At 39.3% G+C, this 144,179-nt stretch overlaps 1 protein-coding gene and 2 long non-coding RNA genes across 3 annotated transcripts; all 3 read left to right on the top strand.

Annotated features, from left to right (window-relative positions):
- The first annotated feature begins 26,801 nt into the window (after positions 1–26,801).
- Positions 26,802–109,330, top strand: LOC106096495 (dermatan sulfate epimerase like). Its single transcript, XR_001222902.2, has 3 exons — positions 26,802–27,501; positions 108,168–108,189; positions 109,166–109,330. It is a non-coding gene; the product is annotated as a dermatan sulfate epimerase like (long non-coding RNA).
- On the top strand, positions 82,415–88,963 carry dselb (dermatan sulfate epimerase like b). The gene has a single exon (XM_025910387.1). It carries the CDS (start codon positions 83,445–83,447, stop codon positions 87,099–87,101), a length of 3,657 nt encoding a protein of 1,218 aa, XP_025766172.1. The 5' UTR covers positions 82,415–83,444; the 3' UTR covers positions 87,102–88,963.
- A 13,759-nt stretch (positions 109,331–123,089) lies between the features above and the next one.
- On the top strand, positions 123,090–129,361 carry LOC102079143 (uncharacterized). The gene is made up of 3 exons (XR_265832.4): positions 123,090–123,197; positions 128,683–128,788; positions 128,973–129,361. It is a non-coding gene; the product is annotated as an uncharacterized LOC102079143 (long non-coding RNA).
- Positions 129,362–144,179: the final 14,818 nt, after the last annotated feature.

Here is a 144,179-nt window from a genome sequence, read left to right as displayed (position 1 = left end):
CAATGATTTTCTATTCTGCTGTGATTTTACTGCATTGGCAGTGTGTCTGGGATCATTGTCATACTGAAAAATAAAGCTGTTGCCAATCAGATTTCACTAAAACATGACAGAACCTCCCCTGTGTTTTACAGATAGCTGTAGACACTCACTGTCATACACTAACTCCCTCTCCTGACCCCCTGTCTACATATTATCGACATTTTGAGTAAAAAATACATACAATTTACATTTGTATTCATCAATCCATAAGACCTATTGTCACTGATTTTCAATCCAGTTCTTTGTAAGTTGACATACCTCAGCCGTTTCTGCCTGTTTCCCTTCCTTAAGAATAATTTCTTGGCAGTCATCCTTCAATGAGACCATTTTCTCCCCATTTTTGCTGTAGATAGTTTTTTTTTTTTTTACACCTGCCACATCTTTTGTCCTCCACTTGACCAGTTTCTTCAAATTTTTTAAGGGCACAGGGCACACTCTTCTGAGATATGCCAAGCATTCTGCTAATAGGTCTTCGTAAGTCACCTCATTGGTGGAAAAGTACTATTATTTGTCTGTCAAACATGGTGTATACATTCTACAGATGATACTTTTTGCTTTTTCATAGATTCAACTAAGGACATTGGAACAAATTATGTGTTTTGCATCAGGAACAAAGTGCCTAATGACATGATCTAAAAGGGCTCTTTGCTAAGCTGTTTGTCCTGTGTAGATATAATCTGGTTCATCCCTTAAGTTAAGTGCCTTCTGAATGATTCACAGGTAGACACCCCCCCCCAAAAAAAAACCCTTTAAATTTTTCTTTGAAAATAGTCTTGTACAGGGACTGGATAAAAATGGGTGAAAAAGTAGTCGGTGTCAAAAGAAAACCTTTAAAACACCTTCACCTGGAGAACTAAGGGTGTACTACTTTAAAATATTACAAAAGTCTGAAAAATAGAGGGGTGGCTCCAGATTTTTGCACAATGCTGTTTGGCAGACGAACTATATGAATAGATAAAGCACATATGTAAAGATCTTCCCCCATCACACACTGCTGATGATGGAACATTTCACTCTTAGCCCCATGTCTTTGTTGTGCCACATTGCTCCTAAAGCTTCAATAAGTGCCCCTTCATTGATAAATGATAAAACTTAAACAGCTATATTGCCTTTTGTTGTTATTACCCGGTGCATAATAGAACCCTAGCTGCTGAACTTATTTCAAATGACACAGTTTTGTCATTAGCCTCCAGTAAACCAACACAGTTGTCTGAATTTACAATGCAGTCCACGGTGATGGCATTCTAATTTGTGCAACTGTTTTCTTGAGCTGCAAATAAGGTAAAACACCTCGAGTTCTAACTCAAGTGAATCGAAAAGCCTTATTCCCTGATTTTCCTTCTTTTGCTCATAAACACCCATTCCCCCTACCAAATGTTAAAAACAGTTATTTTAACAATGAATGGCGGTGTAGTGCATCTGTGGTAAAACTGTCTGGATTATTTGGTGTCAGCAGCAATGTTCTTTGTACCGAAGGGGAATGCTGTTTTTTTTTTTAATCTTAATTAAATAACAGCCACAGTTTTAGGGGACTCTTAAGTTTTATGATCCATGGCTTTATGAAGGCAGACACCCAAATGTCTATAGTGCACCATATGAGCAATGTAGCCTTGGCAGCAAAACACATGTGACTGAAAAACAGCTGAGCTACAGTAAGAGATGACAGGCCAAGAGGAAGCATAATTATAAGAGCACATGAAACCTACAGATGGGTGACAAATTAAAGGAAACATGTACCACTTTGACTCCTGCAGTGAGGGGTACATGTCTTTGCTGACTGATCAGCTATAAGGAAACATTTCTATCTTCATTGGAGTGGTTTATTTCAGAATGGTTCATCCATAAGTAATAAAAACATATTGTTAGCCTTTGATAGTTGCCATTCCTCACATTAAACGCACACCAGAAAGGGTTTTGGACCAACAGCATATTCCACCACCACCATATAAACAGTAAATGAGGGCATAACTTTTGGAAAGAACCTTAATAAAAAACTTTCTCAGGGTTTTAGTTTTGTCTCCATAAATTTATCAGTTGTCTGCATTTGGTTGTCCAATATCTTAATGAATATTAAAGGTTATCCCTATTATTAAGTTTAATATTCCAGAGTCTTGACACTAAGCGCTCTCTACCACATACTGGACTACATTTACCTATATAGGTTTAATTCAAATTTTGTCATGCTCGGTGGTGTGATTTAATCATTAGAGTTTTTTTTTACATAATTAATGTCATTGACCTCTCTGAAATCAATAGGCGAAATCTCCTAATGTCAAAACCTTGTCATAAAACTTTAATGACTATCATCACTCATTCTTTATCCACTGATTAGCTGTTTATCATTGACTCCATTAATATTATTGTTCTCAAAATCATCAGCAAGTATTTCAGACGTGCCAGTGAGCTTGGATGGAATAAAACCTCAAGAATTGACCTGTTTAGAGCAGGAAATCATGCTTCCTCAACAAATCTTGTTTTCAAAATAAACAGGCATAAATGATGACATGTGGGCCAAAGCACACGGTTATTATATTTAACTGCTACTTACCCTGCAAATACTGTTAGACCACCACCGGTGTATTTTGATACCACAGAGTATAATTAAAAGTTTTTCTGAAGTGCAAATCTGGCAGAGCAGCAACAAAAAAAGCCCCTGGGCGAGACTGGAGGCACCTCATTATTGGACGGAAAGCAACACGCCAAGGGCCAGACAGATTGCTGCCAGTAAAAACAAAGAACAGGTCATTTATTAAACAATGGCTACTTTTACTCAAAGCTTCCAGGCATCAACAAACCATACACTAAGTTCTAGCAATGCTGGGGTCAACACAGAGGGACAATGCTGACACCTCAGTTTATCGCTTCCCTTCTAAAGAGGCTTTCATTAACACAAATACACTGTAGGTATTATACAGTATGCCGCTTTTCACTTTATTTTGTTGAATTATCCATGTTGGTGTCCTGTAAATTTAAAATGACTGGATGATTTAATTCAGACCTGATAAAAGGATTAGCAAACACGGGCAAAACAGGCAACATTAGTTAAATTTGAATGCTTTGTAGTGTCAACAACAAATTGATTCCTTTCTGCTCTGCTCCAGTGTGTTGAGGACAGTTAGGAAGAAGAGATATTAGACAAAGATTCACTTAACAAGCACTGCTGAGGTCAAGACTGATATAAAGGATATGCACAAAGTCTGGCAAAAAATACTGGGACTTAGGAAGGCAGCTTTGCAAAATAAAAAGTCACGTTCGCAGGAACTGGAAGGAAGAAAGAGTTATAACTTGCCTCAGGTTAGGAAAAATTGAGCTCGAGCATACACTTCACACCATAGTATGCCTCTAGCTGAGATCTCTGCTAACTGCAATCAACCAGAAACAGTCAGACATGTAGCCTATTGCTTGAATGCAAAATAAATAGTGAGGAGTGAAGAGATCTAGTGATAATGAGAAAAGAAAAACTTAACTTTCCTTTGGGAGTTCAAAACCTTCCCAGCTTTAATACTAAAAGCTGTAGTTAAATACAATATGTGCTATAAACATTTTTCTTCCTTATGATGCATGAAAGGCCCATCATGTTGCCATATGGATCACCAATGCAGTTTATTTTAGTTCATTTATTTATTAGCACAAAATTAAAATATTATGTGTCATAAAATTAGTCTACTGTAACTGCTGATTGGTCAGATTCAATAATGTCACTATCTGCCACATAGTCTGATCTTTGATGATTGGATAGAGAAAATCTATGTGGTTCCACAATCTCAGAGCGATGCACTGAGAGGCCAATTTTGATGTATATTTAAATGACCAAATATGGTTCTAACTTGCCTGAGGTTAGGAAAAATTGAGCTCAAGCATACACTTCACACAATAGTGTGCCTCTAGCCGAGATGTCTGCTCACCGCAATCAACCAGAAACAGTCAGACACGTTGCTTGAGTGCAAAATGCATCTCGAGGCATGAAGTAGATCTGATGATACTGGGAGAAGAAAAACGTGATTTTACTTTAGGGTGTTCATTGGCAAAAGTTTTACACCTTTTGTATAGCAAAATACAAGACATGATATAAATATTTTTCTTGCATGTTTCCATGTGAATCGTGGAAACATTGATGTTACATCTGCTGGTGCAAGCCACCATTTCGGTGTCTTTTCTTCTGATGCAGCTCTCAATTTTTGTAACCAGCTAGGTTGAAACTCGAGTCAACGTCCATGTCATTTTTAATGACGTATCAGAAATTATTTGCAAACCTTGGTCAAACTGTCTTAGAGCCGCCATTATTTGGAGACATGAGGAGAATTGTCCAATCACATCACAGTCCAAAGTTGTTCACTTAACTACTTGTACCCGAGTGCTGAATATAGATAAATTTCGTGAAGCCACCATTTTTACTCCATTTTATACAGTATTTCTTCATCACGTTGACAAATATAACTGCAGCGTTTTTGATTTATCATCATTTGTTGGAGGAAAATATCAGTAGCAAATGTCACAGCAATCTATATCACATTTTAAAGAGTCTGGGGTCAGAGGATCAACATCGATTATTTTAGTTGATCCCAAACTTTTCCTGGCATGCCCACTTTCAGAGGTTTAAAAAATTCACTCCCTCCACAATGTTTATAAATCAGTAATCAATAACTTATTTACAGTGATCTAAGGAGAAATTTGGTGTAATACATTCATGCACGACAGCATCAGCAGCTCCTATCTTTTCTTGTTTAAACTTTCACACCTTTTACTTACACTCCGGGTCATCCAAACTTTACAGTTTGACTAATAAAAACGTCCAATTTTCTATGATTAAACAACCACTGACAGTTTTGTAGTGCTGCAACACAGATGGCTATTTAGGAACATCTTGAGAGGATACAGTGATGGAGATTGTTTTTACAACATTAAAGCAGCCTTCTCTGTCCAACCTAAACACTAAATCAAAAACTCTATATTATCAACATAACATCTCCCACTGGAAATACAATTTCAAGGTCTATTTGATACATGAAAAGGAAATGATGCATTCAAAATTTAAGAAAAAAAAAAATCTCCTGTAGCTGTTTTCATAGCTTTTGAGAAGGAATCTTTGATAATCCAAGAACAGGAGAAAACACAGGATGAAACATACAGCACTAGAAAACTGTTCTTACAAACAGATTTCAGGCTTTAAATATAATAACATAATTAGTGTTGTGTTCACTTAAAGGGGGTCAGTGCTGCAGTGACATTTTTATTCTACTGCCTGTAGAGAGCTAGAGCAAAAATGATGGCAATATCAAAAACAGATTACTCACAGATTAGATTTTCTTTGTGTATTTGTTTTATTTTACATGACACCTGACACCTATACTATAAAAGAAATGTAGCATCCTCAGGATATTGTTAATTAACTGTCACACTAGTTGTTATTAACTCAGCTCAGGTTTTACAAATGTAGCCCCCAACTGTTTTCAGGTAAAAGAGGTCATGTTTTCAGGTAGAGAGGTCTAGATCAGTTCAGCCACACCTTTCCCACAAGTGGAAAAAATGTAAGACTTATAAGGATCAAGCATATCAGGCAATGATTATAATTGCCAGTTTTAGACCGAAACCCTGGCAGTGTAAAGTTGGCTTAGTTACAAATCTTCTACAGTAAATACGAGAACTTGTGCTTTAATCAGTCTCTTTTGTACGAATGTATTACTGCAAAAAGGCTCATAAAAGCCAAATGGCAGTTTCTCCAAGGAAAGCCAAAGGGTAATCAGGAACTCTTCTTCAGTGCTTTTATAAATAGAAGACGTGCGTTGATAAAATTTTATGTTTAGAGATGCTGAAAAATAACTTTTCTAAGGCTATGATTAATGGTAAACATGAAGTCTATCTATAGGCAAGACAATGCAGCAAAAATAATGTTGTCAACATATTAATTAGCACTTTATGCGATTGCTGATTAATCTCTGTAGAGGTTTCAATACAGTAGTTATGTACCTGACTGTTTTCTGGCAGGGCACAGGTGGCTAAATAGATTATAGTCATAGCTTCATAATATACTAGGGCATCAAAAAACCTTTAATATTGTGGAAAAGTTCAGTATTTTTGTGATTTCATTCAAAAAGGCATACTTTCAGATATTAGAAAGTCATTACGCATAACATGAAATTTCAGGTTTTGTTTACATTTATGATTTTGGCTCATGAAAATCAGATATCCAGTATCTCGAATTATTAGAATATTCCATTTTGAGCTTGAGTGAAATGCTGTTCAAACCGTATACATACTGTGTGTCTCTCTCAGTGCACAAGCAGCCACAATCGTGGGGAAAACTGCTGACTTGACAGTTTTTCAGATGACGATTATGACACCCTCCACAAGGAGGGTAAGCCACAGAAGGTCATTGCTGAAAAGGCTGGCTGTTCTCAGAGTGCTGTATTGAAGCATATTATTGGAAAGCTGACTGGAAGGGAAAAGTGCGGTAGGAAAAAGTGAACACGCAATGAATGCAACTTTGAGAGGCAGCCTTTTCTCCTTACCTGGTCCAAGGAGACTGTTGTTCAGTGGTCCAAAGGACTCTTTTCTGATGACACTAAAAGTTGTATTTCATGTGGAAATCAAGGTCCCAGATCGTGATGAAGAGTGGAGACACCTAGAATCCAAAGTGTTGGAAGTTTCCATTGAAATGAATGATTTGGAGTCTCATGTCATCTGCTGGTGTTGGTGGCGGTTGGTCGACTGCGTCAATGCTGCAGAATTTAGTGCACATCATGCTTCAGTGATGCAGTGATGCCAACATCTTTTTCCAGCAGAATATAGCACCAGCCTATGGTGCCAAAACTACTACCAAGTGATTTGCTGACCATACTTTACTGCGGTTGATTGGTTTGCCAACTCACTTAAACCCCATAAGCAATTGATGGGGTATTACCAAGGGGTATTATCCTATTATCATTAGGAAGATGAGGACATACAGCCCAAAATTATAGATGAGCTCTAGGCATCTATCAAAGCAACCCGGGCTTCCGCAGTGTCAGGAAACTGACGCTGAACTGCCTCCACGCCACACTGCACTGATGCAGTAATTCATGGCAAAGGAGCCTCAGTCAAGTACTGAATGTATAAATGAACAATCTTTTCAAGCTCGATATATTTCACTTCATATAATGAATATAAAATATATGAAAGTTTAGTCTGAGCATACTGCAGGTCAAGCTTGCAGAGCCAGCGGTCAAGTCTGATCTCTTTGAGTGTGATCTTTTCTTGTATTTATGAAAAAAATAACAGTGCTGTTGGGTCTTTATCTTTGTAATCCAGATCGATGTACAGTCACAAAGGTTATCTGGGGTGACCTAGCAACCTTTAATGAGTTATATCTTGCAAAAAACACTAATTACTAATTTAAATTGATTATTTAAAATCACAATTTAATGAAAGCTACAATTTACCAAGAAGTATTTTCCACACAGCTGTAGAATAGGTGCATGTTTTTATTATGAAACTAAACCTGCATTTTTTCCCCGTGCAATAGTGGGGGGAACACATAAACTAACTGGAGAGGAAATTTTATTTTATTATTATAAATATAAAATAAAAAGGGAACCCTACTTCTTCAGTTTATCTTCTGAAACAAGTGTACATTTCACGCTATGTATAGATACCAGCAGGTTATTTGTAGTACAGCAAGCAGCGAATAGGAGACTGATGTATCAATCTGTCTTCCTGAAAAATACCTATCACCAGAGGAGTGAGATATAGGCCAGTGAAGTGACAAACAGCGAGGTGGTTTGCCTGGCTCAGCAAAAACAGCAGGCCTGGTCTGGAAGTATACTGTAGAGAACATATTCATTTGTTTAGGGAGAGTTTTGCAGGAACACCTCTATTTGTCATGGAGAACACGACGAGTGAAGGAGTGATTGAGTGGCCTGCAGTGAGTGACCCAGCCCTGGGATCACAGAGGATTGAAACAGCGATGACAAAAGCTGAGGCTAAACTGGGAGGTAAGCAAGTAAAGGGATATTTCTGTTTTCCAATCTGTGATCCATGAAAGCCAGAAGTGCATTTATGCTACAGAAACTCTGCCTTAAAACATTTATAAGAACTCATCTTCCCACTTCTTACTCAATACAGGCAAAATATGTCTAGCAAAACATCACTAGGACGGACACATTTGCCAAAAGTTGTTGGTTGTTAGTAACTCCCATCTTTTTTTGTGGGTCTGTAAGACAGACTTCCTCCTCACTATCAACTCATTATCTCTATCTGTGTTACTTTAACTTATTCTTTTTTGTGTTTAAAAAGAAAATAACACCCCCAGAAACACTGATTGCTTTGTTTTCACACTGTGCAGATGATACTGGAGTTTTTGTGCTGTTAAAGTGAAATTTTCATCCACCACACACATGTAATTTTCTTACCAGTTCCCATTGAGTGTCATTGTATTGCCCTGCAAAATCAGCTGTGTGGAAAGAGTTGCACAGAAGTGGGTGTGCTGGTAATAATCAAGAATCCACTGTGCAATTTTGGTGAAAAAAAAAATCCACAAGTGTTTCGTATTGTGGGGAGTTGACGGCCCTGTCTTCTTACACAGCCCACCAAAGGTGCATGGAGTAAACGAAGGCATCGGAATGTCTTAGTTAGGTTTTGTTCAGTTAAAGTTTCCTCCATGCCCGTTGTTTATGTGTTGTTTTCTGTTTCCTGTAAGTCTCTTGTCCTCTATGTATGATTATTAGTTATGTCTCAGTCACAGTCTTCGTCTCATGTTTCCTGTTTTATTTTGACAGTCTCGTGTTTCCATGTTCAGTGTGTTTAGTTTTGCTTCCCCTGTGGTGTCATGTTGATTTGTGTCAGCTGTGTTCCCCATGCGTTTTCACTTCCCTCATTACCCTTCTGTGCATTTAAATCCTCTGTCATCCTTTTAGTGCCAGGTTGTCTGTTGAGTTCCATGCCTCCATGTTTTTTTCATGTTCAGGTTTTTATCATGTTCAAGGTTTTGTTCTTTGTCTATTGTGTCTAGCATTTAGTTTTCCCAGTTTAGTTCTAGTTAGTTTTGCCTCAGTGTACGTCTGCCTTTTGTTTTGTACCTTTTCCCAGCCACAAATAAACGGCTCGCCTTTTGTTAAATCATAGTTTCATTCCAAATGTCTTCATTTGGGTCCTCGTCCTCCCTCCACACTGTCTGCCAGTGCAAAACGTGACAAGTACTAACTCGGCTGGGCCGTGGCTTCTCTCTAGGTACTCCGGTTTCCTTCCACAGTCCAAAGACACAAATAGAGAGGGATTAACTGGTCATTCTAATGAATGGTTGTGAATGGTTGTCTGTCTCTATGTGTTTGGTGACCTCTCTAAGGTGTACCCTTCCTCTCACCCCATTACAGCTGGGATAGGTTCCAGCCACCTCATGATCCTGAACTGGATGAATGGAAAAAAAAATGGATAGATGGAGTTAAAAAAAAGTGATATCTTGACCAATGTGAGGCCAAAATATCAAACTATACATTTACCTGTGTGTGGTTTTGTACTCCTTTATTTCTAATTAATCTGTTAGAATATATAATATATGGTTTTTACCCCTCAGCCGTAAAAATGCTGATGGGGTCTTATCACCATACTGAAACACGTAAAGGGATCATAAATTAAAAAAGTTAATTTTCAGATTTGTAATGATGTATTTCTTGAACCTGGGTTGGAGACCCAGGCTAGAGGATGCCTGTGCAGATTGTCGGTTGTAGTGTGTGCATCTAGTGATCACATATTTAAACTTCAGTCAGCATGTGGCTGTGTTTTTCTAAACAAGGACTAACCAAGACCAACTGAGGACAACATTTTTCTGCTCATGCAGTTAAAATAAAAAAATAATGATATTTTCAAAGCCACTACGCCTCAACATTGCACAGCTATCTTCTGTACCCCTTACTACTCCATGCCCTACTGAGAAAACAGCTGATACTAGAAAAACGAATGGGAGCAAAGTCCTATAAACTTCTCATTGATGTAGCACATGTGAAACCAGGCTGCATGTTTTTGGTCCTAAACTTGTATATTATGCAAATGCTTGCATATTGCAGGTGCTTGCTAAAGTGTAGATGTATCACCTGCCAGTGCTGAATCATCCACACTGCAGCCATTTATTTCAGTATTTTGGAGTCCTGCCAGGCGAGGACCTGCTGATTCATTCACCCTCTTTCCCCCCAAAATAGTGTCACTGCATTAATATTGCAGGACACGAGATATTTATGAACTACATTATTTTCATTATTCATAAATACAGGCTTTTGCATGAAGCACAAGTTTTAGTTTTGGAGGGGAAATAATTTATAACCATTACTAACTCAATTTGTGATTTAACAACTTATGAATAAAGACTTGGGTAGAGTCAGGGCAGGTTAAATTTCAAGGCACTCTGCATCAGAATATTTTGCTTAGTAATAAAATTGCTGCAGTCCATAAGACATAATTACCAAAATTTCAAATAATTGGCTCTGCATTGAGACCGTCAGCCTGGAAAATCATGAGCAAACAGAAGGGTTTTTTTTACCTTGGAAACCAGCCTGGAGCACAGCACCTTTGGCTGTTTGGCAATGCCAGACTCATTGTTATGACCCATATGTGCAGGTGTAGTGAGCTCAGCACAGCAACAGTTTTCAGAGGAGAAATTTTTTTTTTAGTTATAGTGTTTGTTTTGAGGTCTGTGCTTAATTACTATTTTGCACCTTTTCACTGCCTCATTAATTTTCTGAGCACAGCCCGATGAATAATTTATTCACTTTAAGTGTGAGGAAGATGCAAGCGCTTGAAAAAGCAGGAAGAGATTTATTTATTTATCTGTTTTTTTATTTGTTTTTATTTCAATCAAAACCCGTGCATTTCCCACAATGACTGAGCAGTGATCAAAGTACACTACCGCTACTGTTAGTGGTGAAAGCTTACAACTGACTGGATACGTTTTTATATTTAACATGGGAATTTGTAGTAAACACTCACCGAGGCTTCGCTGTATGAGAAGTACTGATGAGACAAGTACATTATTATTTTAAGATACCGCCTAGAGCACTATCATGATCAATGTGAAATAAAAATAGCCCATTTAATGTTGCTGTAGGTTACTTTTACGATTCACTTATGCTGTGATACTTCCGCGGGCTAAAATACGAACAGAAATGTGCCACAGGAACAAATCCTAACCAAAACTAAAAATCTTCGTCAGAGTGCAGAAGGCAGCTGCAAGGCAACAAAGACAAACTCATCTGCGCTGCTGCATTTGAATGACTCTCCAGCAATCAGGCAGTTCTGGAGAGGAGTGCACAGGAAGCTCTTTGATTTGATCAATCAGCCACAATACACTGCATGATGAATATGCAGCTAAACATGGTGCTCCTCTCACAAAAGGGAAAAACTGAAGAAGTTTTAATTAAGATTCAGAGAATCTGAATTCAACCACCGAAGCTCAGCAGCAACCATAACAGGAAGCAGGAAGTCTCAGCAATTATAACGATAGACTGAGGCGACATCAAAGAGTGAAATACAAAAAAAAAAATCTCCAGGTTGCAAAAACATAGCTTTAATTTCCTACAATCCATACTGGATATTTATTATGTTTTAAAAAAATCATTTTACTTTGTAATGTGGAGAATGAACTGCATTCCCTTTTTTAAGACGCATTTGACAGTTTTGCAGTAAATCCAGACAATTACTACTCCAGGAATATGCGCATCACGTCCTGACAACAAAGTGCAACTTCTGTGACGACCGTTAATTAATAGGAACCACGGAAGTTTTTGAAACTATGATGAAATATATTTTCTGTATGTCATTTTTTCGCTTAAGCATATTGCATCTTGAAATATACATATTTAGGGAGAGGCCCTGATGCTTCCTATCCTGAGGGAGAAAATAGATTATGCAACATCATCAGTTTGATTTCAAAGGTGCTGCCACTCCTGACAAAATCTGAGCTCTGGGCATTAAGCTTAAAGTATGCTCTGGGTGATTTAGGTCTTTTGATGAAAAGGCCATTGCAAACCACTTTTTTCCCTGTGTGATAGCAACATGATTTCTTCACTGTTAAAATGTTGTACTTCATGTGTCTGAGGTTTATGAAACTGTGTAGAAAATAGTGTTGAATGATTATTTTTTACAGTGGCAAGCCTGTGATGACACTGAATTATGAAACAAGTGCAAAATAAATACTTAAATTTACATCATTTAAAATCTCGCAGAAGAGATATTCCAGGAAATTAGGCATGACAAATGATGAGAGCAAAATGGTTATGGTGTCCTTTAAGTAGATCTAATACCGTGAAAAGTGCACACTCGGCTGTGAGGTGCACCAGGGAGAAAATTTGTACCAACGCAGCAGGACTTGCTAGGTATCCAAGGAGCAATAATTTATGATTAAGTGCTCTAATGACTGCCTTTAAGGGGCAAAGGCATCATTCATAACACACTTTGCACAAGGTTTTCTAATGCTTATTCGTTCCAAACAAGTCTAACTCCCAGTGAGCCCCCATTAATTCACTGTTTGCCCAATCAAATTAAATGTGGCAGTCAGCGTCTGGGTTTGTTCATTCATGAGATGGATCTGATTGTGCTTTAGGCCCTGTCAGTGCATGCAGCCTGATAAGAGGCTTGCACAGTGATTGGGCTGATTGCAGAGTAGGCTAATGTTCTCGCTGCCATTGATGCAGAGCCCATTGTGTGCTGATCAGGCTGAATAACAAGGTTGTTATGGTGACGAGACCAACTCCAAACTCTGGTGTGAGCAATAACTTGTGACAAATGAGAGATAGCATTTTGGACATTTTTGAGTGATCACCACAAAAGATAGTGATATCGTCACGCTGACATCTAAGACTGCAAACATTAGTCATCTCTCTGCACGACCAAATGTTACCATCTTCAGGATGTTTTTCTGCACACTTTCAATTTGCAGATAAAGAAATACTGGAAGAAAATACAGAGTCATTTGCTGAGATGTGAACAAAATGAGACATCATTTCGTGCCAACACTTAGTTTCTTCAGTCTTTCTACACCTTCTGAGGAATCCCTTTAAATTTTGAAACCCTCAAACCTTATTATGATAAACGGTAGCATGAGGTCCCGTCGCTTATTCCTTAGGCTTCAGTCGCTAGCATGAAAATCGATTGTAAAGCGGTATAAATGGCTGCACCAAAAGATTTTTTATGATCGCTTTGGTTCCTATAGTTGCATGGAAGATAATCTGGAGAGAAATCTGGAAAACAGATGTTTGCCTTCAAAATAAAAGTTTCATCTTTTGAAATGATTGGAGCGGAAAGGCCAACAAGCTAACCAGTTGGAGACACATTTCATTACTAGCAACTAGAAGTTAGCCAACTGGTATTTAAGCCTGCATGACTGGGACCTTACATGCATGACATTCTTGTGTCTCTCATTCTCTTTCACTCAAAAACATTACACGAAATTGAGCATGCAAACACTTAAGGTGGAGTATATTTAAAGTTTAAGGGTACTTGTTTGCAAAGCCCTTGTTTCATGCAGCAAACATCTCCAGGACCACTGTTTGATTCAATATTAATATGCACTCAGCATGAAGACCGACCAGAGATCTCTAATTGCCACAACAGCTTCAGCCATAATGCCCCATTGGGAGCTACACTTAACACTGTTCTCAGCCATCAAAATCCATCAAACTGCAGCAATCCGTGATCAAAGATGAGTGCAGTAACAATAAAAACACTGCAAACTCACCAACTTTAAATATTTCATCAGTAGCCCCATGGGCCTCTGGCATAAACGTCTCCATTGTTCAAGAGACCAGTCCCATTGAGATACAGTAACTATTTAAAATGTATATCTTCACAATTTTCTCAGTGAAAGCAAATATGACATGCATTATTGGTAGGTGACTCTTTCTGTATTATTAGCCAGCATGAAACCCGACTTTTAAATTGCAGCACACAGATTTTAGGCACAGTTTGTTGGCTGTGTTACGCACATAATTTTTTATACGTGCCATTTCCTGACCCTCGTATTTCTTTGTGAGACAATTACAACACTGAGCAAATGTCTGCTTTTTAGTAATTATGGATTGAAGCAATTGAGGGCCTTTGTGTTCATCTTAGCAAAAATATCAGTGTCCATAACAGACCACAGCCAGACCATACCTCTTTCTAATTATAGCCCTTAAATGTCAATCAAGTTCTGCCATGGAAACACAGCAGATGGTGTCCCTGCAGCTGTGTTCAGAAACTGTTTTATTCCCTTTAGAAAAAATATCTGATCACCACAATAATTGTAGTATCATATTTCATATTTCAGGATGTCAGAGTGTCCACACCAACAGTTTCTACCAATCAACGTAAACATAGTCCTTTAAGAGTAACAGCTCAAAGGTAAATATGATGAGTGGGTACAGAGAAAGGTTATGAATGTCATTACAGCCCCTCTACTGACTTGGCGGTGAACTCATTCAAAGAAGTTCATCGTCATGGTTCTGAAAAGCTCAGATCTGGCCGAAACGTATTATACTCATAACAATAAGGCAATGTGATTCTGGCTACTTGTAATGCTGTAGATAATCAGATAGGCAGTGAACACAATGAGAGGCAGTGGACCTGACAGTATGGAGAGCCTGGATTAGCCCTCTCTATGAAAACAGAATTACTCGTGACAGACACTCGTGGCCTTTCATAGAGACAGCTCACAATAAGGGATAGAAAAAAATAATCATTTCTAGTCATTTCTCTTATCAAGCTGCTCTTTTCATTTCCTAAGCTCACTATTGAATTTTCTCACTCAAGCTCAACATGGGTGATGGGGTCTCTTTTCTTTCATATGTGTCATCCGCACACTGGTCTTGCCCAGAGGTTAATAATGAAAGTTAAAAGAGTGTTGCATATTAATGCCAAAATCTATTGAGCCATACGGCAGAGCAATAACTGTTCTTCAGTGTAGACTGCTGTCTTAAAATAATTAATACGGCTGACTTGTTGGCCCATTCCATGCTTTGCCTGAATCACAAATCAGGGAAGCTCTCACTTGGATTTATAAACAACCGCGACAGAAAGAAAAACGACATTTTGCAAAACACCAAGCTCATTCGGTGAAAAGAGCTCTATACCTGAAGAAAATCTTTCTGCTGTGGTTTTATTTATTTATTTATTTTTACCAAGTTAACTTTAATTATTTCCAATTAATCCTCATTTACTCAAGCTCAACCTACTATAAATCAAACATAATGTACATTAAAACACTACAGCATATGTACTGTGTTAAATAGAACACTATTTTGTGTCTCATTTAGGGAGCTGTCAAGGACATTACTCATGCAAATTACTGTACATTTTCATGTAGGAGCAAAAACCCACACTAGATCCATTTTCCCATTTGCATAGTAATGTTTTTCCTATTTGAAGATTTTTTTTTCAGTTGGTAGTCTCAACTAAATATTGAGTAAGGTTTCAGTGGTTCCTGGATAATAAGCGATAACTACCTCATTAAGTCGCCTATTATGATGAACAAAATCGAGCAAACAAAGTATCACTAAAATCTAAACTGAAAAACATTTTGACACCTACGTTGGGGAACTTTTTGTATCTCTTGTCTGTCATTAAGATCAAATACTCAAAGTCTGTAAACATGTCTTGGAGTTTTCTGTGATGGGTGTAATTCCGAAATGTAGAATAAACATCCAAAAATTCCATATCTTTAATCTGAAAAAGTCAGTGGTCATACACAAGCGTGCAGACAGAAGCAAACAAATTGAAAGGAGGAGCAGGCAAAAGGGAAAGTCCAAGAAACAATCAACAAGTGCAAACACAAGGAAAGCAAAAATTAGAGAAAAGCAAGGAAACAACACGAGGAATTCTAAAAAATGACTGCAAGAGTTAATAATTAGTCTTTTGGGGCTATAGGCAAAGATTCTCAGGTGAGCCCTCAGCTAACGTTTATCACCAGAGTATTAATTCTGTTAGCTTATTCAAAACAGCTTTAATCACTTAACAATCAAAAAGCAGTATTGTTCAAGTTAGCTGATTTCGAATCTAGAAAAAAATGTAATCTAGAAATGGCAGAGACCATGTTTATTTTGGTCAAGCCCAAGACCAACTTATGAAGTGTTAACACTGTAGTTACGAGCTTCTACAGTCTTTTAGCCTGCTTGCTACACTAGCTACAAGTCAACTGCTTGTGTCCCGGCTCTGTCTCCTGGTCACTTGACTGCTGGACACAGTAGGCAGCTATGCTAGTGTAACCGTTTGTGTGTGTTACGCCTGTCGCCTGACGCCTGTCGTCTGGCCTTTAAGTAGGAGGCAGGAGACAGTACTGGATCTCTGGGCTCTTTACTGTCAATCGCTGTAATATATGGAAATACAGAAAACCATGAGTTGTGTGTGTTGTACGTCTGCTAGGCTTTCCTCCGGCCATGCTGGAAGGAGCTGTGACCGGGGCACACATGCACACGCCTACGTCATAATGCAGTGCACAACCACACAAACACACACAGACTCAAAACACATAGGCAGGAGATTAAAACACAAAATCAACTATTTAATAAAAAATGGGTGTTTTGGTGAAATTTATAAGCATTTAACACATTTGCTACACTAGCAAAATTAACTAATGTTAAATGACTAAACAAAAAAATCAAAAAATAATGTGATGCTGAAGGAAGTGCGAATTTAAGTGTCTCTCTCTCTTAGTTAAGACTGGACTAACAACATTTGGGTCCTTCTTTTTTCACTCCCAGATGGATAGCTCCTTTTAATTTTCATGTTGTGGCTTTTGCTGTTGTCATAAGGTTTGTTTGCTCACCATGTGCAAGGGGAATCAGGTGGGGCACTTCCTCGCACACACACACACACGCGCAAAAACTGGCCTGTGGCCCCGAAGCAGTTGCCATCTTTGCTTGATGGTAAGCGGCGCCTCTGGGAATAATATATACTGTTGAGGTTGACTGGATAACTGAACACGGGTCTGACAATAGAACTGTAGTAAACAGACCAATGGCCGCAAATACAAGCAAGTGAAGTGTAAAATAAAACAGAATAACACAGGAAATGACTAAAACAGCACAGGCAGGACTAACGCAAGGATGGAAACCTACTAACATAAGTAAAACTGGCAGCGATACGCAATAAACAACGATTACCAAATATAAACAGCGAGTATATGACATGAGCAAAGACATGAGGTTTATAATGTAGCAACCTGCAATAGCATGGAAAAGTGTATATTGAACAAGTATTTTCCCTGCCTGCACATAGTGTGTCATGAACACACAGGAGAGAGGAACCAAACACGGGCAAGAGGTAAGCAACTGAAAAGCCAAATAACACAGAAAACAGAGAAGGCAGGGAATGAAAACAACACTAGAAACTACCAAAACTAATGAATAACATGGGGACAAACCAGGGAGTAAAAGATTTTTGGTACTAATGTGAAAGAGCTGAGTGGCGAGATGGTGTGGTGAACGTGAGGATGAATGGTTGTCTGTCCCTGTGATAGATTGATGACAGGTCTAGGGTGTACCTTGCCTCTTGCCTCTCTGCGACCCTGAATTGAATCAGCAGAAGAGGATTAATGGATGGTTATTGAAGAGCTTTAAAAAAAAAAAAAAAAAAAAAAAAAAAACAACAACCAAAAAACAAGATGTCACTGCACATAAAGTATCTTCCCTCTGCCTCTTGTTTTGTTAGTGTGCTGGTTCTGCTCAACTTCTGTTTTGTTTGAGTGTAACAGAACACACAATAAATTCAATGCATCATCGAATTCCTGCTTCCCTCATGCCCAAATCAATTTAGATAATCTGCTAGGATGCCACTGATGTGGCACCAGTGACAAGTGCTAATATGCCCCGAAACATCACTGCACCTTCAAAGTCTATTAGATTAGGGCTTTGGATATTTATTAATATCAATTTTCATTCATGTATTATTCAGAATTTTTCTGCTGACAAAGATTAGTTAGACTAGACAATGCTGAGGCCACCTGAGACAGGACACAGATGCTGATCCTGACACCAAATCTGCTTATTTAAACAAAAACTTTGGCTTACGAGAGAGAACAAGTAAAGCTGGAGGAGAGGGAATAGAAAGGGGCTGAGTGAAACATGGAAAAGGGAAGTCAGAAGAAAGAGAGAAAGAAAGGAAGGAAGAAAGAAAAGTCAAGTATTGAGTAGATTTGAAGGTAAGACAGGGCATTGTAAATCCACCACAAACTCTCCAAATCTCTTGGGGAACTGATCATCTCACAGTCACTTGCCACATTGTTGTCCATGCAGAACTGCTGAGTGTGCTTTTTCAAAGTCAGCAGGGCCAGCTGTCTCTTTGGCCACTGCTGATGAGATCAACAGCGAGTTTACAAAGTATTGGGAAAGCTGCAAACCACTGGGCAAGTAATGAAAGCACGAGATTATAGATAATACCTCTCCCTCTTGCCAACTCGTATGGACTACACAGTTTGATTCAGTTCAGCCTAATCACATCATGAAGGCTTTTATGTTACATTTCATGACAGTATTATTTGCCGTTCTTTGTCTCTGAGCCAAAAGTAGTGTAAACATTGACATAGCCTCAGATTAAAACCTTTGTGCGATGTGAGGAGACTGCAGAGAGATATAGATGAAACATTTTTGGGGGATCCACTATGTTAGTTGCACCGTGAAGTTGAAACACTGACATATAAACAACTATAGTTCAGTAGCTGAAGAAGGGATTCTGGGAGTGACTTTGTATTGATGTCTGTATAACTCGTGTGAAACATTTTAGCAGCTGTTTCATATCTCAGTAGATAAATGTTATATTTCTGGTGATTCCTTGACCCTTTTTTGGCCTGCTACAAAAAAATTCAGTTTTGTATTTCTTCTCCTCTAGAAACTATCACCATGGTCTGGTCTGTGACCAAATGTTGCATTACTATCAGCTTTGACTTTGTTTTTTTACTTTAGCATGTTAGGATGCCAAATTTTGTAAACTGCCTTTAAAACAAACTATGTTTGCAGTGTAGTTTATGCACTTGAGTGATGAACTGAAGAATTATAACTGATGATCAGTAAAAGTAAAAGTTTTAATTTTGTTGCTTCATTTAGAGAAATACTGCATTGATATTATGCATGTGCTATAACCACATCACATAAAATGTTAAACAAAAGACCGCAATGAAGTGCTACAGATTGTTACTACTACTGCTACTACTATTACTAATAAAAATATCCCCAATAATTACATGTCTTTTGATTAAAGGTTTCTAGATAGGCTTTGGACCATGGATTCTAGTACCTGCAGAGAACCCAGGCAAACATGCAGAGAACCCAGCCAGATGGAGGAGTTAAATTCAGGACCTTCTTGCTGTGAGGTAACCACAGCACCAACTGTGTTGCCCTATACCTGCTGTGCCACCATGCTGTCCCTAAAATTAGACAAAGACAAGACAAATAAATTTTAAAATGCAGTTTCTAAATGATAATTCCATTTATTAAATAAAAACAGATAATTAAATATACCTGGCTCTAGATGTGAAACAATAATTGCCTTTCACAGAAAGTGCAGATTTCATGGTTCCATCAGTTCTGGCGAACAGTCCAGATCCTGAAGCAGCAAAGCAGACCCAGACCATCACACTACCACCACCATGTTTGACTGTTAGTACGATGTTCCTTTTATGAAATGCACTGTTGCTTTTTGGTCAGCAGTGGTTTTTCTTCTTGGAACTCTCCCATGGATGCCATTTTTTGTCTCTTTATTATTGTTGAATCATGAACTACGACCTTAACTGAGATAAGTGAGGCCTGCGGTTCTTTAAATTTTGTTCTGAGTTGTACGGTGACCTACTGGATAAGTCTGGCATTAATCAGGAGGACATGGTGCATCTAATGAAACTGAACTCTCACAAGTCATTGAGAGATTTAGAAGTGAGGAGCAGAAACTTGCATTGGCTGGGTTGCTGAGCGGGGAACTCTTGAAGGTGTAACATGATTGGTGGACTTGGTATGGGTGATGATTATTACTCAGAGTTACTGTATATACCAGTTAGAACAGCTATAGCCAGATCTGTGGGTTAAATAGCTTGTCTAGATCAAGATGATGTTGTAGATCATAATCAATATTAAAGTCAATTTGCATTTGACAAATATCAGATCCACCTTCTGCTTCTCGTGGTTGGTTTTCATATTGAGTTCATATCGGAATTCATACTGAACCTTCATAATGGGACTGAGAGCACCACTGCTGTTAAACAGAAAAAATGGTGACCTAATATTAAAAACAGTCTGAAAAAAAAAACCCTTTAATAAATGAATATATATATTAGTGCTGCACCTCCTATATATATGAGCTACACACCAGCTGATGACTTGCTAGAAAAATCAGGGGATGGGGGTCTAAGCTTTCCAGCTCAAGCCTTTCCAAAATGAACACACATGGCCATCTATGAAGAAATCTGCAGAATGAAATAACCTCCAAGTCAGAGAATCATTTAAAATTAACAAGAGGGATGATATCTTGTCGCTTCTACAAGGTCAAGACCGTAACATCATTTGTTTTGCCACTTTTCCCTTTAGCATGAATCACTTCATCCTCATAGTCCGTACTCTCCAGCTATGTCCTTCAAATACATCCTGCCGGACTGTGTGTAATTGCACCATGACAGGACCAATTCTTCAACCCCATCAATCACTCCTATGGAGATATGGGCTTCTTCCTAACAAGACTACTCCCATCCTCCCTCCTCCCTTTTTCTTCCTGATCTTCTCCCATGGTTTATGGTTATAGTGATAAATAACAGATCCAATGTTCAGCAGGCTTCGTCCAAGCCCAGACTTCCTGGCCTGCATCCTATCGAGGCAGGACCAGAAACACAGTGTACTGAGTGATAAATTGAGCATGCTGGGTTTGTTACAGGTTTTTCTTATTTAAGCACTGTTGTGCTGCCTTTAAGCACTCCCTTGCTGAGGTATGTGATGTTTACTTTGTGGTTTGCGGGCCGCCATCGAAGAATTAATATAGGGGACTTGAAAAAAGAGAAAGTGAATGAAATGTATTTGTGGTTGGCTGGAAAATTGAAATGCATTCAAAGAAATAGGAAAAATTGGGAGATTTAAACAGTGAAAAAAAGAAAGAAAATAAGCTAAAGTTAGCCAGTGTTTCAGAAAAAAGTATCCAACACAGCCTCAAAGGAGGTCAATGTTTGGAAAGATTCAGATACAGTAGTCTGGGATTCCTCAGATCTGCAGAGAAAAGATAAGAAGTCTGTTTAATGGAGCTTTAGTGTTTCTAAATAGCTTGTTCTGCTGGACTAAGTGATTAGTCTACACAATAGAATTGACCAGGAGAAGGATCTTTATGCCCTTTAATTAATGTATTTTTTGTACTCGAGGTTTTTGTTGCATCCCGAAACAGATCTAAAATGCAGTAGGTTCAGAGAAAGGGTATTCTATTCATAGCATGCAAAAATGAGTCACTGAAAAGCCTCTCTTCATCTGCACCAATATAAAGACTGTTTGTGTTGTGAGATGTTTAGTTTCTTATCAAAAGAACAGAAGAGGAAAGAGTGCTTCCAGAGCCTGGTGATAGGATCTCACTGGCACAGCTATGGGAAAACTCTGAATTTACAAAACTGAAGCACACTCTATACAAACAAAACAAAACCTGTGTTTTCATTGGAATTAGGTTTAGCTCTGCTTGAGAGAACTAAACGAAATCTAAATTTAAATCCAAATGTCCCCTGAGGTCCTGGTTTGAAGTCTTAACCCTGGCATTTTCCTTTCTCCCCGTTTCCCTTTATATAAAAAAATGCTACCAGAGGTACTAAAGATACCCTTGACTAAAGCACTTTCTTGGCTGGTCCCCTGGTGCTGTACTGTGGCCTCACATGGCTCCTAAATAGTTAGGAAAGGTTAAAATACAAGAGGACAAATTTCCCCACAGGGATGAATAAATAATAGCATACAGATTCAAAATGCCAGCTGTTTGCAAAGAACATAATACATAATACACATTTTTATTACTATTACTTGTCTTAGTCTTGCCAGTATTGGCAGGTCTGGCACTAAACATTAATATAGCCTAGTTGTTCAGTCTGGCAGCTTTTATTGTGTGTTTGTGCAGAACATGAATCAAATATTCATCTCGTTAATTTGCACAATGAAAGTTCTGTTTATACAACAAATGCAATGAAACACTCAAACTACATTTGCAAAAGTATCATAATGTAAAAACATTACAGTACTATGTTATATTTCCATGCTACTATATGGTTTAGTGTATTCACTTTAGTCTGTTAATTACGTAGCAACATGGATTCATAATGGATTGCGCATAATTAAGGTTTTGTGGATTTAAAAAAGATGTTAGGGTCATCAAATTAAAATGATAGGATGCCTTTATAGGATGCTAAAATTCTATTTTTGCCTGTTGGTAGGTGGTTGATAGATTGTATGATGATATATGACGAAGAGAAGAACCTACAGGGGGCTAAGTTGCATGCCAGGTTTGATTCTGCAAATCCTCATTCTGTAGGAGGAGTAGATAGAGATTTTATGTATTATGGTAAGATGAACTGATAGAAGAGGCTCTATAGGAAGTCTAAAGTGTGGATCATAAATTTCGATTCTTAGTATTTTGGTTTGCAGTCACTGCTGGTATTGTACCACTGTAAGCACAATCTACAGCATGCTGCTGTAGCTCCTAAAAACTTAACGGTGGACAGTGTAAAAAGTGGAAATTGGGTAGCTGGTAGCCAATGGAGAAATCAATGGGCACAGAACCAAATATTTACCTGAAAATGTAGTGAAGGACAAAATCGATGAAAAGGAGATTAACTATTAAGAGTTTCTTCCTTTTTCCTCTTCTTCTTCTTCTTTTTTTTTTAAAGTAGGTCCAAGATAGAAAACTATAAATACGCCTGACACCATAATTTGCCATGTTTATTGTCTGATCATAACCTTGCTAGGACTTCCATGCATACTATAAAAACAGAGACCTTCATCCAAATGACACTGGGAAAAAACATAAAACATCTGGAATTTCCTGTGAAATTCATTTGCAAAGTTAATGGGCTTAAACACACAACCTCTTACCAACAAACAATTTACATATCATTCATTTTTCTCCTTTCGAGCTAAATGAAAAAAGTTAAATGTGATTCTCAAAACTTGCAGGTGCGTATTGGGCTTATATATACTTGACTTCAGTATGACTGGACTTGGGTGAGCTCTCTAGACCTAGAACTTTTCATCATGTGACAAAGCAGAGTAAAGCAATTTTTTTTTTTTCTTTTTACAGTATTGTTCACATAAACGTATTCCACTATGAAAATCAGCATACTGTATACATAATAAGCTGTCTTGATTGAAGCCATCCTGCTGAATAATGATGTGTTTATACTGTATATTTGAGGAGCATTAATGCAAAATAGGCTTGGGCAGCTGATGTTTACATTATGGGTAAAAACAGCAATGGATGTTCGCTCAGTAACTGCTCACACTGGAGTGCTTTATTTTCAAAATTGCTCATCCTGCCTGAAAAATCCATCATCTTTAGAGTAGATATTTACAGCCCATGCATGTCGCCGCACCCACCCGCAGACACTAAGTGAAATAAAGAGACAGGCGGAGAGAGAGAGAGAGGCTGGCTTAAATATCTGAATTTGCGTCCCTGCAGAATACTGGTCAGCAGGCTGCGTTTACAGTGTGTAACCTTCCTCTCCACTTTCCTCTCCAGTTTGAATCTGTGAGCACAAACAAATAAATTCTTCTAAAGCGGAATCAACAGAGCCAAAGGCAGAGGCGCTTCATGGTCCTTGATGCCAACAACAAAAACAGGATAGGTTTTTATTGCTTAAAGGCGCCAGACTCGAGAAACCGTGATAATCTGGGTCCTGACTGCAGGAGAGCATTGTTTACAAATACTGAGCTTTCTAAAAATTTCCAGGATAATACTAACCTTGCATTTGATGGTGGATTTTCTTTTTGGAGGTTTAATCCACATTTTGACTCAAGAGATATCTGAATAAATGTTGCATTAGCTTATTTTTTTAGTCCTCTTTTACACTTCCAAGGTTTTTATTCAACTCCCCTCACAAAAAAAATCCCCCGATGAAAGAAATCTGCGGCCGCGTGGAGGCAAAACTCCCCCACTGTATGACTGGCATGACTGCTTTTCTTTTCAGCCTTTAGTTTTGATAAATGGCGGTGGTCACAAAAACAGCCTTCTCATGTTTTCAGAAGATTCAAACTGAAATACGAGAACAACTCCGGTTTCCCTGTGAACTGATAGCTGTGACAAAACTTTACAAAAGTGGAATTTAATTTCTTTTAAACTACCATTTCCTCTGATGGCTCAAATGAGAATGGCAACAAATGGGCTATAGGTAAGATTTTCCAATGTCGAGATGTTAATGGAGCATTTTATTATTATTGTTGTTAAAGAACAAAAATCTATATTTTCATTTACAGAGATGTACTGGAAGTTATTTTGATGTCTGTATGTTGAAATATTGCTGCATGTTTTCTTGATGCCTCTGGCTACACCGGAGAAATAAAGCCTCTCACTAGGAGAAAAGTCTAAACCAGCATTTTAGTGGGCCGGCTCGTAATCTCACAGCTCATTATGATTTAAATGAAAACACCAACCACCTCAGCTGCTATTTTAGTAACATATCCCACATGTTGGCCAGGCGTTGCATTATCCTTTTATCCTTGCAGTTCTGTTTTGTAGACACAGCTGACCGTTTGGACACTGATTTGCTAACAGTCTTGGGGTAGGAGGAAAGGCTTAGGGGGTATTTGTGACGCATAAGAGGACAGCCGAATCCATATTTTGTCAACACTCTTCATCCCATCATCAACACAGGTGTTTCACTCCCGAGTCTGCTGCTGTGTGGATCCAGACTTTTTTTTTTCTGGCTTTCTCCATCTGTGGCTTCTGCTCCACTGGGTCTGTGCCCTCAGCTCTATGGCAGTCTGTGGCGTTTCCGAACAGGTTAATGGACTTCTAACCCCTCATCGCTGATTAGCATGATTAATCAGACAGCCGAGTGCTCCCCGATTCCCCTCCTATCCTCTTTCCTTCTGCTCACTAGCTCTCTATTCCTGCCAGATGGTATCAATGCAAAGCTGAGAGCAGAGGAAAATCAAAGGTAGGCTTCAGAGGCTTGAAAACCAAGAAGGCAGAGCAGTTATCTCCTGCTGTTCTCATGACACGTTTACAGGCTTCATGCACTCTGTGGAGAATAACCTCTGGAGAGAGTGCAAGTGACTCTTGACTACACAGCCTAAAACACAGCTTTCTGTAGGGCTGTATAGGCGTATGTATAGAGATACAGGGAAGTACGCAACTGCTTCTAGTCTTTCTGCTTTTTTTGTTAGACTGATATGTGAGGTTGATCCTGATCTCTTACTTTTGGTTAGAGAGAAGATACGTTTCACAAAATGCTGAACCCATTAATGATTATATCTATATAACAGCATGGCACGGAAAGGGAGTTGTTTACTTTGATAATGGTGTTCAAGGGGTGCTGGTCTGCACAAACGGCAGAAAAAAATTATTTGGAGAGCAAAATTTTCCTGCATCTCTCACCAGTACACTGTGTTTGCTTTAACGACATGGTTTATGAGTTGAGCACATTTCATCTAAAAAGCGCAGCAGCGGGAAATGTGATCGCTAAACACTAAAGCTTTTGTCAGAAAGAATTACAGGTAATGATATCAAGGTGCTTGTGAATTCACATGCAGTTGGAACTCATTTGCAATGACCAGGAATAATGAAAAACATGATACAGGATCATGCTGAATGTAATTATTTCTGTTTCAAAACAAATACAGAGGAGTAACTTATTAAATTGAGGTGGAAAAAATAAACATGAAGAGTTTAGATGTTAAAAGGAAAAAATAAACTGATTAGAAAAATACAGTGTGGAAAGCACTAGAGAAAAACAGTGATTCTGCACAGGACGTTCTTGGACAGCAGTCCCGAGCTGACTGACACAGTTACATCTAGGAAGATGTTATTAGTTCATGTGCATGTAAAACACCCATGAAAAATCCAGAGCCCTCAGTTGGTGTCATTAGCTGGAAATGTCAAGGTGGGCTTCAAATAGTGGGTGTGAGAATCACAGGGCTGGAGGCAGCCTTTGGAGAAAAGAGGTTATGATATTTCCGTCTGCTGTCCCGCCGTGCACTTCCTCTCTGGTAACGTCAATGAATATTGTGATTCAGCACAGAGGTGCCATGGTGTTTTCTATGAGAGGGAAGTACTGATGAGGAACTGTGCCAACTTTTCTTTTTTTCATTTAGAATTCAGCAGTGACGTGTTTATGAAGAAAGCTCAATTTTCAAAAGGTGTGGGTGGTTTTTTTTTTTTTGCAACAGATGAAGATAAACCCTTACAAACCCTGTATTCTGAAGCCTTAACTGCATGATTTAATCTGAATCCAATTCTCTTGATTCTCATTGTTGCTCCACTATGCTCGGGGAGGGCGAGCTTACAGAGCACAGGGAAATGAGAAAATGAGTTTCAGCTGCAGACCTTCCCCAGCGTCCCATGGGCATACGTATTTCAAATTCAAAGACAAAATAATTAGAGGCTGTTTTGTTGAGGGTACCCTTTATTTAAATCGGATCAAAGAACTGTGCAGGGACAAAGTAGCTCTCCAAGGTGTAGGGTCCATGTTTCGTGTAGTTTATTTGGTAGACTTTACAACATCTACATTCCACACAGATGTCAACTAGACAAGTTTTGGGAACACACACAGATTCGTTGACCACAGGAGTTTGGGCTTTTTCCCTTGACTTCAGCAACAACATCAAGGTAACTTAATGAAATAGTGTTGAATGCTGGATAATGCTTGTGTGATTTTATGATCATCTTAGCAACTATGACAAATGTATCTTCTTGGTATCTGATAGGTTTAAAAAAAATAAAGAGGATTAAGCTTGGAAATAACACATAAAAAGAACCGTTACATACCAAGTGTGAATTCATGGTGCCCTGCTGCATGTAGATAGTCATTATTTTTAATCCCTTGAATGATGTCATAAAAGATTTAACAGAAAAACCAATCTGAAATAAATCTAACAAATAATACTGACCTGATTTTATTTGTCATGCAGGTAATAATTCTAGTGTCTGTGGTACTCAGAGCGTGTGTTTTCAGCCTTTATGTTACTTTTAGTGCAAAGACCAAATGTTAGATGTTGTGGAAAAAACTCAAGGACTGGGACATTTTTGAATTCACAACAAGAAATTATTATTATTTTTTTTCGGAATTTAATATTTAAACTGTTTAAGTATCTTCCAGTTGAGTTTCCACAGGGTGGTACAGGTACTTTAACCGTTCTCACAGGGTAGACGAGTAGGTTGGTTGTAGTCGGCCTGAGTCAGAACAGCAACAGGTTGTAGTTGTAGTTTTAGGGGTGGAATTGCAGGTAAGACTTGTGTGTTTTCTACTGGGAACATTTCTCTTTTTTCCACAGGCTCTGGTCATGGTATGATCTCTCCAAATCCATATTTGGAACAGTGAGTATTTCTTTGTGAGCAAGAATGGGCGAGGCAGGTTTCTCCAAAAGCGAGGTGGGTGGGTACACCAGGACAGACTCTGTGAGGAAGATGGACAGCATTGATCAACAAATTAGAACGCACACAGTTTCAAAGTAAGAGGCCTGAATTACTCTACCATATTGAGTAGCTTAACAATCCAGCAAGGAATAGAGAAGCAAATTGGGGTTATATACTGCTGGAGATGAAAGCTGAGGCTCAGGTGTTCTGGAGGAAACTGGGACAGCCACACCTATTTCAGGGAGGGGTAAACAGGGTTAGTACTCAATCCCACATACATATGCACACAACAGAAGGAGGAGAGAGAGAGAGCAGGCAGAGGAGAACAGAAAGAGGGCTCTCTCAAAGGAGCACTGATCTCTCCCGTCAATGCCAGAGTGGTCATTTGTGAGCTTTGGAAGTATTCCTAGGATAAAAATTGTATCAGTTTGTTACCATGAAGAAATGCAGATCAAATAGCCAATGTTAGCCCAAAATCCTAAAAGAAGAATTTACCTCACATGTCAAAAATTTTATCTTTAGAGGAATTTTGGAGGAGATGTGGGGATGAATACTGAATTAGCTAGTTAGCTAGAATGAGCTCTTTTGAAAATGATGATTGTTGTTTTTCTTTCTTTGTGTCCAGAAGGGGCATTGACCAAGCGTCAGTATATGACAAGCTGGAGTGAGAGAGTGTTGTTACTGAGTGGGTTTCCAAGCTGATTTCTTTCTTTCTTAGCTGCAAGTGCAGTTAGAAATGTTTGCGAGAATTTCAGATGTTTTACTTATCAACATAAAGAACATCGGCGCTTTGGGCTCCTGCTGTGTCAGGTTCATGGGCAGGTTATTTCTTATATAATTATTTATGTATAAGCCGTGAGACCAGTTTTCCCGTGCTTCACTCGCGTACGTCAATTTGAAGAGGAAAAAGAACTCCACGGGACTCCGATGTGAAAAGATGTAACAAAAAATTTATTCCACAGTTTGCATCTTACAGGAGTGGTCAGGTTTAACTTATCCTCAACAAATAACCTACTACGGTAGGAAAACCGTGTGGCTCTGTTCTGCCGTGCTGCCGCGTATAGCTTATACCGTATTAACTCTTTTTCTCTCTTCCCCCTCCCGCACCGCATGCGCTAATTTGCATACATCGGTGATGCCCAAATTTTACTGTAAACACGAGTCTTTAAGGCACATGTATTCATGATACTACGTAACCAAACCAACACAGCAATAAAATAATTTTAGTTCCACCATAAACATGCATTTACTTCCTGAATTATTAATTACACAAGCAAGCTTAACAACAGCGAAATATAACTACTACAACATATGAACTATCTTAACTTGGCTCCCACATACCGGCCCCTAATTGTGACTCTATTACACAATTACCAGATTAAACTTGTGGAGCCAAGGTACACAAACTTCAGTCTCTGCAGTTGATTACGTCAGTCCGATTCCTGCAGAAGGCAAATCTTCGTAATGGGCCTGTCCAGTACACTCGTTTTGGTTTTGATCCTAACCTGCCGCACCATTCCTGCCTTGTCCGAGATGGTATGGATTACTTTCCCTGTAATCCAAGAGTTGCGTGGGGCTGTATCGTCAACAATAAGCACAATGTCTCCAACCAAAAAGTTGCGAGATGGACGGGTCCACCTTTGCCTCTCTTGAAGCTGCGGCAAATATTCCCTTGCCCATCGTTTCCAGAATATTTCCGACATGTATTGCACTTGCTTCCATCTTCTTCTTGCGTAGAGATCTTGCCTGTCGAACAGTCCGGGAGGAAGAGATGGTTTATTCCTGAGCAGCAACAGGTGATTGGGAGTGAGTACTTCCAGATCGTTTGGATCGCTGGATGCTTTGGTTATTGGCCGACTATTAATAATGGCCTCTGCCTCACACAGAAGTGTATCCAGTGTCTGCAGCCTCAAGGTAACGTTAAGGATTTTCTTCACTGACTTGATTGTACTAGCACACACCAGGTTACCCTTTACCTCTGGGTCATCTATAGTCAGGCCTTCAGCTGGGTGCACCTCTTCTGGCCACTCTTCCATGGGTTTGGTGAGAAAGTCCGGCCCCTGTAACCATGTGTGGGACTGCATGAAGCTCTCTGCTTGGAGCCCCCTTGACGCAAAGTCGGCAGGATTCAGTGAGGTGCTGATATACCTCCATTGCTCTGGACTGGAGCATTTCAAGATTGCATCCACACGGTTAGCAACAAAGGTACGGAATCTACTTGTTTGATTGCTGATATACTTGAGTACCGTGGTACTATCTGACCAAAATACAGATGGTTGGAGTGGAAGCTGCAATTCAGATGCCAGAACCCTGTCCATGCGTGCTGCCATTGTTGCTGCAGTAAGTTCCATGCGGGGAACTGTAATGGGCTTAAGTGGGGCCACTCTTGCCTTTCCCAACATGAATGCGCAGTAGACTTCGTTACGGCTGTTCCTCTGTAGCAAGTAGCTTACTGTACCGTAGCCCTCTTCACTGGCATCAGCAAAGTGTTGCAGCTGATTGTATACTGACTCTCCAAAGCCCACAGGTTTAAAGCATCTTGGAACGCTTATGTTCTCTAGCTGGTGGAGCTGGGTCTTCCACTTGAGCCACCTGTGAGCTAGGTCCGCAGGTATGATGACATCCCAGCCAACCTTTCTCCTGCAAAGCTCTTGCAGAATCTTCTTCGCTTGAAGCGTGACCGGTGACAAGATACCCAGTGGGTCGTAGACAGAACTCACAATGGACAAGAGGTTCCTCCGAGTGGGTGCCCTGTCCGGCATTACAATCTTGAACCTGAAGCTGTCAGATTGAATACACCACTGGACTCCCAGCGCTCTCTCAATGGGAAGTGTGTCCTGATCCAGATCGAAATCTTTAACCTCTGATGCCCTTTCTTCTTCTGGAATAGCAGACAGAACTGCTCTGCTATTGCTTATCCATTTTGTGAGCCTGAATCCACCCCTCTGACATACAGCTCTAAGAGTGTGGTATAACTGTATGGCTTCCTCTTCTGAGCTCACAGCCTTCAAACAGTCGTCCACATAGAAGTTGTGCAGCACTGTGTCGACCGCTTGGCTGTTGGCTGGATCTCGGTTGTCTTCAGCACATTTGCGCAGAGCAAAGCTGGCGCAGCTTGGTGACGAAGTTGCACCGAAAATGTGAACCACCATCTTGTACTCCACCATTTTCTGAGTAATGTCACCAGATGTCCACCACAGGAACCGAAGAAGGTCAGAATCTTCATCAGGCACCTTTACTTGGTGGAACATTGCTTCCACATCTGCCATGATGGCCACTTCTTCTTGTCTGAATCGGATAATTACCCCAAGAAGGGTACTGGTCAGATTTGGTCCTTGTAACAGCTGATCATTTAAGGTGGTGCCTTTGTACGATGCTCCACAGTCAAAGACCACTCGAAGCTTGTGTTTCTTGGGATGGTAAACTCCGTGGTGCGGTAGGTACCAAACCTTTCCATCGTCACGACCAAGGTCCTTTTCCGGCACTTTCACTGCGTAACCTTTGGTTATGATGTTACTCATGAAAGCCGAGTATTCTGTGTGGAATGGAGTATTCCTCTCCAGCTTCCGCTTTAGGTGTAAGGCACGTTGCTCAGCCACTTTGCGGTTGTTGGGCATCTTAATGCGCTTGTTCCGCAACGGCAGAGCGATGCTGTAATGTCCGTCCACAATAGTAGCTGACTCTGTCGCTATCTCCAGAAACTGCAAATCCTCTCTTGACATTTCTTGCTTCTCGTTTCTTTCACACTCAGGGAAGTCACTTTTAAACTGCTGGTCCCAGAGTTCGTCCAACTTGCTAACTGATATACGGTTTGCTGCAACCTGAATCAGTCCGCATGCTGCCCTTTGAGAACTGCTTCCTTGGAGGGGTTCGCTGATGGTCCAACCGAGCCTTGTCTTCACAGCATATGGACCGCCATTCTCGCTGGCTATAACTTGCCAAGGTTCGACAGCTTTAGGCGCATTAGCCCCGATTAGCAGTCCAATCTTTGCTTCAATCCTAGGTATAGACACCTGCTGAAGGTAGGTCCACCTGTTCACGTAGTCTTCAGAAGGAGCATTGTCGGCAGAAGCAGGAATGTCACTGTGACTGTACATTTCTGGCAACTCAAAGAAGTCGTCACTGTCTAAGCTGCTTATTTCCAACCCAGACACAATGTGGCTACTGACGACCTTTTCTTCTCCCATCGTTTTCAGCAAAATGTTTGTCTTCCTGCCAGTCAAGTTAAGCTCATGCATTAACTCTTCAGTACAAAAGCAGGCAGTACTGCCAGGGTCCAGAAAAGCATAAGTGTGTGTCACCTTTTGTCCTCTTTTAGGTTTCACTTGGACTGGAACTATTGCCAAGATGTGCTCTGTTTTCTCTGCATCGTGAGCAGGTGCTTCCATTTCAACAAATCCATTCACGATTGACTCTGTTTGGTCTTCTCTTTCTGATGATTCCGCTTCAGGAGCTGCCCTTTTGCTTGTAGCACTGGGCTTAGTCTTCATGTGTAACACTGTGGGGTGCAGTTGTGCACAAACCTGACAACTTGCCTTTTCTTTGCACGAACTACTCATGTGTCCCTGCTTAAGACAGCTGAAACATAGTCCTTTAGTTCGCATGAAATCAATCTTTTCCTTATGAAGTGACTTCCTCATCCTCTTGCACTGCTCCATGGTGTGCTCTTCACCACGACAGAAGAGACAGGGTTTGGAAAATGCACACACCTGATTTCCGCTGACCTTGTTCCTTTCTTTAGAGGGTACGTCCTGTGTAGTGGTGATAGTTGCAGCTGTGGTGAATCCTTTTCTGATTCCACTTCTCCTTTGCAACCTCTCATCCACTTGCCCTCTAACTTGGACCTTTAAGGTGCTGTCCTTTATATCGCCGAACAATGGATGCAAAACTTCTTTGGCCTGCTTATTGACAAACTCCGCCAGATCTGCAAACTTGACTCTGCGTTTTTCCTTGTCTAGGACCCCACAAGCAAATGTTCTCCACCTTTCTCTCAGCTTGTACGGAAGCTTGGAAACGATAGCACGCATGTTGGCCGTGTTATCCAACTCCTCCATGTACTCCACATCCATCATTGCATTATGACATCCAGTAAGGTAGAGGCCGAAAGCGTGAAGAGCCTCTCCATCGTCTGACTTGATGGTTGGCCAGTTAAGAGCCTTGTGAATGTATGCCACTGATATCTTGTAGGCATTACCAAAGTGCTCTTCCAACAGTCTCTTAGCTGTTTGATATCCTTGTGTGGGTTCCATATGAAGACAACTCCGTATCAATTCTCGTGGTTGCCCACTTGTGTACTGTTCCATGTAGTACAATCGATCCTTGTCGCTCTCTGTTCTATCCTCCACACCATGTTCAAATGCTCGCATGAACAGCCGATACTCCAATGGGTCCCCTTTAAACACAGAAATGTTCTGCGGGGGCAACGTAGCTAACTTCTGCTGCTTAGTTAGCACTTCGACCACATCCTGTAAAGCACTTGGTGTCTGTGGTAGCTGGGAGGTAACAGTGTGTGCTTGCTGTGCATTTTGGAGAATGTTCTTCTTCTGTGCTTGTCTTTCTCGCGTGGGGGAAGGACTATTTGACTGCTGTGAAGTAAATAAATTTCCAACTCTATGCGATGCCACGTAGGAGTTCATTCCATCCCGAGTGGATACACGACTGGATGCCTTGGATGCACGACTTTCATATTCTGATAAGATCTTGATCTTTGCCTCATTTGCTGCAAGAGCTGTTTGTATTTCTAACTCCTCCTTTTCAGCTTGGAGCTTAGCCTCCCTTTCCTCCAGCAAGCGTTTCTGTCTTAAAGATGATGCCTTAATCAATAGAGTAGCTCGCTCCACCTCTGCCTTCATGCGTGTGGACGACACCGATGACGATGCACAGGAGCCACGTTCTGAAAATGCCTTATCACTGCGTTTTGAGACAGATGCATTAGATATGCTGTCAGATGGATTCACATCTTCATTGCATTTTTCAGCCTCCACAGCGCGCATGGCCATTTTGTCAATCCAAGCCGAAGCTGTCTCAGCAAAAGCCTTGAAGGAATCAGCCTTAGGTTCAAACCATTTTTCCTGGTCTTTAGTTAAATCCTCCTCTGGCATTTGCTGGAGTACCTCTTTAACATTTGTGTTCAAATCACAAAACTCTCCAAAACGCTCATTAAAATCCTTCATTAACTGTGTTGCTTCTGCTAGGCTGGCATCACATTCATTTTCCATCAGCTGGCGCACTTGTTTCACTGTGCCTGTTAATTTGGCTAGCTTGGCCTTCCGTAAATTAACAACACGTTGCAGCTTTTCCTCCATAGCTTTAGGTGTGATTTTCACCGCCCTAGGTTCCATTTCTGCTACAGTGTCTTCTTCTTCGTTCATGGTATTACTTTCCCGAATAGCAACGACAAAATCCTTATTTTATCATCCAAAAATCATGCAGGTTAGCTACCACACAGCTCACCGCTCTAGCTTCCACAATGACTCAGCACTTTTTTCCTCGTGAATTAGCTCCACTTACTCACGTTTCTCGTCGCTGCAGCAGCTTGGGTTTTTTCCTTCTTAGTCGCTTGAATTAATCCACAACGAGCGGGTTTTCCTACAAAATGTATAAGCCGTGAGACCAGTTTTCCCGTGCTTCACTCGCGTACGTCAATTTGAAGAGGAAAAAGAACTCCACGGGACTCCGATGTGAAAAGATGTAACAAAAAATTTATTCCACAGTTTGCATCTTACAGGAGTGGTCAGGTTTAACTTATCCTCAACAAATAACCTACTACGGTAGGAAAACCGTGTGGCTCTGTTCTGCCGTGCTGCCGCGTATAGCTTATACCGTATTAACTCTTTTTCTCTCTTCCCCCTCCCGCACCGCATGCGCTAATTTGCATACATCGGTGATGCCCAAATTTTACTGTAAACACGAGTCTTTAAGGCACATGTATTCATGATACTACGTAACCAAACCAACACAGCAATAAAATAATTTTAGTTCCACCATAAACATGCATTTACTTCCTGAATTATTAATTACACAAGCAAGCTTAACAACAGCGAAATATAACTACTACAACATATGAACTATCTTAACTTGGCTCCCACAATTTATTAGCATCGCTTCAATTTGCAGTCCTATTAAGATGTTTGTTTGCCTCCTCAATATAATTGTGTTGGTACATTTTTGTAATCAAATCATGATTCCTTTATCCTAGTTGCATTAATGAGATGGGCTTTCCACTAACACGCTCACTAACACAACTGCACAGGTACCCCCTGCGGCACAAGTAATATTAAATTACTCAAAGCTCAGTCAGCCTACTAAGTGTGATATACTGTGGGGAAAAACACAGGAAAAAATATGGTTAGAAGTAAATTATAACAGGATCCTTTGTGTTTTTTTCCCCTCTAACTTCAGTGTTTCAGGGTGTGTGTGCACAGGCGAGTGGGTACATCTTAGTGACTTTTATAAATTCATGTCTGACTTTAAAAACATCTAACGTGCTGACTCACTTGCCCACAAACCAAACATAACATGTTTGGTTTGGAGTGTGTGAATTTGTGGGTGTTTGAACACTATAATTGCCTGTCAGTGAATTCTGAAGCCGAGGAGTTAATCACCTTTACTGTGTGTACATTTAGTCCCTTTATGTGTGCGTTGATATAGCTGACAGTAAAGTGACAGTTTGGGGTTTGCTACAGAGGTGTGAGGTGTTATACATTTATTGGATATGAGAGGGATTTATGTTATATGTAGTAGCATGTTTTCCAAATGTTGGCTATAGGGTTCTCCATGCCAAAAATGTTACAGTCAATACAAACACTTAATCTGACTGATTGAATTTATGAAATACTGAAATACTGTGGAACTAAATAAAGAATGTCACCCATGTGTCTGAACTCTAGGTGTCTTTGATGTACCTTTGAAACTAGCTTCAAAGCTCAGGGACCAGCTAGGGTTTGTACTGATGTCTTTCAGAGGGTGCAAAGGGTGTGCTGGTGTAGGAGAAGATGAAGTATTTCATTGTGAGGCTGAAGAAGCAACTGCAGGGCAACCTTGGTCACAGAGTTAAATGGAGGGTACACTTTTTAACAAATGACCCATGTGCTGCAATAAGTGAGAAATAACCCAGGCAGCATTTGGCCTTATTTGTGTTCAAGGTCACTGGAGGCTGGAGTCTATCTCTCCCACTAAACACAGGAAGACACACACACACACATACGTGCGTCACACGCACAGACACACACCGTGAGTGAGTTTGTCTTTACCATCCAAAAACACTGGACTTGATTCATGTGTTTTCCATCCTGTGTATGGCGTTTCATTTTGAGATACAAACTAAAGGTTTTAAAAGTTGACCTGTAGGGTTTATTTTAAATCAGTAGTTCAGAGGTTGTCTAGAAGACACTTTCTTCAGAAGCAGTAGTCAGGCATTATTATTCCAATACTACTGGTTTTTTATCTGTTTTACATGTTTGTGGAACCAGTAAGCTCACTGATAGAATAGAATAATCCTTTAATTGTCCCACAAGGGGAAATTTGGTTGTAACAGCAACTAAAAAAGTGAGAATATACAAACAGAACAGGACACAGAACAGAAACACACACAGTTTTCACAGAAAAAAAATATTTACATCATGGACAATAGTTACAAAAACAGAGTACTGTACAGTTATTAAGATTAAATCAGCAGCTCTAGATATGACATATTTGACAAACTTTTAGTTATCTAAATCATAGAGAGACCTTAAGAAAGTAGTTATGTCATGGTTTTGGATTTTCCTGATTATTATCAGGGCTTAAAGTGGGCTGGTATGGTCTGGAATGTTCCCACTGCCCACAAAGCATCCCTGTGACGCGTTCATGGTGCAGATGTAAATGACGAGGGTTGCAGTACTTAGTAGCTAGCTAGCACTACAGAAGAGGAGGGAACTTACACAAAGCGATCAGTTTTTAATGGCAGGTAATTTTCAAACGCCTCATAAATAAGATAAATATCTCTGTATAAATATGTTACATTTTGTAACACATTGTTTCTGCCCATGGCTGTGAAAAACCTGCACTTATCTCAAAGTTAGATAACTTTTAGATGGAATAACATTTTTTTTTGTCCATTCAGAGGTGGACTTGCTAATATCTTTTAGATCATTGTCCTGCTGCATAACCCAGGTGAGCTGCAGCTTCAGGGCACAAAAATGATGGCTGGAAATTCTCTTTCAGGGTTTTTTTTTTTTTGTAGAGAGCAGACTCTTTTATGGCAAGTAACTATTTGACTGTTGGTATGATGGTCTTTTATTCAAATACTATGGCTCAGCGTCTATCCACAGAATATTTTCCCAAAAGTCTTGATATGTTTTTGGCAAATGTGAGATGACTCTTTGTGTTCTTTTTGGTCAGCAGTGGTTTTTGCCTTAAAACTCTCCCATGGATGCAATTTTTTTTTCACCCAGTCGCTTTCTTACTGTTGAATCATGAACACTGACCTTAAATGAGACGAGTGTGGCCTGCAGTTCTTTAGATGTTGTTCTGGGTTCTTTTCTGACCTCCTGGATGAGTCATCAATGCACTCTTGGAGTAATTTTGGTAAGCCGGCCACTTCTGGGAAGGTTGACCACTGTTCCAGGTTTTCTGTATTTGTGGATAATGGCTCTCACTGTGGTTCACTGAAATCGCAACACTTTGAAATGGCTTTGTGACCCTTTCCAGACTGATAGATGTCAATGACTTTGTTTCTCAGCCGTTTCTGTCATGATGTGGTGGTTTCTTGATTCAACAGGTCTGGCAATAATCAGGCCTGGGTGTGGCTAATTAAAGGAATTTAAGATTTAACGGGTTGGGCTGGGCAGTTACTTTTTTCATATTGAGCCAAGTAGGTTAGGATAAATGATTTTTTCTTAAATAATAACATATACGAATGACCTTTTGGACTAATTTGTAGACTTTGCCTCTTTGCTGGAGTTCACTGACTCATCTTCTGATAATCCCCTTTGCTTTGATGGATTAAAAGATTTGGATTTGGGGCTGTAACCCTGATATCCGGTGTCCTGCAACTGGGCTCTCTCCTTCAGAGAACCCTTTTTGTAGTGGGCTTAAAGAGATACATTTGGACAGAACCAGGACAAGAGTTTGTGCTAAGCCAAGCAGTTATATGTGATATATCTTCAAAGTACAAATAATAGTGTGTGATTAAACTACTTACCTAATTCTTGGGATGGAAATGAATATTACAAACTTTCTTTTAAATTTATCATTTACGTTTATAAGCATTAAACTTAACATTAAAACAAAAAATACTAATAAACAATGTTTACACAGAAAGATTGTGGCTTTTTAGTGATGATATGGAAATTTAGTCCTGATGTGAAGTGTTTACTTACAAGTACATGGTCAGTAGGATAGCTTCAGTGGTTTTATTCATGAAACATGGAAGAGTGACATTACAAAAGTGATGAAGGGTCTTCTGCACCACTCTCAGATGGCTGGCAATGCTAGAGAAAAACCATCTCCGCCACTAAGATCTCTTCCTGATATTAAATAAACAGTCATGTGTGAGTAAGGATAAAAGAGTAGCAAATGTTGATTCCCACTACAATATTGACATGATTGTTTGATCATGGCTGTTGGAAAGACGTGTTTTAGCAGTGCCAAATGTTAGTCTGCTTTCTTTGCCTTCTTTAGTGATACATTTTACGATTTGCACTACAATAAATCACACAATGTTGAACACAGGTTTAAAAAAATACGCGTGGAAAGGCTATTTCCCCATTTTTACATGTATATTTTGTTTCAGCTTGCTGGCACACTCAGCAGACCGTATGACAAAAGTGATTAGGACAGAGTTGCCATGATCCACTTTGTTCTAAGTTGAGCCACTGCTGGCAGCTGTCTGAGGTGATGCAACCACATCTCTGGAGAGCAAAGCAGACCTGCTTATTTATAAAAGCCAAAGGCAAGATGAAAGGACAAAGGGAGCTGGAGTGACCTGTTTGGAGAGAGAGGTTCAAAGTCAAAGAGAACTCATCTGGTCTTTACGGGGACAAGGGTAAGATAATGAGCACTGAGAATAGCCCTTGAGAGGGAATCATGGAGAGTTCAATTAGGCTTCCATACCGTTGCTTCTGGCTCAGTCATACTTCTCCGTGTGCCAGGATGAAATGTCTTGAGTTTCTTATAATGACAAGAGCCCACTTGCAACACCCCTTGAAACCAAATCTGAATAATATCCCCTCATCGTCTTGTACGCAATAAGAGGAGCATGCTGCTTTACTGCTGATATTAAAGCTCATCGCAGAATATCTTGCTAATTGTTTTCACTTTGTTTTGCTGATTTGAAGTTCTTAGAGAGGGGTTTCTTCTCGTTCTCAGTGAGTGTCGAAGGTTGGGATGCTGTTATCATTTATGGTTTTAATTTTTTCCTCTTCATGTGGGCATACAGAAGTTCTTTGAGGGGGTAATTGTGGTGAAGGGCTATACAGATAACCAACTGGAATATAACAATATAAAGGCCAGTCTGGCCCCTGGGTGTGATAAAGGCAGCAAAATCCTTCTTTGTATCGTGGTCGGTTGAAAATGGTTATTGTAAAGTATTTATTGTTAGATGCTCTAGGCAAAACTAACATATGAAAGGAATATACCACTGTTGGATGATTTTTTTTTTTCTTTTCATTTTCCCTCATGGGTCCTAGTTCGGTTTATAGATTGTGAGATAAATGTGATTCATTTGTATCGCCATCTGCTGAGCATGTTAACATTTAAACTCCATCATCTCTATCACAGACATCACTGATAAACATCATCACCCAGGGCATCGAAGTGGCAATGCAGGGAATGGAAAAACATTTAATTTGTGTAGGACAATCCTTATTGACCTACGCTTAGGAGCAGCCTATAGTCATGTGGCCAGCAAGCCGTGAACAGAACAGGAGGAAATTGCTCCTCTTACTCTTACATTTGTCTCTAGTTTCTAGACTCGCTTAACAGCTGAGACATTATGAAATCTCTTATCTTTTCTTGTGAATAAGTTAAATGTCATTGGGTTTCCGTGGAGGTGGCATTTAAATCAATAGGCACAAAAATATTCTTTTAGCAGTGGAGGGGTCTTCATGTTGCATCTGCAGCCTGTGCTTTTCAAAACTATTCAAATGACAAAACTAATAGGGAAATGGCATCAGGGCTCACATATTCATGAGAATATTTTGAGTTTCTACATTTGTTATGTGACAAAATGTCTACCTGCTGTCTGGCTACAGGAGGAGATTTTTAAGTAACCTTGAATAAAGGAGAGTATGAGTTCAGTAAAGAACAACACAGCGACTGTTTCACTCCCAAACCAGTATATTTAATGGATACAACCAGCGCTTCCCCTACAAGCTACTCTGCAGACGGATGCTTCTGGAACAAAAGTCTTTTCAAAATAAAATTACTGAAAACTATCAGACTCACTCAAGTAAGTCAGACTAATTAACAGCCTGTATAGTTAAATTTTTCCTCATGCGTTTGTCCGCTACACAGACTCCCTGAAGCCTGTGAACCTGAGGCCATATTTACCGAATTTGAAATATGAAAGCCATGATTCACAATGCAGCGAAAAATACTTTAGCTAATGTGTGAGCATGGAAGAGCCCTGTAGGAGCTGCCTGTGCAGTGTTAACACATTTCATTTTATGAAACAGGCACCTTGTGCGTTGAACGTTATATAAGATGTTCAGATTTGTCCCCTGTGTGGGTGCTGGTTAACTGCCCTCGAGTCAAAAGATTTGGCTCACTTGTAGCAGTTCAGGGTGGGTCACGGTACTGTGGATGCTGGACTGATGATCTCCATGCCCTGGTTTATTTATGGATTAAAATGTGGTTAGTGTAGTTTAAAAACTATTAAAATAGCTCAAAGCAAGTGTGACGAACACAACAATAAAATCAACAACAAAATTTAAAAACTAACTAGTTGAAATTTAAAACAACGTAACAACTTAAAAAAAAAAATTGTTTCGTTGCATTTGGCCTTATGTGCTGCATTGTGCTTACAAAACACAGCGACCGCCTTGCACGAGCATTGGTTACAGCTCTAACATTTTCGGCCTTTTACATATTTCTAAAAAAAATATAAATAAACAACCTGTTATGAAAGTAATCTGTCAAAGCAATCTGTGTGCAAACATACATGAAATTATATATAAAGCAAAAACAGAGTTTGTACAGTTCTGACAAGCTTACTATTTGGTAAGATCATGTTTATCCTTCAACACAGCCTGCACTCTCTGAGGCAACCTTTCATATCATTTCTTGAAGTAGTCTTCATGAACAGTTCTCCAGGCTTCCTGGGGGAGATAAGCTCTTCTTTGGATATTTTGCCTTTTATTCCATTTGCTTAGACATTAGCTGTAGACACTCACTGTTGTATCTCTGCTCTGATCTTCTCCATACTATAATAAAATAATAAGAACAAAAACATTTCACATTTGGATTTATCTCTCAATAGACCTGTTCCGCTGATTTTCAGTCCAGTCCTTGAATAATCTGGCATACCTCCGTGTTTATCTTCTTTAAGACGAGCTTCTTGACAGCCACCTTTCCAGTGAGAACATTTTTGAAGAGGCTTAAGGGAACAGCAGGTGGCCAACTAAAGGGCCAGATGCATCTCTCAGGTCCTTAGATTTTTAAGGACTTCCTAGACGCCTTGCCAAGATATGCAAGTTTTAAAAGAATACTGTAGCTCTTCGGCAAACAGTGTTTTGGGGGCATTTTTTTTTTTCTAGATTTGGATAAAGAAATGGGAACAAATGATGTATTCATACAACAGGCTGCTAGTAACAAAGTGTCTAAATTTACTAAGTTGTCTGCTATGTGTAGACACAACACTGATTCATATTAACATGATTTAGGTGCATTTAATTGACTCATAGGTTAGTATTAAAAAGCTTAATAAGCAAAATAAAAAAAAAATGTTCCTCTGAAAATAGTTACAATGAAAGCTGAAAAAAGTAGGCAATGTGCAAAGAATCACTTGGGGAAAAAAGACCTTTACAAAGCCTCGAGAACTATTGCTCAAGAAATGTGGGGTGAGTCAAGATTTTTGCACAGTGCTGTTGAAACTGTAGAATGGTTGGTTAAAAGGGACATGAAAGAACTGTCTTGCAGTTAAAGTCAGTCAATGCTAATGAGTGTTCGTGTATGTAGGATAGTAACCTATACCATGAAAGCTCAGAGACAAACAATGACGCTTATGCCAGTTTTTCTTTTCTCAGAAAAAAAGTCTCCAACAACACTGGAGGATATCATTTTTCAGCAAGTAGTTTCACCAAGGACATACTAATCTTGAACCTGACAACTGACAATTATCACACAGGCCTTTTCATCTTCTTTATTCGTTTTATTGTCAAATCTAATTTGATATCGGACAGAGGAAATCACAGGGATAACTAGAAACCACATTTGGTGACCTACTGTGGCCTTAGCATTTCATACGATAGGCCAGTTTGTACATTAACATTAAACCCGGTAATACATCTTCATAACAGCTGGCGTTGGCTTCAAATTTATGGCTATAATTTTTTCTCATGAAGTAATTTAGCAAAAAGTTCATTCTCACTGTGGGAGGAAAGTCACTTAAATTGATTCTGGGCAGAGGAGCACCCAGTGTGAATGGATGTCATAATTCATCTATTTTTAATTCTAATTTGCAGGAGTGCCCCTGAGATTAGCAGAGAGGTAAAGGAAGTGGTGCAGTACTGCACTGGTCTCAGTGATAAGAGGCTTGACCATGGGTATATAATTTGTTATGGTAGATGGGTTACAGTGAAATGTAAAAGTAAAATACATTTGTTTTCAAAAATGATTTGCCAAAATATTTTTCAAGCCCATTCATCCAAAATTCCTTTCTGTGCATGTATGTAGAGAGAGCTGCACACGAGCAGGCATGCTGTTGAAGGTGGATTGAGAGCTACCTGTTTGCATATGTTCGTAGCGCCTGGCGATTGTTTTTGTCAGCTCAACAGTAGCACATGAACTGTTCTTGCTCTCATAATCAAGCATGACTTTACAGCTCAGTAGCTCACATAATGGAGGTCTCTCCTGATCACACTTTAAATATTCATGTGCTGTTGGTGTAATTCACCCACTGCAACAGCTATTGCTTTCCCCGTATAGCTTTGGATGTTGATGTTGGTTCTGTGTTCTGCAAATCTCTTTCTACAGTCTAAATTTGCAACACATTGCTATAGTTCTCTTGAAGTCATGGCAAATTTATTTTTCACATAGTTGAAAGAATCTATACTAGCCACATTAAACAATGGACTCAGGCTGTTGGGTATGAGTAAATCCAAAATCTTTGGTTGACAGTGTTATTTCAAACACCGACAGTGCACGTTTACAGCTAAGGCTGAGATGGTTTGAAGAGTGAGGTGCGAGGGAAGAGGGGAAAATGAAGCCCAGAGAGAAGTTTAAAAGCATGTAGTGAAGAAGGACGCGCAAAGGGTTGATGTGACAGAGAAGGATGCTGAGGATAGGATGAGATGGAGGCAAATGATCCACTGTGGCGACCCCTAAAGGGAGCAGGGAAAAGAAAGAGAAGAAAATGTGCTTGTTTACATGTGAATTAAAGTGTCATATGTAATAAGCTCACATCTTCAGCCCACTGGATAAGGCTCCAGCATGTAAAAGACATGTTTTGAGATATGGCAGATACAGTCTTGAAAATTTAAGACCACCTGTCTTCATTAGAAAATGACAATGAATTGGCCTTTTAAAGGCATGTGGTCTTAAACATCAGCTGTAAAACAACCTGTTTCATTTTAAATGTTGTTTTCAATAAATTGGATGCTCAAAAAATGTTTTCTCTCACTTCCATTTCTTCTTGTTGCATGTTGAAGCTTGACTTGGAACCTTGTTCAGATCCAATCATGCAAAATATGATTTTTTTGCCATTTTTTAAGTGATCTTAAACTTTTGATCAGGACTATAGTAGGTCATGAAGGAGGAAGAGTGCAAACTTCAATACATGCATAATGTGCACAGCAGTAATGACTTAGAACTATATCTTCATGCAGTCTTTTCCCCACTATTTTATCCACCTTGCAAACACAATTTTTCAGGTAAGAGGTAACTTGCTCCTTTGCAGCACCATTACAAAACAATGTTGTGAATATGCTCCTCTGACTTTCATGTAACAACACATGTTACTTGTTTTTAAATGATGTTCCAGACAAGCTTCTGTGTGTTCTGGTTATTAGAGCAATGTTACCATAACGTATTCAGGTGTTAATGTTGCAGCTGATCTAATTATGACAAAATGCAAAACTTGAATTATGCAATGTGTTTAACGGAAGGCAAAAACGATGGAAACACCTCCTGTTAAAATAAACTGTATTAACAGCTCCTCGACTGCACCCTCAAAAATGACCATAAAGTTCAAAATTCAATATCAAATTTAGAATGTTATCAAGGTTATTACATTTAACTAAAACCAAACTAAAAGCTAAAAGTAGATGGGAACAAAAACTTGGTTAACTAAAGTAAAACTAAAAACTGGACTAGACGTTCTTCATGATAATGTATAAAACTATATTAGTTGTCGCTAAATAACTGAATATGCACAATTCTTTCCAAAACTGATGCTAGCTCCGTATGATGAGGACAAAATAAACCTTTTTTGTGTTCCTCAATGTAAATTAAAAAATAAAAAATAAACTGGATGTCCTGATGATGCCAAAAATGCAGATTAGGTTTCATCTCATCTCTGGTACGTGTTTCTCTTGCATGAAACATAAAACTACAGACATCATTATGGAGATGGATTCATGTTCTTCTTAGTTAAACAACATGAAAATACATTTATGTATTCATATGCTCATATTTTTTTTACAAAGCTACATCCTTTTTTGAACATCACAGTACATGGCACAGTAGCACATGTTCACATTTTCCAAGACTTTATCTGCTTTAATTTTATTGTATTTATTGTGTTGTATTGTATGTACTTATTTTTTCTCATAACTTAGTTTGTTTTTTGAATATCTGTGTTTCAGATCTTTTAGCTGTTACTGTTCTGATTTATGTATTGGAGAATGTCAGTAAAGTGACTTTAAGTCCTCTCTTTCTTGCCCAAATTTGATTTCTTTTTTTTCAGTTAAATAACCGATCTGCAAAGATGACTTCTGTTGTCTAAGCACCCAAAGTAACTTAAAAGCAAATATGCACTGACTCAGAGTGGCTAGAGACACTTAATTGGACTTAAACAGGTGGTTCTATATAATAACTGTACATTGCATACAGTGAGGAATGCTCTGGTGCACTCATGTAGTGCTTGCTGGCCTGATAAACTCCACAACCCTTTCAGTATAAGAGATGTGGAGTTTTATTCATTCATAATTTTTTGACCCATGGAAAAAGTTGACACAGCTGTTGTTGACATAAAACACTCTTATATTTTACTTAATTTGTTTGATTGTTTACAGTGTAGTATCTTCAGTAGAATAAGAAAAAGTAAAACCAATGTCAAAGGTCAAAGTTCTTTTCTAATTATCAATTTCTTCAATTTTCTAAAAAGAAAACTTCAAATACTTCAAGCTGGAGTAAGAAATAGGATGGCAATCTCCCTGTGTCAAGAAAAAAATGACTGCAAGGCGAGGAAATGGATTGCAAATAGAGATATTCCAGAGGATGATTATGCGCCACTTTTAGTTGCACCGCAGTAACTCTCAGAAATATTGTTGAAGGTTTGTAAATAAGTGTTGTTTAACTTATAAAGACAATGGTAACCAACTGTCATTGGTTGTTATTCTGCATGAACAACACATCTATGATCATTTTGCAATAGGGTACTCGACTCATCTGGTTGTCAACTGGTTGCAATCTGGTTATACTCCAATGTAAAAGCTAGTTTTCTGAGCATCCAACTTATTTTGTTGTGACTGCAACAACTATATCAGTATTTGAAGAGGATTTTCTGTTTCAAATCTACAAGTTTCTGGCTGAACTCTGATTTTAAGTAGCTCATGTGAATTCCTGCAACAGATAGCAACAGATTTTTACTTTTTCCCCGAGTTATTACAGTTAATCAACATATTATCACAAATGGATCTCATATAATTGTCAACTTAACACCATTCAGTTGCAAACTGAGAGTGGTTCAGCATTATTGCTGTTTTATTGCAAATTTGTCAAAGTCAGTTTAACGGCAACCGACTGAGTGGTTGCAGACCCGATCCCTATATTTCAGGCAACCATTTTAAAGGCAACAAAGTTGATTGTACTCAGTTGAAGTGACTCCGATAGCACTGCTTTGCTGGGAAAAACAGTGTGATTAAAACTAATGCAATTATAGAATTAAATAGTTCCTCAACTAACTTTATGTCCATCATGACCTTTTGACTGATATTGAACTTTGGTCAGTCAAGAATATTGAATTAACTATCTGTATGGCTGTATGCCAGTATAAGACATTCTTCATTTTCTGTCTGTGTCCTGTATGACCTTCTTTCACATTTAGGTCGTAATTCAAGCAAAGTCTCCATGATGAAACGTGTCTTATTCATCATTAAGATGAAGGGTGAATTCACACCATTGTTGAATCTCAACAAAGCATTTCTAAGGAGTCGGTGAACTGTTCTGTCTGAGAAGTGCTCTGTTGGTTTGATGAATAAAAATCCCATCCTCTCAACGTCAGTTTCAGAGTGACAAATGTACTGTTTGATCTGGAACAGACTGATGCTTGGCTTGCATACAGTGATAACAGTGAGCTTTGAAGCTCCATCAGTGAGATGTGCCTAGTCACTACTGTCCCATTTGATATATGCACGCGCACACACAGAGACAGTTTACTATAGGTACTATAACACATGCTTCTCTGACAGAGCTGATTTCCATAATGTGAAGAGGATTAGAAAACATAAAAGCATAAAACACAGCAGCTTGGAAAATGTTGACCTAGAGAAGGCACTATACAGTGAGACTGGCAACAGTTCTCAGACTAGGTCAATGCTCATGACTTTTTCATGCAACACCTTAAACAATGTAATAAACATGTTGAACTTTGTCAGCTTGTGTGGGCTTGAGGCAAAATGTGGAAGTTTGCAGGATAAAAGTCTGCATTAATTCAACACTGGTTTGCAAATAAGGATATTTTTTTTCTTGCCAAGCTCCATAGAAAGACTGCATTGGAAGTTTGATCTACATTTCAATCAGGCAACAAATCTACCCACTTAGTCAAATTCGGAGCTGCTGCCTGGCGGTGGTAAGCCAACGTAAGGAGATGAAAGACTAGGAAAAAGACTAGCAATGAGGCGCACAGATAAACACGTAGCTCATTTTGGATGTTTGAGGATCATGCCTGAATCAGCAGCTGAAACTGCAGCAGCATTAAATAATAAACAGCAGGTAACAGTAGGTGTGCAGTGTGGACGGTGAGGAGGAGGAGGGAGGCCCGAGCCTTGCGCTTTGGCCCTCTTTCAACTCTGGATGGACTCTTCATGTGGTAGGTTTGGGTCGCCGACTAAATTAGCTACCACTGAAATGGCCCCAAGCGACTGCAGCGCCTCCTCCTCGCCATAGTCCCTCCATCGTCATGAAAAATAAAACAGATACAACACCCCCGCGTTAGGGAAGCTTTCAACCCCTGCTCAGCCTCGCTTTAATATTTCATGGCCTCCTCTTACTTATTTTAGTGGGAATAATTGATCTGGAAAGAGCACTGCCGTGCAGTATGAAAAGCTCTGAGGAGCTGGGCAGAAAAAAAACAAAACAAAGTTCTCTTATGGTTTTCAAAAACTTGAGATTCTGCTGCTTTTGTTTGCTTGTTTGTTAGGTGCTGCCAAATAAAGAGCTTTAACTAGAATTTCTGATTTGTTGAGCAGAGAAAATGCAGTCTGGAGTGTGGCTACTTTCAGAAAGACAAAATGTTCCAGTGCTTGTTTAACGGCTAATGGGTAGGTTGCTTTAAAAGGTGCATGCGAGGGCATTGTGTGCAGCTGTGGAAAAGCTGTTAAGAAAACATTTCTATCAGCAACCTCACTCCACTTTTTTTTCTTTTACACCCTGAGACGCATAGCTTATTCATTCGGCCAACTGCACTCCTGTCCATTTCAGACCAATATTTACCAGCATTACAAATAAATACATCTGTTCTGCACGAGGTGTGACCCTTGTTTGCCGCATTCGGTCTTATCGTTATCACTGGGTTCCTATTCCAGCAGCCGGCTTAGGCAGTCTGAAAACACAATTGATTCTTTCTCAGGGATAAGGGCTAAGGTCACCCAGGGTCAGGAGCTGCATTCACCGATGCACAAAAACATCTCCGGAGATCTGCACCTGCAAGCAACTCACCTCTTGCGAATTCCCGCAGCAGTCCAACTTAATGATTTGTAACAAATGAAAAGTAAAACTGTCGGGGGGAAGATATGAGTGGATGGCCAGAAAAAAAATGTTAGGTATGTTTCTGACATCAGCAGAAAAAGCTAAACAAAATATCTCCTTGGAAAAACAAGAAGTTGACTTTTCAAGCCGTTTTGCTCGCCAACAGCTTTTTGCTCTAAAAAATTATCTATGTTGTTATTGAAAGATTTTCTGTTGAAGTGATGGAAGAGGTATTGGCTATGTTTCTGTGTGTGTGATGCTGAGTAAAGGAAATAGAACACCTCAGTGACAGGTAGCACTGCGAGCCAATGGAAGGCCAAGACAAATAAAGTCAAATGGCCATTTATCATGCTGACACTTGAAATCCCATCTCAGTAATTACAGCTGATGCCAGGCCTTGAGATCAAACCAATCATTTCAGTTGAGGAACAAATGATGTGGAGCCGGGGACCATGGATTCCTTTAGAGATCAATGGACTTCATCAGGAAGCAAGTTAAACTAAAAAACAGTAAACAGTTGTTTCACATCCAACAATACATTTGCTGCGTGTGATGGATCTCAACAGTGCCTAGTCACCTTTCTCTGAGATATTGGAGACAGGAAGAGCTAGAGTGGGAAACAATCAATGCACTGGTGAGAGAACAATCCCTCTCCACATTGTGCTCTATCGCTGATGGGCCAACTACATATCATCCGTTGAAAGCCAGGTCTCACATACATTATGAGTGTATAGCTTAGAGTTTATCGGGGCGCTTTTTGCAGTTGACATTTAGGAAATAAAACTGTTTTATGCAATATTTAAAAGTTAAATACATTTTCAAAATGGAATAAAATGATTTGCAATCTGCATATCATTACTTACAGGGTTATATTAAAACCAGTGTTTGAATTTAACTTTTATACATAATCAGAATTAGATGAAAAGATTTAAAGTGCTCTCACGTTGCGCTTGACTAGGACCCAACAGTCTTAAAGTGCATGTGGAAAATATTCTCAGCGCTTCACTTGTTCCACATTTTACATTCTTCACAATTACATTGTAGAATTTGGGGTAAAATCTTCCATAATGACACAATGAAAAAAGTTTACTTGAAATTCTTGAGAATTTATTAAAACAAAAAAACAAAAATCTAATATTCATAAGTATTTACAGGCTTTGCCATGATATTCAGCTACTTCCTGTTTCCACTGGATCACCTGACAGATATTTCTGCAACTTGATTGAAGTCCACATGTGGTAAATTCAGTTGACTGGACGTGAATTGAAAAAGCACACACCTGTCTGTTTACACACACCTGTCTATTTACAGTAAGGTCCTATAGTTGACAGCGCCTGTCAGATCATAAACCACACCATAAAATCCAAGGAACTGTCATTAGACCTCTGAGATATATCGAGGTACAGACTCTCTGTGGAAGGGAACAGAAACCTTTCTGTAGCATTCTATGGTACAAAGTCAAGTGGGTACTCATGGGAAAAACAAAGCACACCCTCAGCATATCATGAAAATTATTTCACCCCTAGCAAGTCTGAAAATTAGGTAAATACATCCCCATGAACATCAATACATGACACATTGCCCCATGTCATTATTTAACAAAAATTTAGACAAAATGCACAAGCAGGGTGTATAAATAAGTACACCCCATGATTGACCGTCTTGTAGAACCACTCTTAGCTGCAGTAACTTGAGGTTTTCTGTATGACTTTTTAATTTGGACCTACTCATCTTTACAGCATTGCTTCAGTTCATTTTGTATTGTGCCTCCACTCCTCTACCTCCATGCTTATCAATTAGTATGAATTGTTTGTGCTGATAAGCTGTGCTTGGTTTTTGGCTAATAGCCAAACGGACATTGTTCCAGAAGTTATCTAATTTGTTCAGATGTAACTTTGCAAACCTAAGATGTCCTCCATGCTCTTTTTAGAGAGAAAAGGCTTTATCCTGGAAACCCTTTCAAACTAGCCAGACTTGTTCCGTCATTTTCTAATTGTGCTGTCATGAATTTTAACATACAACATGGTAAATGAGGCCGGTATGAGCCTGAGATGTAACTGTTTGGGTTTCTTTAGTTTCTCTGAGCGTTGTACAGTCTGGACTTGGGATAAACTTCCTGGGATGTCCGCCGCTGGGAAGATTGGCAACTGTCTTAAATATTTTCGAGTTGTGAATAATCTTTCTCACTGTAGACTGATGGACTTCAGATTGTTTGGAAATGGGCTTATAACTCTTCGCTGACTGATAATTGCTTCTCTAAGATCATTGCTGATGTCTTTCCTCCTTGGCATTGAGGTGTGTTATCACACAGCTGAATTCTCCAGACCAAAAACCACTAAAACCTCTGCTTTTACAGAGGTGCCCACACTTGTTGACGATCAGTTACTCAGGTTCATTACATTAGCAGAACCTTGTCATGGTCTCCCAGTCCTCACTGGGGTCTCTGCCGAGGTTTGTTTCCTTCTCCCTTTCCTTGTCTCTCTCTTCCCCTCCTTTCGCTATTTGTTTGCTTTGATTTCCTCATCAGTGCAGTACTCATTGTGGGTTCCTGCCTTTGGCCCACACAACTGTCGTCAATCAACTTACCTGTGACTCATGAGCATGTCAGGCAGCCACTATTTAAGGTGGTGGTTGAGCTGCAGTCTTTGCTGGATTGTTGCACCCTTTCGTTAGTGACCGGCTCTTGTGACTACTTTAGCTCTCGTTTTTCTTGTCTTTGGATTTCCAACATGTTCCTCCTCTCTCCCTGGATTTCCCCTCCCTTGGACTATGGTGAGCCCGACTGCTTGTGAGTGACCATTCAGTGAAGTGTGTGTTAAGATTGGATGCATTTTTTGGACAGAAATGTGTATGTATAATACAGTACAGATATATGAAAATAGACTCCAAAAATAGAGTCTTTGAAATGTACAAATTATTGATAAAAAAAATTATAAAAATGGAGGCAACTTTGCCTATGGTACAATGTATGAAAATATCTTTACTGCAGATACTACTATGGCTCTGCAGATTTATTTATTTTATTTTAACCTATGTCGCCTCACCTTGAAGTTGGCAAATACTTTTGGTGGTCAACTCTCTCAAGCAGTTTAACAGTTTCTGTTTTGCCTGTCACTATTCCCTGTCTGTTTTCTTACCTGGTTCTTCCTGACCTTGTACTTTCTCCTCACGTTCCCTCTTTCCTCTCTCCCTCTTTGGACTGACAATCATACACAAATAGATGAAAAAATTACATTAATATGAAAAAAATATTATTAAGATCACTAATAACAAAAGTCCTCTCTCAGTGTACTTTCAACCAAAAAGGCAAATAACCAAACCACATGAACATCTAATAAAAGATATAAATATTGAAACACTGATCCAACATTATCCTTGAGAGACGGACCATTTGTTCTTACACTTTTACCTGACTGTGGCTCCTGGGTTTCATATCGACACATGCACATATGACAAAATAAGCAGATTCTCTCATTCCATTTCAAACAGGACAGTGGTAACAACAGCAGGCTACGGACAATTTTAAGTTTTAGATTTTAAATAGGCTGTATACATTTCAAAGGGAACAACAGGACGGTCAAATGTCGCTGATTTTACTACAGAGTAGGACGGATTGTAGGGTATCAAATATCGTCGGAAAACACGTTTTCAACACTGCTGGTTACCTGGGTGTAATGTTTTTCAGCTAAAAAGAAACATGGTCTGACTCCTACCTAACTATATAAAGAGTAACTCAGAGGTTCCCAAAGTGTGGGGCCCATTGCAGGGGGGGCGCGGTAAGAAAGGGGGGGAGAAAGCTTGGACACTGTGGACAGGTTTTTGACGGGGCTCCCACACAAACGCAAAGCAGCAGATGAAGCACCGCCAAATATGTTTCCAAACCAACTTCCTTCCAAGCCAAAGACTAGAAAATATGGTCAAGCATATCTTCCCTTTGGCTTCACCTGCACAAGTGCCAAGGTAGGTCTCCCCTGCAAAATTAGTTTCCCTGCGTCGGGAGCACGCGCTGGGCTCTCCAAGTCATGGACAAACAGTATCCAACAATGTTGATTTTTAGTTGACAAACACTTCTTGTAATGACTACTCCTGAAATTTTGGACTAATATCAGGCTGATCCTTCCGTAATTTGTTCCCCCCGGTTCAAATCACGGACAAACAGTATCCCACAGCTGTTTATGTTTTTGAACCCATTTTGCACAGAGAGGCATTTTTTGAAAAATATATTGACAGCAATGTTGAATAATATTACACAGGAAAAAAAAACAACTATATGTAAAATAATTACACCATGACGCCTCTGCCTTTCTAAATGGAGGGACAGTAACTGCGTGTAAAACCTGCAGATAGAGACAAAATACTGTTACTGTTAATCTATCTGCCATTCTGCAATTCATCTCATGTAAACAATAACGTGACGCACAGCGTGACGTGAAAAGAGGCACATACCTTTGTCGTTGCGTGACGAACTCTGTAATCCTCGTCCACACGTAAACGCAAAAAACGAGTTTTAAATAATCTCCGTTTTCGGTGAATCGCAACGCCGTTTACGTGTTGACGAAAAGCCCAAACGCATAGAAACAGCTGAGTTTTCAAAAATACCCGTGTAGGTGTGGACGTAGCGTAAAAGAGTTAGTAGTATATTTTATTACTGCCTGTAATTTATTGCCGTTTACTTGTATTTGCTTAATTGTTTACTAAATGTTTGAGGTGTGAAATAAACCGCAATGGATCAAAATATGGGTGTGTGTGTTTGGAGGATGTGTTTGTGCGGGGGGTTGGGGGTTGGGGTTGGGGGGGACATTTTTCTTGTAAAACAAAGGGGGGCCTGGCAAAAAAAGTTTGGGAACCACTGGAGTAACTGAAGGTTAAATGCAGTTAATATGTCCTGTTTTATGTCAGGCACTCACACCTCTGCTCCGCGTCTCAGCCACCATCGCTCGGGCAGCAAGGGTGCTAGAGCCAGAGCGGGGGGAGGCGAGCTGGACACTTTTGTGGTTAAAATGTTACGTGTCAACCAAGTACTGTATGCTTTTTATATTTTTAGCAGTGTGTCACACAAACAGCAAATATTGTCCAAAAAAAGTAAGAAATCTTTGGGGGTGCTGAAGCACCCCCCCCAAAATGGGCTAAAATCGCCCCTGCTTCTTCCCTCTTCCCTGGATTCCTGGAGGCCCATTCCCTACTCACACCTTTGTATATAGCACACTGTGACCTCACTGTAAATAAACACGCAACTATGATTAGCTTTAGTCCTACCCTTGAGTGCTTTTGGCCCTCAAGACTACAGATAGGGTTATTTCATGTTTTTCAGTTCAGCACACCCTGTGTCAAGTGTGTGCTTTTAGCCCAGGGGTGGGCAATCTCAGTCCACGAGGGCCGGTGTCCCTGCAGGTTTTAGATGTGTCCTCGAACCAACACAGCTGATTTAAATGGCTAAATTAGCTCCTCAACATGTCCTGAAGTTCTCCAGAGGCCTGGTAACGAACTAATCATGTGATTCAGGTGTGTTGACCCAAGGTGAGATCTAAAACCTGCAGGGATACCGGCCCTCGTGGACTGAGATTGCCCACCCCTGTTTTAGCCTCACGGAAAAAGAAATGAATCTGTTTGTAAAAGTAATTAATAATATATATTATTTCTGAACAATTCACTCAATGTTGGTCTTTTAAAATTATTTTTGGTTAAAAAAAACCCCATTATTTTGCAGGACTGAAGAAATGAGCCATCCACATGTTCATACAGCCATAATTTGTGAATCATAGGTGGTCCAATGACTCCTTTTGTTTAGGCTTTTAGGAATGAATGTATTTCAAAGGACAGATTAGTGCGACTTCTCCTTCAAAAACAGAGTGTCTCGCAATATAAATAGAGTTTGAAAGTGTCTGCGATTTCATGTTTCATTTGACCATAGGGAGTATCTCAGGTTTCTGGGGGGGGAAAGTGCTGACACTATGCTGTTTCACCATCTGCTCAGTGTCCTGTGAGATCTCTGTCTTGTTCATACATAGGCTTTCTGTCTGGTGTAAGTCAGTAGGATGTAATGATACATTTCCAGCTTGACTTCTGCAGTACATTTATTATAATGAATGTACTTAAATTCATAAACGTTGAGGGTTATGAGAATAATGAAGGATAGATTTTAAAAAAAGAAGAAGAAAAAATAAGGCCAGTAGATTCACAGCAGCAACGCTGGTATAGTAGGTCACCCATTATGCTTGGCTCAGCCCCAGATAACTCCAGAATTTTTGCAGGAAGATGAGTCAAAAGGTGAAGAACCAGATGGAAACACTCTGTCCTTTTAATATGAAAGCCTTTACTTCATCTCTGAAAATATTTTAACAGAGAAACACCTGGAGCACCTCATGTGGTCCATAGGCAGTTAGATACCCCCAGCTCTAAATTATCCAACACATATGTACAATTGAAACCCTTTTATTGATGTCTAAAGTTGTTGGCACCTAATCTGATCATCATACTATGAACGTAAAAAAGAATATTCTTGCACTTCTGTAGTTTATGAACTTCTTCTGGTAATCCATTTTTAGAATTCTTGAGGCTTCATAAGAACATCAGTTTGTCAGAAAAAGCTAAAGGTCTTATAACTTTACTAGTGTGCACCTACAGTACACTCAACAATAATTGTGAAAAAACAAGTCGATCATAATCAGAAAATAGGATAGTGTACAAGTGACCTTGCAAAGAAAACTGTTCATTCTTTTGGAGAAAGACGGAAAAACATGCCTTTTTATAATCTGAGATGATTTATTTGCTGTTATTTTTTCTTTAAACTACAATTAAATACTAACCTTATTCATTTTTTCAAGAGGTGAGAAGATACAACTCTCTACGATAAATATGGAACCACAGGGCAGTTACCTTAAATTAGAGCTTAGCTGACACAAAAGCAGCAGGAAACAGTTGGCATTGCTCCGGTATACATTATTATGTAATGCATAATGCACAATTTGTTGTACCAGTTCAGATGCACAAACACCTCAGCTGGGTCTTTTTTAATATAGAGGAGTAGCTGCTCTACTCTAAGCCCCTCCCGAATGACCAAGCTTCTCATCTTATCGCTAAAGGACAGCCCAGACACCGTTTTACACTGTTTTGTATGTTTGTCACACTTAAATGTTTCAGATCATCTGACAAATTTAAATATTAGACAAAGATAACACAATAAACGAAAAATGCAGTTTTTAAATTAAAGTGTTAATTATTAAGGGAAAAACAAATTCCAAAGCTACATGGCCTTGTTTGAAAAAGTGATGGCCCTCTAAACCTGATAACTGGTTGGGCCACCCTTAGCTGCAACAACTACAATCAAGCATTTGCAGTGACTGGCAATGTGTCTTTTACAGCACTGCAGAGGAATCTTGGTCCACTCATCTTTGCAGAATTGCTTTAACTCAGCCAGACTGGAGGACTTTTGAGCATGAATTTCCTTTTTAAGGTCATATCACAGCATACCAATCGGATTCAGGTCAAGACTTTGGCCACTCCAAAGTCTTAATGTTGTTTTTCTTAACTCATTTAGAAGTGAACTTGCTGGTGTGTTTTGGATCATTGTCCTGCTGCAGAACCCAAGTGCGCTTCAACTTGAGGTCATGAATAGAGGTTTGAGGTTTTGAACAGATGGCTGGATGTTCTTCTTCAGGATGTTTTGGTAGACGGCAGAATTCATGGTTCCATTTACCACAGCAAATCTTCCAGGTCCTTAGGCAGCAAAACGGCAACAGACCATCATACTACCACCACACTACCAACACCAAAATGGAGACCTGTTGTCACGTAGTTACACTTAGAAATTCTATTCAGAAAGATCATGAACACAATCAGTGACAAAGATGTGCACCAAACTCTCACTGCAGGACTGAATGGCCCAGAATAAGGTCAACACCCCATGATGTCAAAGCAAAACGTCCAAATGGTAAAGAGCTAGTTCAATATTCTGTGATGATGAGAAAAATCTCCTTGTTGGTTAGTTGCATGTAGATTGGGTGGCAGTTAGGAGTGGACACGTTCTTGATCTTTTTTTCTGATACCCACTTAGTCACTTTTATACTAACCTTAGCATCTTCTGGCACTAACCAGTGGTGTCTGCTCTCCCAGCTGTTGTTCTTTGTAAGAATAATGATACAGTTATGCAATAGGTCTATAGATTTTTTTTTTCCACAGTTGGCTTCTATAACATTGTATATCCTGTTATAATAAGTGAGCATTAGTACTTTTATATTCAAAGCTGCAAGTGCAATAAAAACACTGAGTACAGTGCATTACTTTTCTTTTAAAATATAAGAGGCAGTGAAACTTCTTGGTGAAAGCCGGTGTCATTTCTACATTCTGAAGAAATGGATCTTGTGCTTTATCATAGCTCATAATGGACTAAAAGTACTGACACTGACTTCAGCAATGATCTTTGAATAAATAAATGTTTAATACTTTAATAGGTTTATAGCAGTGCATTATACACTGAGTTGAACCCGTACTAAAACCACTGTGCATGCAGAGAACATTTCTCTAATGTGCTGCTGACGCAAAGCTGCCGTGACCTGACCGGTGTGAGCTACAAATTTCAGTTCGTCAGTTGTTTATCTCATGATTCTTTAATCCATCCCCTCTCAGGCCACTTAAGCCCAAAAGGCAAATCCATTCTCTCTTCTGCCCTTTATAAGTGCAGTGAGAAACGCACTGATATTTTGACTGCAGGACAAAAAAAAAGCTTAAAAAAAAGAAAAGCTTGGTCCATCAAGACAAGCTAAGTCTCAGTGCTGATGCTGCAACATGGGGACTAAGTGCGCGTGCTTTGTTTTCCCATGAATACTGTTACCCAGTGGGTTACTGTTTCATGTATCATTTATTGTATCCTGTATAACTTCATATGCTATCAGTGTAACAGCTTTTTGGTTGCTGCTATCTCTCTTTGAGTTTTACGCTTCAGAACATGAGCACTGATCATTCAATCTGTCAGAAGATCTTCATCAGTGGAACTGCTGTTTCTGAAGAGCACGATGGGAAACTGTTGATATTGGCAAATGATTAAATTGTCAAAAATAGTATAAACAAATGCTGCAGGGCAGACTTTCTGTGCAACATAGTGTTAGGTGCTCTTTAACATGTTCCTGCAGTGCTCTCCCTTGTTCAGAATATATGCTCTGTCAATTAAAACACATGGATGGATAGATGTATTCAGTCAGCATGCAATCTAAGCTGAGGCAGGAATTACAGAGGTGTGACTCCACCATCTTCCCTTCAGAGGGATGAGGGCGAATGGCATGAAGACAAACAATAGTAGCAAGAGCGTGGAGGCCTGCCTGTGCAGCACAGAGCCTAAACAGCATTGATTGCCGCGAGTCGCTCTGAGTGGTTTTGATAACATTTCAATAAATATTGAAATAAGCATGACTCTCTGAGGGCACTCTAGCGCAGCTGGATTGACAACAGTGTGGAGAGGAGTTTCTGTGAAGCAGCGCAGGGTGTGCTTGTGACTGAACAAAATGTCTTTTGGCACAACTATCTTAGGTCACATAAAATGCAAATTGAGTTTTTTCAGCTCATTCAAAAGTGAGCATGGCATTGCTTCAACAAGATAATGTTCAGAATGCTGTTAATCGAGCTAGAAGGGTAGCATGTGCATGCACAGTGACCACAACAAATCAAACTCAAACCTTTCCGGGCAACTTTTCTTCACTTCTGACCGTTTCCCGATGACAAACCAAAGCCTGGATACTTATCACCTGCTTCGCAGTGTGCACACTCTTCTTCACATTCAGTTGGCTCTGCACCCCTGAGGGTCATTGCCAACCGCCGAACCATGAACCTCTCCAACCACTGCATGGTTAAATAAACCGCACAGAGCCATAGAGCTGCAGTGTAGCGCTGGACACTTTGTTATACATGTGTCTGCACATCAATTTAATTCACTCTGTGGTGTGACTGTGATTTGCAGCTTGGCTGGCATCCACGACAGAGCTCTGCTTTAGCACTGATCAAATAGCCTCACTAATGGCTTGGGATGATGACACTGGATGAAATTTCTTCCCCCTGCTATTCCAAGACAACTTCTGTTAAGACAACAATTACATGTAACTTGGGGATGTAGTAATAGCAGATTTTGATCTGTTGACAGCAGAAAAATAGATCGGATAAGTCTTAGAAAAATTCTGGCGTAATCATTAGATTTTACGTGACAGGTAACATCAAGTTTTTGCCAGATCAATTTGCATTGAGCTTTGCTACTTTGGCAGCATGGCTGGTTTTAGTGTGAGTACTTGGTTTAGCAGGGAAACACATCTAAAACAATGAATGATTGATGAGAGCAAAAAGCAACTGTTTGACAGCGAATGAGACGTAAAAGGAAGCAATGAATCAAAGATTTGCAGGTTCTGACCTGCAGGGATTGGAGATCTTAGATTCTTGAGCCATGTCTCCACTTTGTGACATAACAAACCAAAACTGCTGGCTGTTTATTGATTTTCAAGTCAAAGGCTAAAAGAGTGGCTTCAAGAGCACCAAAATTGCACTTTCATCCTCACCCAAGTTTGTCTTTTATCTTCAGACTAGACTGCACTTTCCAGCTCGAATGATGGAATTAGAAATCTAATAAAACCATGACACACAATTGCTCCTCTGTAACATGTTTTGTCAGCAGTAGTGTGCCTCTGGCAAAGACATCACAACAAGCAATTTCAAGAAATATTCTTCTCAAACATGTTGTTCACAAGTAGTGAAAGTTGGCCTGTGTGACGCAGTCTTGACATTTTGAAAGGACTCTGTCACTTGCTTCTCCTGTGCCTCTTTATCAACCTTGAAAAATATAGTGATAATGCGATCAATACGAGACTAAAGCACAAGCATAGTGCTAAAATAAAAAGATTCAAGCTTTAGTTTATATGAATTGTATTATTTTTATTTAAAAAAAGAGTCGAAAGTTGCGTTTTTACAGTGCTGTGACTAACTGAACTGAATGGTCAATCTCCCACTGAGCTGGATCTCGAGTCAGTGCTCTGACAAATCGAAGCTGTCACGGTCTATTTTTGAGTGGTATAATTTGTAGAGTTTTCACAGCTCTGAGTGATTGAAAAACATCTCTCCAACAGCAGATGTTTCAGTTTGAAATCAAAAATGATGTATTTACCTCCCATATGCTGATTCTCTGTGTGTAAGAAGATTTGGTTTTGGTTTCAGGATTTGTTCTTCTAATTTAGATGCTTAGTTAATAAATCGGATTCTTGGTTTATGGTTGGTGTTGATTGTTTTTCTGGTGTTTGACGTTTCGGTTCCTCCTTGTTCTTTATAATTCTCTTCTTACTTTTAGTGTCTGTTCCATCATCTCTGTCTAAAGAGCTTAGAAAGAAAAGCGTCTAGACTTGTTAAGTTACTTGCAGACGTTTCACCTCTCATCCGAGAAGCTTCTTCAGGTCTAAGGTCAAATGGTGGAGAATCCCACGGCTCCGCATCCACACTGGCGTTTTCAGTCGTTTTCACAGAGTTGTGCGTCCACATTGAAATGGCCGAAAACGCTTATGTTGCAGTCCTGCGCATGCGCAAAAGCGAGTGAGAATTAAAAACATTGAAGAAAAGCTATCTGGAGCATGTACAAACTGATATTTATCTTTTTTAGGGCTGTCAAAATTGAGAGCAATTAAAACAACTGCTGTATAATGCACTCCGCTATCTTTGTTTAATTGGTCACATGACTGCATCACATGACTAAAATGCGTCATCGTTTTAGAAAGTCTGCATTTTTGAGCATCCACCCTGCGACGGGACAGCTCCGTTTTGAAATGTATGCATTTTCGAGAGCTTTTTCAAAACGCTGCGTTTTTCCTTGAGGAAAACACCGTCTCAGTGTGGACGGGAGGCCAAAACGGAGAGAAAACGATGTGGACGTAGCCTTAGACTACGATGACCTGGATGACTGAGAACCTTCACAGACATATCTTCCATCATCTCTGTTCTTGTTCAGTGTGAAAAGTCTTCTTGTCTCCATATTCAGTAATGATTCTTTTGGGGTTATTTCTATTTAATTTTGATTTATGGTGTTCTTATATCTATTAGAGCATTTCACTCTCTTTCCTAGAGTTTCTAAAATGTGAGGCAGAGCAGCTATTTCCCAGTTTTGATTCGGGAGATACATGCTCTCTCTGCCTTTAAGTATAGACTGTCTTTTTGGTAAAGTTTATAGTTAAAGCTGGACCAGGTGACTCTGAACTATCCATTAGTTATGCTACCAAGCTGATACTGCTGCGACTTCCTGCTCCACCCACTCCACTTCTCCACTCAAGTCTTTTCTCAGGTGTTTATATGCAACTACTGGTGTCATTAAATTGTGCCATCTCTCTCTCATAGTGTGTTTTCTATCCTGTCTATCTATATTTTTTTCTCTTTCTCCTTACCCTCCAACTGGAGGAAGATGGTTCTCCCTGCCTTAGCCTTGTTATGTTGTAGGTTTCTTCCTGTTCAAAGGGAGTTTTTCCTTTCCACTGTCATCTTGTGCTTACTCATAGGGGATTATCTGATTGTTGGGGTTTTCTCAAGATCATGGTTGGTGTCTTTTCAGAAACTTATTCTACTGGGATTTTCCTTTCTTGAATATAACAATGAGACCTATGCACTAAAATAGGCTTTGACAGTCACCAGATCTCAATGCAATAGTACACCTTTGGGATGTAGTTCAATGGGAGATTTGCATCAGGGATGTGAAGCTAACAAATCTGCAGCATCAGCTGATGCTGCAATCAGATCAGTATGGACAAAACTCTGAGGAATGTTTGTTGAATTTGTGCCACAAAGAATTAAGGCAGGTTTTAAGACAAAAGCAAGATGGTAGCAAGGTGTACCTGATAAACGTATCTTTTACTCTTCATGCATATGCAGCAGAGCTGCTGAGACCTTATAATGGCAATCGGCCTCTCAGATCATCTGATCAGGGTCTCTTAACTGTTCCACGCTCGTATATTAAATCCAGAGGCGATCGTGTCTTCGAGGCTCTCAAAGCACCTAAACTTTGGAACAACCTTCCTTGACCTATCAGGCTGAATCAGTGGTTTGTTTTAAATGACTGCTGAAAACTCATTTTTCTTAATCTCTCTCCCATTATTTTTGGCTCTGTGTGGCAGTGTGTATGTTGGAATGTGAGACTCTTTGTCTGAGTGTGGGTCTGAGTGCGGGAACATTTAGTCTTATTTTTAAAGTGCGGTTTTATTCAAGCTGTGAAGCACTTTGTAACAGTGTGTTTTTAAAAAGTGCTGTACGAACAAAGTTATTGTTATTGCAGTTATCTATATGCCACTTTCAGTGTTGTCTTTCTGCCATGGCTTCTGTCTTCTCTCTCTCTCTGAATATGTGCAGATATCTGTGTGTTCCTGATGTACAGTTAGCAGCCTCACCAACTGTTATGATATTTGTCATTTCTCTCTGCTTTTATTTTTTCTCTCTTTATGTTTTCCTCACCCCAGCTGGTCAAGGCAGATGGTCACTCTCTTTAGCCTGTTTTTGTTAAAAGAAATGTTGCTTTTTCCCCAATGTGCCAAATGTTTGCTCAAAGGTAATTGTTGGGTTTCTCTCTATATATTTACCATGCAGTCTAAAGTGCCTTGAGCTCACTGTTGTTGGGCTATATAAGTAAAATTGAATTGAATTAAATTGAGTTTCTACTGGTTGCCTAGCAGTTTCACTGACACAACACTTTTTGGACAGATTAAACAAAGAAAGAAACAAAAAGAAAAAAGCTGAAGTGCACCTCGCGAGTGATTCAGCAACTCTGGTGGGATTTGGATAAAGCCACGCTCGCAGTTTTCCATTCTTCATGGTAAACTAAACTACCTGGCTCTTAGCTTTAGATTTGCATTTACAGTACAGACAGACATAGGAGTAGTATTGATTTTCCTACGTCTCGCCATGAAGCAGCTTCTCCAGAGCGCATGTTTATTTTAATGTGGGTTAATTGCACAGGAGAGGATGCCTCGTGATAGTTTGCTACCAAATGCCAAAACAAGTGATGCATGCTGCTAATTTTATTGCGGTTTCGTAGATGGCGGATTCCTATGTGTTTAGCGTTCTCATCCAGTAGAAGACATCTCATTTTAAGAAACTGGGAGGCTAGAGTGTTCATTGAGGAAACCTATTGCGATAGATCAGTCATATTCATTCCCTTGCAACATTTTGTGGCGTGACCCTTCCCTGACTCTGCTTAACGTCTGAACAATATAGAGAGATGGGCCATAAGAGTCACTGCAATCACACCTTACTGACAACAACAGGCCATAACTTCAGCAAATGACCAGCCATTTGAACCAATAGGGAAAAACTAACCTTGGTGCAATATTTTACTTTAGAAATGAGTGTTGCTGCCAGTGTTGAACAACACAGACTGCTGCAGTACTGAACAAAGCTTGACCCACAGCTTTACTGGTCAGGATGACATCCAGAAATATTCTAGATAATGGAATATTTTGTCAGGGATAATGGGATTATGAGGGCCGACGCAACCTGGCAGGGTAGGATAAGCATTCATTGTAAAACTCGTAGGTCTGGCACGGAAGGTTAATCCGCTGAAGTGTGAAGTCCGAGTTCAATTGAAGGATAGAGCTTTAGAAATCTTTATTTGCCTCCCCTACAAGTCCTTGTAATGCATCGAGGCATTGCACGTAAACAAATTGAACAAGAGACATTACACTGCATCAGAGCACTGCAAAGGACATAACACTCACTCTACAGCCTTGCACTTGCCTAATGACTGTCATGTCATCTTTCTCTCTTTAATATGCACCTTTTTTCTCTTTGCCAAGGCCATCCGAGTGAATGGTTTGGCAAACCCCCTAGGTGCTAGGATTCCCGTGCACCTACTGAGGGCCCCTGCTTGCTGCATATCCACTAAGCCTGTGGAAAATTACAAACACACACAAGGTCACTGTGGAGCCGAGCCAGCCTCCCACAGAGCCCATCTGATCCAGCCTGAAACGCAGCAATTACCACCCTCTGTGTGCCTCCGTGTGGGGCTGCAGCTATTTCATTATTTATTTGAACAAATAGGATTACGGTTGGTCTGGGGTGGATTGATTGTGACGAGGGATGAGAGGCTCCGGAGAGCTGGGTGCTGTGGCCCGGGTGCACTGAGCCACTCTGCTGTGTCAAGCTCACGGCTGATCTCCTGTCTTGGTCTCAGCGACTCCTCCACTTTTCCTGGACAGTGGAGCGTCGCTGCGTTGACATATGCCATCCGCTCTACTGCATTCTCCCCAGCGATTGATGGGGAAATGTTTTGGCTGGTTTGCGTGTACCAATTCTAGGAAAATATACTTTTATGAGACCATAAAAAGCATCGATCTGTCATATCCTCTGAGGCATAGAACTCACATTTGACATAGCACATTCACACCGAAGTAATGAAGGCTCTCTTTAGGTGCTCTTAAAAAGATTGTCAGTCACAGTGTGGGCATTTTAATTAGGTTTGAAATGAATTTGCATCTAAATAATGAGGGGCACGATAGAAGTTTGCAATCACTTCCAAATTAATTGCCTTAGAAGTGCAATTAAGTTAGCAGTGATTGAAATGGAAATATGAACAGTTGCTAAATACAGATTTGTTGGCTTTAGCAAATTGCACCCAACAGATTATTAGCAATATACCTGTCCAAACTGTAAGTGGACCTTATTTGGATCATTAAGGGATACGGTATAACAAGCAAAATAACATTCATCTAGTGTAAGACTCAGTTGTACACAATATTGTGGTATCTGAAATCAATTTTGTAAGGTTAAAAGAGCAAGCCCGAGAATAAACAAGAAAAATAGTTTTGGGAAACATTACCATCAGTGATCAGGTTGATTCAGTGCAGACTGTGTGGCCTCTGTAGCTAATAGCTCATCCCAGATGGAATTTGACCTGGCAGCTCCCCCCCAAAATACCCTCCTTTGAAGTGATGAAGCTTCAGGTCTCTGAGGTAGACTTATCTGCTTCTAGAGATTGATCGAAGGTAATTTTTTTGCCCCAAGAAAACCAAGGAGGGATGTGATAGATGGCTCAGCCCCACTATCTCCCTGATGGCGATATTAGTCCTGATTAAGACAAATGGGCCTTCTCTGCTTATCCATGCAAATGCGTGCTGCCGGTGCAATTTATCTGAGAATGTGAAATTGGAGAAACAAGGAAAGCATGCTTTTCTTCACCTGATCTTTGCCTGGAAGTTTTTCTTGCTAGTATAAATCACAAAGGCTTCTACAATCATAATGGAGCCACTGAGGTATTCTTTATATATGAGTGGTCATGTCTCTGTGATCTGGATATTGAGGATTTGAGGCAGGGAAGGGCTGTTATCCTAGTATAAGCAACTCTGCAGGTACAGGGTGAAGAGGGTATTTAGTGGAGTCTCATCATGGGTGGGCATAAGCTGCTCTAATTGATGTTGATTAATGAAATCAGCTGTAGAGAAGGCACAAGGACAACCTTATCAAGCAGGAGGTTTGACCTCTGTGCTACAGAGCATCCTGATGAATAAAGAAAGACAAAAGATATGCTACAGTAAGCATGATATATATGCTAAGTGAATGGAACTGCAAAACACAACAAAATGTGTTAATTGATGTTAAGTGCAATCGATACGTAACGTTGAAAATTACCCTCAGTTTGCACATTTTGCAACAGAATATTGATATTGTTAATTACGCTGCAGTCTTTTTATCAGGGCTTGAAGCAAGAATAAATGTAGTGCCTTAAATGTATTATAGACAAAATAGATTTGATTAGATTAGGTTTGATTACAGATAGATTAAAGTGACTGATGAGCACCTAAAAGCGCAAACGTCGCCTATGAAAAAATATATTACTACATTTTTACATTTCTAGCAGACTAATGGCACAGTGAACTGAAAACAGTTTCTTGTTCTCCACCAGAAAAGTCTGGCCCACTTACAATGACTTTTTACTGTGGAAATGTCTGTATTTAAATATTATTTTAAAATTATTATTTTTTAATTATTAAAAATAATGCAATAATACACTTTGCCTCTCTCTTAGTTTAAAATATGTATTTTTATTTAGACAGAAATGATCCCTGTTGAGTCTCCATCTGTCACTATTCAGAAAAATAATTAATTTCAATTAATTTATTAACTCTGAGGACACTAATCACAATTGTTGTTTTATTGTTGCAGCCTCAGTGTAAGTATTTATTTAACTTAAATAAATAGTGAGTATATACTGGATGCTGTACTGTTAAGTACAAAGTGTTTGCATCACATTACATTAGCTTCCTAATGGGCTGTAGACGTTAGCTGCTTAGATGCTCAGCCTGGGTGATGCCTGGAGCTGGAGAGTAGCACGCAGCCTGATGCTAGCATAGCTGTTATCACAACACATCATTTGTAGTGTCTGTCTGGGCAACCAGCTCATAATATAAGCTATGTTCGTGTCACTATGTGAGAAGGAATGATTGAATGGATGGATCATTTGCAAATTGTTTCAGATTATCATTAACATCCCTGAGGCCCATGGACAGAACCACTGCCTGGGTTGTGCTCTGGTTACCTCCCACACTCCAAAGAAATGCATGTTGTGTTAGCTAGTGATCTGTAATTGGTTACAGGTGTACATGTGAAGTGAACTGTAGTCTGTCTTCATGTATTATCCCTGCACTAGAGTGCTGACCCCATGAGAGTGTACTGATCCTTCAGTCCAATATTAGGAATGGTAGGCTCCAGTGAGCAAAGCTGAAAAAAGTGAGAAGAAGTGTTAATAAAATGAATATATAGATCTAAGATGTAAGTCTGTTGCCTCTTTTATATTGTCATCCATTTAAAAAACAAACAAACAAAAAAACATTTTATAAATACTGTGTGGGATGTATTTACTATTTATACCACCCACCTAGTATCGTTACTCTTCAGTATGATCACGCTGGTACTTATTGTGACATATTTCAGAAAAGCTACAATGTAATCTTAATTATCACTTTAAAATGAAAATTGTATTCATATAGTGGAAAATGCAGGATGAATGAAATTGAATGAACTTATAAAAAATGCAGGCATGATTCCCAAACAATTTCCGAAACCACCATAAGACTGACATTTGAAGTTTTGAGTGAAATGCTAATGAATATCCCTTTTTGTAAAAACCATAGTAACTCTGTTAAACCTTTGACATGACAACTAATCCCTGTTTATTTTTTTCCAGTCTTATTAAAGAAAAAATACCTGCAAAGCTAGTTTTCTCAGTCTTTGTGCTAATTAGGAAATATAGGCTTGCTAATATGCTAAGTAAGATGCGGTAAATGTGTTTGCTAAAACTAGCATGTTTTCATCGTCATTAGCATGTTGCCTCAAAGCATGTTGTGACGCCTTACAAAATCTAGGCCATGTCCAAAGGTTTTTACACATCACTTCTGCTACATTTATGACTAGGATACTTGGACTAGTTAACACAAAAAAACATTAGCTTTGAGTATGGCAACATGGTCAGTTAATTCAACATATCATGAGCCCTTTGAATAACTGTAAAAGGTAATGAATGTCTAATCCTTATAGTCAGTAAACAGATTTGTCCTCTATCAGCTCTCCTATCTACCTCTTGTCAGTCTTTCTTTTACTGTTGTGACGTTTATTTTTGCCTGAGCTGTGTTCTTGGGATTAGTTAGCAGATTCCTAAATAGTTTAATTAGCCAAAATTGCTGAAACAGTGCAGAGGGCTGTGCAAGTTTCAGAAGAGGTTAAAGCATTAAAATCATCAAATTGCGTATGTGACATTTTCATATAACAGAATGCAGTGATGCACAAATTTTTAATTGTGCAGTGTTTAAAAATTCATTGTCAATGCAACCATTAGAACACCATCTTTGCGTATCGTACTAAAAAAGCAGATCAGACTTGGCAAATATACAATTTACATTCTTTGTTATACATTTCATAATACTTGCTGTATAAAATTTAACTTTGTGAGTTTTTGTAGTGGTAGTTAAGTATGAAGTTCAATGTTTTACTTCAGTAGGGATGTATTCAGGCCTTTTGAAACAGTTATTGTCGGGTTATTGGAAGCTGGGGATTGCAGGATCTGTCAGTGGACAAAACTGCTAAACTAATAGTGAAAATTAAACTATCCCACATCGTGGTGGAGAAATCCTGAATTCTTGTTTATTCTTATTTGAATTGTGATCTTAAAAATGGGAAGTTTTAAATTGTAGAATCTCACAATGTTGGAAACCGTTCCCTACACCTCAACAAGGCAGTTAAAATGACCTTGGTATCCCCAGTGGTAGCTGCAGCTCCAATGATATGAAAATATTCATAGCAAAATCCCAACTCGGCTTTATACATTTTAAAATTTTGTCCAACTTTTTCCTGTTCTCGCTGTGGTCTGGGGAGTTCTATCAGTGGAGCACTTTGACACATGATACTGTTACCCTGCTGAGTGGTGCAGAATTGAAGCTGCCAATCAAGAAGCAGGAGCCCGAAGCTAATCAATCCAAGCAGGCCATGATGTGTTTCTTTCTCTTTTTTTTCCTTGTCAAGGTTTGAGCAGACTGACAGCCTGTTGGATGCTTGGATTCACTCACCTCCTGCAGTGTGTGCAAATCACAGAGTTATTGTAACACATGTAAATTTCTCCTGCTGGCTCTATTTAAAAGGCCTCCGTGCTGTTGTTGCTAAGTTTACATAAAAAAGGGAAGTAAATGAGAAGCGTGTAGCCTAACAACAACACTGTCTGTCTAAACGGGACCAGGGGCTGTTTGTTTGACAAGAAAACATTATTTTTCAGTGCTGTAATTTTGAAGTCTGAAATCAAGATTCATGCTTATTTTAATGACAAACTGTAAAGAAACAGATGAATAGACTGAAATGATCAAATATGTCCAGAAGATTTACTGGAAAAACCTTTAAGTCAAACAAAAGACATGGTTAAAAGAGCGTTGTCCTTATTACAGACAGGCACAGATGCAAAGCCAAGCACCCCCAAAACCACGCTGCTCACTTCAAAAATGCTTCACACTTGGGGGGAGATTTTGATGTTAGTGTGCAGTGCTATTTGCCATCCAAGGAAGTTAACCTTTTTCTTCATTATTCTAGTGAACAATGTGCCATAAATGCAGTAAAACTATCCATCGGTCCTTCACAAACTGGAGCTCTTTAATTGTTAAACTGGAGAGAGTAGTTTCTATTTTTCCCCAATTGTAGACATTTTATTCTGTTGTGGATTGATGGACACCCAGGTGTTTAACAATGCCTTTGTAGCCTTTTCTAGTTTTGTGCATCTCTACAATGGGGTTTCTAAGGTTCTGTGAATGTAGTGATGAATTAATTTTAGGAGTTTCTGGAAATGGACTATGTGTGCCTCTGCAATCCACACTTCCAAGCTCGTCTTCTTAATTGGAAAACCTATTGTTTGTCTGCTATTGCAACTTATGGAGTTTACATCCATGTCTGTACAGTGAAATTAAATTTACAACACAATTATGGTTAATATCTACCCTGCTATCCCTCATAGCATTGAATAATGGCTTGGAAAGTGTTTTTATGAGGGCAGTGTGAACTTGACCCAAGATCTTTTAGATAGGAAATAAAATATCACCCCTTTATCATTTTGTCCTATTAGAGAGTTGTGTGCCATTTAGTCAGGATTTGGCATATGAATTCTTGAAGCCAAAAAGATGTTTTCTAAGATCACAGACACCTCTGATCTTTAACCACCAAAATTCATTTTATCCTTGAGTCTAACTTAATGAAATTTGAACACTCTTATGAATGAGGTTCAAGAGATTCACATTTACAGGAATGTGATCGGGGAATTGCACGGAGAAGCCAATTTGGTTAACGGGGTTTGGCACAAACTGACAGCTGAAATGTTGCCTTGATTTCCTTCTTCTTATTGTTTTGTTGTTGCAATACCACATACCTGGATAACGTTCTTCATTTTCTCATAAAGAAAACAAAGCAAGACAAAAACAATAATATTCCCGAGCAATCTTGTTTTTGCTGTGATGCAAAAGTATATCTGTGTGTATGTCAGCGCACTGCAACAAAAGTGTGAGAAGTATTTATGCCCAATATAACATTTTGTTTTATTTATTTGTTTGATGAAATACATTACATTCTGTTCACCACTTTAAGGCACAAGAGTTTAGAAATATCATTGACTTCATCTCATTCCTGATGGGAACTCTTGGCAGAGGACGGTTTTAATGTCAACAAGGCACAAGTGTTTGTCCCATGAAGAGCTCAGCAGCATTTGCCAGAGCTGTTTCAATAACAAGACCTGATGCAAATTGAGCATTTCTGCATCTCACTGTGAGTCTGAAAATCTGTTCGAGGCAGACTATCTCAGCCAGTGATATCATAAATATGGAAGGCCAAGATTATGTTGCTAAATTATTACATAACTTGTAATTAGAACTAGTCCTGCTGCCAGAGAAGAGTAGATCCAAACCAAGGCAGAAAAACTGTCTACGGAAGTCATTTGCAGTACATATTACTGGTTGACACATTTATTTACTTGATGCTTTGTTGTATCAAGTCATAGCAAGTTACTTTAATGTTTAGCAAGAAACTTTTTTTTTATGTGTTATTGCCATAATCTGCTTAAATTAAATTGGTGGTATTTTGCAACTGAATTAAGACATCCTCTTAAAAGTCAAACCACATCACCAAAGGATGTTCCCCGCAAGGGGAAAGTTTCTGTGTTTTTAAAAGAAACTTCAGAATTAATTAAAAATCACATCAGGAGATGTCAAGGGATTTACTTCAAGGCTCAGGAAGGCAGTTCTTTTTCTGGGGAGGCATCCTTCAGTGAAGACAAGCCTGTGTTCATAATTCCATTTTTCATCAAAGTGCGTTTTAATCTCAACATTCTCAGTATGCTGCAGACACATCTTTACAGGGAATCCACTGTCCTTATCACTATTTGTTCCCTACCGGTCTTACCTAAGCAATTTTAAACCTAGAAAAATATTGATTTTCACCAACAAATTCAAAGACAAGACTGCTTACTGTGCATAATTATTTTTCAAATGCTCATAATTGGATGATTTAGCTGTTCGAGCATTAAGCATTTCAATGAACCTGTGCTGAGAATATCACTTGAAGAGCAACATGCTGTACTCTCCTGAAAACTTGCAGCAACAACTCATTGCAAGACAACATCTTGCTGCCTTTGGGTCAGGCTTGCAACCTAAACAAAGCGGCAAACATGATTGCTCAGCCTTACCAGAAAATTATGCAGGAAGCGTTCAGCTCCTGGTCACTCCTAATGCTGACGCTCTTTGAAGTCTTTGTGGCCTGTAGTGCTGAATCTTCAGGCCAGGTCTCCAAGCGCTATTCTGTGGCTGCCAGGCAGGAAATCAGTCTGGCAGTCTGAGAATAAGGATAGGCTGGAAACCTCATGGGATGGATGGAAATGAAAACAGGTCAGTGGCTTTCGTGTATTATCCTGAGTGTAAATGTGTGCTCTGATGTGTTCACAGTGACAAAGCTAACATTGCTGGTATTTAGCAGGTATAATATTGAGCATTTTGATTTAGCGTATTAGCAGGCTTTTACTACTTGGCACTGCACTAATAATACAGCCTCTCCTGGTAGAAATGCCATTCATGTTTGGGCCAAATTTTGTGGAAATCCATCCATTACCTGAAATATATCACTGAAATACAAATAAATGGACCATCACATGAGTGAGTATGACGATATAGCATCTGTAAATTGGAAATTTAGAGCAGATTCATCTAGAATACCTTCACAGGATATGTGTAAACACGGACCTCCTGCTGGTGTGATATTGGCAGCTGGTAACTCTGAGGATTTATCCTCTGGGGATCATAGCAATGCATCACGTTTTTGTTGAGATATTTCTTTCTGGGAAAATGTGTTGAACAGTCTCACACTGCCATACATGCAGTGGAGCAACGATGCAAGCATTCTGAAAGGTAGGATGCAGAAACCTGCATTGCTGCATGTGGTACCCCTAAAAATGTTGCAGAAAACCCAAGTTGAGGTGTAAAGTCTCCGTAGCATGACTGTTCATTTACAGAATAATTTTCTGGAGGGGAAGATTATTTGTAAACCAATGATTTTGCCCTCGAAGGCCACCGCTCAGAATGCGTTGGCTGTTGTAAGAATCCAGGAAATCAATGAGACATTTTGCTGTGAACTGCAGATGAACTTGCACTTTAGTTGTTTATGGATTTTAATTAGGGCCAAATAGTCTCATGAATTTATGTAAAACTCTCATACACCACTCAGTGCAGATCACAGATGGAGCTGGGGGAATAGGGCCAGTGGTGCAGGCTGCGGACGAGGTCTGCTCTCCTGCCAAAACATTACATGATGTGAAGTACACAGCTGCATAGTGCACAGTTATCTCTGCACTGCGTCTCATCTTTCAGTCCCTTTTCAGAGACTGTGCAGTTTCCCACTGGATGCTGCTGTGAGTGACACTAGAAACTGAGCTCCAATTCCCATGCTTCACAGAGACACATCAGCCACAGAAGCTGACAAGATGTAGAACCCAAACTATGAGAAGCAGTTTGCCCATTGAATAATGTGCACCTAGGAGAACAGAGATTCTCCGCCAGACTCTTTGATGTGTTTGCTGTGAAAAGATGACTCTTGACAGCATTGGATTAAACCCCAAACTCTGTAAAAGTAATACAAAAAAAATGGGGAGGGAAAAAAAAAAAAAGAAGTAACATCTCTGGAATTGTAATCTCACCCCGCAAAGACCTAAACCACAACAAAGGCAGTTAATGATGTATCAGTCACAGTGGGATGCTTAATTTGGTACCCTCTGAGAAAATCACATGTCACTCTTTGAGGATTGGGAATTAGTTCACAGGGCTGTTTATTTGCTTTTGTACAGAGTCACTGTGTCAGGTTAACATACCATTTCTGCGTGGTTGTAGCGGTAAAAGCGTGTGGGGAAGAACAAAATCAGTTCCAGCAGAGTGGGCACTGTGCTTTGCAGCGGTGAAAAGAACTATTGCTGGCTTCAACGGGCTGTATGTTTGGTTCGTGCTGCTTTTAAATAGATTTTACAATCGTCTTCTCTTTTCCTGTCACCTCTCATAAAAGTGTGCCTTTTTAAAATTCAAATCATCCTCTGGGATGCCGAAATTAGCATCTTGAAATATTCATGCCTAGTTTCAGAACTTGTATTGTGCACCTCGGAGGAGCCGAACAGGTACTGTATCAACACAGCCCCTGTTTGTAAATTTTTCATGGGCACTGTGGAGCTGAACTCGGATCAGTAAATCTTCAGTGTGCACAAATGTCAGACGTAATAATATTCTCCCTTCATTGTCAAATTGGGTATTTATCAGAGCACAGTATCTTACAGTAGAACAGCTCTGTGTCCTTATGCCGATTACTTATCATCTATGTTTAAAGGCTCATTCCTGATTAGTAAAACTTGTGCTTTCTTTTTACACTTCACAGCTACCATATTTGAATTCTGGTTTGATGATTCAAGTTGGAATCAAAAAGTTTTGTGAAGCAAAATAAGAACTAAAAACTCGCCTGATTTAAATTCTGCCAAAGGCTTCTCCTTGTGCATTTCTGGACTGCTTCTAGTTTTAGATTACTCGCTAGGAAACCTGTTCTCACCACTTGCACATGTTCACCTGCAGAGATCAGCTTCTTCTGACCTGACTCCTATGTTTATAATCACTACTGATCAGAGCTGGGTTATTGTCAATTAACAGTTTTTCAGAAGCAGGAGTGTTCAACCAATGAAGTTCCCGTCAGTCAGGCTTTCAATACAGAGTCCTACTGTAACTTCTCATATGGCCATATTTTATTCACAATGGAACAAAGAAAACATGAGAAATTAAACCAGAGATTTCCAACTATATGTTGGCACAATATGACCATATAACTATATGATAGGTGTCAGTTTTGGCCGGCGGTCATAGGTTCTGTCCAATAATATGACGCGAGACTGGAGTAAAAGACATCCATGGATTGGCACTTTATTAATGAAGGAACATGATAAGAGCACACGCACTCACTACAACTAAACAAAATGGCTTCCTTTTATACTCTACCTTTCCAGGTGAGCATCCGGAATAGTCCAAGTATGGGGTTAACTAATCAAAATGAAAACATGACCCTCCACACAAACAAACATACAATAACATTAAAGCACATCACAAACATATACATATTTCCAACACGTACTATAAACAAACCAGTAACATAAGCTTCACCCATTACTATCTAAATTAAAACCCTCTTTAACCATACTCCCTAAGCCAGCACACTGGTCTGCTCCAGGAGCTCTTAAGCAGGTGATTGAGCTGCTTTCACCCTTTTGCTCCACATCCTGCTAGAAGCAACCAGGACAGGTGAGTACCTTTTATAAGTTCTCATTTCACATATATTTAGGTTATTGATAAATGATTAACTGTAAGCAGCTCTAACTTTGGTTCTTCTCTGACACAGGTAGGATGGCCAGTCCCACTGTCTCTTCACCGTTACAAGCTGTCAATTTCAATCGTATGTCAAATAACCTAATAAAGAATTCATAAGAACTAATGTGTTTTTCTTTATTATACTAATTTAAATTCCCAATCCATCAATTAATTACTAACAATACAAACAAGGTAATGGAACCCCTGGTCTCCATTACAATAGGAGTCTGAAAAAACTCAACACTCCTGGGTCTTCTTTGATGTATTTTTCATTTTTTGTTGCTCCAATCATTTTCAGTTGATGAATGGTTTGGACTGCAATCTGGCCAGATTGGCGCCCAGACTCGTAATAATATCGTAATAGTTACAGTATGCAGTTTAGCACTGAGCTGAAACCTACAATGTCTTCCCTGGATGTCATGTGGATGGGAGCGTATGTTGCTCTAAAACCTGTACATAAACCTTTCAGGCTGGCAGCTTGTACATCTTTCAAGGAAGCTGCCAATTTCATAGGTACTAATGTGCCGCCATACCATCAGAGATGCTGGCTTTTGAACTGAGCGTGAATAACAAGCTGCATGTTCACTCTCCCTTTAGTCAATTTATGTTTTCCACATTGCCTCAGTCCATTTTAAATGAGCTTTGAACTTTCCTGTTCACACATGGCTCTGACTTCAGTGATTTATGGAAGTGTTCCTTAGTCCCTTCAGTGATTTCTGTGATAGAATAATGCTTGTTTTTAAGGGCCTGAGGATGATGGGCATCCAGTATTGATTTTCAGCCTTGTGCCTTGCGCACAGAGACTTCTCCAGATTCTCTGAATCTGTTGATGATATTATGTACTGTAGATGATGAGCTGTTCAAAATTTTTGCATTTTTATGTTGAGGAACATTATTCTGATATTGCTCCACAGTTTTTCAGATGCCATTTACAAAAAACCTCTGCCTACTCTTACTTTTCCAACCTTTTGCTGGCCCCGTCCCAATGTTTTTGAGGTGTGTTGGTGCTATCAAATTCAAAATGAGCTAATACATTTGATTAAATTTTACTTTTTCTCTGTTCAGACATTTGATATATTTTCTGTGTTCTACTGTGAATAAAATAAGTGTTTATGAGATTTGCAAAACATTGAGAAAGTTTCAAAAGTATCATGATGTTTGTAATGGTGTGATTTTTGCTATTTTGGTTAGCAAATATTTTAATCACACTTTATGCATATTTGGAAATACCACGACTACATAATCTGATGACGCACAAATCATGAGCGTTCAGCCTATTAGATGGTTTGAAAACAAGCCACAACTTATCCAGATTGCTTGATTTACAACTTGGCCTGATTTGAGCTCAATATTGTGGCAAAACTGATTGTATGCTGCATCTTATCAACCAGTTCAAAAAGTACAAACACGACAAAGAGAACAAGACTGAAAAACTCACTCCGAGTTGCAAAAGACAAAACTAACGATATATTTTCAAAAGCATATTTTGATCACTGGGATTTTGTGGAAGTAAACAGTTAGTGATGTGATAATGGTCTCTTACAGCAGCAATCACTTACACCATTGGTAGGCTTATAGGAGTTCTTAACTGTGCCAAATCTTGTCCTCCAAAAGAAATATTTTTACCCCGATGAAAGCTTGACCTAAAACTACTGTATGTACCAATGTAAACAAAACAAACCTAATGAACATCTCTCTTCTTCTGCTAATACTACAGCTCCAAAAACATTTCACATTCCTCCCAGAAATGTAGAAAGCAATGAAAGCTGCAACTACTGCATGTCGTACTTCAGTAAAGAACTACAATTGTGCTAATCTGAGAATATGTGCACCAGATAAATAACAGATGAATATAGCAATATAACATACTTCAGTGGGCTGGAGCACTAAAATCTCTGCATCCTTTCTGTTAATGCAGAGAAGTACCAGAACTGTACTTATTAAAAATGTTGTGATGTAATGAACCATCAATTTAGAAAAAATATATAATGAACAGCCTTAGATGTCTTAAGACAGAAAAGTCCAAATTCAACAATATGTCTCCATTTTCCACACTCCATCAGTCTGCTATCATTACAAAGAATTGCTGCCATCATCAGTAAGAAAAAAAGGCCCAACACAGTTGCTTAGCTTCACCATTTACTTCACTTTGGTATGGCATAATGTCAGATAAAATGATCGGTTGAAACAGCTGCAGACATTGCTGACATGATCCTTTTTATTACACACAACACAATTCTTTCTTGAAAAATACAGTGAAAAGTCAAAAACACCATGATATGACTGAATTGAGTTACATGACTTCTAATTAATAGAGTCCAAACTGTGAGCCAATTTAACTACAGCACTGTACAGCTCGGTTTCTAATGGTTCAGTCACAATAGAACCATTGGGACCATAATCTCCTTGCACCTAGAAACTAGACAATGTAAGTTGCCTTATCTACAATCTGTCTCTTTGCCATAGGAAACTGGATTGAATCTCTGTTTCAAATCTGACATTTTTTGGATTCTTAAAGTTAGTTGTTAATGTGAATTTCTGTGTATATAGACGGCAACGTATGTCCAAATGATGGCAACAGATGTCCTATTTTGGCCGAGTTATCACACTTATCATCATAAACAGATCGCATGTAATCGTCCACTTGATGCCATTCAATTACAAACTGATAGCAGACTGATTCTGCTTTATTGCTCTTTAAGTGGCATCATGATGCACCAAAGGCGCTTTGAAGACTGCAGCTGAGTGATTGCAGACCTGGTCCCTGTCTTTGAAGCAACCATTACACCGTGACCGTTACACAAAGAACTGTGCTGGTGTTGAAAAATTGTTCCAATTTCTGATCAATGGGCTAATCTATTGTTTCCACACACTTTCCAATTTCATCTCATTTAAATTAACCACTTCTGAATTTTAAGATGACAGTAAAGACTACCAAATTTAACAAGTTTAAAGACAGAATATCAGTTTTCATATCAAAGCCATTGGTGTATAAATGTATGTTCTTTGAGTTGCATCTTTCTTCATAATACAGGTCAAAGCAGTCGAGCCAAACACGGGTGTGCTTTATGTCAACATATGCATGTGCTGATGTATGCTCACTGCACAACATTTGTAAGCATAAGTGTGTACTTGGCATTTGCATCTGTCGGATCTTCTCACTAGTTAATGTGAGCTGCTAAATCGTGTTGCTTTCAGTCGATGGAAGCCACGGAAGTGCACATATCACAAACGATGTGCAAAGTGCGAAGAAAAAAAAAACAAAACCTCAGACAACTGAAAAACATGTGCAAACAGAAGTGACACAACGGATGTGCAAATTGAAAAGGGAGTAGGGGATGATTAAACAATATCAGCAAACAGAAACTACAACAGATGTCTTTCCACATTAAGCAGCAGGTATTAAGGACATCAGACAGATGCAAACCCCACTGAAAGGTAACCGTGCAGCAAAACCAGTTAAGAAAACAATGTAATGCACAGTATGCAAATGTATCTGAAAGAGCAATATTCATTAAAATCTTAAAGTGTTATCAGCAGCACAAATAACGTCTACGAGGCACTTAAAACCCTAGAATTGCTAGCAGCACTGCTCTTTACCTCGTATTTGCAAAGGTAAAATCCAGGTAAATTGGTTTTACAGTTTCATGAACATTGTTAAAAAAGAGCACATCAGAAAAATAGCTTCTCTTTTTATCCACGTGCATGCTCTTTAAAATAATGAAAACCCTTCTGTCTTTCCCAAAGAACAACAACATCTATCATTTCAGTTCTCAAATCAATTATATTGACATTTAAATAATAAAGCTATCAAGATGAGGCTCTGTTATTACACAGTTAGCACAAAGCGTAGGGTGGATGGATGAATATAAAACCAGACAAAAAACAAAACACTTTAATGTGAGACATCACTTTTTCATTTTCAGATTCAAACCATTTTCAACTGACAATCAACTTTCTGAAAGAAAAAAAAACAACTTTTCCTGAACCTTAACTGTGTATTTAGTATTGTAACCATGACAACAAGGAACACTTGATGTTGAAAAAGATTAGGCTTTAACCCAAACTCCATCATGTGTCTGAAATCTAAACAACAGAGATCGTACTATAATCATATAAGCTACATATTTATAGTAGTAAAGACTTTAATAGGTATCCACTAATCCACCATTTCTGTATCTATGTGTGAAAAAAGGGCACAATCTACACTTTCCCCCCTTAGTTATGGCTTTGAATATCTGGCATTGGAGCAGAGCATTACTTTTTGATCACCAAATTCTAATTTCCTCTCATAAACCACACAAATGTTTTTGTCAAAGTTGATGAAATTCCCACTGACAATAATAAGATGATTGGAACAATACTGGTACACAATAAAATATATGTTTTTATAGCTGATTGCAGATATATAAACTCTACTGTACCCATGTAGGAAGCACGGACAAGCAATACATTTTGTCATTTAGGCTGGATGACCTGCTTGATTCATCATGTTTGGTTCCTATTCTCTAGCTGAGGCTAAAAATGACTCTAGAAGAACCTACAGAATGCAGAAGCTCTATAGTTTATTTAGAGGAAGACTACTGTGATTGACAGACAACTTGATAGAAAGTACTGAAGCCATCTTTGAAACTCAAACAGTTGGAGTTTTCCTTCTGCCTCTACCCACAGGACCGGATGCAGGACACAGGCATGCTGAGCTATCTGAGACTCTTGGGGGAAATTGAAATTCTCTGCAGGGAGAGAAATAAGGAAGTCTTTCAAGATCCTGGTTTGCACCTCCCTTTGCTCCCAGCATGACATATTTTTAATAAGGGCACTGCCTGTCAGCAGACACCTCTCCTTTCAATATGTATGGCTGGAGGTTTGTTCAGCTTAAGCAAAGCCAAGATTTGCAAAGCTTCAAACAGACAGCATAAACAGCAGGAGAGCCACAGTAGGCATGGAGACACTAGTTGCCACTTGTCAATCAACAGTGCATTCAGGAGCCACGTTTGATGCAAACTTGGCTATCTACTATTCATCCCTTCTGATCTGACGCTGTAAGGAAACTCATGCTGAGCAACAACTTGAGGACCTCTTGCTCAACCTCAGTCCCAAGCAGCTGTGGATGAGAGTGATTAGAGTGATAGTTTACTGTGGTTGACATCATTCAATCATTTCACCTCACTGAGGCGTCCTCTAATTAGGATGCCCAGCTGCATTCGTTCTCCCCAATACAAGTCAGGCGGAGAAGAATCCACAGGCGGCCTTGTGGTGATTAGAAGTTATTCCAGTTTGTTTTGGAGTATATCTTCAAAGAATGGTGGTTGTACGAAACAGAAAAAAACATTCCCCTGGCTCAGAGCCCATTTGGAAGAGTGATTTTCCAGTGAAGACAGGACATAATGCATATGGAGGCAACCGAATGAAGCTCAAATTAGTCAAAAGTACTCTGCTGAGAAACATGGGAGGTTAAACAGATGGACAATTAATGGTGAAGTGAAAGTTTGGGTAGGCATACACCAGAAGGGTACACTGCACACTACAAAAAAGTGTCTGTTTGGTCCCATTTTTTTTTTTTTTTTTTTTTTTAGCAATATTAAGTAAAAGAAAAAAAAAATCTTCTTCTAAAGTTTTTAATGAGCAGCTTCATTTCTGTTAGCCATCATAGATCAGAGCTGGTGCAAGGACTAAGGGGGACTTGAGAGAAAAAATTAATCACCAACAAGTGCTCAACTTTCTGTGACCGTGCATACCACTGACGACCATGAAATTGGTGTCAAAGGACTGCCCTGATTACTCCCAATACTCAGCAAGAGAGAGCAAGGAGTCAAACATATTGATAAGAGGCTTCTTTTGTTGGATATTTCTATGTGTGCAGATGATGGAATGCAACAGAAATTTAGTGATGCCCTTAGGCTGACCTAAAATTCAACTTGGACCTTTTTAATATACAATTGATAAAAACCACTAGAACTAGTCTAAGACTTTTTAGCAGATACAGAAAATTAGAAAAGCGGGAGGGAGGAGGGATGCATCATTTCTCTCAGAGTTCCTCTGTTGCCACTTAGGTAAGGCAGCAATTTTGCAATTGCAGAGGAAAACTGGAAGAAGACAGATCGGCCTTGACAACACAAAAGTGTAGCAAGATGTGGTTAGCACTTGTAGTCGGCTGAAACCCAGCTATACTTTGATGAGGAAGGATTCCAGATAGAGGGACTGATTTCAATGAAGGAAATAAAAGCACTTTAAATGCTGAAGAAGAAAAGTTGATACCTTTAAGAGATTAGGTGGGTTTTTGTAAGAAATTGCTTTATCGGCTGCTGTCTTTTTTTCCAGGTTGTAGTATTTCTGCATTTGTTTGTGTGGTCTTTGCAGCATTTATAAGCTAATAGGGCAACTGTAAAAACACACTACTAAGTATTGCATTGGTGCTCTGAAATATTCTGAAGCCAATATTTGAGCTTACATCTTGGTGCCGTCTGACTGCCAGAAAGCGAAAAAACAAAAGCATAGATTGCCACTGCCATGGAAATAAAGAGAAACAGTTATCTTTCAGAGATTTAATACAATTTTTGTGTGTCTATGGGATCTACGGTATGCCTCGGACAAAAAAAAGACCTGGAATGATTACGATTCTGGGTTTCCATTTCTCCTCACTCCTCGCAGCAGAGAGAAAATCATGGTACAGGTGATCTGACTGCTGTGTTAGACATAATAGGCAGTCTGGGGTTTATTATATGACGATATCATTGCCTCGCCATAACAGGCAGCATAGTTAGTGCTGATCATAAAGTTAAAAACACTGCCAATTTTGTCTATCAATAAAGCCAAAATGCAATCCTCCTAAGAGTAACAACTGTGTCATGTTATTTTTCCTTTCCAAAACAGAGCGTGACACTGCCTGACTCGGCTCTGCAGCAGACAGGTGAGACACAACATAAACTTGATGAATACAAAATAAACGGCATACATTAATAACCATCTGTAGGCCTATATTAATCAGCATGGGGGAGATTTCTGACATAGGATCTGAGGCCACAGTACTGAATACATAGCTACAAAAATCTCCAGAGCTATCACCGGTGACCTTTAGTATTACCATAATACTGGGGAATTCTGCAATGGTTCCAGCCTGTTGCCATGGCTATAAAAGGTAGTGTAGCCAAAAAGGCTTTATCTTCTACCAGTGAAATTTTGGGAAACTGTGGAGATATTGCAAGCTATTTCTCTGCTCTCTGGAGTCAGGTTTCATTCTGATGGAATGAATAATCTGTGTTATGAAAATAAACCCCAGTCACCCGGCTTTTTCCAACAGATGCTTTTAACACTTTCTGTGCTGTAATAAAAACAGCCTCCAATGAACAAAAGTCTATTAACTGTAGTGGAGTATAATGCTTAAATGGCAAAGCTAACAGGGTGAGCTGGTGTGTTAGGGTGCTAAATACTAAATCTTTTGACTTTTTTTCTTTGGTAAAATCCTTTCATAAGCAGCATTTCATCTCTGAATCGTAAAGTGTCGTGCTTGTGGTTATGAAGCAGTCTGACTGACTTCAAAATGATCATTGGTTTTTATGTTCTGGCAGTTTTTTTTTTTTTTTGCAGTGCAGCTTTTCTCTGTGGAAGATTTTTGTCCTAAGAGAGATTGAAGTGTGTATTTCCTGTGGCGATGCCGATAAAGCCAACTTTGTGCCTGAAGCGTGTGCTTTCAAAACTGTGGGGAGGGAAAAAAAAGAAAAGAAGAAAACCATCATGCAACAGTGGTCCCTGTGGGACACAATGCTGCAGAGCACACGTGCAAACTGCGTATGAGGAAAATGATCTGTCGTTTAATGGAAATACCGCATGGAAACCTAATAAGGGAAGAATGAGCTGATCAATGAGACCGTGGTGGGTTGTGTTAGGGCAGGCAAATGTCACACATTTCTTGAAGGCGAGATGTTTCGGAGGCTATTGGAGGCTTTCTGTTGCCCCAGGGGGGTCTTTTGCAGAGACATGCAATGAAGATTGAGGAGATTTTGGCCAAATTTCAAATGTAACATTTACTGAGATGTTTTTCCGTGATGTTTTCATTTGCTTACCATAAACCTACACTGTATTTTTACAAATACATGCATAAATGTCAAATGGAAAAGAATGAAACAAGACTTGTCATGGTGACTTTATGTATATTGTAATGATGATTTGTATATTAAAAGCATAGTTTGACATTTAGGGGTGAAAATGCTCTTTTACTGAAAGGTACGTGTGATCACTGTTACTGCTGCAGTGTCTGTAAAGTACATATGACGCTATTGTGCAGTGTTATAAGGTAGTTTGGAATAATGGATGGGAACGGAGGAAAGGAGGGAACCCAGCGTCAAATCAATCATCAGCAATAAACGAAAAGATCCACACTGACTATGAGTGGGATAAATGTCACCCCCGAAAGCATCAGCAAAGTGTTTTTGTGAACGTTCTATTCATAAAACACATTCTCTAAACTTTCTCCTGTTTGTCCATCCTCCTGCACCACAACCTCTGTCCCCTCTGTAACAGTGACTTTGACGTGCACTATTTATATATTAGTGCACACTAAGAAATAGCCTCACCAACACAACCTGTAATTTCCAAAATTTTGTTGATAAAACGGTTTTTCCTGCATATTAAACAAAGCAAATATAGCAGAAAGCTGATTTTGCTCGTGGAGATGAAGCTGTGACTGTTGTTTCCACGCCTGGGATACACATTATACCTGCATCGGCCTTAAACTGAATGGACGAAAGCGAGCTCATTATTTGTGTTAATTCTCATCCTCTTTTACAAAAGAAAGGGGAGGAAAAGTATTTTACAAGTTGCCTAACTTTTTCTCTGAGGTGCTGTGAATTAAACTGTATACCGATGCATACGCCTACTGTTCCTTTCCATATCACTGTCTTTATTATTTTTGCGAATGCCAGATTAAATGACAGTAAAAGAGTCGTGCAGATCACATTAAAGAGATACTAAAACGTGTTTTATCACCTGCTGCTGCCCTAATGTTAGGTAGAAACTTAACATCACTCAGGAATACGAAAATAAATAATAATGGAGTGAATATTAAACCTCCCCACACTCTGTGAGAGATGAGATCGGGCTTCTGAAGTCACGGCTCCCTCTACAGTTTGTACAGTGGAAATTTTTCCATCCAGTGCAGGAAAACAATCAAACTGACTGTGCTGAACAGTCGGGAGGACACAACGGAGACGCGTCCGGGGATACACACATAATACACAGGCTCACTTGTGTGCGTCTCAAACGCCAGCGGGAACACCAATATCCCCACAGATACGGCAGATTTCCACGTGGATTATTTTCCATTCGGCGGGTTGATTGGCTGTTTTCTGCGGACAATCGGGGGAAAATGTCTCATTCTTTGAATACTTGAGGAGTGACGACAACTTTCCTCCTTTCGGACTTCACCCGCACTAATAGCAGAAGATAAAGCGCGAGGAGAGGAGAGGACTGCTTTTCAACAATGCAAACAGATCAATTACCCGATCAGGATTTGCAAAATTAAGGATTTGGCGTCTCTGCAGCGGAGGTACCAAGCAATGTTTGCAGCGGAGATGCGTTGTTTGCTGAGGTTCATGTCCGTGGATGTTGCGGCTCGGTCGGGCTGCACACGGAGCCTTTGGGTGGCTGTGATTGGACCGGACACAGACTGGGGCTGACTGATGTTTGTCCGAGAGGAAATGTTTTGGGGAGGAGATCAATATGAGTTACTGGCAAAGGGGGAGACGCCAGTCGTCGCGAGTGCCCATATTTCTATGAAGACGAACGGCACCGTGCAGGCATAAGGATTTTTTTTTCTTGTATTTTAATTCAAAAACATACCAGAAAGATCTTCTTACCACCAGAGATTTATTTATACTTATTTATGATGTGTTTTGCTGCCTTTGCAAACTGTTGCAAACATTGTTACAGTTGGATTTGGATAGTGCTTGCTCTTGCACGAAAGTTTTTTTTTTTTTTTTTAATCCTTGTTCTTGACTATCATACCCAGGAATTTGATATTGCATCATATTGTCTTTTAAAATAAAAACGCCATGGACTTGTGCATCCCTAATATTTAAATGTAATCTGGACTTTCACTCTGAAAACTTATTTTTTCCGGGACATTGCAACACTTTTATGGAAGAAAACTGTCAGCTAATTATTTTTGAAATCCGGTAGTGTAAAATGTGCTCGCAAACACCTGGAAACATGGCTGGCAGCTGGGTTGTATATTCAGCTTTTTTACTACCATTGTTCGCAGTGGGCACAGCTTTCTCGGGGGTCTTCAACACCACAGACAGAGACGTTTTCACAGATGACTTGCTGCAGGTCAAACTCGCACAAGACAGAGCGAGTGAGCACTGGAAGCTCCAGTCTGCTGACTCCCATCCCAACCTATATTTTAACCAAGTGGATGTGTTACACTTGAGGCAAAGGTCCTCTACCACCCACAGTCACATATTTAAAGTCATCAGAGCTGCTGTGCTCACTATGTTGTCTAATGTTCCCTTTTACTTGCCCCCTGTGAAACATGAGGAGTTTACAAGCAAGTGGAATGAGATTTATGGGAACAACCTGCCTCCCCTGGCTCTCTACTGCCTGTTGTGCCCAGAGGATTCTGCTGCTCTGCAGTTTCTTATCAAGTTTATGGATAGGATGGCCGAATATTCAGACTGGAAGGTGACCAGTGCACCGAACGATGAGGTGCCCATGGCGCACTCTCTCACTGGGTTTGCTACTGCTTATGACTTTATTTACTCTTACCTGGATCAGCGTAGAAGGGATTTATACCTCAAGAAAATTCGCGCTGAGACGGTGGAGCTGTATGAGCTCTCTAAGTACAGAGGATGGGGCAAACAGTATCTCCAAAATCATCAAACCACCAACATATTAGCCATCCTGACAGGTGCATTAGTGGTGGGGTCACATGACGATCCAGAGTCAATGATCTGGAAACAAGTGGCAGTTAACTATATGGAAAAAACAATGTTTCTTTTGAATCACGTTGTTGATGGCTCCCTGGATGAGGGAGTAGCCTACGGAAGCTACACAGCCAAGTCTATCACCCAGTATGTGTTCTTAGCTCAGCGTCATTTCAACATAGACAACATGCAGAACAACTGGCTGCGGGGCCACTTTTGGTTTTATTATGCCACGCTGTTGCCGGGCTTTCAGAGAACAGTCGGCATTGCGGACTCCAACTACAACTGGTTTTATGGTCCAGAGAGCCAGCTTGTTTTCCTCGACACCTTCGTCATGAAGAACGGAACGGGCAACTGGCTGGCTCAACAGATTAGAAAGCATCGGCCGAAGGACGGCCCTATGGGGCAGTCATCTGCACAGCGCTGGGCTACACTTCACACAGAATACATCTGGTACAACTCCCACCTCACGCCGCAGCCTCCCCACGATTTTGGCAAAGCTAAAATGCATATTTTCTCAAACTGGGGTGTGGTTACATACGGAGCTGGGCTTCCCAATGGCCAGAGTAATACTTTTGTCTCCTTTAAGTCTGGCAGCCTGGGTGGCCGTGCAGTCTATGACATTGTCCATGACAAGCCTTACTCCTGGGTGGATGGCTGGAACAGCTTCAACCCTGGTCATGAGCACCCAGACCAGAACTCTTTTACTTTTGCTCCTAATGGGCAAGTATTTGTGTCTGAAGCACTTTATGGTCCAAAGTACAGCTACCTTAACAATGTTTTAGTGTTCAGTCCATCTCCTACAAGCCAGTGTAACAATCCATGGGAGGGTCAGTTGGGGGAGTGCGCTAAGTGGCTGCGCTGGACCGATGAAGGGGTGGGTGATGCTAGAGGTGAGGTGATTGCCGCTTCGTCACACAAGGATACGATGTTTGTGAGTGGGGAAGCCGCGCTGGCTTATTCACCCGCCATGAGACTAAAGAGTGTCTTCAGAGCTTTGGTTCTGCTCAACTCGCAGACTTTGCTAGTCCTTGACCATGTAGAAAAATGGGGCGATTCACCGGTAAAGTCACTCAGTGCTTTTTTCCACAATCTCGACATTGACTTTAAATATGTTCCTTTCAGATTCATGGACAGATATAACGGCGCGATGATGGATGTGTGGGATGCTCATTATAAAATGTTCTGGTTTGACACTCAGGGCCACAGCCCTGAAACACGCATACAGGAAGCAGAGCAGGCGGCTGAGTTTAAAAAGAGGTGGACGCAGTATATAAACGTTACTTTCCAAATGACAGGCCCGGTCAGCAGAGTGGCTTACGTGCTGCACGGACCGTATGTCAAAGTGTCCAACTGTAGATTTATAGATAACAGCAAAAATGGAGTGAGGCTTTCTTTAATCATTAATAACACAGAGAAGATTGTGTCCATTGCTACAAACTATAAGGACATTGGGGCAAGGTTGAGTTATTTGGGATTTGGAGGTCACAGTAAAGTTGAGGATAGATATCAAATCACCCGATACGGCCTTGGGACACAAATCCTCCCTAAACAAATCAGCAGCGATAATCAGCTGTTTGACTTTGGATTCACAGTCAATGTAATAGCGGGGGTCGTTCTCTGCGTGGCTATAGGATTTTTGACCATGCAGAGAAAGTTTTATGTTTGCTTCAGCAGGCTGATGCGTTACGCACTCCTCACCGTGCTCATTCTGTGGATAGCCGAGCTGCTGTTTGTCTCTAACAGCTGCGATCAGCTTCTCTGTGGGGTGAAATGGAAAGGTGCGGGTGCCAAAAGCGAAGTAAACAAACAAATCAGATTGTACGAGCAGCACCGGCTCCCCCTTCCCACTGTTGTCATAACGACCCTTCCCGGATCGGGATCGGAAATACTCAAGCACCTTTTTTACAATAGCTCGGACTTTGTTTATATAAGGGTCCCCACCGAGCACGTGGACATTCCTGAGACAGAGTTTGAGTTTGATTCCCTGGTCGATGCCTGTGAGTGGTCAAGGTCAGACGCCGTGAATGGGCGGTTTAAGATTATCCAGGGCTGGCTGCATTCGCTGGTGCATAACACAAAGCTGCACTTGCAAAATATTCAGCTCGTAGAGGGCAGCAAGGTCAAGCAGACCCAGAGAGTCAGCGTCCCCAGGGACAGAAAGAAAAGATCCAGGAAGAGAGAACCGGCATCTGACCTGAAGGGCAAACTGAGGGCCAGTCTGGATAGAGATGCAGAGTATGTAAGGGAAATGAGAAGGCATGTTACAGAGTACCCTAACGCCCGGGTGGTAATCAACATGCGGAGTGGAAGCTGGACACTCAAACTGCCTTTCATTCAGGAGGTAGTGGGACTTTCCTTGAGGACAATATACTTGGTGAGAGACCCGAGAGCATGGATTTATCTCATGGTTTATAACAGCAAACCCAGCCTATACTCCCTTAAAAACATCCCACAGCACCTTTCCTTGATATTCAAGGAGGATGCTGTCAGGGATGGGTGCTCAGCTGTTGCGCCAGAGTTTAAAATGATCCAGAGGCTACTGTCCCGTTATGAGACAAATCCTGTTTTGATTCTGGCACATTTGTGGCTGGCGCACACCGCAGCTGCTCTGAGGGTCAGCGAGAGCCTTCCCGAGGAGTCCTTTCTCCGAGTGAGGTTTGAGGATGTGGTCAACTTCCCCCAGGAGACGGCAGAGACAATACACACATTTCTAGGTGTGCCTGTGTCACCCACAGCCCTCAATCAACTCATATTCACCACTTCTACGAACCTGTACAATCTAATGTATGAAGGAGACATCTCACCAGCCAACATTAACATGTGGAGACAGAAAATGTCTCGAAAGGACGTTCGACTGATAGAGGATGTGTGTGGAAGTGTGATGAAGAGGCTGGGTTACACTAGGTTTGCCAGTTAACCGCTGCTGGTCAGCTGATATTGAGCTGTCTTTGTTTACTGTAGCTGCCAGTCACAGCCAGTTCTGTAATGTGTTCTTTTTTCTTTTATTTTTTTTTGCACTGAGCTGAACTTTATAAAAGAAACCCAAAAAATGATGTTAAAAGTTGAAGAAAAACTGTGCTGTCTCTCCATCTGTCTTCAAGCTTTCTCCCTCAGTTGTATTTGTTTGGGTGTGTGTACAGTATTGTATCGACTACAGCGACAGATGTTTGTGAGGGAGGAATACTTTGCATTGGAACAGGTGGAAGGGAGCTCATTTTATTGTTCTTCTCCCCCTAAGCAGCCCTCTACAGTTACTTGTAGCGCTCCTTTTATCGACTGAAACTTTAGACCTGTCTTGTCTTACATACTGATGAATATCACTGAATTTCAACATAAATTTTATGTTACTACCCAACAACCGTGGTGTGAGGAAAAAATGGTTTGTGCAAAATTCAAAGCTCTGGTTACTTGATTTTTTTTCTTTTTTGGGGGGGAAGTGGCAGTACATTTCTTGGTTTGGAACAGATATGTTATGAAGCTCATTAATAAGTTTTGAAGCTGTAGGAGACAGCTAATTTGGGCTGTCATTTTCCTGTCTGAACTGTTGAGTGCTGTTTCCCTTTAAAACTGTATAAAAAATGCTGCATTGTAAGGGGTCGAAAATGGAGAACAAGAAGATGACTGGTGTTTTTTTTACTCAAGTGATAGATTGTATTTTTGTTGAACCGGTCGAAGGATTTTAGTTAGAAACTCAAAGATGTCACAGCAGTTTAGCACTTTCACAAAATCTGATTGTATGTGGGATTCAGTGCATTTTCCAGGGCTAACTTTACTGTATCTGCTTAATTATTATGGAAGCATAAAATCTCTGAAGATATATAAAATATGTGTAGAAGAAAGAAAGTAAAGTATTTATGAGTTCTAAAGATATATATCCCAAAGGATCAGGAATGAATACCATTATTGTAACTCCCTTTAGCATTTATTGAATTGGATCTAAGGGATGTGCTTAATAGGGATCAAACTGGCAAAAAAAAGAAACTGTCAGCCTTGACACATTTCTAGTCAAAGCAATTTCCAAAGCACCCCCCTCAGCTAGTTATATTAATCTGCAAAATGCCATAGCTGAGGCTTACTGTGTTTTATTGCTGTGATATATTCACTATAAAGGCCTGAAGGAAATGCAAACAACACGTGTTTCTATTTCCAGTTGCAGTCACTCAGATGGCCAATCGTATTTTAGCTTTTTGTCTTTAAAGAGTCCAGTGAGCCTTGCACTGAACACAGATGAATATGAAATATAGGTAAAAAAAATAAAAAAAATCAGAGACCATTTCTACTCTGTGATGTTATGCTCCTTGGCCTGGGTAAAAAAACAAGTATATGCTACTCAGTAACCTTTGATGCTGTCTTGCTTTGACATTTCTGTACTGTAAATGGATCACATGTAACATGCAGATGGTGCACTCGTTTCTAAACTCGCCATCGCATCTGTACACAGAATACCCAGTGTTCATTTGGAAATATCCATCTTTCCTTGGCTAGAAGCAGTCCTGTTTGTTTTTTTTCTCTATGAACACTGAAACCCTTGACTGGCTGGAAAACCCGTTTGATGTTCGTGGTCTTTGAATGTGTAGACTTGGCAGACATGCTTTCACTTTGGTGTTGCAATCCTGTTACCAACTCTGTTTTGTATTTGCTTGTGGGGATATGGTTCCTTGCTTCTGTGGCCTTGAATTACAATCATTTCTTTTTTGACAGTTTTTTTTTTCTGGATCTGGAGCAGAAGGAGAAATTAATGTAAAGAAAAGAATAAATTCATAAATATATTGACAACCAGTCTTTGTTTAGGTGTAGTGTATTATTTTCCACAATGGCATAGGCCATGTGATTATAAGGCATTTGTCCTCATTAGCTGCTTTTATACTCATGTTAAACTAGCTATTATCCTTCGCTACAAAAGACAGAACATAAATTTTAATTTGTTTCTTTCCGTATGATTACAGCTAACCTGCTAGTAATGTGTCTGTTTACGCAGACGCTTGTGCTGCCACATTTTTGCACTAGCACAATCTCCATTTTATTAGACACGGATGACAGAAGCCTAATTGCTTATATGGGTGATGTGCATGACAAGGAGGAATCAACAATTAAAAACATGTCAGTAAGTTCTAATGCCATGCTCTGACTGAGACTCCCTTAACAGGAGCAGGCTTCGAAAGAGCACATGCTGTGTCTTATGTCTCAGAATGGTGAGTCAGTCATTTCATTACTCATTTGTTCTTGATCCCTCCTGTAACACTCTAATGCTTGGCAGGGTCCTCTGTGCCTAATCCTTCCACGCAGAGGCACATTATTCACAGAAAAACCTCAGGCAAATGCTTTGGAAGGTTTCTACAAGTCTGGACCCGCAGTCCCTGCTTGTAAAGTAGTTCCATTCGTTCTGAATGCAGGAGTAATCTTCCCCGTATATGCACACGTGCTTAATAATTATTCAGGCTTCACAGACTGCTGGGACATAACTAATAACTTCATTTCTTTTTTAACCAGAAAATTACTGGTGTCATTTAAAGAGAAGACAAGAGAATGATGCAAAACTAAACTCCACCTCTCTGACAAAAACAATGATTAAACCCAAATTTATAGAAATGATTATAAACCTTTGCAGCATAAACTATGTTTTTCCTCCGTTTGCTCATGTTTCATCTTACAACCCCTTAGCTGTAGTCACAAGGAGCCTAACATGTATGTAGGGAACCACTTACCTTTCTTTCCAAGGGAATAATAGTATTTTTACAGAGCCTGTATGCTGCTCAATTTTTGTGTTTATTTTTATTAACTTATGCATTAATCCAGAAAACAAGTCCTAATATTTATTAATGTGTTCAGTTAGTAACAACTAAATCTAATCATTTGGAACTTTTTTTTACTGAACTGATAGCAAATGCAAAATTGATGACTATTAGAAAATCCTCTTTCAGTTAAAAGGGCCAATAACCAAATGTGGCCACACTCTTACTTACTTCTAACCAGAAAGTGATCTGAATATATCAGTTTCACTACTTTGCTGACAAAGTAGGAGGATCCTATTTTGATGAAATAGGATCCTCCTAATGTCACTGGCAAAAGGCTTTCAATTCTTGGTCCCCTCATACTAATTACGTCCTTTTGAGTGCATGTGGTTCAAGGACCCTCAAGGTTTAGACTGATAAAGATGAAATACCCAGTAAATATTCAAACCTCACTGAAAACCCGAATGAGTCGAATCCACCAGGAGTATGAGGGAGCGAGGAGAGCAGAACGTGGAGAAGCTTGCCTTTATTCTTGTGGGACAAATCTAAAAGTTATGATACCAAAGGTGGATTTAAGAAAACAACAAAAAGACAAAAAGCATTTATAACACTTTCCCTCCAAGCTGGTTTATGGAAATAAAATAAAATAAATAGTTACAGCCTTCTTGTAAAGAGACAAAATCCCCAAGATCAATAACAACAACTAATAAACTCATGCGATGAAGCAGGAATATGGTTTCCAGATATTCATAGCAAGTCATTCTAAAATTGGACAATCTACCTAAAATTCTGATTTAAAAGAATAAAAATACCCCTGTTAGGCTTTTGGTGGAAAAGTTTTATTATTATGCAAATTATGGACGAAGTCTTTTATCAATGCAGGTGGCGAAACCCACAAAAACAGTGACTGGCAGCAGAACATAGACCGCAGTCAAATGAAATGAGATTCAAGACCCCAAAACATACAGTATTATATAGTGCAGGATTTAAGTTTTCATCTAATGGAAATCTGTTATGATGCTGGAACTTTTTAAGGGCATAGACATATGAAACAAGAGGAAGATAAACTAATCAGAGCTGTGGAGTGCAGTTTCAGCAATGTGTGGGTTGCTGTGATCTCCTAACTCTGACATGTTCCAGACTAAATTACAATGTGGACTTGAGTTGCTTAAAGAGATGAACACAAGATAATGGATTGCTGCATGCAAAAATAGCACAAAAATATAAAAGTGCTTTGGATGCAGAATATTGAAGATGATGTAAAACATGAGGCCTGCACCCAACATCCAAATCCAGATTGTTGGATGCAGACAGGGGGGTATGCTGCTGTGATTAATGTTGTATCCATGTATCTTTTTGTTATGTAGTTTTGGTTGGGTATCACAGGAAGCTAGTCGTGTATTCTTAATACATCTTAAAAAGCATGCTAAAACAATTTCAGATTGGATAACTGCTTTCTGTGAAACAGGCTGCCCTAATTCTTCCAGATGTGGATGAACCTGATGAGCCTAATGGACACTGGAACTTTATTAGATTTTGTCTTGAGGAAGCTTCAAAAAGATTCTGCATTATTGAATCTCTGTCTCTATTCTGGTGTCTTATTGTAAAGCTTTTTTATATTTGTAGAGGGAATGCAGATTATCATCACAGATTATCTTTGGACTTTTAACATAATGGCACAGAACATTAACGAACCCTGCTTCTGCCCTGTATAGCTCACACATCAAATGTAAGTCTGTATAGATAATCTCCACCAATTAAATTTAATGGAATCTTACAGACGGGATAAAAATAAAGCGATATGTCAGAGTGTTCTTCCATAGAATTCATTTCTCATCTGAAAATAACACTGCAAACGCCTGCTGCTCGGAAAGACAAATACGCTTTATGGAAATCTTTTGATGTCTGATCACAAGAAGCAGATGATTTGCAGAACTAATTTAAGCTAGAAGGTTGCCTCCTAGATTATCTTTGATGTCTGATAACCAATACATAATCATCGCATGAAATAAGGTTTTATAGAGAAAATGATGAAAAGCTGCATTATAATCTAATTCCATGCACCGAGTTTGGTTAAGTGATCAAGCAGCTTTCTCACACTATTAGGTGCATGGAGGTTATCCAGATAGAAAAGGAGACTCAATTTCAGCTGAGTAGTCATACCCTCTCCTTTTCCGCCTTTATCTTTCGCTGTATCCAAATCCCAGGAGACCTTCTCCCTTGCCGGCAGCCATCGCTCCTGCCACTGCTCATTAATTAACCTTTGCTGCAGCCACCATCAGTCAGAGCAGCCTGATATTCTGGAGAAGAGTAATCATCGATACCATACAAGGCCTTTGTGCTGGGGAATTAGCTCACTAATGGAGAGCAACGCCATCATTGTTGAGAGTTTCAAAACTTACATTTGAATGTGATGTGTGATTTGTTGTGAGTGTGTCCTTCAGATGTCAGCAGATTGGCTCTGAATGGCTTCACTGACGGTGTGTAAGCAGCTGGCAAAGCCTCTCTCCTATATTTAGTCATTTTTAGTGCAGTAAACAACGCCTGTGAGGTCCTCAGATCCTACTGTTCAAATACACCTGCTGATGACACTGCTGCGTTTGGACACTGGGATGTGGAGATCCCAGGAATTGCTGTTAATAAGAGTTGACTTGCAAGGAAATATGGCGCCCTGTCAATTTGCAGCTAGTGGCAAGTAATTTCTGTAGTGAAAATGGGATCTTCTGTGCCAATAAAGCACAGCAGCCACTGCTAATGAAGCCCAGTCTGCTCTTATAGCGCAGGGAAATCAGACCAGATGAGGCGTTTTGAATTTCACTTCAGGCAAATCTCGATACTGAGACACTCTCACAGTTGTATATCAAAACACTCCTCAAGGCTTTGCATAGTCCTAGCTGTCATTCTTTTCAGTTTGGCGGATACACGAATACCAGCTGAGTTTTTCAAAATTAACTGCATAGCAGGGACATTAATATAAATGCTATGTTCCCAGAGAATTTATGCACAGTGTTTTAGTGTCATTGGCTGATTTCAAATGTATGTTCTTCCATTTGTTTATTGTACAAACATAATTTTCTGGAGCCTTACACTCCGCTGGTGGGTGTTTTAAGCTGCTATGACCATTCCTCTGCCTGAAAGTCAAATGAAAGTCTGTGGAAATTGAATTTTTTCTGCTTAGCAATATGAGGCGACTGAAAACGACTCAAGACTTTGCTTTGAGAAGTTTCTGACTTTTCGACTTTGAAAGTGAGACCCCTTGAAATAAACCAATATTCTGTCAGCTTAACCTGTCTCTCTTGACATTTTAGTTAATCCCCACTCTTGTTCTGTATATTATGGACAGTTTGCAGGGTAGACACAGCTCTCTACCCCTAGGAAAACGAGCCACTCTCGTATTGCTTTGAGTAGAGCTCCTCTCTTTCTCCTATTTCAACGGCTGTGGTTTGCTAGCTGTGCAGAAATGAGCAGAAATGAGCAGAATGATGCGTAAGCTGAAAAAGGAGATAAAAGGGGGGGGCAGAAAAAACTAAATCGACTAAATGATTTAGCTGTGCTTTGACTAATGTAAGTTTACCAGTTCTGTTATGGAGAGGGTTAGCCACTGTTTTCATGTAATGAGCTGTGTCTGTCTATTAAAGCAAAGGGTGGCCAAGCTGCAGCATTTAAAGCCTGGTGTTATTCTGAGGTGTAGGATTGAATCCAGCTGGCTCGCTGACAGACAGACAGGGGAGAGGCCCTTTTCCTGGATGACACACTCAGTAGTCCTTCATTACTGGGACCGAGAAACCATAACCCGGCTGTCAAAGTGCTGCCGCGGCCACCGCTCTCCTGAACCATGTCTAGTCGAGGCATGTCTGCCAAGCGGATCATTTTCATGTTTTATGTGATGCACAAAAGAACTGATAGGGAAGATAGCAAAAAAGACAGAAATGCGTGGTTAAATATTTGTGGGGACATCCCATGCAGCCTTTTTGCATCAAGCATGAGTCATTGACCTCTAATTAGTGGGATTTATGTATTATGGAGCAATAACAGCGTCAGTGACATCGGTCATTGCATGCCTGGGAAATTAAAGCAGAGCAAAGGCTTGTTGCTAAGTCATTGGAAATGAAATAACTAATGCGGGAGTTGTACCCCATATCCTTACTTACACATTCTCATCTCATAGTCTTTTGATAGAACAGAAATGGAAAACTACTTCCCACAATAAAGAATTGACAGGAGACCCGATGGAGTAAGGAATTCATGCACTGTGAGCTTCAGAGATAAGCCAGTCATTATACTCCACACAGATTTTATATCATGCCCTTCCCATAACTATCCCACCCAGTGTGGCTATCTCTACGTCTGGAATCAGTCCAACACCACAAACTTGAAATTAGTTTTTGTCCCCTTGTGGTGTCTCTCCTTTCTCTCCTTCAAAAAGAAACTTCTCTTTCAAGAGGGCCTTACATTTCCTTGCAATCACACTATTGGCAATGTACAGCTTCTGACAACATGTTTTATTTTTAAAAGAGACATCTTGACACTGACAGGCGGCAGAAGCCGAGAGACATTCGTCAGTCTCTTCTCGTCCCCCGCGATTTTTAGCTGCAGAGCAAGCCAGATGGTCAGATTCTCTGCTCATATGGTTATGTTCCTTAGAGATCACCATTTTTGGCCTGATTGGAAAAAAACATATAAAAGTGGGGAGATGTTAAGAAATGATAACAGCTGAAGAAGGCCAGGACAGCAGTATCACTGCTTTGAAGAGAGTGTTTTTAAGGGGAAATGTGCAAAGCACAGTAACATTTTACTGTAAAAAAACTCCAATTCATATTTCTCAGAGGTCGAACAGATAAAAGAAAACAAATGAACAGTCTTGTAAGAAATGATATTACAAGGTGTCATCTTTGCTGCTTTAAAATGCTGATGATTTGTAGGTTATAGTGCCTGTTAAAGTCTCATCTGTCTTCTGTCAGAGGATTGAAATACCACAAGACTGCAGGATGAACTCTTGTAACAATTGACGTTTTACTTTTTAGAATTTAAGAAGCCACTTACCTGTGCATACTAAAGCAGTGCAGCAGATAACATTACAGGGAAATTGTTCACAGATGGATACAAGTTCCCTAATTGCCACATAATCCCTGTTAGCCATTTGAAAACTCACAATGGTGGCCATTTTCAATATGGCTGTCAACAAAGGCACTGAACTAGACAAAGTGAACTGGACTTGCTTTTTTGAATTATATTAGTGTCAAATCATTCATGTTCAAATATGCAAAAGTCAACGTTAGTATTTGCACACTATTTGTTTCAATCACACTTCTGGATCGAGCCCTTACACGCTGCACTGGTTTTCCAATTCTCACCCATGGCTCCCAAAAAGCTTGTTTAGTGTGGTTTGTGATATATAGAGGGGATTGCCTACTATTCAGAAGTTTGGTGGTTTAATCATCAGCTCTGTATGTTAAAGTGCCTTTGGGCAACATACTGAACCCTAAGTACCTCCAGATGTATCCTTCTGGGTTTGCAAGGGGGAGTGGATGCAACTAGCACTTTCAAGAGTGCTAGACGAGAGTAAAACAGTGTTACCATGGACTAAACTAGGACAGGTTGAAATATACATATATACAGTGGCGGTCTTAGCCTGTTTGGCGCCCTGGGCGAACACTGCCTCTGGCGCCCATCTTCCATTGCTTTTAATTTTGCACTCCAGTATGAACACCCATCCCCCAACCCGAGGATCACCACAACAGAACCTAATAGACCTACACCTTAGTTCATAGATTCACTTTATCTAGTGTTTATTTCTGGGTTTTTGCACAACCCAGGATTCAAATCATGAATAGATAATGGGCTTGGATTTACAACATTATGAATGAAATGTGCTCTATTTGGAAGCAGCCGGCCCCTCCCCTGTTGACAGGTTGTGTGTGAGACTTTAAATCATCAAACTGTAAAATATAAATTTTAAATTGTTATTGATCCCTTTACCCCTAGTCCTAAAGTGTATATTTATTTTCTTACTCTTCTTATATTTATTGTTTGTTTACTTGCACTGCTGTAACTGGAGCCTCTCGTCTCTCTATATACTCTATTGTCATCTCCGCTACATACAATAAAGTTTACTTTGACTTCAGCACAGCAGCAAGCAGGCGCACCGAGGGCTCTCACGCTCACTTTTCGGGTATAGAATTTCGAAGAAAAAAAAAAACCATCGGTGCAAACCGCTCATGTCGCCCGTATCAAAAACCGCTACTGCATATATACATAAGTTATATGAGTTAGCCAATATAGCGAACTGCTGGGCAGCATAGCAAAAAGGTTCTAGGTCTGAATCGGTCCAGGTTATCAGGTTAGTGATTCTAAAGTGGTTGTTGGTGTGAAGGTAAATAGTTACGTCTCCATGTGTTAGCCTGTTAATGACAATAACTGATGATAAGAACTGAGCAGAGCTAAAGGTGAGGAAAAGGGAAATGGTTCTTCAAAATAAAGTTTTGCCTTACTGATACAGTCAGGCACAGATTCTACTTTGATATCAAGTGTTTTCAATGTCCAGGTTGTGTCACAGTTTTCACAGTTTGTCCTATGGCTTGGAGAGTAGCTGGGTAGTGTTTGAAGATAAGTCACTTTCATGCAAAAATTGGGGTGACAACACCAATATGCTAGCAATCGAAAATCATGAGGAGATTTTTGCCAACCAGTTGTGGAATACAAACATTTTTCATTGGTAGATCACTAGGGAAAAAATGGGGGGTCACTCACCAGTACCTTGGCCTGTGTGAATTTGGCTTTAGCAATAGTTTTCCCATCAACTGCCTTAGACATGGAAAAAAAAGTGTGTGTGTGAATGGGTAATTAAGGCATGTGCTCCATTAGAGTAGAAATCTTCTACATAAGAACCAGTCCATTTAACATTTACATCTCCACAATAGCCAGCAAGTTAATCACATGGTTAGCAGTCACATACAGTATCTCCAAAACCTCATAAAGGAGTCTTCATGCACTGATTATATGAAAGTTATTGAATTGAAAGGGAATAAATTAGCATTAATGTTACATTTCCAAACCTAATCGCATGCCCCATATTGCTAAAGGGTGAAATGCACAATGGCACTATGCAGCTGCAATTCATATCACATGTTTGGAGCAACATGTAACACACATGTGATTGCAATTATCTTGTTTTCCTTCAGACAAAGAAGCTCTGAGGATTTTTTTTTTATTTATAAATTTGACTTACCTGTAGCCAAACGAATAAAAATCAAAAGTAAAACCTTTGAAATGTATCCAGTTATTGTAGTTCTGTGGTAAAAATGCTTTTTCCTAAGATGGCCCAAATGGAATATTTAGAAATTTTGAAAATTCAAGTGGGTAATGGGATTTTTCAAATGAATGGCTCCGGAGTGACACACATGCAAATTCTGGCACTTATATCCACTTTTGTGAGATTGTTTCAGTTATCTAGTGCACTAAAGAGAGGATTCACCGTCAGAGCCAGAGTAACCTGCTTAAGGGCCGAAGGGTGAAATTGCACTCCTGTTCCTCTTCTAGGGCCTCAGGGTCTGGTATGGTCTTCAGCTTTCTGGCCTTTATCCTTTAATATTCTTAAAGCAAGGAAACTTTCTCTGTCACATTTTTATGGATGGGAGTGTACTCAGTATTCAGAGAGATTTTTCCATACATCCCTTATTTACATTGCCAAGCTCGGTAAGCTATAATCTAGATGAATAACAGCTGTTATGTGCACCATGGCCCTTTTTTGAAACACATAAACACGATCAAATTGTTTTTAAATGTGAATCCTTATGTTAACCTGAAATGGCAGAAAATTCTACCACAACTACAAATGTTCAGCCTTTCCTCAGTCGCTAACCATAGATTTTTCACGATCAGCTACAGATTTCAGACAATAAATAGTCTCCAACATGCTTTTGTTTCATATTTGTCAGTGTTCATTTGTTTCTAAACAGTGTATGTGGCATAATAATAATAATAATAATAATAATAACAGACTGTATATAAAAGGTGGACATCACCACTGTGACCTTAGTTAATAGTTATTCATTGTCTTAGACTCAAGCAGTCAATCTAATTTTAAAACCAGAGACCACATTGTACTGAATACGACTTAAAACTAGCTACAGGGTTCTTAAAGCAATTGGGAACATGTTCACTGAGGTTACACAGCAAGGGAGCTGAAAACTGTTTTCCCGACTCATATCTTTTGCTTGCTAGTTATAATTAGCAGGTAAACACTGCGAGTGTTAATGTAATCCACTTCTTCACCAAAAACACTCCATTTCTTTGGAATTTACAACATTTCCATCAAATAAACTAGATTTAAGATGTGACTTTTTTCCCCACGCAAGAAATACAAAATTTATTTAATCTCCTACAAACTTATGGGGCTTCTTAGTTTAAAGACTTGCGAGCGTGATCATAGTAAATTGCTTCTTGGAAGGCAAGTTTGGTGCAAAGAAAATGGACTGCTTCCCAAACAGTGCAGATGTAAGTGCATTACTGAAATACACCAACCCAAGAGACTGACTAGACTTGCAGATGTGGCTGTGTGCATTACAGATACTGGCTATTCAAGTCGGCATTAGCTAGCAGTAACTTTCAATTACAAGGGATGCTCTTGTGCAGTGGCAGACAAATTAAGAGGAGAATACCAAAACAATTTTTCTCTTATTGATCTCCTACTGTATCACTGAAATCAAAGAAAACGAGAACCTAATGGATGCTCACTGCCAGAAAGCACTTTTTGAAGACTGAAGCTGGCCCACTTCATCTTAACACTTAATCATTTGGAAATGAACGCCAAAAACAAGCTAATTACCCTGCACAATCAAAAGCCTTTCAGATCATAATGCTGCATGTACAAGGTTTATATTGTGCTCATTCTTAACAGTTTCTTACCAGACTGTCTGGGTCATGTCTCAAATCAGGACCACAATTTAAAACAAAATGTTATCAAACCGGACATTCTCCTCTGTCACAGCAAAGTTGGTTTTAATAATTCATGACTCCTGACAAACTTCCTCTGGTCTCTTGAGTTCCTGCATTTTTAGCAACATGAGGTTTTTCAGCGACTGCTAGGTGACGCAACTGCGCAGTGGCTCCCAGGGTGTTTACTTATTGTCATTTGTACCCTTTCGCAAACACACTTTGACAGGTTTTGATTTGACTCGAAGGCACGAATGATGGCATTACTTTAATAACCATTCGTGGTCACTGTGGCTTTGCTCCAGAGCATTTACTATAACAGGAGTAATGTGTGGATGGTGTCCCTCTGGCTGGGCTGCCTCATTAAATGGCTGGAAAAGAGTGACTGGCTGCAGGGGTGATGCATTATTGATGAGAGAGCTTGATTAATTGAAAATATCCTCCACACCAGGGGTGGGTGTGTGCATGCGCGGGCGTATATATGTGTGTGCGCGGTTGGAGTAAGTGGCTTCATTTTGTGCGGACAACTTAATCAGTTGATGCATTTTCTGATTGTTATTCTGGACAGGCGCTCACTGTCAAACATCTACTGTATGTGCATTCACAAACATGGGTGTTGTAAATGATATTGTTTCATACTGCGTAAGCCAAGTCCAGGTGGGAGTAATAGGCAATCTGCAGATTGTCAGTTAGTATTAAACAATAGAAGATATTTGCATTGGGACTAAGAACGCTGTTCATCCCCCTCAATGTTGGACTCCTGCACCTGCGACACCAGCTGAGTGCTGTAAATAAAAGATGAAGCTGTCAAGAGATGAGCAACAGGACCAAAATGAATTAGCAAAAGTAATCACTTGCTAACAACACCGAAGAGGGTTTTACAAGCTTTTGACTCAGAGGTTGGATCGGAAGACAAGGCTGAACCGGTGTCTTTTGCTCAAATGAGACAGTTTATCCTCACAGAAACCAAAACTAATGATGCATTTGGGTGCTCTTCATCAACTCGTTAAGTCAGATATTTCCAAGTTAATTGCCCGTCCATTGGTCTACACGGTCTAATAATACAAGCAATACACTGGACATGTTTCATAATCAGAGAGTTTAAAATGCACTTCAATTCGAAACCGTCCCTCAAGACAAATATGACAATCCTAGAAAGAGATTAAATCTGTTAGGAGTCACTTCTATAGTGGCTTTTTCATGTGTTTCGCTCCAAAGTTGCCAACCTAGAAGACTGAAATGTGTGCCTCACTGGGAGCCTTGTGTTTTTCATTTTACTTTGGCCTTAACTTGCAATTAACTTTTGTTGTCATTTCCTTTTTCATCAACTTTATGCACTCAAAACTACTTGCTCAGGTTTAGGAAACAATTATGGTTCGGGATAAAATAGTTCCCTTTTCCAACATTAACACAACAAGTAGAAAAAAGTACACAGACACTACATTAAAATGTGACAGAGGGATCATTTACAAGCATCATTATGCAAGGAGTTGAGACCCACCTCACTATTGGTATAAAGCTCGAGCAGCTCGAGCAGCTATGACAAAACGGCAGCAGGCTGTTTGAAGATTTGAAGTCCTTTGCTGTAAGAGTCGACAAACCACTAACATAAAGTGTCTCCATCACTACAAGGTCGCCTACTTCTTATGACATACATTCTTCAAGAAGGTGACTGCATTTATTTAAAGTACATATAAAACATTGCTTTGCAGCTATGTAACAAAGGAAGGGAACAAGCATTTTATTCCATAAGTAAATTTCTCAAGCTGTGTGAAGGTAATATGCATGCAGGTTACATCATCAAAATCAACATCATATAAACAGCTGGCCACAGAGAGCAGAGTGGATTCAGAAGCCTTGAGTGTGCTTCAAGAGCTTTACTCAGATTATTCTGTATTAAACACCCTTTTTATCTTTTCTGGTGTCTTAATTGTCTGGACATGTCTAACATTTCTGTAACAAACAAATCATGGCTATTTCATACAGCCTGTGTACAAGTAAGAATGTTTTTACTGTTCTTGCCCTCAAGCCCTGTTTTTCTACCCTTCTAACAACTGCTTCAAACACTTAATGCATTCAGCTAAGTGCAGCTCTGTGAATACCTTACTGACTATCTTGTCTTTCACTCTGAGTGTGGCCTTTAGTCTTGTTCAAACACTTCATAACAACTGGTCTGGGGAGAAACTACAGGCGAATAGAGCAAAAATACATAAACTGGATATCACCAAGAAACTTCCCTAGTAGAATACTTATGCTATTTTTGTACTGTGTGCTTTGTGAAATCCTTCAATATGCACACAAAGTCCTATCTACAGTAGCTAAACAGTTATGTATACTTTTCCACAAATGAAGCTTATGCATACGTTCAATAAGGAAGATCTGTAATCACTCATCTGCCTGCTTTACTTATTGTTTGACTGCTAGTCTGTTCATTACATCGCACAATCCAATTCCTCCACATCTCCACTTCACTCAAGTCAACCCAAGTGCTCCATCCAAGCCTCAATCTTCAACTGCAACACCACCAGTGTCTACACTCTGGGGGTCCGGTCCTAAATCCTATCACGGCTGGGATTTTGTTTCACCATGTTGGATCACCGGAGTCTAATCGCCAGCTACATCTATCTCAATAATAGCAAACAAATAGCCCACTCCTTATTGAACTAAAATCTGGCTGGAAGATGGTTTGAAACACTTGTCTGATCTTCTTGACATTTTAGAGTCAGGCTATTTTGTGGAAATCTATGGTGAAATTGGAAATATAATAAATATTATTGGAAGTATTTTACAATATAAATATCTCTAAATAATCTCTCTAGTTTATTTCATACATAAGGACAATTATTTAATGTACATGTTTTCTGAAATCCTTTTTCTTTTTTGTGCTCCCTTTGGGAGTCACCACAGAGGATGATCTGCCTCCATCTCACCCTATTCCTAGAATCCTCCCCATCACAAAATTCATGAATATTCTCAGTGGGTTTTCCTCCTGCCTGGCAGCTTTATCTTCTGTGCAATATACCTACTATCCCGTGCACATGACCAAACACCCTCAGCCTTGCCTCTCTAACTTTGTCTCTAATCTGCTCATTTCTAATCCTATACCTCCTGGTCAGTCCTGACAAAAGTCTTAGTATATTCAACTCTGCCACATCCATTTCTGCCTTCGGTTTATCTGAAATAACAGAACAAATATGCCTTTCGGTGTGGAGTTGCATGTTCTCTCTGGGTACTCTGTTTTCATGACCAAGTCCAAAGGCATGCACTTGGTGGGGTTAGGTTAGCTGGTGATTTTAAATCACTCATTGGTGTGGATGTAAGTGTGTATGGTAGTCTGTCTCTCTTTGTTAGCCCTGCTTCGGGCTGGTGACCTGTCCATGGAGTAGCCCGCCTTCTCTCTATGGTAGCTGGGCTAGGCTCCAGTCTGAATCGGAGGAGAATGGATGGATGGTTGGAAGGATCGACATTTTCTTCCTGCAACACTCTTGAAAAAAAAAATGTTACAGAACCACAATAACACAAAATCTCAAAATTTACCACCACAAACATAAAAACAGAAAACATTTTGCCTGTTCAGTATCAGCAAATCTTTTGGAATCGGACAGGCCTCCTCAGCCTGTTGTCCAGAAATGTGGGCTTAGGAGACTTAGAGTCCCCTCCATTATCTTGTTACCTCCCCATCCTTTGTCAACATGCAAATTTACTCAATTCTCCTCAGTGAAGTTTCATTAAGTCCCATCAAGGCTGCCATCAGGATTCTGTCTGAAGTCATGCCAGGGGAAATTACAAGCCCTCCTGGCAGCTACTAATAACCAATGACTTATATATAAACCCACATTAATTTGGAATTCATAAAGGCGGAATATATTACAGAGTGAGTCACTTTTAAAACGCTTAAAGGACATAAACTTGTTTTAGCCCTTAGTCTGATGAGACATTAACTGACTCGAATGTGGCCTTCATTGCATATTCAGCGATAGCAAATCGCCCACACATCAAGGCGTTACAAAGTGCACGTTAAACCTGGCATGAAGCACAGTCCCGAGGCAAGTACACTGCTGAAATATTTTGTGATATATAAAAGTACTGCATTACCACTTTGTCCATGGGTGCTGCAAATCAGCAAATTTCAAACTAAAAAGTAGCAAAGAGAGAAGTTGAAGGTATGGGCTGTAAAATGATGCTGGGTGCTTTTTCTCCAAATGCCTGGCTTCATGGCAGTAAATGTGGCATAATGAGTCCCCAAGCTAAGGCTGCATTCACACACTGTTTACATTTATGTTAAAGGTTGGAGTCTGTTCTCAGCTCTCTCTTGAGACATGACAGATAAACAGAAAAATATTACTATAGAAACAACACGCTGGACTCGTTTCGCTATTATGCCCGGGTGCTGAATGAATCACTGTGTCTTAATGAAGAAAGCAGTTCCACATATTTACTTGCTTTGCAGATATTTCAGGTCAGAACCTCCGACAGTGTCACAAATGAACACACTGAGCAGGTTTGTATAACTTAACAGGTTTAATTTCTTTCAAGGACAAAATCAGGTATTGCTACAAATGTAGCTTATAGGCAAACATGTTGTTGTTGTGGAGTTAATCAACTCATCTTAAATGCCACAATGGGAATAATCCATCTTTCAGATCTTTTAAAAAATGCAAAAAATCCATGAAACCTCAAGCTGAGAAGAAAAACTCTCTGCTTCTTGAGGCCAACTCTGGTGCCCGCGTAATGTAGTTCATCAACCATTTATCAGTGTCTGATTAAATTCCCCAGTGTCTGATCTTTTACACGTAGAAAATAATAAAAAAGTGACCGTCTTAGGCAATTCTTTCTTATGCTCAAAAAATATTCTACATCCTCAATAAACATGAAGTAGTACTTTACTCAAAAGTGCAACTGAAATATATAAAATTAAAGGTTCATTTAATCAAATAATTAATCATCTAGTCAAATTTGATTTGACCCAATTCCTTTAAACTGTTAATTCCATTAAATTTAACATCATACAGTTTTGCATTGTAATTATGTAATAAAATCACATGGAACATTTACATGTACATGTAGTTAAATTAGATAATGTGAGCTTTTTGGGCACAATTTATTAGAATGTACACGTGTAACCTCATCTTTGTTAGAAAAAAAGAAGACTACAACTGCTTACTATCATAAAGTAGCCATAACGTGGAATTACGGTTGAAAAATCTAAATACTAGAAATGCATTAAACTATATTTGAATGAAGAACACAAAGATTTAAGCTGATTTTAAAGGACATCTAAGATGTGAAAACGGAGGATATGGAATACTTTTGTTTTTGCTTTGTATAAAGAGATATCTTCAAAATTAAAAGCAGATATTAGTGTTTCTCATACACAGCTGTTTCTAACATGAAAAAAATCAAATGCCTAAAATCTGCAAAGTGACTTTAAGAAATGATTTTATTTTATAATGTTAATAAACATTATATTTCAACACAACTTACGTGGCTCTGCTTATGCTAATGCAGCATCACACCATGTTTACTGTAACTACATTGTTTTTGCTCTACTATTTTAACAATTAAAAAACAATTGTTTTTGAATAGAAGACACAAAATAGCAGCTGTCAGTCAGCTGTGCATTCTTGTACTTTAGAGGGTTACAAGAGCCTGTGTGGTGCTACGGTTTATTTATTAGATATTTATTATTATCTAGATAATATACGATACAATACCATAATGAAACAGTGAATGCATGGCCCCCTTTTGGTTTAGCCTGGAACCTGTAGCAAAAATTGATTTTTGATCAGTGGTGTCTGGAGTAAATTCAGTAAATACATTATTTTTAACAACTTTACCATGTTTGTTATCCTACTTCACTCAATCAGCTTTCCTAACTAGAGTAGCCCTCATATGTGGTCCTAACTGAGAAACACAAATCCACTGCTAGACATTTGATTAGGAACAAACTTAAACCAACAGACCATGATTGCCCTCCTAACAGCCACACTGCCAGAGATTTAAATCTATGAAGAACAAACAAATGAATTAAGATTAAATGATTATTATCAAACTCTTTTAAAATTTACAACATAATATTTTAGAATTAGTTTTCTCTTTACATCTTGTACATTCATTCTAAAAACTCTAAAACTTGCGACAGGTAAATTAACATTCATCACATCTTAACAGTCACATGATCTTGAATATTGCTTCCATGTCCTTCACACACTCGTCTTGTGTTCATGTCAAAAAAAAAAAAAAAAGCCTGGAGCTGTTTGTAACTGCCCATCACATCACTGCACATTGTTTTGTCTCTTCGCCTGTGATGTGTCCTTTTAACTGACCCTTTCTCATCCGAGGACCACTGATTGTAGATAATAGCTTATTCCTGCAAAAATCAATCAGATTGCCTTTAAAGATTGTTGGCCCGCGTGTTTGCTGCTCGTAATGGTGTTTGGACTGCTCATATTAAATGAGTGTGGTCATATTAAATGAGAATCGCGCCCTATGACCGAAAACTCCTAGAATTCAATTTACAAACATTTGAGCATCAGGTAGTTAGATAAAGACCATCAATATGCATTCCTCCTTGACACTTGATGTATTTTCGCTCAAGGACAGCTTAATGTGAACTGAGAGCAAGGGAACATTTTCAGTTTTCAATAAAGCCTGGATGATGTTGCTAATAGAATTCACTTCCTGTTACAAATGAGAGGCACGTAATTGGAAAATAATAATCCACGATAGTAAATTGGAATAATTTCAAGGTCTTGTAACCTAAAGGTGCACAATTCAGAAATTCATTTGAACTTTTTCTTCACTGCCCCTTGAATAATATGCCCCTTCATTCACAGCAGTGGGGAAACTGGAAGGAATGAAAATTAGATTTCTTGATTTGATGTCATTTTTGATCAAGGTTTCTCAGCCAGACTGATTGCAGCGCCAACGTTTGGCAGACGTAATGTCAATATCAACCTGGTTTGCTGTGTTTTCTTTGGCTGCCGTGCCAATTTACTGTAGACTTTCATTAGTGTTATTGGCAAGGATGCTGGGTTAATGTTTGATGGAAAAAATTAAAGGGGTCATTTGCTACTTCAAGAAAATTCTCATTAGCAGAATCCAATATTTTGCAAGTGATGAACATAGAATATGCTGAATTTTATGCATCAGTCAGAGGAGTTGTATTTCAGCAGTATTTAAAGACATGCAGACATGGCAATTTAGTTGATTTGCATAATCATTTACACAAGTTACTGTTCAATAATGTTACATATGTTTTGTTTAATCATTTGGGAATTTATGTTTTCCATTTACTTTCTCATGTCTACATTTTAAAGCACTGTTCCCTTGTGGAACTGCCTAAAGTTAAAAAAAGAGCCTTTTGAATCAAAAGGACACAATCTGTAATATTCATTTATTCGTTTATTTATTCATTTTTAGCTTTGGTTTAGCTTTACCAGGTTAAACCCCATGTGACAGTACAACATGATTAAATAGTTAAATGTAGGCAAACTTACCCCAAAGTATATTGATTTAACACCATCTCGTGACTTTCCACTCCCAATGCAAACTGACACATAAGAACTTCTAAGTTCATAAGCAAGTAGTACAAGTAAAACTTTATATATATATATATATATATATATATATATATATATATATATATATATATATATTAAAACAAATTGCTAAAAACATCAAAACCAAAAGACATCCAGAAGCAAGTTTCAAAAGATTTTTTAGTACGGTAGATTTTTAAAAGAGAGTCGACAGATCTCTGGCTCAGTGGGAGAGACTTCTGGAGTCTGGGGGCCACTGTTGCAAAAGCTCTGTCTCCTTTAGTTCTCAGCCTTGTATGTTGGACAGCCAGCAGGCCATGATCACAGACCTTAGGGACTTGCTGGAGATGGAGTTCTAGTTCTGATGTACATTAGTGCTTGTCCATACAGAGTTCTAAAAGTCAGTCTTAAAGTGGATTCTGAAGTTAATGGGAAGTCAATCACTGAATTAGCAAAGGTGTGACACATGAGTACGTACAATACTCACAAAACCTGCAGATATTCCAGGAAAGCTTTTTTAAGAAAGGTCAACAGTGAATTACAATAATTCAGAGTGTGATAGAATAGAACTCAACTTGACAGCATTTCTTAAGTGATAAAAGCAAGACTGAATGAGATTAATGTGAGTATCCAGAGAGATTATTAAATGTCAGTTGATAGAAGTGACAGTAAATGCCCTTAAATACGCTCAAAATTCAATGAAGATGAAGCAGATATAACAACAATCATAGAGGCCCCAAAACAGTACCTTGCGGCACACCGGTGTGTTGTCACAACCTTTTCTAAACGCTTAACTTATTCATCACTTATCATAGATTCATGTCCTTGAATATTTCCCTCTATATTTCACTGTGTATATTTTCATCCTTTATAACTCTGATAAACACTGAGATTAAACTGCACTAATTCATTCTTTAAAAGCCCCACTGAAATTCAAAAAGATTCAAAAGAGTGCAACGTTCTCCAGCTACACAAAAGTAAACAAAAATTAAGAAGCTTTTTTTTTAATTAGCTACTTTTAATTAACTAATTAACTAGTTTTTAATTAAAACTAACATATAATATAACTAATATTTGAATACAAAATTAAATGAAATTTATGGTTATAATGGATGGCTTCAGGATGACCAGATATTAGTATAGCCAAAGTTAGACTGACAGAGTCTTCCACACTCTGTAGACAGACTACGCTTTATGATGCGGCACTGTATAGAATTAATGGAGCTTGAGTCAAATAATAGCAGAATAAAAGCAAATCAAGTAGATCTGGCATGAACCCACGGCATGGTATGGATGTATATTTTATGTGTATATTTCCAACTCGTATATGTGCAGCAGTATATCACTTTTTTGCTCTGGTAAGACTTAGCTTAATCCTCCGTGTAAAGAACAGACTTTCAGTCAATCTTCTCTGAACATACATGTGTTTAGTGCAAAGTGGTGCAGACTTGCTGCAGTAACTCATAAACCACATTCAGACAGTGCATCAGGCAGTTGGGCTTGTAAAACCTGCAGATCTACTTTGCTGTTTTTATTAGGTCTTTTAGATGGTAGGCTGTTTACTAAATGTCTGAAATGTCCTTTTACACACCCATTAGAGTAGGGAGGGTAATGTAATCCGTAGGTTTGCAAGAGGACCTTGTCAGAAAAGCTGTGAATACATTAATGGAGCTGGAGGTTATGTTGGGGGCATTTAAAAAAAACATAATTCCTGTAAGTGATGTTTTTCTGAAAGAGGCTTCTTCTCCTTTTTTCCCCATCCTTCTACTCTTCCAGATTCCAGGTGCAGAGCCAAAAAGTAAGATCAAAGCGGCTCCTCTCATCTTTCACTGTTTTTGATGATGCATGTACACATTGCCAGTGCTTTTGTTGTGCTCCAGTTTTGTGGCACCAGAGAGATAAGAAATTGGCAGACGGAAATATAGATGATTTTGCCTACTTAATGTGATAAGTTCAAACATCAACAACATCTCCTGTCTACTCCTCATGCTGTTAAGGTTGTCACTGCATTTTACACAGGTGTCCTGTTGGGAAATATATCTGAACAAGAATATTGACTAGCTTCACAGTGTGGTTTCCGCTTATGAATCTCAATGAGGTCAGGGAGTTCTTTAGTTTTTACAAAAACTAACCAATGCAGTCTAGTTTTGTTTTTAATTAAGTCATTTTTTGCATTACTTTCACTTTTTTTTTAAAAGTTGAGAGTTGTAATTAAGTTGTAACTAATTAAGTTGCAATTCCTTCTAGTAATAGTAAACTAGTAACTAGTAAAAAGTCACACATCAATGAATGCATTGGTTCAGAGTCTTGCCTAAGGAAACTTCAGCATGTTAACAGCAGCCAAGGATCAAATCACCAACCTCTGATTAGTAGATGACCTGCTTTACCTCTTGAGCTACAGCTACCACATTTATGCATGTAGACATGTTCAAAATGATGGAATTTCAGACTGAGAATCACGATGGGGAAGAAAGGTGATTTCAATAATGTGGCATGTTTGCTGGTGGCAGAAGGGCTGTATTTCAGAAATTACTCATCTGCTGGGATTTTCCCAAAGAGAGATGTCTAAGGTTTAGAGATTACAGTCTGAAAAAGAGAAAATATCCAGTGAGCATCAGTTCTGCCTTGTATCAACAGTTCTGGGAATAATGTGGGGGATGCTTTCTTGGTGCGCTTTTGTAGTAATTCAGCATCATTTAAATGTCACAACCTATTTGAGTATTATTGCTGACCATATCCCTCCCTTTCTGACCATTACTCATTGCTGTTTCCAGGAGGATAACACACCGTGTCACAACGCCCAAATAATCTCAAAGTGATTTCTTGAACATGACAATGAGCTCACTCAAATGACCTCCACAGTCACCAGATCTCACTCCAACAAAGCTCCTTTGGGATATGGTGGAACAAGAGATTTGGATCATGGATATGAAGCTATTGTGCTGCTATCATGTAAGTAGGAACCCAAATCTCTGAGGAATGTTTCCGACACCTTTTTGAATCTATGTCATGAAGAATTAAGTTCTGAAACAAAAGGTGGTTTCGAATCCAGTGCTAGGTGTACCTAATAAAGAGTCCACACGATCTATCTCTGAGCATATAAATTACATATATTATTATTGTCTGCCAGCGGATTTAACCTTTGCATTTGTACTTTCTAGCCTTGTATTTTTCTAACCTCTAGACAAAAATATACAAACACACTGAAATTTATTTTCTTGGATATTGACTCCTCGGCATGCAAAATCTCACTAAAGTTTTATGTGGATCTGAAGATAATTCAAGTCTTCTTTCCCACAACAGCTCGAACAAGCAGTGCTCCTTCTGAATTCTGCAGAGGATCCTAACTCATTCCAAGTCAATATAATGTCCAGTACGGCTTGCTAAAATGGCCTATTTAACCTCCCCTCTAGAACTGATAGGTGCTGTTAAACCATTCATAGTGATGCATTTTGTAGATGTAATTATGTTCCTCAAATTAAATAATTTACTCTGCACATTCCGGCCAACCAATCTGTAATTATTGCTGAACCCAGGTCGTATAATGTTTTAATCAGACTGTGATATTGAACTGCTCAAGTTGTAATTAAAAAATGAGCAGGAATTAAGCACCACAATGTACGAGGGGCAGAATTGGCAGGACTGTCAAATACAAGAAAAAATGAGCACACCGGATCCCTCATTTGCAATGTAGATTACTTTTTGGAGCAAAACAATAGGATTATTGAAATCAAAATCTGACCCAATGAATAAAACATGATAAGCTTAGAAAATAATGGCAAGTAGAAAACGGGCCAAATAAATGTTCATGAATTCAGAAATGGGTGTTTATCATTGAGGAGGAAAAATGAGAAAGCAATACAAACAGGTTAACTCCAGGGTGCCTTGAATTTTAATAGTGCTTTCTAGTAGCTTTGGGGTAATATATAGTGTAGTTGGGTTGCTGATTACTATGCAACCTTTTTTTTTCCCAAGTAAAACTAAAAACAAAGACAGAGACTCATGGGTGGAACGCATGCTATTTACAGCAGCCTGGCCACTGGGATTGGCCTCAAAGTCCCTCATGCACAGCACGAAGTTTGTCACCAAGGCGGTCGTCCAGGTGATGGAAAAGCAAGATACCCTTAGAGAACTCATAAGATGTCTCTAGGTATCGTTACAGCGCCTTAGCAGTAACTCCTAGTTTTTCTAGCTTTTGATCATCCCTGTGAAAGTGATAAATTAGTCAGGGGACACTAATGTTGGGCTCTTATTTGTACATTCAGCTCTGACTGAGTCCAAGACTGTTTGATCTGTGAAGTGAGGTGCTTGAGAAAGAGTTGTCAGCGCTCAGAGAACGAGAGGGTGTATAATGGAAACACTTGGCAGCTCTTCGTATAGAGGTTGATGTCAATGTCAAAAGTAAGATCCTGTGACAGACGTGATTAAATATTTAAAAGTGTTAGTGCAATTGGAGAGTGTTCCTTTGCAGTTGGGATACAGTCTCTGTAAAGAGGCCTTGTGGACAAGAGCTGTTAATTTTCTCCTGCCACGTCTGCCATCGGCACACCCAGAGATCAAACGATTCACTTATCGTCTGCAAGTCCCCGATGCAAACACAAGCGCAAGTTTTGTTTCTCCAACTTGTTTTTTAATTTCATCTCGTAACAGCAGAACTGAGTTGTTAATGTGTCTCCAGATGGCATTTAATCATCACTGTGAACATGTCCGCAATAGATTGTTCTAATTAACTAGAATGTATGATTAACTTTTTGGATATCAGGATATTACAGCCATTTTCAGTGTAATCAATCAACTTTGATAGTCCCAGCATTTAAACAAGTTCATTTTAATGAGAATATATTTAATACCCAGTGCTGTACACCAGTACTGAAATACAGTTAGGGTGATAAGTATTTAGACAATGATTTTTTTGTATTTTTACTGCAGTGGATTCCAGGTGGAATTTAAGTGCAGACTTTCAGCTTTAATCCAAAGTTTAAAACAAACACTCAAAGTCATTTTTTGAATGTTGGACTCATAAATGTCTTCGAACAAACTGATGCGTTTTCATAAACTTTGACTTTCACTTATAAAAATTACATAGGAACAATCACCAGTTTATGGAAGCTCCAATCTTACCCGGTTATCTTGAATACAGTTGCTGAGATGGGCATCGCCGTTCTGCCTAATCAGGCTTCATGTATGTGGCTAGAGACCAGAAGCATGCACAATATGCCTTAGAAGTTACTTTAAATTTAAAGATCACAAACAGGTGCTTCAAACTATATATCACCATTAAACATTTTATGTCTTTCTCCTCCTTAAGCATTACTCACTCTCTTCCCTCATTTCCACTTGTCCACCAGCTTTCCGCCTTATCTCCTGAACTGAAGTCAGGGCTCTAACACACAAAAACAGGCATAATCGTGTTCATTTAGTTCAGATTTTGTGCAATTACTTACTGTAATAGTAACAATATCGCTGTCCAGCCTCTGGGCAGCGGACAAGGAGCCAGCTAAACAACATCTACAGCTAGTTATAAGATAATATAGCAGCTAGCGTTAGGCTCGGGTGCCCTAAAAATGACACAAACAGTTTGATTCGTATAAGAGTTTATTTGCTACTGTGAGTGTCTGGTTCCAACAATGTTCGATCCACTTCAAATCCACTAACACTGGCTAGCAGCAGCAAAAGCAAAAGAAAAGTTCAGGATATACTCAACAACTCACTTCAGTATCGCTGCCATTGGACAGAAGTGAGCTTCAGTGACTCACCGACTCATATCAGTCTCCTTTCACAAAGATTTACAACCTCCTACAGAGTGAATACACATGGACACCCAGAATACTGACACTGCAGTCATATCAACAGTTGAGGTAAACAGCAGACTGACAGCCTACACTAACTCAGGCCAGCTAACCTTCCATTTGTTTTGTTCTTTAGTTCATCTGCTGATTTAGCAAGTGTTTCATCTCCTGACTCTCACACATCAATACACAATCAATCATTAATGATGTCAAATCAACACCTTTCAGTGTTTCCTTCTATGAATTAATTATTCAGTTCCTCCTTGTCCCATCCTCATCCACTAACTACTTATACCCTAAAAAAGTGTGGTGAAGGTGTCCACAAGGTTTTATGGCCTTTTCTTTGCACTTAGGTGATGCTTAACAACTAATGTAGAAATTCTCTCGACTGGTCAAAATTAATTATACCTAATGTAACCATAATAAGCTATTGGCAACCTAAATACAAACATCCTGCTTTCAGTCATCCAAAAAAAAAAAAAAAAAATTCAAGTCAAAGTCTGTTTAGCCACACTCTGCAGTCCTTTGTGAAACAATAGCTTGGCTGTAAGAATGTAAACAGATCAGACAGTTTTCAGTTGCAACAAATAAAGAAACAGGACCGTTCTCACTTCTTACAGAACTGCCTAATTGCCATTTTAATCATGAGAAATGGAAAACCAAAGAGTAAATCAGATATAATGAAACCAAACTGAGTAATGAATTCTTAAATTCTCCATGATTATCTTTGGCATGCTTCCAAAGCTTTCATTTGCAGACCCTCTGAAGCTGCAATAAAGTGCCTTTTATTTTCTCTTTACACGAGAACTTCTACTTTAATCGTCCTGAGATAAATCACTCTTATTGAAATACACATACACACCCAACATGCAATATTTTTTCCTGTCAACTCACAACATCAAGTTCCATCTATATCTACTTTTTGTTCTTTTATTTAATGCTGATGAAATGTTTTTCTTTTTTTTATTGATGATGAATTGTTAAAACAACTGCAATCTCATTGATCAATAATTCAACAGAAAATCTTCAAAAGAGGAAGAAAAAATTGTTAAAGTAGAAATCTGACGTAACTTTCGAGTTGAATAATTTTTTATTTTTTTTATATAGAGTATCGAAGAATGGGAGATAAGCAGGGAGAGGTAATGTAGAAATCCCACAGGAAGGAGCTGGCCTGGAAGCCAAACCACCTCCGCAGATTGGATTAATATTGCATGGCCACTTGTGCAGGGCTGCCTCTCTTGAAGGAACACTGATTGCCTCATTCGCTCCCTCACATCCTTCAAAAGGGAAAGTTATCAAAATACTACAAAAGGGAGGCTGGTGATGAAAACAAAGCCTGCCTCATCCCTTGAAAAACATCAGTGACAAAAAGCTTTCAAATGACTCCTCTGAAAGGGACAACAACAAAGAGCAAGTGACAGCGAGCATTTATGCCCTATTTATCTTGTTCCAAAGGCAGTGCAAGAAAGATGGTTTTTTGCTGTTTTGTACACATGGTGTGGTAATCGAAGTGAGGTTGCAAAGCACTTTTTTTTCAGATTGTAATTGTCTGGTAATTTGAGGGAATAACGGGTTTAACAAGGTTTGCTCACCGACGCAGTACCAGGAAGAGCTGCAGCCCGTGGAGTGCTACACGATTGTGCTTGCAGATAATTGGCTTGAGATTTCACACATTTACTACGCTGTCATGTTTTTTTTTTTCGTGAGGCTAAACTTATATTGACATCTGTTGAACTGCTATTGACTCATGCTGAGAAACTTCAATAATCCACAAAGTATTACATTGCTTTCAGTTTGAGTTTGGGGCGTTTGCTTGGATTTGGTGAAGGGATTCTGGCACATATTAAGATACATAGTGAATTTACACAGCTCCAAGGGTCACTTAAACAGGCATTGTCTGGTAGAGTAATATTTGTCAGCCTGAAGAGAGATTATGTGTGTAGGTGAATCACCAGCAGCAAAAAGGAAGTAGTGCAGAAGCTGATTCGAACCAATACTGTGTATTTTTTTCCCTGTTTCTGCTCCAACACTGTTAACACCATGTTCTGACCTCCCTGGTTTATGACCCTGCATGGCCCAGAGGCATCCAGTGCAAGATAGCAAGGAGTGAGCAGCAGTATTTGCCCACCATTTGTCCTATTTTTCCCTCTGTGCTGTTGCAACTTTTGATGAATGAGCGGAGCAGTTAGGACACCTTTCCCCTTTCTCCGTCACACACAGTAACCGTGCTGTTAAACCACGTGACTCTGACCAGAGGCTGTTTGTAACTGTGGACAGAACTCGGTCTCAACACACCGGATAAGAGTGTAATTATCCTGATCGGAGCCGATATTGTGAAATGAGTACAGCGCATGATAGGATCCCAGACAGAGTAAGACATTTGGACAGAGTAGATCCAGCTTGAGGAGCGACACATTTTTATTGTCACAGGTTCTGACAGATGTTATTTGTTTTCAAGTGTCATCATGAAGCTCAAGGTTTCTCCGAGCAGTGATTGATTATGTACTCAGCTGTGATAGCAAGAGCAAGAAGAGCTTAGCTCACACTTCCAAAAAAATCTGTTTTCATGAAGCATGTAATAAAACTTTGATAGAGTACCTGTCTGTTGCAGGTAAACAAATCAATGAATATGAGACAATCGATAAAGCAGTGAGCGATAGTAGCTCTGATAACTGCCACCCTCTGTTTATCTCAGGTAACTACATCTGCCTATCTCTGTATATTTGTTTATTTATGTTCTACGTGTCTACACTAAATTGAAATGTAGTGTCTCTAGCCTGTGTACCTAAATAAGGTTTAAGTCAATACTCATTTGCATCTTTTGCAAAAAAAAAAACAAAAAAAAAAACTAACGTGCAAACTAGTGTCAGCTTTGGTAATATGGCTTTTAAAAAATAGCATAATGGGAATATTTACATGGATTGCAATTCTCACCAACTTTATCCATCTATTTTCTTGTCAGTTTGTTAAGTTTTTTTTTTTTTTTTGTTGGTTTGACAAAACAAAATTGGTTTTATTTTGCTTTTTTTCCTTTTGTTTATGCCATTTATTTCACAGATTTTCCCATTTCTTTGTGTGAGGCTTGATTTTCCTCTTCAAAACAAAATAATATAATTTGAAATATTTGATTTCAAATTGTTGTTAGGTTTTGTTTTTTTTATTTGGAAGATCCAAATAAAGAATGGAGATGGACATCTGACGGAAATCCAGATGCCTAAGGTCTTATGTTACTATATTATTAGTGGATATGCGGAATGAACTACCATATGCAAAATATACTTGACATATGCATGACTGTGCAAAAGTTTTAAGTCACTGCTCATTTTTCAGGAAATAAGTGCAGTGATTCATCAAACATATGAAAACATATTTAGAAAAATATAAAAGGCAAAAAAGCTTGAAATTCGGTATTTAGTTTGACCACCCTTATTCTTCAAAACTGCATGAACTCTTTGTCAAGATGATCCCAAACGCCTTTAGTAATGTTGATGTCCAGGCTTTGGGACAGCATTTCACTGTGTGCAGTACTTTTGCTGCACTAGCAGCGTGTTTGGGATCATTATCATGCTGAAATGCCAATCAAATGCTTTTCAGATGGTATTAGATGGTAAACTAAAATCTAACTTTACTTTTCTGACATCATAGCTCCATCAAATTTGAGAACATCCCAAATACCACCAGCTGAAATTCAGCCCCAAACCACGACAGAACCTCCACTGTGTTTTTACAGATGGCTGAAGACAATTAATGTTGTACCTCTCTCCTGCCATACATATTGGTGAAGATTTGAACCAAAATTGTCACATTTGGATTCATCTCTCCATCGGACTCGTTGCCAGTGATTATCAGTTCAGTTTTTGTGTATGTTGCCATACCTCAACCTTTTCTCTCTGTTTTCCTTCCTTAAGAATTACTTTTTGAAAGCCACACTTCCACTGAGATCGGTGCTAATGAGGCTTCGGTGAACAGCAGATGAAAGCAAAACCTTGAAAGGTCTTTAAAAGCCTGGAGAACTATTGGTCAAGACTGCATTAAAATTTACAAAAGAGTCTGGCTACCTGGAAGGAAAACAAAAAAGAAAGGAGGGGTGGCTTCTGAGTTTTGCACATTACTCTAAATGCTTTCCGCACTGACACAAACAACCTTGTTTTTTTCCCATGAGAAGGCAGTGACATTAAAATGTTCATAAAATGTTCAGCCTGGCATTGGGGTGGAGGACGCCATCATCTACCTCCTGCACCGAGCTCTGACTCACCTGGAGAAGCCTGGAAGCACTGTGAGGATCATGTTCTTTGATTTCTCCAGTGCTTTTAACACCATCCAGCCACGACTTCTGAGAGACAAGCTGGAGCTATCGGGAGTGGACCACCATATGTCCCAGTGGATACTGGACTACCTCACAGAACGTCCACAGTATGTGAAGTCACAGGGCTGTCTCTGATACACTGGTCTGCAGTACGGGGGCCCCACAGGGAACTGTGCTGGCACCGTTCCTCTTCACCCTCTACACTGCAGACTTCTCCATCAACTCTCCACGCTGCCACCTACAGAAGTTCTCTGACGACTCTGCCATAGTCGGCCTCATCACAGGTGAGGACGACTCAGAGTACAGACAGTGGACTCTGGACTTTGTAGACTGGTGTCAGCAGAACCACCTGCTGATCAACGCCGGGAAAACCAAGGAGTTGGTGGTGGATTTCCGGAGACACAGACCCACCACACTGACACCGGTAAACATCCAGGGAGTGGACATTGAGATAGTGGACTCTTATAGGTACCTGGGTGTTCACCTGAATAATAAACTGGACTGGAGCCACAACACTGATGCTCTTTACAGGAAGGGTCAGAGCAGACTCTACCTGCTGAGGCGGCCGAGGTCATTTGGAGTACAGGGAGCGCTTTTAAAGACCTTCTATGACTCTGTGGTGGCATCTGTCATTTTTTACAGTGTGGTATGTTGGAGCAGCGGTTTATCGGCAGCTGAGAGGAAGAGGTTGGATAAAACTCATCAGGAAGGCCAGCTCTGTTCTGGGATGCACCCTGGACCCAGTGCAGGTGGTGGGAGACAGAAGGACTCTGGCCAAAATAACATCTCTGATGGACAGAGTCTCCCACCCCATGCATGGAAATGTTGCTGAACTGCAGAGCTCCTTCAGTGAGAGATTGCTGCATCCTAGATGCATGAAGGAGCGTTTCCGCAGGTCCTTCCTCCCTGCAGCTGTCAGACTGTACAATCAGAACTGCTCCCAACAATCACAGATGTTTACATCAGCACTGTAACTGCAATAAGTTAATCAACCGATTCGCACTACAACCTGGTTTGCCTCTTATCTGTAGTTATTTATATTTAATTTAATACCTGTACAGTACTCTGTTTATAGTAACCATTGTCCTTAATGTAAATATGTAAGAAAAATTGTGTATGTTTCTGTTCTGTGTCCTGTGTACTGTTTGTTTGTATATGTGTCTTTCTGGCTGCTGTTACAACCAAATTTGTGGGACAATTAGAGGATTATTCTCTATTCTATTCTATAATTACCTGTTTCACGTTTTGAAATTCCTGTTTGCACAAGTTTTCTAGTCAAACATTTCACACTTGTGACTGTTGCGTTTGATCTTTCTCCATAAGCTTGGCTAAGACTCTGAATGTGCAGGATTATGGGCGGTTCCCATAATGACATTAAGAGATGTTTTATGTAGTTGATTTCTTAAGCAAGGTGCTCAGGTCTTTAGATTTGCATTTCTAAAAACAAAAAAAAAAGTTTTCACCTTTTTTTTAAGGTGGGTTAAGAAGCAACAGAAAAGATGAAGTGATACTTTTCTTCAGACTCAGAAGTACAGATGTAAAACACTCACCTTAAAGGTGAGAACAGAATCTGTTGAAACTTAAATAACTACTTTCATTTCAGCCTGGCTTTACACAGAGACAAAAATAATCTAATATAAACATGTGAATTGTGCAATTATCTGCACAAAGAAAAGCACAGAGATGCATTTCTGTGGATGTGCCAAAAAGCTCATTAAACCAACAGCCTAATCAGACCCAGGAGACGTCAGCTTTGCTTCTGCTGTTTGCCTATCACCTCATTCATTATCGAACGGTTCTGCGACCACATGTTACAGCTGTGCTCCTGCCTCTCGCAGCGATAACAAGAAAGCAATGTCACGGCCAACGCTGGATGCATTGCACGGAGGAGTTTGTGCTTGACAACTGAAATGTCTTTCCCCTTACTTTCAAGTTACTTGCCAACAAATGTAAATGGACCACTAAAGGACTAATGCAGGCTCGCAGATCTCAATGGGATGTCGGCTTCATTAAGAAAGAAAGGATTTGCATAATTTGGTACAGTGGCGTGGGGTATGTATGTAGAAGTCAAGGAATACACAGAGGGGTTCTTAATTCATAATGAGCTTAGCCTAAAGACGTTTTTGAAATCTGAACAGGGGTGATTTTTGACATTAGCTAATGCTGTGCTGGAACAGGAATACAAATGAGAATGCGTTGGCTCACTCTAAGTATGGGTTTGAGTTTTAGTTGAAAGCCATTGCATCTAATGATGAGTGTAGGGACACACCTCATACATAGAGTATCTACATTTTACTGCAAATGTAATAAAAACTGAAATAATAGAACAATTTGTGAAACAGAAAGAAAACAGAGGCGTTTTCTGTTAGTAGACGAGATAAAAACAGAAAAACTTTACTTCTAATAGAGTAAAAGTGGAGGATTTCTTATGCCCAATTACCAATCGATAACAGATTAACTTTGAATGGTATCTAGAAATTGGTGACCCTGGGATCTTTCTTGTTCTGCAGAATAATAGTTTCCAGACAAGAACTTGGATTTTCTTAAAAAAAAAAAAAAAAAAAAAAGGCCTTTGGAGCTAATTAAATCATGCCTTAGTGTGTGCGGGGCACAGCTGTAGGCTCCTCTGCTTTGGGCAGAAAAGCCTGGGAGTCGCCTAGATCCATCCATCTTCATCCTTGTCAATTATGCCGTTAGTGGGCTGCACATCTTCATTTCCAATGTGGGCAATGTCTCAAAGTACTTCCCAAAGTCACAGTAATCCAATTATATTCTGGCATTCACTATGATACAGCCCATTAGAAAAGGCTTAATCAATGTGAGGTCTTCATTAAACTAATTTATGAATATTCATCATGACTCTCAATCTGATACTTTATGGGAACTTGAATCGAACCATTTCCCCCTCTGGCGTCATAACATAACCTGGCTTTAGTTTTAATGGTAGCTCTTTAAATTGAGGGTAATATATTGTATTAGTAAGGTAATATGAAGCACTCCCCACTTTACACACTGTTTAATCCACTGATGATACTTCACAGTCAGGCCAAACACAAAAGGGAACTTTTAGATCTGTATGCTTTTGAACCTTGGCTGGTCCCACTTTGGTGTTTCCACATTTACTCTTCCAGGCACTGTGCATAAATAGCTAATTGCTCTATAACCCTCAAACTGGTTCTCTCAACAGAGAATAACAAGCAGCCAATAACTCACTGGAGGCCGAGTATCCATTAAAAGTGAGTCCCCCTTTACCTTCAAGGAGACCAAACACACCGAGTGCCCTAAAAGCAGTCTCCGTTCCATAAAACGGAGAAGAAGCCGCCAATGCCGATTTCAACATAAATTACAAATGCACTGCATTTGGCAGTCCCGGGCATAAATAATAAATTATGACCACAATTTAAGTGGCGCTTTCCCACAACACTGTATATAATCAACTGATTTTAGTTTGGCATTTTGGGAAAAACGTTCTTTCTCTACAATAAATATGAAGCTTCAGGCAACAGATGGTAAACTTCGCAGGAATTCAAAAAAGAGATGGGAAACTGCCTCATTCAAAGCATAGCCTGTATATAAAAAATGGAACAGGCTTCTAGGTGTGAAAATGAAGCATTTGTGCAGGTGCCTTAAACCTGCATTTATTCAAATGGTAGAAAAATTATTATAACTAGAGTATAATTAGAATAATTCATGCTTATTAGTAATGAGTGTTTACTATTACTACTACTAAAAACAAGTTTATGGTCCCACGTTTTGTTTTTGTTTTTGTAAATTACAGATTAATGGTTATTTCTGTTCATGTTAATCCTATGTACAATGTAATAAAGCGATATATGATTTGCTGCATGGTTACAGCATTCAACATTGAAATGTAAAAGCAGCAATAGCCTAAAGAGTAGCCATGAGGCTTCAGAAGAAGAAACCAAAGAGTGATGTCATAATGGCTACTTCCATCTTTTATATACAGTCTATGCCAAATAAGGAAATACAATTATTCTACCAGGGCCTCTACAGCTCATGAAATATTTTATCTTCAATTCTTTACCCTTTATATAACCATGCATCAGTGTTATTTTGGTGAGCAGCATTTAAACTGCTATAAACTGTCTAATACAGTTAAAAAAAACTCCAGCCGCAGATTGTAAAGCTCCTTAAAAGTGAATTCCAGCAGCTCTGCTGTCTGTTCAATTTGTCTGCCACTGCAACTGTACTTCCTGATTAGTAATGTGAAATTGTGAAATGGAACCACTTAGTCTCCTCATTTGCATTTTCGGGCAAATTTTAAATGTCAGACATAATAAGTTCAACTCTGATGGTTTTAAAACACAGCTTATTATGCAAACTATGTTTGTTCCTCTCTCAGATCTGAGCCATCTTATTGAAACCCTGTTGTACCCTTCAACTAAGCTGCCACACCGATTAGAATTCATTTATTTTATGTGTGATCATTTATGGCATTTTATTTCTTCTGAAATCCTTGAAAAGTGATGACAAGGAAATCATTTAAAGAGGATAAAAAAAAAATCATACTTAAGTGTGTTGATTTCTACAATGATTATCTGTAAAGAGGAGGCGATTTTCTGTTTCTTCCACTTCACATTACATGCATCACTTTAGAGCTATGCTGGCCATTTCCTTTGCTTGACTTGAATCACATTCTACATGAAGCTGACAGACTGTAACTAAAATCACATATATGTCTGACAGTCCAGTCAGTAAAGTCTTACTGTCTAACCAAATAATAAATCAATAAATAATAAAAAAAAAACAAAAAAACAAAAAAAAGCAAAACCAAAACAAATGATCCTTATTATTATATATCACAAGAAAAATAAACACAATAACTTTGGTGTTTAGTATTTGACATATTTCTTTCAGTCTGGTTTATTTTGTAGAGTTCGGCAGCTTGTAAGAATGGTGATAAAATGTAGTTGCAAGCTTTGATTATACTGGTTAAAAGCAGTGAAAGGTAAGTCATCCCATGAACAGTAAAACAGTAACAGCTCCACCTAGTGGCTGTAAGTCAGTAACACAATACCTATATAGTACCAAACTGGACTAAAGTAGTTATCACCTTCTATCTCATGTGCTAGAATAATATGGAGCTTGCTTCCATTTTTCTTTCAGTGATAGTGAGATTCTTTGAGTCTGCCAGCCTGCATTATTGTTCTGCAGACAGGTCCAGTCGCACAAACACAGGGTTTTCCCATTTTGCAGACAGGCGGTGAACATTTCCACTCAGTCTGATGGTATTTTTTGTATTTTTAAGAATTAAATATAGTTTCCAAAAATGACCCCATCATTTAAAGTCATTTTCTGCACAATTATTTTGCCAATTATTGTGGCAATTGTGACAAACATTCATTACAAGTCTATCTTTTTATGCATACAGGTGATGAGTGTTGAGTTTGCACTTGCACAAAAGGTCCAGAAGATGGCATTGCCATCAAACAGATCGTACCTGGTTGGTTTAAGTACAGTGTTCGGTGATTTTATGTTGTGACACAAACATCTAGTTAATGACCTTTTGCTAACATTGCCTGTTAAAACCAAAGCCATAATTGAAGGCAATAATTAAACTGATCCCATCCTTTCCTCTAATGCTTAAGGCAGAAAAAACATAGTTTCATGCAATGTGACTGTCACTTTATGTTGAAAGACTGAGCGATAAATGATGTTTGGAAAACCTTTACATGCTGACTTAGTAATTTCCAATTGCTGCAGGCGCTACATGTCTCTCTCTCTCTCTCACTCATAAGTACCACTTTTACCTTACAAGTGAAAAAAAGGAGGAAAAAAAGCACTGACTCATCTCCTACACACTGTAAGTCTTATTACCGTAGTTAAGAGCATCCATCATACTGATAGGTCAATACACAATGAAAAGACCCAGAACAGTATTCAGAGCAAATTTGTCATTTGATGTGCCGGAGGAGGGGATATTGAAACCTTGGCTGCACATCATTCATTGATCTGAACAAGCTACTGTGCAAAACATAGTATTATATCATTATTTGGGACAATATGGTCACCCTTTTTGCATTTCTGCAGACAAATCACTATCCTTATATTACTACAGATGCTACTGATCAATGGGCTTCTTTATTATCTCTTTCCCTCTGCTCATAAACATCTTTTTTTGTGCCAGTAGACAGAGCAATGCAGAAAACAAGCTCCATGGGAGAGCATTTGGATCCCACTGTATACACGCTCTGGCCAGTTAGCTTCACTGTGGGTAGCACTGGAATGTTTCCTCAAGGACAAGTGTAACTGGAAGGTTAGGCGAAACACTGAAAGTCATTAACTATCCCTTTATTTGATACTATATTCTGCTTCCATCAAAGAGATCACGAGTGACAAGGACAAGAACTCACTGTGTTCATGTCTCATTCTGAACCATTTTCACCCATGTGATTTTTTTTTTCTTTTTGGAAAAGGGGGGTTGGGTTTGGGGGTGGTGACTGAATTGCAGATGTCAGTATAGTCATAACCTCTGCAGCTGAAAGGCGGGGAACAGACAAGGTTAAAGCTGTATTCGTTGGCGAAAAATGAAAGGCTGCTATATAAACCAGTGTGTTTATTAACATTTTAGGACTTGCTGTCCATCAGTTCTTCTACTGGACCATTGAATCATGTAATTTCTGTCAGGGGTGAAAGATGAGAGGCTAGCGAAGCGGGATGGCAGAGCTCACTGGTTTCACAAGCATTCAGGTAAGGGCTGTGGAAATACAGCCACTATAATCACCCCTTGTATGATAAGTGTAGAGAAATTGCTTGCTTGAGAGTCTTTCATTTCACATTCATTAGAAAGGTTCTTAAATTAATGATGCACTGACAACTATGGCTAGCGATAAGATGCAATAAACAAGCCAGGGATATTTATGACACTGAGGTAAAGTTTATCACCTACAGTGGAGCACATGTCACGTGCACCGGGCTCATGCACACATGACATACAGTAGGCACAGTTTACTGCCCTGGTCTCATACTGTAATTCAGTTCAATGCAAAGCACTTCCAATGCACTAGAAGCACCCGGTAGTACAGTATATTTCAGCAAGGCCTTTAAAGCTAACCTAACAACATGTTTTATTTGGCTAACTGAAGATATCAGCCTTTTAGATCTGTTTTGAATATTTGCTAACTTTCAAGCAGCCGTTTATTTTCAGAAAAACTGAAGTTATTTAAAGTTTTGGTCGCAGGACTGACATCATCACCTCATGAAGTTGTTGCATCAAAACTGCTCGTCAGCACTTGCTTATTAACACATCCATCACACTATAACATCATTAGCATTCACATAGATTCTTGTTTCTTGCAATCTGGGAAATGAAAGTCAAATGTTCGCTCCCTTCTCCATTCTGTTTATGTCTTCACTAATGCCTCAGGCGAAATACCCTCCCCTGGAGATTTGCAACTTAGGACTATCTGCAATTCACTTTCGGGGAGGCAGAGCATACAATTACTTAATTAATTAATAATTTAATCAACACAATAACCATTTTGATGAATAATTCAGATAAAGTCATTTCTCTCCAACCCCAGCTCCAAAATTATAAGAGGTGTTTGATGTTTTTCAAACCACTTCAGCCTTCCAGTCATATCATACTGGACCCTCTGAACCACTTCATCTTCTTTTCTTGGGGTTTGTTAATGTGGCAAAATTTTAATTCAGTTACAGAAAATTGCAGGGGCTGAAATGAAATTACTTTCTTTTTTTCATAAACATCCTTGTTAACCTGTTCTTAAGGTCTGGTGTAACAGACGAAACAACATAAGCATCTTGTTCAAGTGCAAAACAAAATGAAAGAAATAGCAATTAAAAGACGAGCCAGCAAATGTTGCAGAAAGCAATTAACAAAAAGAAGAATTTCATTCCAGAAAGCTCAGTAATCCACACAATCAAAACAGCAAAAAAGGAGAAATTTAAACAAGTGACACAGAATTCCTCTGAAACGTCCTTAGGGTCATCTAGTTAAACTTAAAAAAGACATCTATCCACATTCATTTCCTTCCACTTATCCCACTCATGATCACAGTTGGACTGGAGCCCAACAGTCACAGGGCCAAAGGTGGGCTACAACCTGGGACAGGTTGCCAGTCAGTTTCAGGGCTAACACAGAGAGACAGACAACCATTCGCAGCCAATTAATGTAGCCCCATGCATGTTTTTGGACTGCAGGAGGAGCAAAGAGAGAAAAGCATAAGCATGTGTAGAACTTCAAACGCCACGGCCAGTGGATTCAAACCCAAGACCTTCTTGCTGTGAGGCAACAGTGCTAACCACTGCAACTCTACGTGGTCCCGAAGACATCTATGAACTAGAAAAAAAGCTTATATTAAAGGCACATGATTGTAATAATGCTGAGAGCAAGTTCAAGATCAAACACACGAAACACAAATCTCAGCCGTCAAATGACACAGAACGCCTGCTTCTGGAGCCTGGTATGCGGCTCCTCTGATGACTTGGCCCAAGCAAGTTCAGCAAAGCCAGGATATCTGTCTGTTATCAGACTTCAGTTACCCTAACATCACAAATCAGGGTCACACAATTGGCATCAGCTCGATAAGCAAACCCAGAGTTTCCCAGTCTGGCTACAGCATGTTCACATGGAATGAGTGGGAGTGGCAGAATCTGACCAATCACAAACATGGGCAAGTCCAATGGCATCAGAGTGACTATTTATACAAAGGAAAATAAAGAGAATAAATTGAAGCAGTCAGAAAGATAATACAGGCCACACAGGGACTGTGTGTGTAAGATAAATATATCATTAAAATATTAAGATTGGAAAAGTGCTACTATATTATATACAACTCTTCTTTAAAGAAAGAAAACGTGATGATCCATCTGTCAAGTTAAGAGATATGACAGCTCTGATCTTTAAGAGGATGCTCATAAGAAAGTTTTAGCCTTTAGTGTGTTTGCCTGATTAATAGTGTGAGCTAAAGTTTAAAGAGCATGTATAAAACATAATTTAAACCCAGTAAATTTAAGTGCAACAAGTACAAAAACACATAGGCACCCTGCTGGAGGAGCATATATTGATAGTAAAATGTTTGGAAATTGTTTGCAGTTAACAGCTGGAAAAACAAAATAAAACAATTAATTAATCAAATGTAGAACAATGTAGCTTCTAAGAATTCATATTTCTTATTGATGCTCATCAGAGGAGTGAAAATAATAAAAAAGAAAATCTGAAAAAATCATTGCAAACCAAGATAGGAGGAATCTTCCAGACACTGACTTTTTTTTCCTGGAGAGGACAGTGTATAGTGAGTTTGTACCTGTTCATCTCTCATCAACTCCAGAGCAGATTTGATCTGCAGCGTAAGTTACCATGGTGATGTAGCTCAGTAAGAAGTGAACCACTCTCATAATACTGAGGACCCCACGGTTAAACCTGTGGTTACCTTGATGAAGCCAAATCCTGCTCTGATGGCATTCACGAGTTGTTATCAAGCCCTCGGAGGTGTGGCGGACAGACCTGAAAACAAAGAGCGAGAGGCGTTTTAGGGAGAGGCCAGAACTCAACTAATGTCCACGAAATAACCATTAGCAACCTTCCCGGTAAATGTCAACATGTAGCAATATGCAGTGTAAAAAGATTGTTATCCTCTACACAAAAATTCTATCTGATGTCATCAGGTTAAACTTTAACAGATTGCAAATACTTTTTTCCATTTTTTTTTTTGCTTTTTCCAGATTTCTAGGTTAATCAGGAGAATCAAAGGAAGCAGTAACATTCTTGTTTATGAAAAAAAAAGACAAGCTTGAATAGAGCTCTTTTTGAAACTGCAGGGCTGGTTGATAATTTCAGAATCTTCAAAGTTGATTAGGGTGTTAACATTTATTTAAGTATTTGAGTCCAAACAAACCTTAAAAAAAATCCTTTAAAAAAGCTGTAATTTCATAAACGATACATATTTGGTATTTCCAGGTTTTGCAAATAAAACTTGTTAAATACCCTTTCAGATTCGAGCACATCTCAAGTGTTTTCTTTCATGATGCAACCATGTCTAGTCAAAAGAAGTGGAAATAGACTGCAAAGTGCCTTCCTTAGCTGAATAAATGGAATCTGAAGTGAACATTATTAAATGTAACACAGACACTACAAGGATGTGGAGTGGTGGCAGAGCTAACATTGTTATGCAAATCAAAAGTAGTCGCTATCAAAAGTACTCGGCATACATGTAGCTTAAAACGATCAGAGATGTGAATAAGATGAGGGAATGCGATGCATATGCAACTGCATGACACTGAAAGTGCAAGATGTGATTTTGAGTTTAGAATCAATACGCCTCTTTGTAGCTGTCCCTGGTATACACCCAACAAACAAACTTGATTTGCTCATGCCCTAAAATAATAATAATAATAATACATAATGCATCAGTGCATGCCACATGGATGATGCCAAGAGTACGTCCCACTTCATTAATTCATCCATAATGAGTTTTGCAGCATGTAGGAGCAACTACCTTAGAGGCAGCCCCAAGAGTCAGAGCTAATTAAATCAGAATCTTAAATCCCAATCTACACACATCTGCCTTTGTTTGCAGAGTAAAAACGCACAAATGAGCTTCGCTCGCAGAAAATATACACACTGTCTGTCTCAGAGACACAGACGTGGACAACTGAGGACACAGTTCTGCACAGCATTGGCGCTCTTTTCTGTCCTCGAGTCCTCTCTTTCTCCACAAACTGCTGCAACCCTATGGATATACAAACCAGTAGGTGTCTCTGTAACACAAATAAATCCACTATAATTAGGTAAACATTTTATTGAATTTCCACTGATTATGTGTGTGTATGCGTGTGCGCATATACTCGCTTCAAAGCTGAAAACACAACTTAACACAAAGTTCAAGAGTGATGGTCTTTGTTGATTTGTTTCTAAAAGTGTGACTCACATCTCAAGTTTGCAGGAGCTAAAAAAGCCAGTATGGATCGTCTCGCTGCAGGTGCCTGAGCAAAGCAGGGTTAATCTCCAGCTGTCTTTAGTCACCACAAAGACCTCAAGGATGCTGCCAGCAATGAAAGGACTGTGATTTGTGTGCAGTCCAACAATTGTTATTCTCTCCCAACTTATTAAGCAGTTGGAGCATCTCAGATACGCAGCATAGATGCAGCTTTGTCTGCTTTCACAAGTCCCATGATTTTCAGACAGGCCTTAGAGAGGTGAAGGTTTGGGGGGGAGGGGTGAAATGCATCACATTGCATTCAAATTTTCTTTTACTATGGCCTCATAAATTTTACATTGTATTTCTTTTGATTCAAGGCTTGCATATGTTGCACAACATCACATCAGACTCTATACATATGCATGAATAATGTTTATTGAATGAGCAAACTGCTTCGACACAATTGTAAGCAAAAATTTGGAGCGCCATGTGCTTTAAATTTGTCTTTGCCAGCTCCCAGTGCCAAAGAGAATCTACGAGCTGGGTTAAGATTCCCATCTCACATGCTCTCAGCGAATACTTGAGCGCGGTTTATCTCTGTAAGAGGAGCTGTCTTTGAGACGACGAGTCGCTGTTTGAGTAACCTAGCGCAAACGTCACAAGTCATCATTAATCACGGGAATGTGTCATGCATCACACAGAGGTGGTTTGCCGCATCTGGTCTTTAGTCATATATCCTAATCATCACCACATCAGCGTTCCAAATCTGTCCAGGAATACATTATTCAAATTTAGTTCATTAGAAAAGTCATTCCAGGCGACAGTTAAGTCCACCTAAAACTTGGAGAACGGCCCTAATGACATTATGTTTCATTGTAATTCTCTGCTCCTGCAGTGTGGATATTGTACCCATTTACTATAATTCATAATGATAAATACATTCCCCAAATATAAAGGGAGGCATGCGAAGTTAAGTGTCTTTTCATAGAGCCACTCTCAAAAAAAGAAGTTTTTAATGTTTTAAAAAGTAGCTCCGCTATCTTTCTGGTCATTTGAAAGCGCTTAATGATACAGACACCATTAGCAAGATGAGCCCCCTCCTCCTGCCACTGAAATAAATAAATAAAATGTCCTTGTTATTGTTTTTCCTTCTACTACAATTTAATCATCATTATTTCCAGTATGATCTCTTTCTCAGCCATTCCAGGATGCGGTGTGTACTTTATATCAGCCTCTTATATAACTGCATGACAAATCAATCAGAAAATTGTTGTTTTGATTGTTTTGACCGATAGCCACCTTGAGCCCCGGAGGATCCAAACAACTAAATAACTACAACACACCGTAAAAATAGCTGAAATAGAAAAGCAGGAATTTCCAACTGCGCCAATATGGCTTAAGGTATGTTTCTATTTCATTGCTGTAATGTTATTTCAAGCTTGCAATCTTACTATTTTATATTTTATAGTTTTGTAAAAACATCAGTTGAGGTTCCCGTTGACCTTGAGTCGCTGTTGACGGAATCGCAGTGTAACTTCTTTTGGTATTATAGGTGTTTTCTCACTGCAAAACTATCTATTCTAAGACAAATGCACCCAAAGCTATACATCCTGCCTCGAGGATTAGCCGGACTTACGCTGTGGAATGCTTACCAGAGACAATGCATGATCCATCTGTCTGCGGAGAAAGTCGTCACCTTTCCCTGAACTAATCTCACATGGCTGCAACAACAAGTCTCAGTTCACCTGTTGATGGAAGGCTGGAGGCAGATTTTACCCCTGAGTCGAACATCATCTTCGCTCTATTCACCGAGGACCAGCAAAGGAGATTTCACATGGTGCATCCAGCCCCTAAGGCATAATTTCAGAGAAGCCATGAAGTTTTTTTTTTTTTTTTTTTAACTGAGTGATATACTGTTATGTGCATCTGTATTCTTGTTTGGTTTGACTTCTCTTGTCCTCTGAATCCAAAAAGCAGGCGAAAATAATTTATAAAATCCTTTTATATGAGCTTCTTATTTCGTGTTGGCTCAACTCTATGTATGACCTACTAGAACCAAAACATTTTCAAATTGAACTCTGGCCATTCAACAACAGCTATGGGACTAATTTCCATTTTCTCTGCCTGCAGTGAGAAAAAAAAATACAGCTGCTGACGATTCTCAAGGTGACAAATTGGATGGAAAAGGATGCATTTGTTTCTTTCTCAGCCTGAACTGGGGATGAAATGTGAAAAATATCTATTATGTGGACAGAAGAGCAATGCTAGTAAATTTGAACTGCAGACACTTTTGCATACATATACATAAAATGTCAGACACTGAATATATTTTATATAACTTATGAATACACAATACAGATTTATGTGCCATTAGCGGGTTTGTGAAATACATCAGATTTAGTCAAAAACATTCACAACACTATATCTTCTTTTATTTAAGATTAAGATGATCAATTAAGACGATACTTCATATGTATGCTAGAAACCTGACATATATTATAGGTGATTTTTATGATGTTAGCTGAATGATTAAGTGAGAAAGAAATCTTCTGTTACTTAGGATAATGCTAAAATGAACATATATTTAGTTAAGTTTAATTAATAATACCATAATATTGTAGAAACACTTGATTTCAGCACTGCAGAGTCTCCCACTGGCTTTTCAGCTATAGGAGGAGAACCAGCTCTTATCATCATAAGAAGCTTGTTATCAACGCCAGGTCAGTTTGATGCAGATGTTAGCATCTGCTATCGCTGTAAGTTTTGTGTTCATTATCAAATGACAGACATAAAAATGCAAAACGTAAGAATAGGTTGACGCTCTCCTACGGCCCTGTCTAGCTCTCCTCTTGTAATGCCCCTACTCCTGATGTCTCCTCCACACTTCTTGAGACTATGCTGGGAGACACAGCAAACCTTTATGAAACTGGATGTACCGATGTAGCATCCTGAGGCAACTGGACTACCTGTGTAACCTGAATGGGCTGTAGGGTTTGTGTCGTGCTACCAGTAGTGACAAAGAAAGAAGCAAAAAGCAGGGGATAAGGAGAGAGCAATGGTCTGTGACACACCTGCAAAAGCGTTCCCTTTGTCGTGTCGCTGCCTCTCCCAGCACCTGTTGTCACTTTCATTTGCACCAAGGTAGGTGAAATAGATTCACAGTGGTTTTTGCTTCTGAACTGGTGAGCCTGGTACTGTTGTAGTTTAGCTGTTTGTGATCAAGTGTTCCCTCAATTACTTTTTTATTCTTTAGTCGTTCATATCTATGCAAAGGTGCTCTTAGGTAATGTAGTTTGCAACACATTGTGTAGAGATACCATTCTTTTCAAATCTGAAAGTAACTTTAAAAAATAAAGAAGAAAATCTGTAAAGTATCTTTTTTTTGAGAAAATAAAAGCATTTTCATAAAGCTTAAAATAGCTTGTAAGAAGTTTTTTGATACATGGCTTCACTGAACAAATAATATGATAAATGATAAATGGAATTGTATATTCACACAAATTACTGAAATAATTTTCTGACTGTGTGCTTGGCTGTAAAACAGTGCAATATCAAAAGTTGCACATAAACACAAACTCATTTGATTGCTAGGATTGGCAGGGTATGATTCTGCTCTGTTGTGGCCCATCAGTCTTTTACAGAAATGGTCTTAGGTTGTCACCATACAGTGTAACAGATAATAGTATTACTGTTATTGCATTGTTGCTGCCTGCGTTGGCCCAGTTGGTGTTTATTTTCCTAACACTCCATGTCCACAGACGATGGCAGTGATCCATCCTGACAGCCAGAGGCTGAGCGACAGATTCCACACAAGAGGGAACCCCAAGGTAATCATTTGCATTTGTTTTTTATTGCAATCATTAGGGCTCCCCTGCCGGGCCTCAGCACAAGTCTGTGTGACAGACCCCATGTTTTATCCGAGAGTCAGGGGAGGTATGTTGCTGGAAGCGAGCCGAAGAGTACAGTACGCTGCACTGATAAAGAAAACAGGCTGGCTACCATGCATCATAGAGACACTGACATCTGCGTATCCCTATGTGTGCTGTGTAGAGATGGAGAAACGCAGAATTTTCAGTATATGACAATCTGTGATTAAAAATGCAGAGGATGTGAGAATGTTAATTATCATACTAACTTGTACTGCCAATTTTCACTTTGGATCATCACAGGCTAGTACACAATATAGCTGAAACGGTTGACAGCAACAGAGCGCGCACACACACACACACACACACACACACACACACACACACACAAACACACACATAAAAAGCTATGGACACAAAAGACTGAGAAATCCTTGATCAAGCTGGGCAGTGTCATGACCTCCGGTGTCCTCTAATGGAAGCCCGGAGATATCACAAGTGGTGCTTGAATGGCAAACTCCATGGCTGTGCATCAGGATCCAAAGATCACCCAAGTCCCTACTTTCCTTTAATTATCTTGAGGTCTTAAGGAGAATGGGGTGGCATGAAAAACATCCTGTTATTCAACTTTATCTGGAGAAAAAAATACCTTGATAGTTACACAGCTGTCACTCTGATGCACACTAGTTAGAAACTCCCTTTCTGTTCACAGTGTGCTAGAGTCAAATAACAGTTCTTTATTATAGTGAGAAAAACAGGTATTGCTCTGGGACTTAATAGTTGTTACCACTCCCTGTGACATCTAATTAACTGTGTTCCTGTAATTAAGCTCTTTCAGCTTGCATTACCCACATTTTCAGGTGTTTTCAGTGCAACTGGGTGCTTGTTGAAATCGGTGGTACACCAACTTTTGCTTTTTCGTGACTTGTAGCACACTTAGGTATCTACCTTTGTCAAAATGCTTTCTACAGTAATATATTGGCCTGTGCAGCATATTCATTATAATGATGCCTTGCACGTATGTGCACTGTCACTAAGAGACCCCTGTGGGTGTCACAGTGGATGCAGGATCAATTGGCTTTGATGAAACAATGGCAGGGCCCAAGGTGAGGTGGAAGAAGCCTCCCACGCTGGAGCCAAACTAGACTCACTGCTACAGAATATTACACTCATTCCGCTCATTACAGAGGAAACTGGTGCTTTTCAGACCCCCCCTTGCTTAGTTGTGTACCCCTGCTAGCAGCCCACACAGAAACACACCTCTAATAGATGCCTAGGTCTCCCCAGTCTTTCTGTCTATGTCCTCCTTATCTGTGCCCCCACGGAGGAAGACTGCCCCTTCTCGCCATCGCCGCTGGTTCTCAATCAACGTGGCTCCAGCCTCCAAGACTCATTCCAATTTGGTGCCATCCCCCTGATACCAGAGCAATTACCCTGTTCTGGCCATCTACATCCCTCATCACACTGTATGCCACCAGCTTGTCACTAAGCCACCGCAATAAAAGAGAAGAACTTTCACAGTTTTAGATGAGTAATAATAAGAGAAAATACAGCATATAGATCTAATGAATCTCATTGTGCATATCTTTATCTATTGTGTTTACTGGGTGTTTCAGTGATTTTTTACTATAAATAAATATTTGTATGGATAGGTATTGTATGCGTTAAAAGTGCTGTAAATAATATTACTCAAAAAATATGGGAAAACCTGCTACTACTGTGTGGAGCTGCAGTGGGGAGATTCAGTTCGGGCCATTGTCCCCATTTGCTCCTTCTTGCTTCTAGAGGATCCGTGGCTTCCACTAGCCAGCTTTGAAACCTCCAGACTATTACATGTGGTCTTCTCCTATATTGCACCAATTGGACTTAATAATAAATTTTATTTATAAAGCGCCTTTCAAGACACCCAAGGACGCTGTACAATACGATAAAACACATAATAGAACAATGACACAATGAAGAACAATAAAACAAAAGGACAAGATAAAATTAGCAAACAGTGGGTTCACAGTGAATATGCAGATTGAACAGATGGGTTTTGAGTTGAGATTTAAACTGGGGGAGAGAACGAATGTTTCTTATATCTGGGGGTAGAGAGTCCCACAGCCTGGGAGCAGAGCAGCTAAAAGCGCTGCTTCCTATGGTGGTGAGGCGGAAGGAAGGCACAGAAAGCTGGATAGAAGAAGAAGATCGAAGTGAGCGGGCAGAAAAGGTAGTGCTTAACAGGTCAGAAAGGTAAGGAGGTGCGAGGTTATGAATGGCCTTGAAGGTGAGCAGAAGAAGTTTGTATAATATCCGGAATTTCACTGGGAGCCAGTGAAGTTCCTGAAGTACAGGGGTGATGTGCTGGTGGGAGGGGGTTCTGGTGATAATGCGAGCAGCAGAGCTCTGAACCAGTTGAAGCTTATGGAGGGATTTTTGGGGGAGACCATGCAAAAGAGAGTTGCAGTAGTCAATACGGGAGGTAACAAGACTGTGGACAAGAATGGACGTAGACTGGGTGGAAAGAGAAGGACGTAATCGTTAATGTTGCGTAGACGGAAATAGGGAGAACGGGTGAGATTATTGATGTGAGATTTAAAGGAAAGTGAACTGTCTAGGATGACACCAAGGCTCTTAACCTGAGTAGAAGGGAAAAATGTGGAGTTATCGATAGTGAGTGAGAAATGGTTCGGCTTCAAAAGGTTGGAACTTCACGCTCACTTTGTATGAGCAAGCAGGTTAAAGTATGTTTAATCAGTGATTTAACTCATTTCAACACCGTTGTCCTTTTAGCTTCGTTGGGTAATAACTACAAACGTTTTGAGCTGCAGCTCATATGTGAAAACACTCATAAAGATTGTTGTCAAAGAGGCAGGCAAAAGACTTTGACTAGCTCCTACACCTAAAGTATTTGTAAGAAGGCTTATCTCTTTGTCAGAATGGGTTGCAGAGATCTCCAGAATGGAAAGATGCCAGGGGTGGACAAGATTTGTGCTGAAGTAATGGGGGCTTTGGATATCAAGGTGTCATGGCAGATACTTTTCTCAAATGACACTGAGACATCAGGAACAGTGGTGTTAGCCCCTGAGGTCAGGGCGGTGGTCTAAAGAAAGGCCCAGAGGCTAAGATCTACTCACACAGCCTCTTTGGAGATGCTAAGTGACTGTCAAGGCGACTCTGACTGGTTGTTGAACCTCTTCAGACCAAAAATACGAATTCAACCTCATGTCAGAAAAGTGAACCTTTTTCTTCCTTTCTACTATGTTCATGTACACACTCCTGTAAGACAGTGACAAATAATATCAGAGGCTCTGGAGAGGTTCCAAGAGTCTTACATGCCTTGATGCTTGTGCTGCGCATCTTTAGAGAATGACATTCTTTTCATTCAATCAGTTAACTGAGCAGGGTTTTCAGAATATGTGGAATAATGGGAAAGTCTTTGTATCCAAGGGTCTTCTTCAGCAGTGAGGGTAAAATTGTGACTTACAACATCTGCAATTCTCTGATGAAATAATATGAGTAATGTAGAGCGTGGCAATAAATAGAGCTGTCCAAAAAGAAAAGGTAAAAAAAAACAACCAAAAAACTCTTGATCAGTCCTTGTCTGACTAAAGTTATATTTTAGGATTAAAGGAAACTGATGGCAATGGTGTTTTCTCACTACTTTAAGTCTTTCTGACAAGGTGACAAGCTCAGCAGTCCAGGGAAATATCAATCAGAGTCTGCAATCTGTTTTTCCATACTGAGGACAGCTTGTTTGGGTTCCTGGGCGCCTCGTGGTGGATCTGCAACCATTGCAATGTCATTGTAACGTTGAACATTAAGACCAGGCATGAGAATCATGGATAACATAGTTTTCCCTTTACACTTTTGGCCAGCATAATTAGAATATCTGTGATTTATTTAAAAAAAAGTTACATTCCACATGATAATAAATGCTTTTGTTTTAAGCTGCTTCCTTTAACAGGACTCAACACTGTGTGGCAACTCAGATGTTTAGATGGAACATTTCTATAAATTTACATTGGTTGCCTTGCTGTTTCCCTTTAGCAATGCTAGCTGTAGCCTATTTTTAGCACACTTTTTAAAAGTATATATTAGTCAGTCCCACCATAACAATCTTTGACCTATTCCACTAGAGAAATCCAAAGCTACTGGCTGCATTTTTGAGTTTTCAACAACTCAATATGTCATAACTCATAACGAAAAAGGGTTAATTACATTTTTTGACCTGAAATGTCTCTCCCCTTCCTTCCAAGCTGGCTTTGCCTTACACACCCACGCACAGTCCACAGCAAGCATCCTCTCCTCTGTATGTTGGTCTTGAACATAATTAATCAGAAAGACAGCAAGCCAAAGATAAAAAACAACATTAGTCAAAAATTACTCTTGACCTTTCTCAGTTGCACAATAAGCCTCCCTTCTGGTTTTCAGTAAATCAACTCTAAATGAGAACACAGTCTGGAAGTTTCTCCCCACACATGATGGACCTTGTTAAGAAGATACTGTGTCCTCCACTATCTTACCCATTTGCACCTTGTTTGCTTTGAAATGTCTATTTTTGAGAGTTCAAAGGAATAGTGTCTTTGGCAGGCTGAAAGTGAGACTCTGAGTCTGTTCCACAAGCTGTTTGAAGGATGTTGTTTTCCCCCTGGAAACAGTAGGTTAAGCCACAATTGAAAACTCATTGGCACCATCTGTGCCTTAATCTTGCAGTAACCTGGTTTGCCGTTTGCTTCTTGATGAGTGCAGACTGTTGCCATCTATACCCTTTTTACTGTTTGAGAAAACCATTAAATTACATGCCCTGTTTTCACTTTGCATTGTGTGCTTCCAAAGAAGCAGGACTTTGTCCATCAGATTTTTCTGTTTAGTATAATAAATTGATCATGGATTTGCTGAATATCTTAGGATAAGACAATTCTTGTATCGGAGTCACAGTAATCTGACGTCACAACTACTTTACACCAGAGAGCAAGCCTTTAAAAACAGCTTAGGCCTCAGTCTCTGGCATAGACACTGAAAGTGGAGACTGTCCCCGCCCCCCCACCCCCCCCAGTGTCTCACTGCTGCAACCAATATGTCAAAAGGCAAAGGAAAGAGTCTCACTTTTTGCTTTGTGTAACACATTTCACAGCTTAACCACTGCTTTGCAACTAGTTGGTGAGCGTTTGCAGACAAGTCAACCTACAAAGCAATTGCAAGGAGGGTTCAATTCAGCACCATATATTTCATTGTGGCCAATTTTACCCAGGGACAGCAAGCAACAACGTTTTTCTTCCAGTGACCAGGTCACTGACTGGTTTTAAGGCTGTTGTGACAATCAAAATGACAATCAGTGTCAGGGTGACTAGCAGCAATCCCATACACAATTGTAACTGTCTCCCTGATGTGCAATATTACCAAGTGCAATTTTCCTTATGTAACGAAGTATTTTATTTTATTCTATCTGTATAGTACTTATTCTATTGTATATTGTATTCTTATTTTGTATCATATGTTATTCTATTTATCTTATTCTATTCTATTGTTTTTCTCTTTTTTTCTCTTAATTTGTTACTGCTCTTGTACTTTCTGCCGTGACCAAATATTTGGGACTAATAAAGGTTTATCTTATCTTATCTTATCTTATCTTATCTCCATCAACTATATTATTTATAGCTGTTTTCAGCCAGTTGCCAGCTGGTCTCTAGGTTACGAAAAATGTGGTTTTATATAGATAATATTGATAGCAAGGCTGGTTTTGGTATCAGATCAATGCTAGCGTGATAGGGTCAATACTTTGTTTGTTTTATGTATAACTGAATCGTGTTTAATTGAGTCCCATTTTTTATTTTTTTTTGCACAGCACTAATTTACAATGCCTGTTCTTTGCAGTACACTAATGTACTCGACTTAGTATTTGAGTCACATCTGGGATCTCTGATACTTTGAAAGATTGGCTGTCACGATGGAGCCCTATGCACATTTTTTATTTAATGGTTTAGATAGATATCAAATTCATTTTTTCTCTCTCTCTCTTACATTTTTGGTATTAGATGTCTTCTCATTGAAAGAGGTTAATTTTTTACTACTCATATTTTTTTCTTCCACTTGATTCAAGGTAAAATGGTAAAGCAGAATGATGTCGGTCCCAGAGTGAATAGAAAGGGAGTTTAATATTACAAGATCAGACAATAGGTCTCCCTAAACACGTCTGAATAATAACTAATTCCCTGGAAATGTCAGGACAATAAGGCAGCAGCTGTTTGAAAAGGCTGGCTAAATAGGAACATGTCATCCTGCGGGATTATTTGTAAGGCCTTAATATAAAGTATGGTGGGAAATTTGTGACCAGCAAGCTGCTTGTATTTTCGATATGCCTGTAAAATACTGAGAGACTATTCTGCAGGTGTAACTGATAGAAACAGTTCTAAACATGACAGTGCACTGACAACAACACTTTGCAAAGACACTGTCTTAACTTGTCAAATGTCCTACAGATATCTTCATTTTATATTTAGCTTCAAATCCAAGGTGAACATTCACTTTTGTCTTCTTATATGTGAAAGAAGAAAGAGAAATTTGTCCTGTGCCATAATGTGAGGTGTCAATCTGACTTCGCACTGAGCCGATCCATTGAAAATGAATTGCAAATGATAGAAAATGTCACTTTGACAGTAATCCGGGATGATTTCCTAAGGATCAGGATGCATTTATGGCTTGGAATTCACATTGTCGCCTGCATATAAAACTCAATCAAGTGTAGAAGTTTAGACAAGCATTGTTGAAACTGTTTTTAGCATCTCCATAATCAGCAGAAAGGTTTTCAGAGGGATAACATCACAATATTCCCACGTAGCTGCTTATTATTGGAACATAAGTGGAGATTTCTTATTGCAATAGGTCATCGTTTTTCCCTTTCTTGGCAATGGCTAGATGAGAAGATTAAAGCAGCTTTTTTGTTTCTGTGAAATTAAAGTAATAAAAAAAATGTAGCACCTACGAAAATGAGCAATTCATTTTTATGGAGTTTGATTGATGCAAGGAGAGAAGTGTAAAAACAGCTCTTTAGTGTTTCACAGGCGATTTCATTCTGCACATTTTGGCTAGAAGTGATAATGTTACTCACTGAGGTTTAAACATGCTTGTTTTTACCAGCTGCTGGCTTTAGCATCATATACCAGGTATGAGAAAGCGTTTTCCCAATATGTCAAAGTACTGGTTTGGTGCTGTTGAGAATAACAAAAACATATAAAAGAAATCTAATCTTTTTTTTCAAGAATGAAAAATGCACATTTCTTGATGTGGCTTCCAGGCTGCAGTGGCGTTTACCCACCACTGCTATTATGATTCATCGGGGGAAATCAATCAGGAAAGCTTAATCGCTCCTTTGAAGAATACAAGTCACACGCATTGATGCACTGTGCTGCTATCGTCACCACTGTAATGTTTACCTCGGAGGTGTCTTCATCATCATATCGTATAACAGGTGTTGTTTGTAATGGATTAATTACAATTCTCTGGAGAGGGGGAAACTGTAAGGCAAAAATGGAATTATCATAATTAAGCCATCATTTTTCAATCGATATGAAAAGGGCAAAATGAAGAATTTATTACTCGGATGGAGATGAAATGGAAATACCTCACTGTGTTATGGAAGATGTAAGCATGCAAATATGTTGTTATGCAAATCATAAGCACATGACGGGTTGACATTTTTTCCAAGTTTATCACTCTTGTCCCGCCACCTTCTTACCACCTTAAGTAAATAAATAATTATACTGTATTATTCATCACACTGTATCTGCCAATTTTGTACAGTAATCATTCTGTTACAATGGGTGTTTCTCATTTTAGTTTATCCTATCACTGCACAGCTCTTATTACCACCACTCCAAGGACTGCTACCTCGTTAAGGCTTTCAGTATATCTGTCCTCATATTTTGACTGTAAAAAGTGAAGATTCGTATTTATTCATTCGTTTAATTTGACTCTACTTTTCATTTCTCATTTTCATTTACTTTTTTATTCGTGCTATGACTGAACTTCACTTGTATAATTCTGTCAGTATGTAGTGACAATAAAGGCGATCCTTGAACTCGAGTCTCAATATTTACTGTAGGTTGAAAAGACTGTTGCTAGCTTTAACCACTGCTTCTGTCCTTCCTGTTATCTGTAAGGCTTCGGAAATCTCTGTTTATTAAGTCTTTTCATCACTATTAAAGCGTGTAGGAACTGGACTCAAAAGTAGATGCAGTAATAAAAATACTGATTTAATTTGAAAAAATTAGAATGCTTTAGCCTTATATTGGCTCAATTTAGAAATATCACAGGTAAGAAAGTGAAAAAGTGTTAATAAATATGTATATATATATATATATATATATATACCCCTTTATACATACCCTTTGTTTTGCTTCAGTTGATATGCCTCTATATCAAATCAAAACAAAACGAGTCTGACGCCCAAACAGCCGTCATATCCTATGGGAACTGTTCGCACAGTAGGTGCTTTGGCAGCAATCTCCCAGTTTTTACAACAATCCCTAAAACTGTTCGGAAGTGTTTAACACACTTCAAACATCTCCAAGTGCTAAAATCACTTTGTCTTCTCCATCTCTCTCGCTCACTTGCTCCAAGCCAAACTCCCTGCATTGAATCTTTCAGTCACTTGAGTGAAATCAAATACTCCATCTTCACATGGATCCACAGCAGCTAATCAGAGCCAGATCAGACAACTGGGGCTGAGCATGTCATTAGCACTATAGCTGTGTTTACATGCAATAATCTCATTATTGTTCTCTGTCTGATTATGTGAATAAACCCATTAAGTTGTTTACGAGAAAGAGGCATGTTAATAATTTCATGTTAATCAAATCTAGTACCTTATAATTGATTAAATAAATCGACTGTCTAGTTGCTATAGGAGGGATTTAAGTGATATTATATATTTTTTTCTGCCCCCAGTCTTACTAACTGCATGTAGTTTCTGCATATTATCCAGGGCTTTTTGAGTTCTCACACATGGACGAAGACATTTTACCACCTACTCATTATTATTCATTTTAATCTGGTCAGTATTGAGATACCCACGGCTTCTTTTTCCCCAACCAATCCTGCGCAACAGGGGTGGCAGAAATTTTGTTTGTAATGGCTACAAAATACAAATATAGCCTTGCAGTGAACATAGTATGTAATTTCAATGTCCCTGTTTGGAGGCCTCCAGGGGAGCTTTGTTGTACAGTCCTTTGTTCTCCCCCGGGTTTTCTACCACCTGCCTTGTCTCTGCTATCAAAGCTGTATTGCAGAAAAAAAGAATGAAATTTTATTTTACATTTGACATTTTCATATAATGCCCTGATGTCTGCATAATTTTGTTCCAGCCTAATAAACTTTATACATACTGTATACATGAAGCAGTCAGAACTTCCAGTGTTGGTCTCGCAACAAAAATAAACAACAGTTTGGCAATAAATGCAAATAGATAAATAGATACTAGCAATAGATAACTTTTTTTAAAGCACCTGGGAAGGGATCTCAAAATTGGATCCCAAAACTACATCTGCATCTAAGGGATAAAGGTCACTTTTTTAAGGATGCCAGCGTTCACATTTTGAACAGAGAAGACAGATGGTTTGAAAGAGGAGTGAAAGAAGCCATCTATGTCGACTGTGAACAACAATCTTTGAACAGAGTGGGTGGCTTACGACTTTCTGCCACCTACAATCCAGTTTTGAGATCCCTTCCCAGGCACCCTAATACCCATTTACATTTTGCATCAGCTGATCTCAATAAGTCACATGATAGGGTGAGTTAAGGTCTCACAATAGTTTCACTTGAAACCTCTGCTAATAATGACCCACACCCTCTCCCACATTGGCTCATGAGGCACATGATCACAGTGGGCAAAGACCCTCTTAAGGGACACGCCCACTAGGGCTTGAATACCTGGGACTCTCCACCAATTGGTCTTAGAGCTGAAGAAGCTTCTCAGTTGAGAGGTGAAACATCTTCAAACAACTTAAAGAAGTCCAGCCGCTTTCCTTTTCAAGCTCCTTAGATTACTATCACCTGGATTACTGAGAACCTGCATAGACAAATCTGTCTAAAGTTTCTTTCACTTGCTAATTATACTTACCTTTTGTGTTTCCCTTGACCTCCAAAGTACTGGTTAGTGGGGTAAGAGGGTTTTTTTTATATACAAGTAAGATGTGAAATGGTTGATTCAAGTAATGGCAATAGGAAACTCACTGATGAATGTTGTTTTTGGAATTGCGATCATATAAGATCTGACTAGTTAATTTTAGTTTCTTGTATTACATTAGTGTTTTTTTCACAATTATTAACCTTTTCTGTTGGCCCATTTCAATATGTTGTGTTGAAGTCAGTTCAATAAGGAGAGATCAAATACAGAGTTTGAGTAAACAGATATTTGGTTATTAGACTCCAATGAAGCTACACAGTAAAGCAGAGACCACATTGGTAGGAAGTAGGACAGGACCCCCAGGAGTCTAGACACTGGTTGTGACAGAGACTTGGACGAGGATCTCTTTCTCTCCAGGATAAGGTGAAGATGGCACAGAGGCGAATTGCACAAATGAGAGTCTGACAGGCAGAATGACAAAGAGCACTGAGATTTAAAGCACACGGGACAACAGGGTGGAGCATGATTGGCTCGCAGAAGATGGGCAAGAAATTGATTGGACCATTGTGTGGGAAAGTGAAAGAGATGTAAAGAAGACACAAGCAACCCAAGCACCCAGGAATAGAGGCAAATAAGTAAATACAGATCGTCCTCATTGAAGTTAATGATAAGATATATTGATCTTAATTTAACCTTAGCTGTGTTTTAGTTTAGTTGGCCTCATTTTTTTTAGTATAAACTGTTTATTGATGATTTTTTGTGTGTTTCTAATTGTTATTTTTGCTGTCCAGGGACTGTGGATGGAAATTAGCAAGTAGCTAAATCGGTTACAATGCATCTTTTGTCTCAGGTGATTAACACTAGAAGTGCCAGGAGGAGAAATTCTGTCCCCGTGGTCAAAAAGACCCCTCCTGGCAGTTCCAGTGTTAAATTTTTATTTTTTCTTGTACACGGTCCCCGCCAAATAAATTTAACGAAACTACAGTTTTAGTTGAGCCCTAATAAGTAGCTACTTGTCTGCACTGTTTTGTATTTTATTGATGTTGTTTCAACTTTTCATTGAACTAGAATCAAAAAATGACTCTTTACACTTTTGTCCTTCTGCCTTACTGCTTGCTTCCTGACAATGAATAAGGCGTTTCATGGGGGAATTGGCTTATTATAAATGTAACAATGTTTCTCACAAGGTCATTTGTCATTCGAAAGAACGGCTACATTTTCGATTATTTGACTGGAGCTCAAGAAGGTTTCTAAGTTGCATCGAGTGTTTCTGCTGTTTTGACGGGGCGATCTCTGCTGTGATTCTTTCTATAACGCAGTTGCTTCCAACTTCAGAGTTGTGTCATAAGAGTAGACCTTTAACTGACCCTGGTTTTGGTTAGTATTGTCATAAAGTGGTAGCTGTACACATTACATAATCTAAAACATAATGAGATTTTTATTGAAAACGTATCCAGTGGTTTTTAATGGGCCTTTATTCTTTTCATATACTGTATAATCAAGGTTGTCTAAAGTAACAATGGCTGACAATTGTACTCATAGATCTTTTCACCGAGTCCACAAAGCACTGAAACTCCACAATAACTGAATTCTGAAAACTCCTATTAGCCAAACACTGCATAAGCCCTTCCCAGACAGCTGCAATTTGATAATAAATAAAACATGAAATTAGCAGTAGATATTATTCTGCTGGGATTTTTCAGTATGAAACTGAAACAAACACACACACAAGCGCACACCCACACCCACATACACAGATTGCCCCGACCTAAAACATAAATGTTACATAACAGCAAATGAATGCATTATAAAACTCTGAGGCAAAAACTCTCCAGAGTGAGCCAGAGATTTGTCTGATATAATGTATCAGGAGACGTATTACCTCGGGGACTGTCGCCCTACCAGGCCAGCAATGATAAATAATGCAACAAAAATACATCATCATGATGTTTCTCTTTATCCAACATGTGTAGCTGTCAACTTTGATCAATAAGAACGCACTAAAGGCGATGGTATATAAACACAGTCTTTTTTATGTTTATGCATTCTGTTGAACCCAGAAACACTGCGAATAAGACATTTTAATGCAAAATATTCCAGCCCTCAAGGCCCAAATCTTTGAGGCTGACCTGGGGAGTGTTGTGCAGGCAGGAATATAGTTACCAAGGGTACTGAGAGAGAGTCGAGCTGAGCAGTCTTTATTGCACAGTGATATTCTCTCAGGTTTCTCCAGTGAGACTTTCAAAATAGCAATTTAGCTAAAGTATACTTGATAGTCGCTATAAGTCCACTTTGAGAACGGCTGTATACCTGCAACACAGACAATGTAATAAGATGGAAATTTGAAATTCAAATTTCCTTTCTCTCATCTCCCACTGATGTAATAGTGATCTAAGGACCCACCGATCAATTTTGACTGTCAGATCAAAAAGGTCTTCATTTGCATTGGCTCGTGTGAATCTTCATCTCACACATGGAGTTTTCATTGCTGCTGAACATGATGAGATGTCAGCGTAATTAAAACAGTTTGGTGTTCCTGAAGACGATCCTTATGCAACTTGTTTCAAATGGAATTGTTGCTGAAAGCTTGCATGTCAAGGATGTAGAAGAGTGACATTTACCCTGCTGTTGTTATTATGGGTGGTGGTCTCTCCTGGGGTCTAGTTTCTCTGTTATGTCCCTAAAACATCCCTATAATATATATTTAGCTTATTCTTTTTGGTTTAAAACGGTATGACATTTATGTATTTTTATCAATAATCAGTCTAATTGCTATGATTTCAAACCACAGCTTTAAAAAAATGTATCCATCCATTAT

The sequence above is a fragment of the Oreochromis niloticus genome, linkage group LG9 (genome assembly GCF_001858045.2).
Source record: "Oreochromis niloticus isolate F11D_XX linkage group LG9, O_niloticus_UMD_NMBU, whole genome shotgun sequence".
Classification (NCBI taxonomy): Eukaryota; Metazoa; Chordata; class Actinopteri; order Cichliformes; family Cichlidae; genus Oreochromis; species Oreochromis niloticus.
This window is presented reverse-complemented; position numbering and strand designations above follow the sequence as displayed.

Bases quoted from the DNA above. Each gene is read 5' to 3' on its own strand.
- dselb (XM_025910387.1), top strand. From the start codon at position 83,445: ATGTGCTCGCAAACACCTGGAAACATGGCTGGCAGCTGGGTTGTATAT.